Consider the following 144,179-nt stretch of genomic DNA (forward strand, 5'->3'; position numbering starts at 1 on the left):
ACTTGAAAGTTTTGAAAGGCGCTTAGAAAGAGGAATCTATGTGGCTTGTAGCGGTTTGCTTGTAGCTTTTGCTTTATTGAATAAAACAAACGATTGATTGGAAAACAAACTTTTTTTTTCTTGAAGAAGTTGTCGGCCACCCGAGCTGACACGTTTTGAAAGTTGTACGCCCGACGTAAAAGTCAAACACTGGTAATGAAGTAGAAAAACAAAATACAGTAAAGTCTCGTTATATCGATATTCAAGGGAGTCCGAAAAAATATCGATATAACCGGGACTATCGATATATCCGACCCCGTTTGCATGTAATTTTCTCCGTGCGTGCATAGAAATAGTATCGATATAACCGGGACTATCGATATATCCGATATCGATATAACGAGACTTTACTGTACATGGGCTGATGGAAAGACAGCCACTCACGCAGTGCCGTCTTGAAGTCAAAAGAACAAAAAAAAACAATAAAAAAAAAACAACAACCACAATAATAATGCATTACGTTTGAAGCGCCTTTCAAAGCTCTCAAGGACACTTTACAGTCACAAACAAGCATTGGTACTATAACAAATAAAATACAATTATAAATAGAAACAAGAGAGAGAGCTACACAGAAAATGCCATTTTAAATAGGTGGATTTTGAGATGGGACAAAATACGGCCGGTTGACAGGTATGTCAACTGCTGTTTTAGTTCATAACAACTCAAAAAACTGACGTCTGCATGGTTACTAGCAGTCTATTTAAAAGATGTGTTTACATATACGAAGGACGGTTACACTATTTGTGAAAAATACATTTGGACCACTCTGTATCAGCATTTATCACTTGTAATGCGCGATCAAGGTTCACATCTGAGCATGTTTTGCTTTCAATAGATAGATGCCGCACTCCCTAGGCATCTCGCTCTATATTTCTGCAGTCTGACTGTTTATGTTCTTATCCACTGCAGACGACAGTGTGCTGTGATTGTGCTTGCTTAAAGGGGAGCGAGATAGAGAGAAGAGTGGGGGCGATGGGTGAAAAGGAGGAGGAGGAGAGTACATGCCAGTGAGTGTCCCAAGCCATTAGAACAAGGGATATTTCTGCTTGACTGAGCAATTCATTCTCTACATGTCACATTGAATTTCTTCCATTATAAAACACTGCTGCCTTTTCCACTCCAAAGCCAGATTGGCTGCACCTCTTTGGCCTGCTGAAATATTGCCTCGCTCGCCCTGAAACCATCTTTTCTTGTTGCAAAAGAAAAAAGAAAAACAACTTGCGAGAGGTGTTTGCAAACAGTTATTAGTCTGTGCTCACTCTCAAGGTTGCGCTTTATGAGCTGAGCGGCACATGCAAATACGCACAGATGGAAAAAGCATTCAGATGTGCGTTTGCTTATGGAAATGTGCTAACCGCCGAGTGTAAAAATACTCTCAAGGGCGAGTACAAAAACAAAGGTAGCAGCAAAGAATGACTGGAAAATAGAAAAGATGAACTTAGTTTGTTTCCTTACATAACGATCGGCCTTCTCATAGATGCCATGGCTCAATTAATTGCCAGTCATCTATCTATCTATCTATCTATCTATCTATCTATCTATCTATCTATCTATCTATCTATCTATCTATCTATCTATCTATCTATCTATCTATCTATCTATCTATCTATCTATCTATCTATCTATCTATCTATCTATCTATCTATCTATCTATCTATCTATCTATCTATCTATCTATCTATCCGTGCGAGCTATATCTCTTCATCCGACTTGCTTGATTCAAGAAGTGTACTACAGACTCGGATTTAGTGTAATCTTGTGGCATTTTGATGTGTAATCAGATACTCTTAAAATTAATACATGGGTATGTTTATCGTGCACTTTCTTATTGTATGGCAGCGTATGGTGACATCACAATGTTAAGAGGACCAGCAAGTGTTAACGCTGAACTGCTTGCATGGCTCCATTTCTTCTGTCTTCCACTTGCCCCAAAGCCCAACATAGAAGATCTGACTTCACTCCTCAAGCATCCCGACAGCTTTGACAAGAGCTTCAACAGAGATTGATGTTGCCCTGATAGAAAATATAACAAGAGCAGGGCAATTATGTGCCGTGTAGCAGCAACCCAAACGGCACCGGCTGCATTGTTATGATTCTCAATATCTCCAAGGTGTGTTGCGGCGGGGCGTGAGGGATGGGGGGGGGGATAATGGGTTGTCTGTGAGAACATTTCATACCATGCTCTTCAGCTCTGTTCAATCTTACTCCCATTTTTCCTCTTGCCGATCTTTCATAGAATTTCACATTGCTTGTTAGTTAGGCTCGAGACAACATTTTGTTCAATGGGCTCAGCATGGAATGCTAAGATAAGTGAAGGGAGCGATGCAAGGTCATTGCTAACGTAAAAATGCCAAACTAATCCTATTTGTTAAATTGAAGTCATCATAAATCCATTCTGAGACGTCTGGATTTGGAATTATTAACTCATTCACTGCCAGACATGCAAAAATGTGTCCACTCCATTGCCAGGGTTTTTGTTATTGTCACTTGAATTCCAGGACACAAAGAATATTGAATTTTTGGAATACATAAACATTGAATACAGTGTTAGAAACCTTACATTCTCTTCTTTCATTAGAGAATGAAAAGTCAATTCCTAAATTATATGGGTCTGGAATTATATGAGCTTGAAATGAGGGCGGTTGTCCAAAATACAATGCTATTGATACATATTGGTTTATATAGCGCTTTAACAACAGCTGAAGCTGGATAAAAAGCGCTAACATTTCCACTTGAGGAAAAAAAACATTGCTGGGGCCATGGCCTCAGCGCTTTATTGGCACCCAAGCATGAAAAAAACAAAACCAGAACAAATTCGGAAATGGCGCTCTACGTCATATTTTCAATTCCCCAATAAATTCGGCAATGGCAGTGAATGAGTTAATATTACTGCTTCATTCTTATTGAGGCTGCATTACTTTTTGCTGTCAGACCGCACATCGCAGAAAATTGAAAAAAAAAAAGGTTTTGAAAGTTGAAATAAAATATTCGGCATCCATCCATGCATCCACCATCCATTTGCCCCTCCATTAAATTCTTAGTTTAACTCCGCTAATGACACACTTTATCTCATTTTAACTCCTAATCATGAAGCCATATTCCAAATGCCAATGATAGAGAAGCCAGCCCACTCTACAGTACACACAGTGTACCAATTCCTTCCACCAGCGCTGCGAAGCCAACCGTGACTCAAAAAGTGCTGTCATTTATGAAGACTTAAAGGACACAGTCCAATGCATGTCCAATCGAAGCGAGTTGAGAGAGTTTGTCAGGGCACTGGCAGCTCTACACTAATGGAAATGACAGCTTTCCAAGAGAGATGGTAAAAGGGGTCGAGGCTTCTATTCGTCGACACTGAGCCGTGTCAGGCGATTAAATTCACAATGTGAAGTAACCTGACCTTAAAATAACTTAGTAAAAAAAAATGATTTTGCAGGAGTTCCAAGTTATGACTGATAGAGAATAAGAAGTTATGATGCTGTTATATGCTTAGTCAACATGTGTGACTCGAATACACAATTGAAGCACAGACAAGCTGGGGGCAATCAGGTCAACACACACAGCAAGTTAAACTGTCATCTTCATCTAGGAGATCCGGCCTTGGACAGAATTTAGGACTTGGGGTACTCCTTTATCATCGAAGCAATTTACGACTTAAAACTCCTTCAGAGGAAGAGCTCATTAGCCAGGATACAAATTTATCAGTTCATGGAAGAGACAATGTTTTATTGCTTACAGCTGTTCGCGCTCAAAGTTCCAGGGGTGTGGTATTCTAATCAAGAAAACTATGTTTTACTAATGTATCACTTAAATTTGCATATACTCTCAATAAATAGCTTGGCAGAGGGCTGTAGAATTCAGGCGTTTGTCATGATGGCTGCGTCTCCTGCCGGCAGTAAAGGCAATCTTTCAGGGTCCGAGCCTTCGCCCACAGTGTCCGATCGAACATCTTTGACAATGACCAAAAATTTAGTCTGACTTAATGTATTACACGTCACATGCCTGTTTGTTATCTCCAAGGAGGAAGTCAAGTTATATAAAATTGCTCATTTACATATGATATTGGAGTGATAACAAAACGTATTTTCACTGACGAATGAAAAACAACGAAACCAAATGTATACAGACGCTCCCCTACTTCCAAACATTCGAGTTACGAACAACGGTACATACGAACATTTCTTTAGTAACATATGTAATATTATCTCCAGTTGTACATATACATATGTTTATAAAGAATATATTTTATTCAATGTTTCTTTTTCAGTACAAACCAATACAGGTTACTTATACAGTGATACGAACGCTTTAGCTCACAAACTTTTCGTTTTACGAACATAAAGTTTGCGAGAATATAATCTTGGCATAGGAACTAGTTTTAGGCAGACGAACTAAACCACACAACGCCATGGTGGCTGGCGGACTAGTTTTCAGCGGATGAACACCAAACTACACGGTCAAACAGCGCCACCGTGGCTGGCGGACTAGTTTTCCACACCTCCTTTGAGTGCAGACGTGGAGCACTTTTGCTATTATGGGGCCAAGCATTGCTACGTGTGGCTATGGGTGTTTCTGTGTTGTCTAAGCAACGGTCTCAGGCAATAGAAGAGGTTGAAAAACTTCTTGTGATTTGGATTAACAAAAAGCAGGTAGCAAGGGACCGTGTGAGTGAGGGTATTATCTCTGAGAAAGCACGGCAACTTCACTCGGATATCATCATGAGGCAACTACATCAACAACCATCACAAAGGTAAATAAAACGACTTTATTATACTGTACAGTTTATTTCTTTAGTTACAATACAATAGCATGTTTATTGTACAAAAAAAGTATATTTTGTGTAGTTTTGTCAGAGATATGACATAAGTTTTAAGGCTTATTTAGGATAAATTTATGTTTTATGGGGACCTGGAAATGGATTATTCTCATTTTTAATGGTTTCTTATGGGAAATAAATGTTTGGCAGATGAACCTTTCGTGTTACACACACTTTCTGGGTACCAATTAAGTTCGCAAACTGAGGTATCACTGTCCAATCTTTAAACATACTTATATAAACCCTAAACATACAATACATACAAAATATAGCACTGAAGCAATTTACGAACAAATTCACCTTATGAACAACCGTTTGGGTTGTTCGTAATTTGAGCGTATGTACTGTATCTGCTTATGCTGTTTTTTTTATCTAAATACGTATATATAAATATCAATGTATATACAAATGTGGGAAACAAATAATCCATACTGTTACCCTGAATAGATTTGCATGCATTCCGGCATAATTAAGCAGCAAAAATCACTGACATTATTGAAATATTATCATTGGCCCCATCAGCAATTTGTTTTGACTGGTTAAATGAGGTTGATTTAAATGACGCTACGTCGCCCGTGATTCCGCTTCGCCTTGCATTAGCAAATAAGTTTCGCTTATTAGATGTTAGCATATTACTTCCCTCCCCAAATGACTTTGAGGGGAAGCGAGATGCCGTGAAGAGTTATAACACGGATTGAAATGAACTGTTTGCTGCAAATCAAAGATGTGTCACTCAAGTGCAGACAGCCTTTCTTATTAATTTATGAGCACGCAGATGAGGTCCACTCTCTCTCTATGCCGGACATCTCATCTCGATCTGAACAGTGGCACATTTATATTCCGCCGGAGATGAGGTTACATTTAGTTTTACACCTTTGTTGACATTTAATTCAAAAGACAACGTTCAAGAGGGCACGGCTATTCTCCGAGATGTTTTAATGTGTTTCAACGTTCAGACGTTGTGAAATAGAAAAAAAAAAAAGAAAAAGGGAGAGAAAAAAGAGCTCCAATTTTATTGTGATAATGGAAAAGTAGACTGGAAAAGTGGATTTGGAATTGGTTTGCACATATTATCAGGCTGCTATAAAAATGAGATTTGCAGCCATGGGGGAAAACAAATCAAGCTTTTTTTTCTTCAGTTATTGGAGCATGGAAGAAAAAAATACAGTTATTTTAATGTAGCTGGGAAAAATGCACTGTGGTCATGGTGTCTGTCTCGATGCTTAGAGGCTGATGTGATTGCCAGCCAAGAAACACGATTGTCTGTAAATGTGCATTGGCAAAATGTCACCACCCCCCACCACCCTATTCTAAAATGTGTCTTTTATTGCCACACAAAGCGAGAAACACAACAGATATCACAACAAGCAAGTCCTTAATATCTGATATCGGACTGGTTTCAAGTAGCCTGCACGTTTCCATCAGTATTCATTTGTATACAACGGGCCATATGCAGATTTCGATTTGTCTAAGCGGGGCACTATTTCATTTCATGCTGAGTGTTCAGTTGCGCTGGAGGGCATTACATATGCATGAGGAGTCCTCCTCACCATGATATAAACGAAAGAATATGGCCGGTGACAAGCATTAGTGAGCCGGGGCCACAGTGGATCAAATGGAATAACCCGTCTTTGATACTACGGAGGCGTCTGCGTCATTACTGTGATTACAGAAAACGTATGAGGCATAAACAAGACGTGTTCAAACTGCCTTGCCGCCTTTTCTTGTGCGCTGATGCATTGTGATGATGACATCACGTTGACACCCGTACAAAAATAGTGGTAGATGCCAAATGCTTTATTTTTGAATTTGATAATAATAATAATAGTGGTAGATGCCAATTGCTTTATTTTTGAATTTATTTGTTGATAATAATAATAATAATCATCATCATAATGACAGTCATCATAATAATAATAATACATTTCATTTATAAGAGCCTTTCAAAACTCTCAAGGTCACTTTACAGTCACAGTGGAGCCATTTAGATTTAATAGCAGCAATGTTATGGAGGGAAGAGGAAAGGAAGGGAAGAAGTAGAAAAAATAAACTACAGGAGCTGCTGGAAAGGCAGCCACTCTTGTGCCGCCATCTTGAAGTCAAAATAATATGACAACACAAAGACACAGTCATTCAATCTTAGGGACTTTCTGCACCCTCTTTGTTGTATGAAGCAGTTCTAGAAGAAAGAGAGAGTTAAAGTGTCCTTTTCACCAGTGGATAAGAGACGTCATGGTGGAATGCACACGTTTACTACAACCTAAATAGTATTGAAAGCAAACACAAAGTTGCAGCCTCCATTGACGAAAATATATTGTGTAACATCTCCTGTCTTACATAAATCCGCTTCAATTCCAAGCCACGACAGTTCCACATATGTATGGACGCTCCTTTCTTCTCAGTGTGAGATCCTCATGCCATGAAAAAAAGCACAATCGTCCCACAGCTGTCCAGCGATGAGAATCAAAAAGCACGGACATTCCTCTCAATCAAAAACGGTGCTGGCATATTCGTCTCCTCCTTGATGAATATCGTAGCCAAAAATGCTGAAAAACAATCCATATCTGTTCTACATGACGCACAATAACACAAAGTGACAAAAGAAAACACAAACATAACAAAATAAAGCAAAGCTTGTGAGAGCACTTGCTGACAGCTGCCTACTCTGGCGCCATCTTGGACTTCATATTTAAACTCGTGACAGCGTGTCCGATGTGTGATGTTCCAGAAAAAAAAAAAAACCAATAGCGCCGAATGTATTCGCTCAGTTTTGACTCTGAAGATTACATTCAGACTGAAAGTGACACCGACGTGACCGTCAAAATGAGTGAAAAAGGCTTTATTGTGGAAAAAGCTAATAGCACGCAAAGCACACTGCCCAAAATAAAGGAATGTATTCATCAGGGGTAAAAAGTGGACTGTTTTCGACAGAGGAAGTTAATCTCCAGACTTTAATGGAGCGTGACTTTAACTTGCTGAAAAGCGGAGACTGGAGGAAGAAATCGGCCCAATGCTGTACTGCTTTCACACGAGCACACTTTCGTCCGCCGCTGGACAACGTCCCAGCTAATGTAAAGAGACGTCCATTTTGTGACACGCGCTTGAAATATCATCACGCCAGGATTGAAAATTTACCACTTTGCTGATCTTAACTCATTCACTGCGAGACGATGTGCAAAAATGTCTCCACTCCAGTGCCAGGGTTTTTGTCATTGTCACTTTTCACAATTCAAGGACTCACACAATACTGAGTTTTAAGACTACATACGTATTCAATACAGCGTTAGAAACCTTAGATTCTCTTCTTTTATCAGAAAAAAAATCCTAAATTATATGGGTCTGGCGTTATATAAGCTTAAAATGAGAGTGACGATGCAAAATACAGTGGCAACTATGCTCACAAACTTAATTGGTTCCCAGAAAGTGCGTGTAAGGTGAAAAGTTCGTCTGCTGAACATTTATTTCCCATAAGAAACCATTAAAAATGAGATTAATCCATTCCCAGGTCCCCATAAAACATAATTTTCTACTTAATAAGTCTTAAAACTACACAAAATATACCTTATTTTATGAATAATAAATGGATTGTAATTAAAGAAATAAACGGTCCTATATAATAAGTCGTTTTATTTACGTTTTATTTACGTTTGTGATGGTGGTTGATGTAGTTGCCTCTTGATATCCGAGTGAAGTTGCATTGCTTTCTCAGCGATAATACCCTCATTCACTGTCCCCTGCTAGCTGCTTTTCATTAATCCGAATCAACAGAAGTTTTTCAACCTCTTCTATTGCCTGAGAACGTTGCTTAGACAACACAGAAACACCCTTAGCCACACGTAGCAATGGTCGACTTAGCGTACTGGTACTGGGACGCTAAGTTACACAAATCGTTCGTGTTTTTCGATAATCACCTTCTTCTGCTTGACCGTAATTTTCTTTTGTGTCCTCTTCGGCTTAACACTAGCCTGTGGTGGGGTCTTTTTCGGTCCCATAATAGCAAAAGTACCCCACTCGATAACAAACCACGTCTGCACTCAAAGAAGGGGGTGTGGAAAACTAGTCCGCCAGCCACTGTCGCGCTGTGTGGTTTGGTTCGTCCGCCAAAAACTAGTTCGTTAGCCAAGACTATATGCTTGCGAATTTAATATTCGTGAGGCAAAAAGTTCGTAAGGTAAAGTGTTTGTAAGCCGAGGTATCAGTGTATATACATTGGTTCATGTGACGCTTTAACAACAGCTGGAGCTGGAAAAAAGCGCTGACATGGAAAAAAGTGGAAGGGAAAAACCATTGCCAGAGGTCCTGCCAGCGTTTTATCGGCACCCAAGCATGAAAAAACTAAACCTGAACAATTTCGGTAATGGCGCTCTGTCATATTTTCAATTCCCGAAAAACAATCGTGAATGAGTTAATATACTTTCTCAAGATTGTCGTCGTGTAAAAAAAAAAAAAAACCTTTACTGCTCCCCGTTTTTTCCTCCCCCTATGTAGCGCATACAGAAAATGTTTACTTGCAGAATAATTGACTTTGTTCTAGCTGAGAGCTTATTCATCATCCTACATTGAAATTTCATTACTAAAAACTCATTACACGCCACCATTTAGAGTGCGTACACAACCGCAGGAGACGCGTATGTATTCTCTCGAGCCAACGTTTCTGCGAATAACAGATGTCCTGTCAAAATGGAAGGTAATTAATGCTTGGTGGCAATGGAATAAATATTGAAGACTTTCATAGACTCTTTGTGAGCGTGCATGCGCATATGCTTTTCATTTACATTGTGAGAGCGAACGACAGCTCATAGGAGCCACTTTACACCGCTTTAAATCATTAAAATTTCACACAATCCTTTCCCCGTCGCCAAAACTGCCACGCGGAATGAAGACGTGCATCCAAGTCACTCGCCGCTCTTTGATTTTTCACCGAACGACTCGCAACAGCTGCACTTTGGCGACAAAGAAGCCGGTTTCAATCAGATGTAAGCACACAATTGATTATTCCGTGTGTAATAACACGACTTGAACTCGAAAATGTGACGTGGCAAACGTAATTCATTCCTCCGCCGCCTTTAAAAGAGAATGCCAATCAAGAGCTCTATCTTGAAATGGCTTAATGGGATATTGAAATGTCCTCTTTCCAGCGCGCGGCGTGCGAGACGTGCACTAATTAGTATGGATGACGAACACGAAGAAGACTAACGTGGCTGAGGACAGATATTTAATTGGGAGTAATGTAATGAAGTGTCCTTCGCATTTGTCATTGTGAAGTCCTTGCTTCTTATTGGCCACCAAAGGGCAATATGGAAATAATGTTTTGGCAGTGCAACAAAATCCCTGGAAGACTCTCTTTGGGGTTTGTATTCATACTTGTCATGTAACCAAAAAAAAAAAAACAGCAGGCAAGCTGAGATCATGGTCGAAGCTTCATGAAGCATTGAGCGGGTTGAATCAAGGGATTTTTTTCCTCATGGGAAATGTCGCATAATCGCAAAGCTTCAGAAAGGGAAAACACGAAAAAGGTACTTTTTAACTCATTCACAAATTTATTCGGGAATTGAAAATATGAGGTAGAGCGCTATTTCCGAATTTGTTCAGGTTGGGGGGAGCAGAGGACCACTCCCTGTGGTCCTCTGCTCCCCCCAACCTGAGAGTAGGGACCTATCAGAGCAGTGTCCGGCGCCGCTATGTCTGGACATTAGGGATATATATATATATATATATATATATATATATATATATATATATATATATATATATATATATATATATATATATATATATATATATAGGGCCGATACTACCAGTAAGACTTTAGTTCGCTGAAGAAGCATCTTGGATAAGAAGCGAAACGTCCGACACCTTCAAAAAAAGTACAGATGACAGCTGAAGAAACCTTTTCATCGATGGACCACTCCTGTACGACTGAGAGCTTACACAGACGTGTTTTGCATTTGAATAAAAATATCATACTGCGTGTTTTGGGTATTTTAGATGCTCTAAAACGTTTTTCTGGTGTCAGTTAGGAAACAAAAAAGTGACGTCGGTTGTCCTTTAAGAAGAGATCACTTAGCTAATGAATCACTTTTTTTTGCGTTTTATTCCATTTATTTTATCAGTGGGCCTAGCCACACTGCAATGCTTTAATTGCAACTGAGCAGGAGCCAGTGGATGATGAAAATTTGTTTTCATGTCGCTTCAGTGTCACCAGGCCGAGGAGGAAATGACATATGGTAGAGAAGCATAACTCATGTTTGCTTCCACCCCCCCCCTAAAAAAAAGCAGAAGAGAGAAAAGGAAATGAATTCCACCGCCTGGTTGCACTGCTGAACAACAATAAAAAACACATGGAATACTGCGTGGAAAAAATAAAAATAAAAAGACGCACAATGAATGTGTCATGTGGCCAACACAACATCCAATGAGCAGGCACAGTTGAATCTTGCTTATCTGATGTGTGCAGTGCGGCAGACGTTGTGGGATGTTTTATGTGTCACTTGAATGGGATTTGATTGGGTGGGTGTACCTGCAAGTGTAACATTGCTAGTTTATGTATCCGGATTGAGGGTAGAGGGAGGGGGTGGAGGACGATATCATACAAGAACACGTTTTGCATGAAGCCCAACATGAATGATTTCCGTAATTACAAAGCGCATTTGTTGCCGATACTTTGGTATTGTTGACCATCTCCTGAGCAAGGATGCTGGAGGGTGTTCAAATGGGGGGATTATCTTCCTCAAGCGCGACAGCGCGCTGTCTTGCAATGATTACAAACATGCCAAACGTACTTTGTTTGGTCTGAAAACTTCGTGTTGATGGCGAAATTAGAAGGAAAAGACATAAATAACACGATGGTGAATCGTTGTGTGTTGCACCAAGACTACTATTTGATACTAGCTGACACAAATTCCCAGTAGACAAATCAGCCCATTTCCAACGGAGCTTGGGCGCCATCTTGTGAATTTTCTGGGACGTTACATTGGAGTCCTGATGGCTCGAATTGATACGAAAGGACTTCTTTAATCGATTGCAAACATTTATGCTTTCCTCTTCAGAACTATTTTAATCATATTCATAACTGGATGAGTAACAAGAAAATATCTTATCCGAATCTGAAGCCATTGTTTTGATTCTCGAGCAAGGCAAGACGTCCTGGCGTGACGCCACGAACAAAGGGGCGGGATCTCCTGAAAATGAAACTTTCTGAGGTCATTTTGAAGTAGTTTTGGGACACTTTAAGTCATTTTTATTGGTGTTTTTCATTTGACTGGAAATATCAGCCTTCGTACTTTGGGTATTTTAGATACTATAAAACGTTTTTCTGATGTCAGATCAGAAACAAAAAAATTGGGGCCGGTTGTCCTTTAAATGATTTTAATATTATTACCAGCAGAAGTCTTCTGTCAAACGAGACACAAAGCAAGAGACAATTTATATGCTGAGTTCGCCTCACTATGAAAACAGCCCACAAAAATATGCTTTAAATATGTAAATTTACAAGTGTCATAATAAGTTCACCAGTGATGACTGTGAAATGCAAAACTAACTATAAGTTGTAATTTTAATAACAAATGAGCCTTTTCCTCTTCCTTTCATAACTTGCTGTGTTACTTCCGGGTAGAGTGAACGCTGGTGCGAATGGCTGCCGCTGCTCACCCGCACAAAAAATAAAATAAAATAATCTTGTGACTGTAAAGTGCCCTTGAGAGTTTTATAAGGTGCTTAGAAATTAAATGTTATTATTATGATTATGATGATGATGATGATGATATTATTATTATTAATGCCAATTTGAATCAAGTCATGGTACACGGTTCCCTTTTTTTTTAAATATATTCTTACATGTGCTATAAACAATAAAGCATAAAGAGTTTTTATTGAAGAAGGCATACCGCAAAGGCGTTTCAAGACACCACAGTGTGTGGCTTAAAATTGAACAAAAAACTTGAATAAAACATTTTGGGAGATTTTTATCTTCTGTTTGTGAGGCAGAGGGGACATGTGCCAACTGCAACGTGGAATTGAAAGATATTCATGCTAAAATTTTGAATCTACAACTGAGATAAATATACCAGTAATATGTACTCTCTCTCTCTCTATCACTGTCTCTCTCTCTTTCTCTATCTCTTATGAAGCAGTCATAAAAGCTGCTATAAATACAGCATGGGTGGATTTTTAACGAATTTGTTGTTTTTGTCTGTACAGACACACTTTGTGATACAGTATTTTGTAGACAAACAGAAAACAAACACAAATGATTTCATGATTATTCACACCTCTTTTGCCCCTCGCCATCGCCAAATGTGAAAAATCATGTTTGAATAACAGGACACGGTAATAAGTAGCAGGGTGTAAATCCAGGAGCCGAGTCCAATTATTTGACAAGGAGGAGCACAGAGCGAAGACATATTCTGCTATGTTAGCTTCTCTAGCGAGCTGCAGAGTCGTTCGTTGAGTTCAAAATGAAGCCACCTTACATTTTCTGTTTTATCACTTTCATCTGACATCAAATGTTTATAATACACCGCTGACGAAAAGCGGTGACCTATTTATTAAAAAACCCAGGAAAGAAAAAAAATGTTATTCCTCTGAGGAGTAACCTAATTCTTGACACAATGTATTACAAATGTTTGCGGAACTTTTTTTGTTGGATGAAATGTGTGTGTGCGTGCGTGTGTGCGTGCGTGTGTGCGTGCGCGTGTGTGTGCGTGTGTGTGTGAATGGAAAATTATCATAGGCAGAGAGATTAATTGTTACCGTCAGATCGGATTGTGGTTATGTCAATGAAGTGGAACCTGATTGTCGCTGATAATTAAAAGAGAACAAAGCAATAGTAGTTGTTATATGACACTGCTCAATAGACTACAAGAACAAAAATATAGCAAGATGAATAATTTTGGAATATTTTCAGTGGTTGAATTGGATCAAAGTGCAGATTTCCGTATACATACTGAGGTGGGAGTATTGTAGGGGAGGTTAATCCCATAATTTTCATGATACAGTGATACCTCAGTTTATGAATTTAATTGGTTCCCAGAAAGTGTGTTTAAGGCGAAACGTTCGTCTGCCAAACATTTATTTCCCATGAGAATGATCCGTTTCCATGTCCCCATAAAACATAATTTTCTACTAAATAAGCCTTAAAACTACACAAAATATACCTTCTTTTATGTTTAATAAATGTGCTATTATATTGTAATTAAAGAAATAAACTGTACTATATAATAAAGTGATTTTATTTACCTTTGTGATGGTTGTTGATGTAGTTGCCTCTTGATGATATTCGAGTGAAGTTGCCGTGCTTTCTCTGCGATAATACCCTCACACACTCTGTCCACTGCTAGCTACTTTTCGTTAATCCAAATCAACAGACGTTTTTCAACCTCTTCTATTGCCTGAGACTGTTGCTTGGACAACACAGAAATATCCTCAGCCACACGTAGCAATGCTCGACTTAGCATACTGGTACTGGGACGCTAAGTCACACAAACGCACACCTCGTCCGTGTTGTTTGATGATTTTTTTCTGCTCTACCGTAATTTTCTTTTGTGTCCTCTTCGGCTTAACACTAGCCTGTGGTGGGGTCTTTTTCGGTCCCAAAAAAGCAAAACTATCCACTCGATAACAAACCACGTCTGCGCTGAAGAAAGTGGGTGTGGAAAACTCGTCTGCCAGCCACCGCGGTGCTGTTCGACCGTGTGGTTTGGTGTTCTTCCGCCGAAAACTAGTCCGCCAGCTATTGTGGCGCTTGGTGTTTTTTTCTGAAAAGTAGTTTATAAGCCAAGATTATATTCTCGCGAATTTAATGTTCGTAAGGTGAAAAGTTTGTAAACCAAAGCGTTCATAAACTGAGGTATCACTGTATTACCAACACATTTCCAATGGACAAATAATCCCTCGTGAGACTCTCACGAAGCGATGGGGCCAGTAGAATCATATCACACATGTGTGATATGATTCTGAAGGGGGAAAAAATAACAAGAATCCCAGTAGTGACTGATGTACACCATGTAAGAAAACCACCCATGAGGTACGTGGTGAGTCAGTCACTTGGTGGTCGTAATTCTGCAAATAAATTATGTTTTTGCCATCAATAGCTTTTCTTCAGATTTTGGTTTTATACTTTATAGTTTGAGTTGTCACAAAAGCTATATATATTTTCATCAAAGTCATTGTTGTGCTTGACATGTTTGTTTTCACAAAAAGTGTGTGTATGTGAATGAATCTCCGCGTGTGCATGTGAACGCAATTGACTTACTCCTGATGTTTAATAAAGAACAGAAACATCTAGAAAACAACTTTTTTTCCTCATCCAGTAAAAAAAAGGCTGCTCTATTTTTGTATACTGTATACTGTATTGTAACAGAACACCAGTGGCGAACCGCCAACGCCTGCAAAGCCCTCTCTGCTGGCCTAAAAATATCTGAATCACGGACTGATGTTAATTACATTTTGTCCATGAATTCTTATTAAAAATACCAAATTGTCTTTCAGCTTCCTTTCATTACTTTCCCCTGTTGTGTTGCTTCCAGACGTGTGTTTTCATATTTAAGCGTGTAACCAATCACATGTCAACCATTATTTGTTACCAGGGTCAGAAATATATCTGGACGCCTTCACAATCAGTTCTGCGGACCCTGTCGCATCAAATGTCTCAATAAAACTGTTGCTCAAACCAATCAGAATTCGAGTTGGCAACCCAAAAGGGGTACAACACCTTCTTGAAGGCGCTGGTCAACGTCAGAATTTTCGCAAACTATGATTAGTGAGTCACTAGCCAATCAAAACGGCTGTGATCACAAGCCGCTAGTCACAAGAGCATACTGGCCAAAGCTAGCACACTGTATCGGTAGCGAGCTGCATATGTAAATATATTGTGTTGATTTAATAGCAGTTTTGTCAACCAACAATAGCTGAAAGAGGAGAAGGAATGGCTTTAGTTGGAGATTTCCTGTTAAAGCCATTTTCAAGATGGACTTTTCAAGAAGAAATGACAGCATTTAGAAAGGTCGGTCAGTTATTTCCTAGCTAATGGTACCCTCTCGTGGACTTGTAGTAAATCACGCCACACTTTTAAAAAAATCTGGATTGATTAAGAAGTAGCACCACTGAAGGCCTACCAATCAAATCCACGGCCGCCACTACACAATATTATGTTGGTGCAAGTCTTGAAATCGTTGAAAACACGGGAACACTTCTTTGAAAGGTCTCACTGTAAAAACATCACTAACACCTGACACACCCAACCTAAATGTTGTGTTTTTGTTGTAACAAAAAGTATTTTGAAAATGTATTTGCATCCTGTTGTTACGTGTGGGCGTGTCTTGCTGAGTATGTTCTCCTTGGCACACTTTACCTTGTTTTCGTGTGTCGTCGTTCCTCAATTCTTTACAAACAATCTCACATCACTTCCACGCAACGGCGTGTCCGTGGTGCCCCTGCACAATTTAGCTAGCTCGGATACTTCCTCCGCTCAGTCGTTTCGACTCGCGTGGAAATGTTTTCTTGAGGAACTCACTTTTAACTTTTAAATCGGTGCGTGTGAGAAGGAGCTGGAGAATAAGTTAGGAGGGGGAGGTGAACCCAGGCTCACTCGAGCCTTTCTCGCTTCCTCACCCACTCGCTCGCTCGCTCCCTGCCGGTCTTTTGTATCCAGCAGCTGCGTGTACATGCTTGGCCACTGGCGCTCCATGAGGGGCACCTTCTTACAGCTTTCCTGCAAAGACTCTCTTGCGCGTAGAAGGGGGATAACCCGAACTTATACTACTTCCAACTCCTATTTTGACTATTAACCTATACAGTCACCATAATATCACTACCAGGCGCCGAGGTCATTTTTGGATTGTCAAGCCGAGAAAAGCACGCTGTACCCCGGCGCGCCACAGCAGCGCGACCACCCCCCCTCCTGCATTTTACCATGGATGTACGTTTTTACCCAACTGCCGGTGGAAATGCTATTCCGGGAGAACCAGTGAACATGGATTTCTCCCATTGTTTGGGATACTACAACTTCAACAAGGTGAGAGTGCTTGTTTGTTTGATGAGAATGACCCGAACGCGAGAGTGCATCACTTGTAAACGGATTTCAACATGTGCAGGTTTTCCTTCTCTGATTGTCATCAAACGACATCACTCACCTGCCACTCAGGAAGCAAACTTTTTAACAGACTTTAGTGCTGCATGTTAATATCTGCAAAGAGCTTCGACAAGAACTTAATGCATTGCCATATGACACGAATTATGGCACTAGTTTGTATGCAGATCTTGCTGCAAACATGATGAACACAAAGTCAGAAACAACACATTTGATCATCTGCAATCCAGTTTCAAAAAATAAATGAATATCTTCACTTGCAACCCGTAATGTGACCCAATGCCATAGTTTTGTCAAGCTTGGATTTTGAAGTCATGCTGTTACTTCCATCAACTATAATGAAAGAAGAAGGCAAATCACTACCCAAGCAGTCATTGCACGAGTACTAGAATTGCTGTTTTTCCCCATTGACAAAGATTGAACAACAAATTGTCCAAAGAGAACCTTGTCCGAATGTTTGAAATATTAAATCATTATTAATTTTTTGGGCAATTTTTCCCGGAGTACATTTTTCAAAATACAATAGTTAACTGAACCAAAGCCACGGTTGATTCAACTACTTTGCACAGGAGGAAGATACCCTGAAAAAAACTGAAATCAACCCCTGAAAATGTTTTGAACAAGGTTCTTTCGTTTTTATTCTCTGAAAATTCAATTTGTCGAAACAAATAATGAATATGACAGGGGGCGGAGGGGTTTTTGATTTACAACATCGTATGCTGAGAGATTTCAAAGTGCAGCGGTGTCATATGTCGTCCTGTGGCACGAGACGTTAACACTTATACTTACTGTTTGTCATGTGTTTGTTTTCTATTTATGACTTTCCAATTTTTATTTTTAATGTAACTTAGTGATAGTCTGTTCTATTCCAATTTGGGTACACATTTATGTTACATCACTGGTAAATTTGCACGTTTGTTAAAAAAAAAAATCGGCTTTTTATGAGCATAACCTCTCAGTTGCTTACTTCAAATGCTTTGCCAGAGTTTAAGCAGCCGTGGAGAGTAAAAGTACAAACTTTTTTTGTAAAATATCTCTTTGAATTAAAAAAAACTGGAAAAATGCACACGTAAACATGTATGACTACATCTCACTTGTCATTTTGAGGATTTGTAGTTATAAAGTGCCCCCGCGTGAAAAATCAGTCACTATAGGAGTTCATTTTGAATCTGATTGTTTTAGATTTATAGTTCAGAAGTGTTTTCGTACCATTGTTTACTGTAATGGCGACTTTAGCGCTGCGGTAGAGTATGTTTGTGAGTGATTGTTCACATTTTAAGTACAACATTGTGTTATGTCGCTATTGAGGGAACGATAGACTTTTGTAGACAAAGGACGAATGTAGAGCGTACACTTTGAACATCCATTCTGCGGTGTTGTAAATTGTGACAAAAAAATAGACCCATTTTTTTTTCCTTCAAAACATGCTTGTAGAGAAACGGACAAGAATTTTATGAATATTGGCCAGTTCAAAGCATGGTTAGTATTTCAAGGTGAATGTTTGGAGCTCCTGTTTCCATGTAAGTAGAATCAAGTAGAATCATGCTCGAGCCTAAGCGGGACTATAACGTGGACCTTAACGGATGTCATGTTTCTTCTTCTGAAGCCCATAAAACCTGCGAGTGAATCAACAGCGCCTCCCTTGGTAACAGCCAAGTAGTGCATTTCAATTAAAAAATGACAAATTCTTAACTCACTGCCATTCCTGAATTATTCGGGAATTGAAAAGCATTTTGTGGAGCGCCATTCGGAAATTTGTTCAGGTTTTGTTTTTAAGTGGGTGTGAATCAAGCTCCGGTCAGACCTCGGCAATGTTTCCCCTTCCCATGAGGGGGCAGCATTTACCTTTTGTACAGCCGCCCCCACTTTCAATGCAGATAACTCTACAACCAAGTAAGCTTGAAATCTGAACAAATGTGTATGTATTGCATTGTATTTTGGACAGCCGCCCTCAATTCAAGCTCATATAAGTCCAGACCCTTATGATTTAGGAATTAACTCATTTTTTTCTGATGAAAGAAGAGAGTCTAAGGTTCCTGACACTCCGAATTCGCGAATTGAAAATATGACGTAGAGCGGCATTCCCGAATTTGTTCGGGTTTTGTTTTTTTTCCTGCTTTGGTGCCGATAACGCGCTGGCCATAGCCTTTGGGAATGTTTTTTTTTTTTCCACAAGGGGGCAGCATTTCCGTTTTTCCATGTTAGCGCTTTGTTCCATCTTCAGTTGTTGTTAAATTGCTATATAAACCAATATTGCATTGTATTTTGGACAGCAGCCCTTATTTCAAGCTCATATAACTCCAGACCCTTATAATTTAGGAATTAACTCGTTTTTTTTTTTTGAAAGAAGAGAGGCTAAGGGTTCTTACGCTGCATTTAATATTTATGTTGTCTTAAAGCTCAATATTCTGTGGGTCCCGCAATTTGAGAGAAAATGACAAAACACACTGGCACTGGAGTGGAGACATATTTGCACATCGCCTGCCAGTGAATGAGTTAACAATGACATGATAGATTATAATATGCCCCATCCAACCCTCCTTCCCCATCCAAAATACAGATTTAAATCAAAACTCTTGATTGACTGCATTTTATACTTTCATGTGCAGACTGTCAGAGACCATGTAATGTTCTTTCTCTACTTCCATGACAAGGTTTCCAAGCATAACCTCACTGCATGCTTGTGAAACATCACCAGGGAGTTGTGGTATGTTTACTAGATGCAGAATGTTATGCAAGCCAAATATTTTTTTAGGGGGGTCAGGGAGTCTCATGATGCCAGGGTTTTACTCATGGTGATGTATCACTCTGACAGAAGAATAATCCCACAACTGTTTTTGCCATTGTGGTAAAGTCAAAGAAACGTTTCCCTGCTCCTGCTGGGTTATCAGGTCTATTTGGTCTCTGCCGCTGCCCAAAAAAAGTTGCCGGCTTTGTTGTACTGTTTCATCAGCTTCATTGTGGCCAACTTGTCATATGTGCCCAATTTCATCATGTCTTCATCAGCTCCCGAGAGAACGCTTCTTTGATTCCACTAGATTTCTTGGTCTTCGTTTGCTCCAAATTCCTCAGGGCGAGTGTAATCATCTGTAACGTTTAATTGGCCACTAGGCCAAAGGAAGTCTATCCTATATCTCCACCAGTTGCAGTAGGATGGAAATGGATATGGAGTGCTGAAGAGTGGGCGGGGTGGGGTGGGTTTTTCGAACATGCACAAAGCAAGCGTTTCATGCTAATGAGTATTGTTTGCATGGTGGACGCATTCTTTTCTTCGTATGCGTCATGCCAACTGTCCTTAGGTTTATTTCTCAGTTTGCCAAGCGCTTGGTGTTATGTATCGCTCTTTTAAAAGTATTAATACACCTTGGCAGGATCTGAAGTAACATAAAAAATAAAAACACAACCCAGGCAGTTAGTGAGACATTAGATTTTTTTTTATTTTATAATGTTTTTAATATCAGAAAAATCTGAACGAGTGACATTAATTAGATGGCGCAGTCATGACTAATGGAGACGATATGAAAGAGGAACAAGCCGCGACTTGATACAGAAGAATGTTGAACAAGGGAATGTCATCGTTCATTTGAAATCTATGAATCTGAATGTAGGATTATGTAGTACGATTTTGAATTTGCAGACAAAAATGTTGCAGGAAACCTTGTGCGTTCAAACTTTTGGAGTTGGATCAGTTCAACACCAGTTTAAAAATCAGAATCAGAAAGCTTTTAATCATCCCACAATGGGGACATTGTTTTTTTTCTCCCAATAATTAACTGATATTTTTTTTAACTGAATTTGATCATTTTTGTCTTTGTTTTTGCGCATGTTTACATCACCTTTTAAAACCTGAATATAATAATAATAATAATAATAATAATAATAATAATAATAATAATAATAATAATAATAATAATAATACATTTAATTTACAAGCACCTTACAAATCACCCGAAGATATTTTACATTTAAAGGACAACCGACACCATTTTTTTGTTTCCTGACATCAGAAACACGTTTTATAGCATCTAAAATACCCAAAACACTCAGGCTGATATTTTTAGTCAAATGCAAAACAGCAATAAAAATGACTTAAAGTGTCCTTAAAGTGCCACAAATCAGCTCGAAACTGGGGATTTTCCGAAAGTCCCGGCCCCAGTTCGTGACGTCACACCAGGTCGTCTTGCCTTGCTCAAGAAACAAAACAATGGGCTCACGGAGTTCAGATTCGGAGAAGATGCTTCCTTGTTACTCATCTAGTTATGAATATAATAGTTCTGAAGAGGAAAGCATAAATGTTTGCAATCGATTAAAGAAGTCCTTCCTTATCAATTTGAGCCGTCTGGACTCCAATGTAGTGCCCAGAAAAAGCACAAGATGGCGCCCAAGCTCCGTTGGAAATGGGCTGATTTGTTTGCTGGGAATTTGTGTCAGCGAGTATCAAATAGTAGTGTTGGTGCAACACACAACGATTCACCATCACGTTATTTATGTGTTTTCCTTCTAATTTCGCCATCAACACAAAGTATTCAGACCAAACAAAGTCCCTCAAAATGCATTGTGTGTCGCTTTCTCGGTCAGGGGCGTTCCTTCCGTGACGTCACTTCAGGCATCGTCATCAACTCGAAAACAAGACTTCCTGAATATTCAGCGCGAGTCATAAAGCGTAAAATATAGCTATATGCCGTGGAATCTTTGCAAAATGCGCTCAGTAGAAGTCATTTGAAGTGATTTTACAAATTATGGACACAACTTGTCCGCAGGTGTGGGTTGTCCTTTAAGAAAGTTTTTTTTCTGTCCTAAGAATTAACTGATGTCTTTCTTAAACCTGAATTTGATCATATTTTTGTTTTTTTTTGCACATGTTTACATCAATTTTCAAAACCTGAATATAATAATAATAATACATTTAATTTACAAGCGCCTTTCAAATTACCTGAGGATATTTTACATTTAAAAGAGCACCAAAACAATAAAACCACGAATAAAATGTTAAATACTAAAATAGCTGATTAAACTAAACTGTGAATGCAATTTTAAACAGATGGGTTTTGAGGTGGGATTTGAAAGTGGGAAGAGAGTCAATATTACGGATGTTGTGTGGAAGTGAATATTGCCAATGTGCAAGTTTTGATAGGATTATTGATTGACTGCATGTCAGGATAACTACTCAGTGCTGAATGTCCTTGTTTGAGTCATTTTAGCCAAACTTCCATCCTCCTTTTGGAATATTTACGGGAACATAAAAACAAATTGACATCAGATGTTCCGCTTTACGCAGATTTATTCTGCTATATTCACTGTCGGGCGTTCACATTATTGCTCTTCAAGGGTTTCTCGTTGCATTGATGACTCCGCATTTTCATATTGCCACTTTCGATCACTTGAAGCAACACAAGGTTTCAGTCAGTAACATATCTGCTTCCATTGTTTGGAAAACCTTTACACAAGCACAGTGGAGTTTATTTCCAGTCATACAGCATTTATTTGTCCGATTTCATATAATGCACATGATGTGAGACAGCGAAAGTTATGTGGTTACGTGTGCAAGTCTCAGCGCTGGTCCCAAGACGAGGAGCTATTTGGGTTTGTCTGGCTTTTTGGTATTTGTAAAAGCAGAATGTGATCAACCTCAATGCTTTCATGAAAGAGAACCAGTGTATCCTTCATATTTACGACCATCTGGTCTGCCTCCCTCCCTTTTTTTTCTTAATAATGTTTCAAATACAGTATCCATTTAGTGTGGGATTTCATAGCCTCCAGGCGTAGAGAGATTGAAATTACCAACAGATGTTCTTGCAAACTCTTCACCTGCTCTGGTGCTAATACTCAAACGAACAGGAATTCCATCGGTGCTAAAACATTTGGGTAGATATGTAACAAGATTTGTATGTAAGGGTGGGGGGGGATGAAAGGAAAAACATTGGCAAAATAGAATAGTTGTTGCACCAGTGTAACATTTGTGCAGGTAGAAATGATTAATAAGAAGACACAGGCTAATGTTAGCCAACACTGTTGTTGTAAATTAGCCATATGTGCTGCTGTTTGCTGCGGCGGTCTCTTGTCTTTCTGTTCTTAGTATCGTAATGAAATTGGCATATCACTTGTTTCAACATTTCAGCTTGAAATGAAAAACACACATACTGTCCAAATGTTAGCTAACCTTGCTACCATGTCTTCATTCTGGACTCCCAAGTGTTGTATTACGTTCCAATCTCCACTTTTTCCACAGCAGACTGCTTTATTGCCACCCTTTAACTTATCCTTCAAATAAAATTGTGATTTTGTAACATTTGACTTGCTAGAAATAATAAAATACCATATGCTAACTCCACTACAGTTCTGTCCATTAAAAAAATACTGCCCATGTCCAACTTGTATCCTTCAGTCTTCTTTCAAATAAAACTGCAGCTCTATGGTTATATACATGTAGACATCATTCAATGAGAGAGAAAGAGAGAGAAAGAAAAACCCACAAGATAATATGTTACTCTGTTGCTGACTTTTTTTCTCGATGCTGAAGTATTACACGCCAGTCCCTACTTAGGTGCAGCTCTCCATTTTTTTTGCACTGCCTGTCGAATAAAATGTGTCATTGTAGAATTTGAGGATAATTGAGCATACCGTAGCTTCCCCTGTGGCTGGGCAGTATTATACTCTAGCAGTCTCCACCACAGCACTCAATTTCTTGTTTATCTCACTCCTCTATTGAATAGAATCTGTCTTTCTATTCCAAGAGGTTGGTACAGCAGACCTTTCTTCTCTTTGACTGTTTTGTTGTTTTCCCCCCTATAACTCAGTTTAGTTAATGTCTTCCATGTGGTATGCTTCTTGTAGTTGTATTGGGCACCATTTTGGAAAAGCGATAGCTATTATTTGGTGGTTGCTCATCTCCAGCGGTATTCTGGCTGGTAATTGAATCCGTTTGTATGTTCTTGGTGGCCTACAACATTACAAGAGCAAAGTACACTTTTACAATTATGCCTTTATAGTTTGTGTTTCTTTTTTAAGCCACCTATGATCCTCTTGAGTAACTCATTGCGCGATGAAAAAAAACAAGTCTATTGAAGGGAGCTGCAGCTGTAATTACCTGAGGCATTTACTAGGCCTGTTAAAAGAAACTGATCCTGACACCGAAGAGTTGCAAAAGCTCTCTCCCACCCTCCCTGGTCCCATTGTGTCTTTTGTCCCGCCTTCTCCACCGTAAGCAAGGAAAGGGTTAAAGCTTCGCCTCTACCCGTGGGCCTTGTGCATCGCTCTAGTGTACACAGCTGGTGCCATTTCATCACACACATTCTAAACATATCCAAACACAACTTAAACTGTGTGCCCGGGAAGAGTGTGTTTATGTGTGTATGTGTGTGTGTGACCTCACAAGCTGTTTTTTCAAGCCCAACAGTTGACAGATAGGACTCCAGGGTGTGTGTAAAATGTGTAATTGTACAAGACGTGAATAGCTGATGCTGTTTTTTTCCCCTTACAGCCTTTTAATTGTAGCCTGTCAGGAGCTGTAGTTTGCCAGATTTATTAAACACCCAATTTCCCCACTGAGATGAGAGAGAGGGTTTATTTTTAGTGCATCGTCATTGCCACAATACTCTCTAATTGAGCTCCCATATTTGAGAATGATGTTGCCGACTGACTTCTCAATGATGTAAAAACTGTCAACTGTACAGTGACATAGTATACTTTCATTTTCTTTCGCGGCACAGGACGTTCACAGGGTCAATGTTGCGAAATGGGCATGCTAACATCCTTAACTGTCACACAAGTAAAAACAATGTTTTTGGATCGTGAAAAGGCAGCCTGACTAATTATTTATTAATTAGTTATTAATTATAATTAGTTACTTGTTAGTCTGCACAATGAAAACATTTCAAGGAATAGTCACACAGAAAGAAAAGACCCATAACATTTTGGTGCTGGTCTGGATTAAGATTCTGTTCACTTCTGGACATTACAACTCAATATGCAATGGGTTTCCTACCACGTTTCCCAGTTTTTTTTTTTGTTCGTTTGACTTCAAAATGGCACTGCAAGAGTGGCTGCCTTTCCAGCAGCTCCTGTATTTTGTTTTTCTACTTCTTTCTTTCTTTTCCTCTTCCTTTCATAACTTTGCTGCTGTGAAATGTAAATTTCTCTGCTACGAGACTAATACAGATAAATCCAATACAATTTCAATTGAACTAGTTTCTTTAATATGACCTCATCTATTCGGAGTTCAAGCTTCTTAGTAACATTTAACATTATCAGAAAAATTCACACTCTTTGTACATTTTCTAAAATCATGTGAATTTATCTCATATGGCATATTTGAAAATTGATCTTTTCTAAAAACAAACAAAAAAATTAACAGACCAACAACCAAACTATTCAGTTCTGACTTTGCGTGTTGTCAAAGAAAAGCAACCAGAAAAAAAAAACAACAACAAAAAATAATTACCACTACTTTTCATGTTTACTCAGCGTGAAATGAGAGAGCGCACCACCAGATAAAAATGATCAAGCAATAAAGTTGCTCGTTTTCCTCTTGTTTCAAACACTTCCTTAAATCCAATTTTAAAGCTCCGAAATTATGTTTGCACATGTTGACTCAGTGCTATTAGCGCCTGAGCGTCCGTGTGAACCCGCAGCTGTGCATTCAGTCCTCAGCTCATAATATGCCGCTTATCTCTCTGTTGTGTGCTTGTAAAATGTAGATATGCGGTTGTTAGGTTGCCAGCCATGGACTCAGTTTCCGCTCACCACAGTGCATTCGATAACATCCAGGCTAAATCTATAAAAAAAGGTTTTTAGGATTTAAAAAAAAAAAAAAAAAAAAAGGAAAGTAGTAGTATTTTGACTACAATATGGTTCACCGTATTAAAAGGCGTAGTGGCAGTTATTGGGACTATTTCTGCATTTTACAGATACACGAGAAGCATTTTTAAAAAATGAATTAATGTTAAAATGTATGCTAGCTAGCTTAAAAAAATATGTGCATGCTAGCTTATGTTTATAAAAAGAGCAGAAGGAGCGCGAGCGAGTTTGGTTGTACTTTATTAAAGTATGTAACAACAGAGTGCGCGTAATTGTCAGATTCAGTCTTGTTTACGCGCGTCTCATCAATAGGTCGATCAACATTGCAAGCTGACATGTTAGCCCAAACATCCAGAATCCATTTGCAAATTGTGTCTTAGTTAAATTGTGTCAGCCATCGATCCCACACTGATTGCAACTTTAGTCTGGCCATTTTTGTGTTATACCACGGGCACTAAGCACAAAAGAAATAGTTGACTTCATACCATTGAAAGTCTCGCTACAGTGCTAGTTCCTTTTTTTTCTACCATGTGGGTCAATGGGATCTCGAAAGTGAGTGATAGTTGGTCCATTTCCGTGATATGGTTGGGCTAGACGTGTTTGTTGGCAATATTTTTGTAATATTTCAACATTTCTGAGAATGGTCAGTAACAGAAGCCAAAAGTTATGCGATTTGCTGCAGCGCTAATTCTCACTGAGATTTGACCTGTGGACAACATTTAAAATTGTTTCAATGAGAGTCTTGACCCAAGTGCCACAGAGCAACAAGAAAGATCACTGATTTGGGTCACTTCATCTCATAGGGTTGAAGGGAAACAAACATTCTGTCAAAGAATGTTTCTGTATAGTTACATACCTACATAAATGCAGCATATTCACTTTCCAGCTGCTTTTTATCCAGAGTAAATAAGCACTTCTCAATAGAGCCAGTCAATCACTTGTTGGTTGATTAAATCAGTGTTGTGTCCCGACAGTGGTTAGAAAACATCAATTTTTAGAGCTTTCCAGTTGGGGTAGCAGAACTATTTTTCATCGCTCTTCTATCCAATCCGCTTAATGGGCTCATGGGCCGTATTAAAACAGTTGTCTTTTAACTTGACATGCTTGATTTAATATCTCTTCCCCCCTCAATGATAAATGCCATCCCCTCTCAATTCTCTCAGTTGGATTTCTTGCGTTCCTTGAAATGTTTCTGCTGGTAATATTTGGTTTAGCTTCTAATCAAGATCAATGCGTAATCTCATGATAGTGGTATATTAACGTTCTCTGTCAAATCCAGTTTAAAATAAAACATTTACTGTATATGGTTCCCTTCCAGCAATAGGGTTAGAATTTCTTCCTTCTGGGCTGCAGGTGTGTTTTGCCTATGATTTATCTGCAAAACCCCCCAACCCCCAGACTCTCTCCCTTTCCCTCACATGACACATTCCCATAATGCAATGTGTTACCGGGCTGCACTCAAAAGGAGTGACAAAAGCAGCAGGTGTGCAAATATCTCTCAGAGTCATCGGACAAAGAGCTTCAATATTAGCTTTAAATAAAAATGCTCTCATTTTAATGGACAAATAGGTGCACTGTAGAACATAGTTTTTTTCCATCATGGATCAAAAGATAGTGTGGCTTTTATTATGTTCAAGCAAGTTGTTCATTGTGTTTTCACCTCCAATTAAATATCTGTGAGGACAGTTGACAAATTGACAGTTCTCAGGCACTAGAACAATCAAGGAAGAATTTGATTTTTGTTGTTTTGTTTTGTCTATCTTTTGGCTCTGTCACTACACGACCGTAAGCATTGTAGCATTTCATTCTCCAGCTATGACGAATCAATTTATACTCAGTTCCAACTATTACATCACTCTGAATATTTGGTTATTGTTGGTTTGATTGGTCACTGAGATAACAACCGGACTTTTCAAGGAATGATCAAAATAAATAACTCTCACACAATGATCTCTCATTGAGTAGACCATCGCTGACCACAGCATGAGTAGTGTGCTTGTCAATCACGGTAATTGAAAGTCAAAATTGTGGTCACACTGTTCCAGGGTTACTGGTGACAATGCATGCTGCCACACGTGAAATCAGTCATGAAAATGATAGGGGTTGCAAGTCAAGTTAATTCCATCAGTGTGCACATTGTAAGCCATTCCAATAACAGCGCAGGACCCTTTTTGACCACTTAAACAAGCTTTGTATTTTCTGAAAATTGAATCCCACCCAGGCCGCTACACTTTCAGTCTGTCTTTTTCCTTCCAAGCATGGTACTGGTGTAATGAGAACCACACATAATAACATTGTTTGCGCTATCGCTTCTTCAGTTTGAAAGACATTTTTCGGTCTTTACTGCAATGGGCAATTTAGTGTGAGTCATTAAAAACAAATAAATGTTACTGGGGTTAAAACAGCACGTATGGAAGAACCAATTACCTTTTGCTGATCTATCCGAAATTTGTCATTTTGACTTGTCTGGGAGGAAACATAACCTATAGGTACTGTTGATCCCATTGCAAGTGGACTGGGGCAGTGAAAACTCAAAATACATGATTATATTTAAAACTAAATTTTATACACTTTCTCAAAGTTGTCTCAAAGCCAAAATTGACCTTTTCCTTCCACCTAACAATCTCTTATTACACAGTCCTCCCTTTCAGTAACATGTCAATGGAATTTCATATCTTACGGAGGTGTTTCATCTCCATGACATTACTTGCCAAAGGAAAGTGCAGCTTGGGGGTACAGTCCCTGAAACATCAACTAAAATTATGCTCCAAATGGGTTTCATGAAATTCTTGATTCCACATCTGATATTTTTGAGAGTTCGCAGCATGTCCTGGTTGTTTGTATTGGCAGCTGAAACTTTTCATGAAGCGGGATAACAGATGAAGGTTTCAACATTGGCACCGTATGCCCTAAATGGTATGTTTTTCCACTCTTAAAAAAGATAACTTTTTAAAAAACCTGCACTGGCATTTAAATTCTACATTTGATGTATTTTCTTGGCTGACAAACAGTGTGCAGGCCTGATTGCCCTGTTTGGAAGGCATTACTGGCAGCTGATTACAGCGTTAGGTCAAAGTTAGCCAAGGTTAACCGTCCATAATGAAACACTTTGAAAATAATGATACGCCGCATGGTTTTATGAAGACTGCTGGCTGCTCCGCTCCACAGTGGTGACCTTCAGCACCTCCTCCAGCTAATCGGAGTTAAGCGCTCTCTGTAACTGGGTGAGTCCGTTTGCTTTTGGGAAACAGATTGTCAGATGTGTTCTGTTCAGGTGTTGACGATCTTGTTTGTGCTTCACCTTGAGGCAGGTCTCGTTTCTTCCCAAAAGTTGTCCGAGCAAAAGAATTGAAGTCCTCTAAATTGACCATCCTGAGAAAAGACCTAAAAAACGAATCTATAGGCACATCTGTTTTGGGATTAACAACAGTACCAAATTGGACAGCAGTAATCAGAAGCACATTGTGTTGCTAGAGTTATTCCAGGGAATGCGGCCTGTTAAAACAGCTAAGTATTGAACACCTGGATTATATTAAATATGTTCCATATCCATGACTGGCCTCCATCCATAATATGTTATAATGAGAGACAGATACAACACTGTTAGCTTTGGCTGCAGTAGTAAAACATAACGGGGTTGTTGCAGTACAGTATATTGCGTTGTTAACTCTCAGGGTTCAATATCACTACGAAGGGTTGTGGGAAAATACCACTTCCAAAGATAGTGTTGTCATGACAGTGATGTATGATAACAGATTTATTGGAAAAAGTCTGTTTGACACTTTTGGTGATAATGTCTCATAGAAGATCATTTGATACGTCACAATATCAGCATTTAGGTTCACCCCTGACATCGCAACATCTGGTATCTATATTGTTGCCCAAGTATGCTAGCTAAAGGACAAATGTATATGTTTTATCACTTAACTGGTGTCTAACCGCTGTATCTTGATATATTCTCCCTGCTAAACATTGTACTATAGGAACCCACTTTATGAAATGAACGATGACTAGAGCTAGCTAGTTAGCTTTAGTTGGGTTGCTAGATTGGAAAATACAAAGATAGCGTATTGATTAAATGTGTCTAGAAACTGTGACACATTTGACGTACCACCAATTAGAATAATGTAGTTTTGTGCTGCAAATAATGAATGCGAAATACTCTCTAGTGTTCCGCACACTTGACATCAGATTTTTGTCGCAAATACATAATACAGTAGCCGACTACAGTCAGCCTGACAGTTGCTTGTTCAATAATTATTCACGTTTTGATTTTATTTTCAGAAGAACTGACGGGAACTAATTAACAAATTAGAGCGAAAATGGCTGAGGCTCTTTCATTTATCAGCGCGGCACTCTCATAAGAGGCAATCTTCAAGTAGAAACAACAAAGTAGTAAATCAAAATGGTTTCCTTTGCCAAGTCGGAGCCCCTTGGGAGCAACCTTGGTGCTTAATTAAAATTCAAAAGGATCATGTTTTAAGTGTAGGTGAACGAGCACTGAATCATAATGACAAATCACACCCCAGAGCATAAGTGCCTTATTTTATTCATTTCTTTCTTTCAAGATAGCAGACTGTTATTTCTTTTGTGTTCTGGGAATTCAATTTGAAATGACAGGGTAGCATTTTTTGCAGCATTGTCTTTGGCTTCTTTGTCTGAAGAACATGCCAAAAAACAGGATTGACATATATTAATCTCCTTATTACCTAAACAGGATTATAATGAATTATTAGACATTATTGTCACAGTTTACTGTTTTCATTGCTTTGTATGAATGTAGTCATAATGCCACACGGTTTTCTGCTTATGTATGTCCTTTGATTTGTATAAAAATAATGCTCAGTAAGCCTTGAAAATTTTTAAGTAGTATTGACATCGATCACCTATGTTTGACTTTGAACATGTCATAATAACAGGATCTTTTCAAATTTTACTGTCTAGAAATGTTTCCAAACTTGAACAAAATATTTTTGTTTCATTTTCTCCAACGAGGAAAAATATTTTCAGATTGAAGAAAAATAATGCACGGGTGACAGGCATTCCAAGAATGAATGGTGTTCCATCTAATTTTTGCAGAGACAATTTTCCTTATCATGCTTACAAAGTGCATTGGATGTCATAGGCCATTGTGGACATCCTCTGGGCTATTCTTGTCCTCGATCTTTCAGTTTGTATGACATTTCTGAGGTGACACTGGCTTGTCTGGGGTCACAACATAGATACAGGAAAAAAATGCAATACGATATAAGAATTTCAACTTTTCATTGAACAGCATTGGGAGTGACATATACATACTACTGCTTCTTAGCCAAATATAATGTAACATGAACTAGCTCATTATCAGCAGAAAGTCAAATATTCTTTGCCTGACTTATCACATTATTGGAAGCAAGGCTGCACAAATAAATACGTGAACTTGATGTGGAAACTGATCGATGATCAGTGCGCAATCAGAATTGTCTCGGCCAAATATGCTCAATTGTCACGCGATATGTTTGCACATTGCGGGAGAAATTTATGCAAAGTGATGAATGTGGTTCATGAATTTCATTGGCTGAGATAGTGCCTTTAAATACCGCGTCCAAAAAGCATCTGGAAACACAGCGCCGGCGTAGTGCAGGCAAAGTAAGACACAGCGGTGAGAACTTTTTCGCTTGTATAACCAGGAGTTTGACTTACCGATTCAGCAATTAGGGTTGGACAATGATGGAGAAAATAATAATCACAATTCATGTGATTGATATTGAAATGATGCTGAAAACGGTTATTGGGTGATTGTCACGCTTTGCATTTATTGAACTTCAATAAATTTGCCCGAATTGGAAAATATGGCTAAGTTGTGGATGATGGACATATGCTACGCTGTCAACTGCAGCTCATGACCTAGTGGGCCATCTGATTTGTCCAAAGTTTTAAATGCCAGCTTGTGCAGTATGGACGCATCCCTTCACACACACTGGGAACAAGGTAAAAACATAACCACGTCCGATCTCATCACATCTAAGCGCAATATAAAGTTAGTTTTGTGTGTTCTCTTCAAAATATCCCACGAAAAGCGGCGCCAAACCTGGTTTCAAACACTTTTATATCATATATATCATACACAAACAGTTACCATATGTGAATATGCAGTTTCGCAACCAACTATTTATGATGTTGCTAGCATCACTTCTGTCAGTCAGCATGGTCGCTGGTTCGATCAGATTTCACAAAGAAGATTGACTTTTCCAATGATTCCTTTGAGTCTGCCCTTTTGGCTGCTGGTAATTGAGTTGATGACAAACTGAGAGTGGGAAAGCTGTCTCAAAGCTTCTCTGGCTAGACGCAACCACCCTCCAAACCCCCCTCCCGCCCCATGTTGAATTAAGAGATTTTCCCATTGTTTTTACGTCGATTAATTGGCTTAGTACCGTTTAGCTTCCGGAGCTTCTTGACCATGCACCTGGCTGAAAACGTTCGGCAGCGTCTTAGGAAGGATTGACACAATTTACTTCTAGGTGTCAATAAAAAGTGAAGTCCATAAAGTGGGAGCCGGCTGACCTCATCTATTTGAGCAGTGAAACTCGCCTCCTAGTCCAACAATATGGGTCAAGGCTCAAGTAAAAGAAAATGTCAATGAGCCCCTTTCTTTTAAAGCTACTTGCAGTGGAGAAACAAGGGGGATGGGCAGAAGAGGGGGCGGGATGGAGGGGTGCACTAACAGGGAGGCGTAGATGGAGGAGGAAATCAATACTGCTGAGAGGAGGGGGACGGACAGACAACAGAACATACAAGGTTGTTTCAATGTGCTGTAATAGCAGAAGAAGCAGGGCAATTTATATAATGATGGTCCTTTTTGCGGCCGTACAGCAAATGGTCTTTGTTCATAATCACTAATTTAATTGTGCTCACACTGTCAGTTGTGGCGTGACAAGCTCAAGTCCCTGGGATTAATTACATGCTTGATCCAATCAATGAAGAAATCAATGGAGGAATAGTGGTTGACCACAAGCTTGTTAGCATTGTAGTGTGTTCTCGCGTTCCATTGTGTCATTTCATTTTCAGTTCAGTTTTGTCTCTTAGGATACCGTCTGACCGCATTCCCCGTAGGCCTAATTATCAGATTCCAAATTATTACTTCAATCGAGGCTGAAAAGATAGAAGTTGCAAGTTATTAGATTTATGGAATGATTTCAAATATTTTTACTTAATTGTGGCCCTGCAGTATTGAAGCCAAAGACTTCTGATGGCACAAAACGTGCTGATGAGATTTCATAAACCCTGCTTTCTCTGTTCAGTAGACAGGCACACAAAGCCACATTGCCATGTTTCATCGCTAACCCATGAAGCTCCAACGTAGCAAAATTTCAAAAAAGAACATACTACGTTTGCAGTATGCCTTTATCTCGAAAGACTTTTGAAGCTGCAACCTTTGAAAATCACTCAATGGACATGTATTGAATAAAATGGCACTTAAAGGGTTACGATACAGTAACGGGTCAAAGTGCAGTGGGGGATGTAATATGAAACCCTGTTGAATCTGGAATTTGTTCTGGCTGTGGCTTTGACAGCAATTTGACGTAATATGGAGACCCGATCTAACATTGTTAGCTACTCCTATTACGGTCAATAGTTATCAAATTGTGAGACACTTTCAACCCTAAAGATGAGTCCTTCTGGAACATGCTCCCACTTTAACCAACTGTAGTCACAGAGCCGCATTCTGGCTTCAAACTTTTATTTTGGCAAAAGGCCCTTGAAACCGAATCTGAAGCCAGAGCACGTATCTTAAAATATTGCAACACAACCTCAAAGCGCAAGGTTTTCCAGTGGTTGAAATGGTTCGATTGTAGCCTTGTGCACTGCTTCACAGTAGTTCTAAGCACAAGGTTGAAAGCTGAGGAGGGTCTCTTACACAGAATGCAGCATGCGACCTGAAGAGCTGCATCTCATCTCTTCCAACCTCAAGTTTTGACACAAGGGAGCTACTTGAGCTTCAAAAGGAACTTCTGGGTGTGAAAAGTTCTTAACCCTACATCATCATGTTTTCTTCTGTTGATCCTAAGAGATGAATTCAAGTTTTATAGGAAGTGATTTAATCCTGAACATTCAACCAATCCCACTGGCATCTCTTTACAAACAGAGCTCCTGCAGCATCAATAGTTTTTGTAGAGAGAGAGAGAGCCTATTTCTAATTCTATAATGTTATCTATATACACCATAAATGCTGCACTATGAGGTACACTGTTATAATACGATGCACCTTATACATGGATCAAACATCTAATTTTGTGGACATAGTATTGTAAATGTCCCGTAAAGCGATTTGTTACAGCTGCAGCGGGTATGAAAGTTCTACATACAGTAAATTAAAAAAAAATGTTTTGTATTGCGTTCTTTTTAGCGTAGCTCCATCTGGTGGCCATATTATGAAACAGCCGTAACAATTGTACGTATTTTTCCTCATCAAACACAATCATTTTCACTAAATACATAACAAATATGAGTCTTCTCTTATGTCGAAATAAACTTACGGACGGTGATGTCGAAAGCGTGACAAAGAAGAGCCAATGGCTTTAGATGAAAATGGTGACACATTGTATGTTTACAAATAACCGAACAAAATGGCGATGTGTTAACTGCCTGTCAAAATATCCTGTCTAAAGCAGCCTTCAAAATAAGGGTGTATCTGAGGTGGCCTTCAAAATAAGAGTACCCAATCTAACACGAAATACAATAACTTAGCTCAGTTATGGGGCAGAACAAGTACCCACATTGTAAATCCAATGAAAAGGTCTAAAATCATCTGTATCATCGAACATGATCCATTTATTTGAAACTTCGCTCCGAATAAAGACACTGTTTTTCCATCATGTTGCAGGACACTCTCTCTGTCTGTCTTTACAACCTCCCCCTCTGCCCCCTCCTCCACCACCACCACCACCAAAATCACATTACCTCGCAAGCTGCACGTGTCAGCTCACATGGCCATGTGAGAAACCTGAGATTGTGTGTGCAATAATGTGAGAATAAGGCTCCCAACTGGTGGGACTCTTTTTTGCGAGTGATTTCCATGGAACAGCATATGTCATAGCAGACATGTAGGATTGTATTCCTTTAACGTAGAAGCAACAACTAAAGGTATATTTTCACACAAGACCCAAATAAATCTTCTTCAAATGTCTTAAGATAACAGTAATGTTTTTAATGTTGCGTCACTCTTACAACAATCCCCAATTTACAAACGAGTTACGTTCCAAGCGGTCGTTCGTAAGGTGAATTTGTCCGTAAGTTGATTCAGCATAATATTTTGGATGGAATGTATGTTTAAGGCTTATATAAGTATTTTTAAAGGACAACCGACACCATAATTTTGTTTCCTAACTGGCATCAGAAAAAAACATTTTATTGCATCTAAAATACCCTAAACACGCAGGCTGATGTTTTTAGTCAAATGCGAAAAAAACAATAAAAATGAGTTAAAGTGTCCCAAAACTACTTCAAAATAATCTCGGAGATGTCGAGTTTCAGAAGTCCCGCCCCCTTGTTCGTGACGTCACGCCAGGACGTATTGCATTCCTCTAGAATCAAAACAATGGCTTCTGATTCGGAGAAGAGGCTTTCTTGTTATTCATCCAGTTATGAATATGATTCAAATAGTTCTGAAGAGGAAAGCATAAATGTTTGCAATCGATTAAAGAAGTCCTCTCGTATCAATTCGAGCTGTCAGGACTCCAATGTAGCGTCCCAGTAAATGCACAGGATGGCGCCCAAGTGCCGTCGAAAATGGGCTGATATGTCTGCTGGGAATTTGTGTCAACTAGTATCAAATAGTAGTCTTGGTGCAACACACAACGATTCACCATCGCTTTATGTGTTTTCCTTCTAATTTCGCCATCAACATCGATCAACATGATGTTTTCAGACCAAACAAAGTACCCAAAATGCATTGTGTGTCGCTTTCTCGGTCAGGGGCGTTCCAGACGTGACGTCACGTCAGGCATCCTCATCAACTCGAAAACAAGACTGACTGAATATTCAGCACGAGTCTTAAAACGTACAATATAGCTATATGCCGTGGAATGTTTGCTCAGTAAAAGTCATTTGAAGCGATTTTACAAATTATGGACACAACTTGTCCGGAGGCGTCGGTTGTCCTTTGAGGTTTATACAAGTATGTTTAAGGCTTGTATAAGTAACCCGGATTGGTTTCCACTGAAAAATAAACATTGCATAAAATATATGCTCTATAAAAATACAGTAAAGTCTCGTTATATCGATATTCAAGGGAGTCCGAAAAAATATCGATATAACCGGGACTATCGATATATCCGACCCTGTTTGCATGTAATTTTCTCCGTGCGTGCATAGAAATAGTATCGATATATCCGGGACTATCGATATATCCGATATCGATATAACAAGACTTTACTGTATGTACATGTACAACTAGAGAGAATACTACATGTTACTACAAAAATGTTCGTATCTACCGTTGTTCGCAACTCGAATGTTCGTAAGTAGGGGAGCGTCTGTATTACTTCCATTATGACAATTACTACTTTTCTACTAACCAGGATTGTGGTGCTCTAGAAAGAATACAAAATGTTCATATCGCTGAGGACCGGTTCCACAAAAACAGCAAACATTTGTGACAACGCCAGGATGAGTCCACCGTCAGGCTGACTGGAACGATGCATCGATTATGTTTTCCAGCCACTTGCAGGAAAAGTCATGTCACACAATCTGCATTTTGTACATTGTCGTGATTTCACTTTAATTTTCCCCCGCTGCTTGTCGTTCCTTCTCTGCCAACTTGTTGATTGTCAGTTTTTGGAAGACACATTTTTGGAGAGCGGCCCGTGAGTATTTGCAGTGCCGGACCTCTGTCGGGGAATGCCAAGCAACACAGCCACAAATTGGAATGTGGCGCAGCTCTGGGAACGCTGCCAGGATTTAAATTAGACAATAACCTCTGCTCTCTCCATATTGCTTCTCCTTTCCAACTGCAGGCCCGAGCAATTTGTTTAATACAGTCGAACCCATCGCTATATAAGAGACTGATATAGGAATCGTCACTCAGCAGTTTGTGTGTTTCAGATTTATTGAGATTGAACAACTGGTCGTGTTTATGTTTGCTGCAGGTTTATGCTACGAATACCAGTGAGGACACGGGCGGCACCAGGCCTTTAGTCTCACTAAAAGAAAAAGAAACAGATGAGAAGGGAAGGCTTTTATTGATATTGTGTTTTTTTTTGTTCTTTCTTTCTACCTTGTACCCCGTCATGGTGCTTCAAAGCAAACACAACAGCCCACTACATACGAAACAAGTTGAACTGGATTGAACATGACTTTGCATCCCAAATGAGCATGTACTAAAAATAGGCGGACAAAAATCTTGCTTTTTTTCTACTTCCTGGCTCGCAGGCTTTGAGAAGAGTGTAATGTGTCTATTTCACATTCTATAAGCCTTTTGTAAAAGGTGTATTAGCCAGTAATAGCAGAGTGGTGGTAGACCAAACAGACAAGCGCACATGTGTGTGTATGCACGTGTGTTACTACATCAATTGGAGGTTTATCCTAATCCATAACATGATGTGAAAGTCCAACTGGGGGTCAGTCGCCATTAGTCCTGTTTCTAATATCGCATTTGACTGAATCATTAATAATGTTTTTTTTTCCTTTTGACTCATTCACTGCCATTCACGAATTTACTCGGGAATCGAACATATGACGTAGTGCGCCAATCCATAATTTGTTCGGTTATGTTTTTTCTTGTTTGGGTGCCGATAAAGCACTGTTCAGACCTCTGGCAATCTTTTTCATTTCCACAAGTAGGTACCATTTCCCTTTTTTCCATGTTAGCGCTTTCTTCCAGCTTCAGCTGTTGTTAAACCGCTATATAAACCGATATAGTGATACCTTGCCTTACGAACTTAATTGGTTCCCAGACAATGTGTAAGGTGAAAAGTTTGTATCCCAAAAATTTATTTCCCATAGGAAACCATTAAAATGACAATAATCCATTCCCAGGTCCCCATAAAACAATTTTCTACTTTCTAATTTTCGAAGCCTTAAAACTCCACAAAATATACCTTATTTTATGTATAATAAATGTGCTATTGTGTTATAATTAAAGACATAAACTGTACTGTAGAATAAAGTCATTTTATTTACCTTTGTGATAGTCTTTGATGGCTTGATGGAATGGAGTGGCCGGTTGCCTCAGCATTAAACACTTGATGAGGAACGTAACCTTCTTCTTTCACCATCTTGAGGAATGAACCCTTGTAGGTGCTTTCTCTCTGATAATTTTATCTAGTTCCTCATCAATTGTGTTCTCTTTAGCTGGGTTTATAGGTTTTTGCATCAAGTGTACAGATGGCTTGTGTTTGTGGAGCCTGATTGATGGGATATTTTAACCTTGCAGTCTACACTCTGCCTTTGAGTTATCAAAGTTGAAAGTCTATCACTCTCGTCTGCCTGTCTCTTTAATGTTTAAACCACCTCCCCTCACTGCTGCGTTCTTGACCAATCACGTGGCTTTAACCGAAGACTGTGGGCGGGGAGGAGAGGACAAAAACAGTCGGCTGCCATTTTGTTGTTAGAAGAACGGGCTTGTTCGTGAACGACACATCACTCATTGAGGCAGCTCCATGTGTATCCCGAAAAAGTTCGTATGCCAAGGTAAAATTTTCATAAATTTAACGTTCGTAAACCGAAAAGTTCGTAAGCCAAGGTTCATAAACCGAGGTATCACTGTATATATGTATTGCATTGTATTTTGGACCGCCATTTCAAGCTCATATAACTCCAGACCCAATTTAGGCATTAACTCTTTTTTTTCTGATGAAAGAAAAGTGTCTCATGTTTCTTACGCTGCTTTGAATGTTCATGTAGTCCTCAATATTCTGTGGGTCCTGGAATTCGAGTGACAATGACAAAAACCCTGGCACTGGAGTGGACACAAACTCCTCAAAATATTCTAATCGACTCTTTCATTGAACCTATTCATTATTTGTTTCCCCAGAACATTTCAACATTTTAACTGCTCATTTTATTCCGATATAAGACCAAAATAGTATCAAGGCACTTTTATTATATATGATATTTTGACACCTCTAGTAATTAGTTGCCCCACAGCTGACATTGAGCTATGCTCAAACTCACAGCCAAGTTATCTTAGTCCACATACAATTAGACTATCTTGGAATTTCTTCAAAGACTTTCAAAACAAATGGCCTCAAGTCGACGCATAGGCTCGAACTGCGACGAGAGCCCACCGTCAGGCTTTTCGCGACACCGCCACTTGAGCTTCAGTGTTTTTGCACTCGCAGCAGCCATTGTGACAGGGGCTACACCATATTTCTGAGACCCTCTTCATCTCCTAAGCTTCTATAGTGGCCGCCGGCCAATGGGTGAGGAACCCGCAAGATCAAAGATGGCGCCCCATTTTGCTGGTAGCTTTCTTGTAAGGATGGGAGGCAACACGGAATAAAAGGGATGGTGGATGTTGACCTACACCGCTGCGGTGTTGACAGACTGAGCTCAAGCGACGGGGCCAGCACAAACAACGCTGAGATTTAACGAGTCAGCCGTGCCAACGACAGTCAGTAGAATCTTGTTCGTCAAACAATTGGGAATTCAACCATAAGTTGCCTTTAAAGTTTCTAAAAACCTTGGTGATTGAACAGCTGTTATGACACATACAAACAGTGCAATACGTTAGCCTGGGAATTCAATTAACTTGGGTTGTCCGGTTTTTTTTTTCTAACTTCTGACAATACGTGCATAATATCAGTCAGACATTTTGATATACTACACATGATAATACCCTCTCTTGGCTTACCAGTATTCTTTATTATGAGTTTTTCGCAGAGGATAAAGAATATACGCATGTGAGTATTGTTTGAGTGTCTTTCTACATATGTCCTGGTATTCTGTTTGGTTATCCAATGCTCCACATTCAGCGCCTGTTCTGCATCTGGAATTTTCCATTGTATGTTAATTTATATTATGGTATTTGAATATCCTATTGGGAATTCTACCCAGGGTGTCATCGTTACACCATCGGGAAGGACAACCAGCAATTTATCAGAATTTATTTTGTATGGGTTAAATGAAACTGAAAAGGTGTAACAAATACCCAAACAACAATGTCATAAAGAATAATTCCTTTTACTCATTCACTGCCATTGACAAATTTATTCGGGAATTGAAAATATGACGTAGAGCGCCAGTGTGACAGGTTGTAAATTATCGTATTTCCTATTTTGGTTACATTCACGTAGTTCTATTGGTTTACAAATGATATATATCGAAAATGTTTATTTAAACATGGAACGCTTGCTTCGGTTCGTGTTTCGTGTCGGACCGATTTAGATCGTTGGACCAGAAATTGTTGTGCGTGTACGTTTGCATTAGATCGGGGCATTCGAAGTAAACCACTGTTGAGTCAAGACGTATCACATTGCTTGTCTTGTGGTTTTTTTCTGGATCCCACAACACCGTATCTCCCTTACTATAGTGGAGAGCGCAACATTTTGGAGGCACCGCTGGGATATTTGCGTTCGAGTGTTGTCTACTCGCCGTGGGTAGAAGCTCGCGCCGAATATCCCCAATCAACCCAGTCGGAGTGGCGTCGCCGTTTACTGGTTTGTTTCTACATGTGCTCTAGTTGCATCTCTGTGCGTACAGCCACCACTAGAGGGCACTGGAAGACTTTGAAGTGAATCCGGCCACCTGAACTGCGTCTACCCTCTCGAAAATGGCGTTAGAGGAATTACAGTTGGACATCAAAGGCAAGTTATTTGGACTGAATTTTCAACAGTTGTCAGAGTTATGTGCTGAAATCCAAATATCTGGACTGGAAAGAGAGCAACTTACAGGAAAGACTCGAGGCCAACTAATTAATATTGTGTCAACCTACATTGAAAGAGCTGAATTAGAGCTAGAAGATGGAGGAATGTCAGATTTGCTACGTATAAAGGACTTGATTGAAAGTATAAAAGATTTTGAACCAGGAATAGCCAAATCAAGTGAAAAAGGTCGGGATGCAGTGCGAAAGAGAAGCATAGTGCCCCCAGACACTGCCCCCTGGCGCAAAGATTTCAAAATATCTGGACAAATAGGTGAACCCGGACAAAAAGATAAACTCACATTTCCTAATTTGGTCAGACAGATAGAAAGTGGGCTCAGTAAAGGCTACCAGGGGGATGAGATCATCGATGCAGTGGTTCGTGCCATAACACCAGGTCTGCAGTTGAGAAGCTACCTCGAAGGGAAAGAAAATCTTACCCTAACTTCTTTACGAAGGATTCTCCGATCTCACTATCAAGAGAGAGGAGCCACTGAATTGTACAAGCAGCTCTCATCGGAAGTGCAGACTAATAAAGAGTCCCCACAGAAATTTCTACTGCGTGCGATGGATCTTCGTCAAAGGATTCTTTCTGCATCTCAAGAGGCTGAATCAGGGGTGAAGTATGATCCCACGTTGGTCCAGAGTTTATTCCTGCACACAGTTCTGACGGGGTTACAGAGTGACAATGTAAAGAGTGATATGCAACCTTTCCTCCTGCTAACCACCACATCAGATGAAGTACTGTTAGAAAAATTAAACATGGCATGTGCAAATGAAAAAGAGCGACAGGGAAAAAAGAAAAATGCTGCTGCACGGGTGACAACGCTGAACACTGTCCAGTTAGATGACACACCAGTCCCGATTGGGAAGAAGACAGTCTTAAAGCAGAATACTTTTACTGTGCCGAATGAACTCCTTTCAGAGATCAAAGAGATGAGGTCAGAGATGATGCTGTTAAAAGAGCTGCGTGCAGAAGTGTCCCAGATCAAAGAGACTATTCAGAAACCAACAGCCACTTCTCAGCCCACCAGCGGAGGACCTGAACGCCTGCCTGACCACTACCCTGAACAGGTCGCCTTCACTCCACCTTCACAATATCAGGTAGATCCACCAGCCAGGCACTACTACAACCAGCACTCCCCATCAGCTCTTCAGCAGTACCACCCAGCACCAGGCCCCAGGTCGATGAGGGGGGCAGCACAGTTCCAGCAGCGGTTCGCCCCTCAGCAGTACTACATGCCCCTTCGCCCTCAGCCCAGGTGTTATTCTTGTATTCAGACAGGTGAAGAATATTGTCAGCACTGTTTTAAATGTGGAAGTAGTGAACATTTCAGAGCAGGCTGCAAAGCACAGAACTCAGCTAGGAACCATGCTTTAAACTAGAAAGGGTTACCCCAGTGGGACATGGTGTGACCACAGAGACAGATAGGTCCCAGCGTTACAGTGGTGCTATGAAAATGGAATGTAAGCCCCACACATGTGGCCCCGTTCAGAAGAGATATAAGCAGTCATTTGTCGAGCGCACAGATAAGAAACAGTGTGGCAAATTACCTTCGGTCAGGGAGTTAGTGGGGAAGAAATGTCTTATTCGGTGCTTTTTGGGTAACAAAAGGGTTGAAGCACTCTGGGACTCGGGGTCCCAGGTGTGTGCTGTAGATGAGTTATGGAAACAAACGAACTTACCTGACGTGTCATTGAAAAATGTGAATGAGCTTATTGACCCTGATAACACTCTCAATATTGTGGCAGCTAATGGAACGGATATGCCTTATGTAGGATGGCTTGAGATACCATTTAAACTTGGTGCTAATGATCCAGGGCTACTTGTACCAGTATTAGTACTAAAAGGTGACCAGCAACAGTGTCCTATCATAGGGTTTAATGTCATTGAGCGTCTTGTGTTAGATAGCCTCTCTAATGAGTCACAAACAGGGGATGCAGAAAAGCTCTTGAAATCGGTTAGACTAGCTTTTCCCCACCTTAAGCGCAATAAAGCTGCCACTTTCATAAAAGCAGTTAGTCTGGGACAAGCACATGAGTACCGTGTAAAAACAACAAATGAGAGATTCACTATAGCCAGGCATAGCTCACTTATTATTCCATGCAAAGTACAGGCTAAGCCCTTTAAGGAAGATGTTACATTAGTTTTTGAGCCAAGTGAAAACCCACAGTGGCCAGATGGCCTCGAGCTTTGTGACTCGTTGGTCTCAGTAAAGGCAGGTTCCATCCCTAGGATAGTTGTTAGTGTCCAGAACCCTACTAATCATGATATTAGGTTTCCAGTAAAGACTATTATTGGTACAGTGCAGTCAGTAGGGTCTGTCTACCCAGCTAACATATTTAAAAGGGACCTTCCTTCAGCGGTTGTCAATGAGGTCCATGTCCAGAATACCACCATCGCTCTCAGTGAGCAGTGGGACCCCCCAATTGACCTTTCTCATTTGGACGAAGATAAAAGAAAGACCGTTCAGCAGATGTTGAGAGAGGAATCGGCATCATTTTCAAAATCGGACGACGACATAGGGTGTGTGGAAAACCTACAAATGGACATTTTGTTGAAAGACACTGAGCCCGTTTCAAAGACATATATGTCTGTACCAAAGCCAATGTACAGAGAGGTGAAAGATTATTTACAGGACTTGATAGCGCAGGGGTGGGTGGAAAAGTCCACTTCCTCTTACTCATCCCCTGTCGTCTGTGTCAGGAAAAAAGATGGTACACTGCGCTTATGTATTGATTACAGAGAGCTGAACCGGAAAACACACCCTGACCGGCACCCCATCCCACGGGTACAGGACGTGGTGGATAGCCTTGGGGGTAACACCATCTTCTCGCTGCTGGACCAAGGCAAAGCATACCACCAGGGGTTCATGTCCAAAGGGAGCCGACACCTGACTGCCTTCGTGACCCCTTGGGGCCTTTATGAATGGATTCGAATTCCGTTTGGACTCATGAATGCACCAGCAGCGTTCCAGCGGTGTATGGAACAATGTCTGGAGGGGTTACGGGACGAAATATGTGTCCCCTATCTTGATGACATTCTTGTTTTCAGCGGGACATTTGACAACCACGTTGAGGACGTCAGACGAGTGTTGCGACGTCTCAGGGAAAATGGAATAAAACTCAAAGCCCGAAAGTGTGACCTCTTCAAGCCGGAAGTGAGGTACCTCGGCAGGATTGTCTCTGCTGAGGGGAGCCGAATGGACCCGGCAGATACAGCAGCAGTGCGTGCCCTGAAAAACAAGCAGCCAGGCACTGTCGGTGAGCTTCGAGCCATTTTGGGACTATTAAGCTATTATAGGCAATACATCAAAGATTTCTCTTGTATCGCTAGTCCCTTGTATGCTTTGCTTAAAGCCCCTCTGAATGTTGAGACTCAGCAGCATCAAAGACAAAAATGGAAAGTGAGACATAACAGTGTGTCTTCCAACACACGTATTGAGTGGAGTGATCAGCATCAGTCAGTGTTAGAGCAGCTAATAGACTGTTTAGTTCAACCACCAGTTTTAGGTTTTCCTGACTTCGCGCATCCTTTCATTTTGCATACAGATGCCTCTAACCGGGGTTTAGGTGCTGTGTTGTACCAAAGACAAAATGGCAAACTTCGCGTGATAGCCTATGGCTCTCGGACATTAACTGCAGCTGAGAAGAATTATAACTTACACTCGGGCAAGTTGGAATTTTTGGCGCTTAAGTGGGCGATCACAGACAAGTTTCGTGATTATTTGTACTATGCACCATTCTTCACTGTGTATAGTGACAATAATCCACTCACTTATGTACTGTCGACTGCTAAGTTAAATGCAACTGGGTGCAGGTGGGTCGCAGAACTTTCTGATTTTAATTTTACTGTTAAATATCGTCCCGGTAAGGAAAATGTTGATGCAGACAGTTTATCTAGGATGCCCCTTGATATGGTAACATATATGGAAGGATGTACAAAAGAAATGTCATATGATGCTGTGAGTGCTGCCGTACAAGCGGTTGACCAACAGAACGAGTCTAGTGCAGCTTGGTCTATGGGAATCTCAGCTACGTGTGCCGAGGTGTCACTAAACACACCGATAGCCCCATTGACTGTTGGACAGATCAAGCTAGATCAAGAGACTGACCCCATTATAGGACATATTATTAGATACAAACTGGCGGAGACGAAACCGCTAGGTACTGAACTAAGAAAGCATTGTCCTCAAGTTGTTTGTCTTGTGAGGGAATGGGACAAGCTACACTTTAATGACAGAGGTGTTTTGTACAGAAAAACGGCAAACAGAACCCAACTACTGCTTCCTGAAAAACACAAGGTGACAGTGTTAAAAGACCTGCATGATGAAATGGGCCACCATGGTGTAGAAAGGACTCTTTCCCTTGTAAGGGATCGTTTTTACTGGCCCTTTATGCAAAAAGAAATAGAGGACTATGTACTGAGAGAGTGTGTGTGCCTAAAACACAAAAAGCCCAACCGTGAGACCAGAGCCCCTCTCACTAATATTGTGACTACTCAGCCTTTTGAACTTGTCTCCGTTGACTTTTTGCATCTTGACAAATGTAAGGGTGGTTATGAATACGTGCTTGTGCTAGTAGACCATTTTACACGTTTCGCTCAAGTTTATGCTACAACGTCCAAATCTGGCAAAACAGCGGCAAACAAAATATTTAATGACTATGCTTTAAAGTTTGGGTTCCCCCTTCGAATTCACCATGATCAGGGTGGTGAATTTGAAAATCAACTTTTTGCTCAACTGAAGGAATATTGTGGGGTTGCGGGTTCAAGGACAACCCCCTACCATCCACAGGGAAATGGACAAGTTGAACGATTTAATCGAACACTGATCCAGATGTTAAAGACACTGACAGAGAAACAAAAGAGTAACTGGAAAGACTCACTAAACAAACTCGTTTATGCTTACAACTGTACCAAAAGTGAGGTGACAGGGTTCTCACCTTTTTACTTACTTTATGGACGTTCACCACGTTTGCCAGTTGATATGTTGTTTAGTTTGAATCCAGACTCGAACCAGGGTGAAACCAACCAGAAGGACTATGTGAAGAAGTGGAAACAGGGCATGGAGGAAGCGTATGCGATCACGCAAGAAAATAACAACAAAGCTGCTGCCAGGAGTAAGAGACTATATGACAGTAAACTAAAGTATTCTACCCTGTTGCCCGGTGATCGTGTTCTGGTTCGAAACTTAACCCCACGTGGAGGTTCAGGCAAACTGAGAAACCACTGGGAGGATGTTGTTCATACAGTGGTTCGTCAAGTCAGCCAAGACATTCCAGTTTATGAGCTGAAACCTGAGAGGGGGAAGGGCAGATCTAGGATACTCCACCGCAATCTCTTGCTGCCATGTGATCATTTGCCATTAGAGACTTCACTACAGTCCCAGTCCAAGGAAAAGTCCACTCGGCAACGACCGAACAAGATGCCGGAAATGGATCCGGAAGAGGATGATGAGGAGGATGAGTATTATCCAGTGTTGCATCGCCAGAGCACCCGACCAGACTCACCAGAACCGCGGGACGTGAGCTTCGTGGAGACAACCCACCATGATGACAATCAACTGGGGAATGAACTGCCGGGGACAGAGCCGGGAGCTGCGGAAGTTGACCAACCTCAGGAGGGCAACATTGGTCCGGAAAATGATGCACCTGTGACGGTGTGTCCCCCTTTTCCCCAGCCAACCCCCAGTAATCCTGATATTGGGGGAAATCAACGGCCACGACGAGAACACAGGAGACCCAAGGTATTCACGTATGATCGCCTTGGTTCGCCATCTTGCTACAATGTAGGGACAGTACCATATCATGGTGAACAGACAATGCCTTGGATGTATGGCGCACACCCCTATCATGCCACGAAATACTACAGAAATGGTTAATCGACACTTCGGTTTAATAGAACAGTGAGATGGAAACAAGAAGACCCCGATGAGCCCTGTATAAGTAAAACGGAATGTATGAAAAGAGTTCCAGTCTGTGAATTGTTGATTGTTATAATGTAAACAGAATGTATGAAAAGAGTTCCAGTCTGTAAACTGTTCATTATTATAGTTCATATTTGGATGCAGTTCATAATACCGTGCGTCATTGTTTTGGGCACGTCGTCCAGCGTATTTATGTATTTACTAGTACATATGTTGGGGACAACATCTATTTTGAGGGGGAGTATGTGACAGGTTGTAAATTATCGTATTTCCTATTTTGGTTACATTCACGTAGTTCTATTGGTTTACAAATGATATATATCGAAAATGTTTATTTAAACATGGAACGCTTGCTTCGGTTCGTGTTTCGTGTCGGACCGATTTAGATCGTTGGACCAGAAATTGTTGTGCGTGTACGTTTGCATTAGATCGGGGCATTCGAAGTAAACCACTGTTGAGTCAAGACGTATCACATTGCTTGTCTTGTGGTTTTTTTCTGGATCCCACAACACCGTATCTCCCTTACTATAGTGGAGAGCGCAACACCAGTCCCAAATTTGTTCCGGTTTTGTTTTTTCTTGTTTGTGTGCGGATAAAGCGCTGGTCATGGCCTCTGGCAATGTTTTTTTCCCCTCCACAAGGGGTCAGCATTTCCTTTGTTTCCATGTTTGCGCTTTGTTCAGCTTCAGCTGTGGTTAAAGTGCTATTTAAACCAATATGTATGTATCTTGGACAGCCACCCTCATTTCAAGCCCATATAACTCCAGACCCATATCATTTAGGGATTGCTGCTGCTGTGGATTGCAAATTTCCCCATTTTGGGACGAATAAAGGTTTTCTGATTCTGATTCCTGGCACTGGAGTGGACACATTTTTGCACATGTGGCAGTGAATGAATTAAGCATGCATTTGAATTGTTTCCTTCGTTGAGCTTGCTTCGAGGTATCAAAGGAGTAGATGGCAGTTGAACCTGCCCACTTATGGGCTGCTATGATGTTTGCTCAATACGATAAAACCAAAACTGAACTCAACTGGTTGTCGTTTCAAGTCCAAGCCCCACAACTGAAATGACATTCAGCGATACTCAGAACCAACTTCCCTTTCAGCGTTGTGCCTTCTCTAATAGTGGAAGACCGTGCTGGGCCAGGAGGGGGTAATGATTTTAGCTTTAAACTGAATTAACTATTGATTCGGCAGTAGCTCACTGTGCGGACGTGCTGTTCTGTCGACTTACTTTACCAAATGTAGCCCCTTTCACACATACGCACATATATGAGGACATCTATACATGTCAGCTCAGCACTGCATCCGCGATAGCCTGCTGGGCGTGAATGGGCCCTGTGAGGGCTACACAGAAGCAGCTGCGCAGTGTTTACGCGGAATGAGCTTGGAATTAAATGCAGATTTCGGAGATGAAATCTGGTAGTGTATCACCGCCAGGATTTTTATCCCCCCCGCACACCCACCCCTGTACAAGGTTGGCTATTTTATTTGAAACATGTTCTTAAATCCACCCTGGCGCCAAGTGATTTGTGTCAGTTCAGTTCTGCAGTATGTCGGTGGGGAAACTATAGTGCATTTGCTATTTAAATCACGTGACATCATAGTAAAGTACAACTCCCAAATAACAGTGTTTCCTTCCTATCTAGGACACTGTTTTTGTTTCCTTCTTTTATGAGTTAGCAACCACACATTCGTGGCTGGCTAGTCATGAAAGCATCTGTTCAAAAGAACATTATTTTGCGTTGTCAGCAGTTACTTGGCAGGACTAGTATGAGGTTCTGTTTACAATGTAAAAGTGAAGTTTTGTAACATATGACTCAACTAAATTTGGTGAAATGATTTTTAACTTTTTGTATGTGAGGAAAGGAGAAATATCTCTAATGTATGTGGCTTAAAACGTTTGGAATAGGCTTGTATTGTCTTCTTTTCCTTTCGGCTTTTCCCTTCAGGGGTCGCCACAGTGAATCAGTGTCCTCCATCTAACCCGGTTTTGTGCATCCTCTTCTCTCACACCAGCTACCTTCATGTCCTCTTTGACAACATCCCTAAACCCCCTCTTTGGTCTTCCTCTCGGTTTCCTCCCTGGCAGTTCAAGGCTCAGCATCCTTCTCCCGATATAGTCACTCTCACTCCTCTGGACATGTCCAAACCATCTCAGTCTGGCCTCTCTTACTTTCTCTCCAAAGCCTCTAATATGAGTTGTCCCTCTAATGGACTCATTCCAGATCCTATCCAACCTGGTCACTCCCAAAGAAAACCTCAACATCTTCATCTCTGCTACCTCCAGCTCTGCTTCCTGTCTTTTCTTCAGTGTCTCCAGTCCAAACATCATGGCTGGTCTCACCACCGTTTTATACACCTTCCCTTTCATCCTAGCTGAAACCCTTCTATCACACATCACACCTAACATTTTTCTCCAGCCGTTCCAGCCTTCCTGGATACACTTCTTCACCTCTTTTCCACACCTCTTCTCCGTTGCTCTGGACAGTTGAACCCAAGTACTTAAAATCTTCCACCTTCTTTATCTCTTCTCCCTGTAGCATCACTCTTGTACTTGGATCTCTCTCATTCACACACACACACACACACACACACACACACACACACACACACACACACACACACACACACACACACACACACACACACACATATATATATATATATATATATACTCCATCTTGCTGCCACTGATCTTCTTTATTCTCCTTTCCAAAAGGCTTGTATAAATAACATTAATAGTAATACAGTAAAGTCTCGTTATATCGATATCGGATATATTGATAGTCCCGGTTATATCGATACTATTTCTATGCACGCACGGAGAAAATTACATGCAAACAGGGTCGGATATATCGATAGTCCCGGTTATATCGATATTTTTTCGGACTCCCTTGAATATCGATATAACGAGACTTTACTGTATTTGTAATACATTTGAGCTAATTACCAAGGTAAATGTATCAGAAGTTTATGATTTGATATTTCCAAAAGAAAATTAAAAAGAATCCCAGAATGTGCTCTTCCTGTACAGCAGACATGTTAGCATAATATGCTATCTAATCGCTTGTTAGCAGGTGAGACAAGCCAGTGTGTTACTGTGCCGGTTCCAAGCCCGTATAAATCCAGAGGGTTGTGTCAGGAAGGGCATCCAACGTAAAAGTTTGGCCAAAATAAACATGCGAATCAAATCTCTGAAGATGGAGGACACTAATTCGCTGTGACGACCCCTTGAAGGGAAAAGCCGAAAAGAAAGGAAGAAGAAGCAGGTGAGGCAATGGTGAAAATCACGGCGCTGAATTAGTTTTGTGGTTTCCAATTAGATAAACCGTTATCATTTTTTGTTTTTTGAAAAACTGCTAAAGCTAATATAAAATTTATTAGCAGTCGCTCCATGTGTTTTTCTATGCCGTCTTATCTCGCGTACACAATTGACAACCCCGCATTTGATGTTCAGCTGATGTGAACGCACGCGGACATTGATGCTCCTCAGCGTCAGAGCTTAACGTTCCACGCTTATGTTTGATGATGTGCGGTTACTCCATCAGATTTTAAGGTGAGGTGAGGTTATGTCGGTGTAATATTGTTTTCGCCCCCAAAGGTTGAAATAATTTTGTGCAGGATAATAGCTGCAAACTGTGTTATTTCCCACTGGACTTTCTTTCTTTCACACAAATATTCCTGCAATGGGATTTAAAGATGAGGTGAGAAAAGGGAAGAAAACATCCGAAAATTGACACAGACAAAAGAAAATAGACGTGTAAGAGACACTCGGCATTTGTGGAGAGCTCTTAATACTCTTTTATTGCAGGACTTGCTCAAAGAGTAATATAAACACCGTTTGGATTTCTCTTCATACTGCTGAATTTCATCAACCGTATCTGACATAAGCGACCATTTTCTATTAAAAGAGTCATGCATTTTTATTGAATGCACGTAAGGTTGCCTCTTGACATTTAAGCCGAATGAGTTTAAGAAGAGGCAATGTAAAATAAATCGACTTTCCTCAGTGCTTCTCTCGGGGGAACAACAAAGCAGAAGAAAGTGTTGGAGGAGAATAAGAAATTGAAGAAGTTAGGCTAACTGTTATCTGGCAACTATGTTGTGGTTGCAATTTTTCCCCTTGTAATTTTTATTTTGGCGAATGACATCTCTGAAAAGTTAGACAAGCACTCGATACAACCGGTTACTCCTTTGCGCCAACTGTTTCCTGCCATCATTTTGTTTCAATTCACGATGACAGAGTCACTAACACATGAGCAGGTGTTAAGTATTGAACAGCTTCATCATTAACATTTGACGATTGGCAGGGAGAACAATTACTCTCAACACACGCTGCACCAGGGGCTAATGATCACTTTTACTTGGTATCTCACTGAGCAGTCAATGCTTGTTAGCGTTGTCAGGGTTCCTGAGAGTTATTTTACTTTTCATAAAAATAATTATATATATATATATATATATTTTTAAGTAGTACTCAACTTCCGTATAGGATAGTTTTACGTACATATACTTCCTGATAGAGATTAGACAGAATAAGAAGTTATCACATTTAAAAGTTTCATGCTGTGATATGCTTAGTCAACACTTGTGACTGAATACACAATTGAAGCACAGACAACCTGGGGTCAATCAGGTCAACAGACACCGCAAGTTAAACTGTCAGCTTCATCGAGGAGATCTGGCCTTGCACAGAATTTAGTACTTGGGATACTCCTTTATCACCGAAGTTGTTTACCAATTAAACATCCTGCACGGGAAGAGCGCATTAGCCAGGTTACAAATTTATCAGCTTATGGAAAAGACTATGTTTTATTGCTTACAGCTGTTGGGGCTCAGAACGTTTCAGGGGCGTGGTATTCTAATCAAGAAAACGATGTTTTACTAATGTATAACTTAAATTTGCATATACTCCCAATAAATAGCTTGGCAGAGGCCTGCAGAATTCAGACGTCTGTCATGAATGGCTGCATCTCCTGCTGGCAGTAGGGACAATCTTTCTGGGTTCGAGTCTTCGTCCAGTGTCTGACTGTCATATCTCTGACACTTCCATATTGCATATTTTTACATCGACCATTTATACAATACACAAGTATGTGGCTTGGCTCAGTATAGGTTTGAAAAGATTGACATGGATTCCAGTAATGAACGTTGAAAAAGTCTAAGCAATAAAAATCAATTTCTATCAAACAGAATGCTTTCCATTTTACATACATGGAAACGCCCATTCAGTCGTCCCATCATTTTTAATTACAGAGCCTTCATTGTCTTCACTGACCCAATTTACCATCAGCTGCACAACCCCTTCCAATCACACTTAATTTCATCTGGCATTGGACTCCAAGAACACCAAGCGCCTCCTCCTCCGCGTTGACAAAAAATGGATTGGGGCAAACAATCCACTGTGATCTTTTGGCCCCTTTGTGTTTTGTGGCTACGATTGATGCGGGTGGCAGAGGATGTTTTCTCTGAGAAAAACCTCTTGAAACCCAATAAAGATACAGAACCCCTCGGGGACGTCACACCGCTAATTATCACTTTTGCCAACCTGATAAATGTCCTTCTTTCGGCGTGCAACTTAACGGTACTCATCTGTTGATTTTTGTGTTGTTATCTTCATTAACCGGTCATGCTCCTATCTCAGGTTTTTTTTTTACGTATCCAGTCAGATTGTTAATCTCCACTTCAATTTTTAAATATTGCGACTTCATACCTATCACATCATCATTGACAATCGCGCTGTGTTTTTGTCGTTCAATAAACGTTTGGCCTTCCAATATGATATGGAGAAGCTCAAAACCAATGTTTCCTGTTGCATCATTTAGTTATGTAGCGATCAATTACTCAGTGTGAAATCGCAAAATAACACATTTTGTTGTCTTGGTCCATTCCAGGCAGGTGTGCGGAGGGCGTTATATAAATTAGCATTACAGGGAAACTTAAAAAAATACCTTAAAGGACAACCGACACCATTTTTTTGTTTCCTAACTGACATCCGAAAAACGTTTTAGAGCATCTAAAATACCCAAAAAACCAATAAAAATTAGTTAGTGTCCTAAAACTACTTCAAAATAACCTGGGAGATGCAGAGTTTCAGAAGGTCCCGCCCCCTTGTTCGTGATGTCACGCCAAGATGTCTTTCCTTGCTCTCGAGTCAAAACAATAGCTACAGATTCGGAGAAGATGCTATCTTATGACTCACCCAGTTATGAATATGATTCAAATAGTTCTGAAGAGGAAAGCATAAATACCCAAAATGCATTGTGTGTCGCTTTCTCGGTCCGGGGCGTTCCAGACGTGGCGTTCCATGTCACGTCAGGCATCGTCATCAACTCTAAAACAAGACTTCCTGAATATTCAGCGCGAGTTTTAAAACATAAAATATAGCTATATGCCGTGGAATCTTTGTAAAATACGCTCAGTAGAAGTCATTTGAAGTGATTTTACAAATTATGGACACAACTTGTCCGGAGGTGACGGTTGTCCTTTAAACGTGTACAGACGGCGTGATAAAGACTTCTAAATCGACCTTAAAAATATATAACATTTTAACTTTCGCAGCAGCATCTGGTAAAAGGCTTTTCCTGACTTGTCTCGGAATTTGGGCAATTGTCAAATTGTCCTTCAGAGACTATTTGCTTCTTGTCATCCATTTACCAATGCCTCATTCATATCAAAGTGCCTCCCGTCTGATGGTAAACTGGAGTCTCAGAGATGTCCTTGACTATTCAAAGTGGCAGAGTAACACTTTCCAAGATAAATTCCACTTTTGGATTCATTTCCAGTTTGATAAGCAAGGCGGTGTCATGTGCTCAACACTCCTGGTTCAATGAGGTCTGAGCAGGACATCTTTAGGGCTGATGGCACCAGAGGCTGTGAACCACCTGCTCCGACAACCACTTCTCGTTGATGCAGAACCCTGTTAACATCGCTCCCCCTACCCCATCCTCCACTCACCCCCTCTCTCCCTCGGGGCGCAGACTATTTAATGGATACCATTCCTTGTTGATTAGCCCAAGTCCTTTCGGTAATTACATTCATATACTAACTGCCCGATATAAAAGGAGATGAGAAAAAAAACGGGCACAAAAGGCTGGAAAATATATGGATGCACTTCATGCGTAGGCTCTGATCTTCATTTGTTCACACCATTGTTAGACCCCGATAAGACATTGTTTTATTTCGTCTTCTTCTTCTCATCAACTCCAGTTCCTGGTCATTATTTGAAGACACACACAAAAGCCTGATGAAACCCAAGTTGAACCAAGTCCCCGCGTTTTTTTACACCACCCCTATCCCAAATGGAGTCTTGCGTGGGTCGAGTCCACTTCACACAGAGGTGCATTGTGCGGCTTGACCCAGCTGCTAGCCCATAATTCTTCATTCTATGTCCTATTGTTCCAACCTTTCACCACGCTTGTGTCCCCAAAGAAAGGAAGTGGCTGCCACTTTTCGAGGAGACCACGCATGGGTCAGGAAAGGGGGTTTCGGGGGTTGTGAAAACATTTCTTTGCCAAGTGCCTCATTTTAGTCACTGCAACGCACATGTGGCATTTACAGCTGCCATTATTTTAATGCCCCCCCAAAATTTTTTAATGTCCTTTAGGGGTTCATACAATTACATATGTGAAAATAACACATTGACCAACCAATAGTAGCTACAGTGATACCTTGACTTACGAACTTAATTGGTTCCCAGACAGAGTGTGTAAGGCGAAAAGTATGTATCCCAAAAATTAATTTCCCATAGGAAACCATTAAAATGAGAATAATCCGTTCCCAGGTCCCCATAAACTATAATTTTCTACTTTCTAATTTTCTATGCCTTAAAATAACACAAAATATACCTTATTTTATGTATAATAAATGTGCTATGGTATTATAATTACAGAAATAAACTGTACTGTATAATAAAGTCATTTTATTTACCTTTGTGATGGTCGTTGATGGCTTGATGGAATGTAGTGGCCGGTTTCATCAGCATTAAACACTTGATGAGGAATGTAGCCTTCTTCTTTCATAATCTTGAGGAATCATCCCTTGTAGGTGCTTCCTCTGTGATAATTTTATTTAGTTCCTCATCAATTGTGTTCTGTTTCGCTGGGTTGATAGCTTTTTGCATCAAGTGTACAAATGGCTTGTGCGGGTTGTTTGTGGAGATTGATGGGGTATTTTTACCTTGCAGTCTACACTCTGCCTTTGAACTATCAAAGTTGAAACTCTCTCACTGTCGTCTGCCTGTCTCTTTAATGTTTAAACCACCTCCCCTCACTGCTGTGTTCTTGACCAATCACGTGGCTTTAACCGACGACTGGGGGCGGGGAATAGAAGACAAAAACAGTCGGCTGCTATTTTGTTGTTAAGAAGAAGGGACTCGTTCGCGAAAGACACATCATTCATTGAGGCAGCTTCATGTGCGAAAAAAGTTAGTATGCCAAGGTAAATTTTTCATAAATTTAACGTTCGTTTACCGAAAAGTTCGAAAGCCAAGGCGTTTGTAAACCGAGGTATCACTGTATGTTGTGGTGGTGAACACGGTACACAGATTAAAAGTTTGCGATCAAAGCTTTTTGGACGTTTTTGGTCTGGGTGCAAGAGGGAGGAGCCAACTGTTGAAGGGGCGTGTGCCTTGTGGGAGTTTGAGAAGGGCTCCTCGAAGATCAACAGCTATGACTGCCAACACTCTCATTAATTTGCTCTGATTACCTTGTGTCATACGCGCCCCCAAATGAAAACACACTCAACCTCATGCGGTATCACAACTCGCCCACAGGTTATGTGAAGTTAATAAATAAGCCACTAGTGCATCTTGATACTTGTCTTTGTCATGCAAACGCTTTTAATTGTCAGCGGCGAAACCGCTGAATAGACAAGAGTGGTGTCTCATTACTTTCCACTTGCACTGAATCAACCCAGGCCTCTGACTGACACAATCATCAGGGGCCAACATGGTGGCGGGTCCTCATGCAAGCAATAAAAAAGTAAATTAATAAAAAATAAGTAAAAAAGGTTGTTCAAGGCTAACACATCAATGAGGACACTAGAGTGACTAATGTCCAATCGTAACAGAGCAATTTTTGATGGTGTTTTTGTTGTTGTTTCTTTTTCCCTTTCAGTTCCAGAACAACAACAACTACATGAACATGTCAGAAGTGAATGGCACCCTGCTGGCTGCTGGCGATGTGAGTACACGTGTCTTTGAGTCATATTTTTTTCAGAAAATTAATAAACTAAGCTCATTTCGTTTTCAGGATACTGCCTTAATGTGGTTGTTCATGTGTCCGGTTGATGATTGTTTTTTTTCTTTGGTGGACAAACAAATAACTATCTGTCTTCATTTGTATGGCTTTCTATTGTATACTTTGCTCCATTCATTTATTTAAGTGTTTTTTTTAACTCATTCACTGCCATTCACAAATTTATTCAGGAATTGAAAATATGACAGAGAGCGCCATTTCCGAATTTGTTCAGGTTTTGTTTTTTCTTATTTAAGTGATGATAAAGCGCTGGCCATTGCCTCTGGCAATGTGTTTCCCTTCTACAAGGGGGCAGCAGTTGCTTTTTTTCCTTGTTAGCGCTTTGTTCCAGCTTCAGCTGTTGTTAAAGCCCTTTAAAAACCAATATGGTATTGTATTGTATTTTGCACAGCCGCCTTCATTTCAAGCTCATATAACTCCAGACCCAAATAATTTAGGAATTCTTCCTTTTTTTCTGATGGAAGAAGATTGTCTAAGGGTTCTTACGCTGCATTGAATGCTTATGTAATTCTTCAACTCAATAATCTGTCGGTCCTGCAATTTGAGTGACAATGACAAAAACCCTGGCACTGAAGTGGACACATTTTTGCACATGTCTGGTAGTGAATGAGTTAAACAAGGATATTCATTTGTATTCTGGTGAGTGCAAAGTGTGTGTGTGTGTGTGGGTGTGTGTGTGTGTGTGTGTGTGTGGGTGTGTTTGTATGACTAGTCTTGTGAGGACCACTAACATTTTATACCATACGTAGTGAGGGCATTTTGGCTGGTCCTCACATGTTTTGCATTCTAAAGGCTTCTAGAGGGTGTATGCATCTGTTAAAGTTTGAGAAATGTCCTCACAAATTCACCCAAAATGATTTTTTGGCGTGTATTTTCAATTCACTTGGATACACACACTTTTTACTCAATGTGTGTGTTTATGTTTGTGTGTGCGTGGTTAATGAGAGGAAAAAGTTCATATCACGAAAAGTAAAACGATATTTTAACCAAATTCACTACAGGGGTGAGGACTTTGAATATACCCATTCAGAAACCTCACTCCTGCTGTCATTTCAGTTTCAAGTCCACTTTTTATTTCTTTGTTTTTAAAGAAGTTGAAGTGGGAAATGGGGTGACATTTAGTGTTCAAATGTAACACTACTTTAAACACTTCTCTAAACTTATCAGCAACAGTGGTCCTCACTCCTTTATCTGGAGTTATCCGGACCTCACAAAACCATTGAAACAGGAATGTATGTGTGTGTGTGTGCGTGCATGCATGCGTGCGTGTATGTGTGTGTGATACGCAGAAAGGAACTGTGGTACTGCACTGAAGTGGCAGAAGAATATGTTAGAACAGCGCAGGACATGTATAAGAGCAGCAGAACAATGACAAGGTGTGTTCTAAGTGTGACAGAGAAGTTTAAGTGTGAAGTGATACAGCAGGGATATGTTCTGAGCCCCTTTACATCGGTGACAGGCTCAACACTGAAGAGCATCAGTGAATGTGGTCAGAAGGTGAAGAAACAGTGACGGGAAAATCAAAGAGTCTCAGCTAGGATGAAAAGACTGTAGCGAGTCTGGCTATGATGGAGTGTGGTGGTGGAAATTTGTTTTTCAGTGTGCTTATCCATTGGCCCTACATTCATTGATAAATGGGGAAAAAAGATTGGCTTTTTTTGCGTGTGACTTTCAAAGTGTAGTTTTCACTCTTTTCATATTTCCACTTGATTTGGAAGTACATTTGTTTTGGTCGTGTGATGACATGTCTGTAAAATTGAAACCTTGTGCTATTTAAGCAATCAGAAGAAGAAACATAGCTTTCCTTCCTTGGTAATCCTTCACTATCATCCCCATTCAATCCATTCTTTTCATTGGCCCCATTCCATGAATAATAGAGCTCTTTTTCATTGCTTTGTGCCTCATAATTCACCACTTGGAAGCATCAATTCCAATATAATAAGGAGACTATCCACGAAGCCCTCTCTACTTTTCATATGGATGAATTCCTGTTACTCCATTCTGCTCTGTTATTTTTAGCGCCGGGAACATTTGTGCCTCTTCGTTTGTCCCTGAGATCCAGAGACAACGCAGGTGGCTTTGTGCTCATATCTTGCATTGTCTGGTCTCTCATAACGACAATGTACATGGTTGCCTTACCTCTTAAAGACGTTCAAGAAGCTGAAAAGAGGTTCTGCAGTTCTGCCCGCTGGCATTAAAAACGAAACTATGTTATGCTTTGGGGCTGCCTTGACAAATAGACTTTCTTCCATATTTTATCTCCATAGAAGACCAATAATTTTGTGTTATGGTTCCATAGTATCCAGAGAGCAAATCTTTTTTAAATGACAGCTCTTATTTTAATGCCAATTTTGTTCGATCTCTGTGTATGAGATGTAGTGGATAGGGCTCTTCATGGACAGTTTTCTCTTGGCTGTACAGCTATTTTTGTCGTAATGCTCCAGTCGCGGAATGGAGTGACAGAGTAAATCCAGCAATTTTCTGAGCTGGAATAGAGACCTGTGTGAAAGCTATCAATCAAAAACCCAGACCAGGGAGTGAAGTTTAATATGTGACAATCACTTGTCCCGGCCGGCGTATATTGTTGAGAACGTTTGGACCTGCCCCACAATTTCAAAATAAATAAATAAAAAATGGGTTAATGCATAGATTTTACCCCGCCTACCGTATGACAAGAAACCTTAACTGCGATCTCCCCAATCAGCCACTTCAACAAAATGGGGTGTGGGATTGACTGAAAGGGTGAGTTTGGTAAACTGGCGTCGCTCCTTCAGTGACAGAAAGGAAAGGAGGAAAAAAACAGCCAACCTCATTTACACTTTATCAAAAGGAACAACTGTTTCCAGGGTTTTGGCACACATGGTCTTGCTCCTTATTTAGAAGGACTGAGATACAGAGGGAGGTGAAGAGATTCGGGACACGAAGCATGAAGGCTTCACTGTCAGGCTTCTTCAAACTACTCTAAGATGCATTGTAAATGTAAAAGTAGGACTTCGGCCATTTGAGACGCTGTATTTCGCCAAATAATGAGCAAAGGTTGCCCTTGCCAACTTTACATCACCTGTAAGTAGAGGCCTGCTTGCAATTCCGTATAAACGTACTTTGCATACTGCTTGCGATCTTCTGCACGGATGAACTCCAGCGACTGTATTTCTGCTTCCCCAATGTTGAAGACGGTGTGTGCCTCCCCTCCACAGAATATAAAGAACTTGGATCTGATGTCCTTGGCCAACAAGTTGACGATAGTATCTACGATCACAAGCAGAGAGTGTGAAGTGCCCAAAGCAATTGCAACAGATGTTCAGTTTACCGCTCATAAAAGTGTCTTTTAATACTGCACTGACCAATCAATCTCATCTACTCGCATGCGCTATTTAAGTGTGATAGTTTGGGTTAGCAACACCGATCAAATGGCTTAATTCTCGTGGCAGTTAATCTTTCTTCCCAATGGAAAATGTGAGCCGTTCATTTGAAGGACTGGCAATAAAGCGTTCCATCCCGCCGAAGTCGGTTGCCAATGTGTCTCATGTAATTTAGAGTGATCTCGCATGGACTGTGGCGTTTTGACAGCCAGTGTATCATTTACCTGATGCACTTAGAGGATGAGATAAGATGACCTGGTTGGACCTACTACAGCACACATCCCTAGCTGGCAAATAGCTCTGACTGCCACTCTCAAAGTAAAAGATACGGTCCGGGTAAGATTGCCTTGTATCGTTTTGCTGAGCCAATCACATTAGAGACATCTAATGAACTATAAATATGTAGAAATGGACTACAAATTTGAAATAATGTTGATTAGGACTTTTGATGTCTGATGTTGTCATTTGAGTAGTTGCACTCTGGCTTTCTGCTGATTTGAAACTGGATCCTTAATCCTGCCTGCCATTGATTCGCAGAGCGGCTACATTCAGTAATTACATGCTGCTGCCTTCAACATGTCTTGGTTATTGCGTCTGTGAATCACATTAGTACATTTATTGAAGGGCTGGGAGTACTGCCTGAAAAGCTTTTTGTTCTCTCTCCCTGAAAGAGCAGCCCGATGGCACTCTGGTGAAAATAATAATACTAATAATTCTTATTATTCACTGATAAAAATTCAACCTTCTCATGTTTCTTCCGGGAGGCATTGTTGGAATTTTCCTATTGCTTTTTAAACAATGTGCATTATATGGGGACCAATGGCTTTTTGTTCAGTCGCATGAGTGGGCTTGGAGAAAACGGGGAAATTAATGGTAAAACTGAGATTGTACAATGGCATAACAAGGAATATTTTCTGGAACAAGAAATTACAGTATTTTTTGGAATATAAAGTGCTCCTTCAACCAATAACATATTTTAATACGTTTTCCATACATGAGGCGCATAGTCAGCTTTTGAAAAAATATTTTCTTTTAGGTGCGCCTTTTAGTGCAGAAAATACGTACTTGTTTTAAAATACAAGCTTGTTTTCTACTGAGGAGCTAGCATGTTTTTTGGGGGGGCAGAATCTAATATTAGCCTCAATGACATGGTTATGGGAGGGCTTCCTTCCTTGCCTATTTTAGTATAATCTAAAATGAGTTTGCAACAATTCAAAGGGGGGGGGGGGTCAAGTATTCGCTTGACACCGTGATACCATGATACGAGTGCACGTGTTCTACCGGAGACAAATTCCTTGTGTGTTCGACATACTTGGTCAATAAAGATTATTCTGATTCTGATTCATCCTTCACATTGCGTTGACTAAATTGCCATATTTGGCTGTTGTGCATTGTTCTTCGACACTTTAAGGAAGAATCCTTGATGCTTGGATTCCAGTGTCCTTTTTCATCCACAAGAGTGCCAATGCTAGGCGCATCTCATAGCTTGTCATGACTGCCAATGTCGCCCACTTAACCTAAACATGCATTTCCATCCCCGTGCCAGCAGTTGTTTTGGCACTTGGCTCAGCTGAGCTATCCGGCACCGTTTGAATGCATAAACAGAGCGACGATGAAAAGAAATGAGACTGTGCATTTCTTAATTTTCGATCGCGGGCCCCTTCTGAGCTGTTCCTGGTGTGGAATCAGCTTAGCTTTATTGGAAATGACTGCCGGCAACACCGTGACACACTGCTATGTCCAGTAGGATCAGAGCCATCACACTCCCTCTTACCAAGCATCATAAAAAAGGGTCTTTCCTCATGGGCAGGAGACATATTTAATCACTCCTTGTTTGAAATGAGATCAGACTGCACTGGAGGCCTTGGGTGCATATTTTATTTTGTTTCATCATTAAAGGACAACCGACGTCTCCAGACAAGTTGTGTCCATAATTTGTAAAATGGCTTCAAATGACTTCTACTGAGCGTATTTTACAAAAGATTCCACCGTATATAGCTACATTTTATGTTTTAAGACTCGCACTGAATATTCCGGAAGTCTTGTTTTTGAGTTGGTGACGAGTCCGTACGTGACGTCACTGAAGGAACGCCCCTGACCGAAAAAAAGGACACATTGTAGCAGTCCTTCCATCACGTCAATATATTTTGCTGTACTTGTTTGGTCTGAAAACGTCATCTTGCACCAAAAAGAGCCAGAAGAGGGCGGCCAAGCTCCATGTAAGCAATTTATCAGCCTGTGGAAATGGCTGATTAATTCCTCACACGGAGCTTGGTCGCCATTTTCTGCCTCTTTTTTGGTGATACATTTCCCCCCAATGTTGCCTCAAAATGGCACGGAATACATTATTTAATCGATTGCAAACATTGCTTTCCTCTTCAGAACTATTTGAATCATATTCATAACTGGATGTGTAACAAGAAAGCATATTCTCCTAATCTGAAGCCATTTATATTCTCCAGCAATGCAAGAAGTCTTGGCGTGACGTCACGAACTGGGCTCGGGACTTTCTGAAAATGTCCAATTCGCAGCTCAATTTTTTTTGCAGATTTTGGACACTTTAAGTCATTTTATTGGTGTTTTGCATTTGAATAAAAATATCATACTGCGTGTTTTGGGTATTTTAGATGCTATAAAACATTTCTCTGATGTCAGTTAAGAAACAAAAAAGTGACGTTTGTTGTCCTTTAAGGTATGGAAGAAATGAGGCAGCAGTGATACTGGTATCTGTTTCCATCACTACGTGTTATCAACTTCCTTGTTGTTCTTAAAACATTAAATAAAATATTAAACCACTGTCAATATATGAGTATGAATATGCTCTAATGTTCTTCTGTGTTACGTTCCAATATCATGTGCTGAAAATCATTTGGGGGGGGAAAACAGGAAGTCAAGCGCTTCTCGTACAAGCGTCCTCTGCACAAACCAATTAAATGGACGCCACAAACTTGAAACATTGCATGTCAAGCTCCTCATAAAATGAAGGAAAAACCATGCACAAGAGTTTTCCTGACTCACTCAGCAGCTGCGGTGACATGTCCACGAAACAGCGAACCTCCTCGTGATTACAAATATACTGTCAGTATGACTTCAGCAATGTGTTTAATGATAGATTTGATTTTGCTACTTTGCTGCCATGGGAACCCAAAACACCCCAGAACACACTTCACTAAATGTGCCAAATATCGTTAAAAATGGCCTATCGTGTGTACTGTTTCCGTTTTGTGAAGCACAGAAAATATCCTTAAACAGGTTTATTACTACGACTACCAGTTTGGGAATATGCCCAAAGCTTCGTCTCCTCCTCCCTGTGCCTCACTTTGCTGTCAAAGCAAATCTCGATGGCTGCATGATATAATACAGATGACAGTTTTCCATGCCAGCATACAGCTTGACCCAGCTCGGCATTGGGAAGTCGGAAAAGATGAAGAAACGCAGCAAGGATGGGCTGATCTACGGAGCAGTTTAGTTTATTAACTTTTGGACACATTTGTATGTACCAGTACTGTCTTTCCATTGGCATTTTGGCATCGCCGGGACTTTTTGAGTGGACTCAAGCTTACGGCAGCGGACAGGTCATAGCGGACAGGACATAGGGAAGCGGACAGGTCATAGCGAAGTTCAAACTTAACTCATTCACGGCTATCCCCGAATTTATTCGGTAATTGAAAATATGGTGTGGAGCGCCATTCCCAAATTTGTTCGGGTTTTGGTTTATCTTACGGGGGTGCCGATAAAGCGCTGGTCAGACATTTGGCAGTGTTTTCCCTACCACGAGGGGGCAGCATTTTCATTTTTCCCATGTTAATAATAATAATACATTTCATTTAGAAGCGCGTTAGCGTTTTATTCCAGCGTCCGCTGTTGTTAAAGCACTGTATAAACTAAAACGTATGTATTGCATTGTATTTTCGACAGCCGCTGCCCATTTCAAGATCATATAACTCCAGACTCATATTAGGAATTACTATTTCTGATGAAAGAAGAGAGCCTAAGATTTCTTAGGCTGCATAGTTGTCAGAGATGTTCGGTCAGACTCTGTGGACAAAGGCTAGAACACAGGAAGATTGTCTTTTACTGCCGGCAGGGGACATAGTCTTTCATGACAGGCACCCAAATTGCAGCCCTCTGCCACACTATTTATTGAGAGTATATGCAAATTAAAGTGAGTCCTAAAGTCCGTCCAAGGCCAGATCTCCTAGATGAAGATGACCGCTGGGTTGTGTCTGTTTCACTCAGATTGACTCTGGCCATCTGCGCCTTTACTGTGGGCCTATTGTTTGGTTGGCCCAGTACACGTGTCTTTGAGTCATATTTTTTTCAGAAAATTAATAAACTAAGCTCATTTCGTTTTCAGGATACTGCCTTAATGTGGTTGTTCATGTGTCCGGTTGATGATTGTTTTTTTTCTTTGGTGGACAAACAAATAACTATCTGTCTTCATTTGTATGGCTTTCTATTGTATACTTTGCTCCATTCATTTATTTAAGTGTTTTTTTTAACTCATTCACTGCCATTCACAAATTTATTCAGGAATTGAAAATATGACAGAGAGCGCCATTTCCGAATTTGTTCAGGTTTTGTTTTTTCTTATTTAAGTGATGATAAAGCGCTGGCCATTGCCTCTGGCAATGTGTTTCCCTTCTACAAGGGGGCAGCAGTTGCTTTTTTTCCTTGTTAGCGCTTTGTTCCAGCTTCAGCTGTTGTTAAAGCCCTTTAAAAACCAATATGGTATTGTATTGTATTTTGCACAGCCGCCTTCATTTCAAGCTCATATAACTCCAGACCCAAATAATTTAGGAATTCTTCCTTTTTTTCTGATGGAAGAAGATTGTCTAAGGGTTCTTACGCTGCATTGAATGCTTATGTAATTCTTCAACTCAATAATCTGTCGGTCCTGCAATTTGAGTGACAATGACAAAAACCCTGGCACTGAAGTGGACACATTTTTGCACATGTCTGGTAGTGAATGAGTTAAACAAGGATATTCATTTGTATTCTGGTGAGTGCAAAGTGTGTGTGTGTGTGTGGGTGTGTGTGTGTGTGTGTGTGTGTGGGTGTGTTTGTATGACTAGTCTTGTGAGGACCACTAACATTTTATACCATACGTAGTGAGGGCATTTTGGCTGGTCCTCACATGTTTTGCATTCTAAAGGCTTCTAGAGGGTGTATGCATCTGTTAAAGTTTGAGAAATGTCCTCACAAATTCACCCAAAATGATTTTTTGGCGTGTATTTTCAATTCACTTGGATACACACACTTTTTACTCAATGTGTGTGTTTATGTTTGTGTGTGCGTGGTTAATGAGAGGAAAAAGTTCATATCACGAAAAGTAAAACGATATTTTAACCAAATTCACTACAGGGGTGAGGACTTTGAATATACCCATTCAGAAACCTCACTCCTGCTGTCATTTCAGTTTCAAGTCCACTTTTTATTTCTTTGTTTTTAAAGAAGTTGAAGTGGGAAATGGGGTGACATTTAGTGTTCAAATGTAACACTAGTTTAAACACTTCTCTAAACTTATCAGCAACAGTGGTCCTCACTCCTTTATCTGGAGTTATCCGGACCTCACAAAACCATTGAAACAGGAATGTATGTGTGAGTGTGTGCGTGCATGCATGCGTGCGTGTATGTGTGTGTGATACGCAGAAAGGAACTGTGGTACTGCACTGAAGTGGCAGAAGAATATGTTAGAACAGCGCAGGACATGTATAAGAGCAGCAGAACAATGACAAGGTGTGTTCTAAGTGTGACAGAGAAGTTTAAGTGTGAAGTGATACAGCAGGGATATGTTCTGAGCCCCTTTACATCGGTGACAGGCTCAACACTGAAGAGCATCAATGAATGTGGTCAGAAGGTGAAGAAACAGTGACGGGAAAATCAAAGAGTCTCAGCTAGGATGAAAAGACTGTAGCGAGTCTGGCTATGATGGAGTGTGGTGGTGGAAATTTGTTTTTCAGTGTGCTTATCCATTGGCCCTACATTCATTGATAAATGGGGAAAAAAGATTGGCTTTTTTGTGTGTGACTTTCAAAGTGTAGTTTTCACTCTTTTCATATTTCCACTTGATTTGGAAGTACATTTGTTTTGGTCGTGTGATGACATGTCTGTAAAATTGAAACCTTGTGCTATTTAAGCAATCAGAAGAAGAAACATAGCTTTCCTTCCTTGGTAATCCTTCACTATCATCCCCATTCAATCCATTCTTTTCATTGGCCCCATTCCATGAATAATAGAGCTCTTTTTCATTGCTTTGTGCCTCATAATTCACCACTTGGAAGCATCAATTCCAATATAATAAGGAGACTATCCACGAAGCCCTCTCTACTTTTCATATGGATGAATTCCTGTTACTCCATTCTGCTCTGTTATTTTTAGCGCCGGGAACATTTGTGCCTCTTCGTTTGTCCCTGAGATCCAGAGACAACGCAGGTGGCTTTGTGCTCATATCTTGCATTGTCTGGTCTCTCACAACGACAATGTACATGGTTGCCTTACCTCTTAAAGACGTTCAAGAAGCTGAAAAGAGGTTCTGCAGTTCTGCCCGCTGGCATTAAAAACGAAACTATGTTATGCTTTGGGGCTGCCTTGACAAATAGACTTTCTTCCATATTTTATCTCCATAGAAGACCAATAATTTTTTGTTATGGTTCCATAGTATCCAGAGAGCAAATCTTTTTTAAATGACAGCTCTTATTTTAATGCCAATTTTGTTCGATCTCTGTGTATGAGATGTAGTGGATAGGGCTCTTCATGGACAGTTTTCTCTTGGCTGTACAGCTATTTTTGTCGTAATGCTCCAGTCGCGGAATGGAGTGACAGAGTAAATCCAGCAATTTTCTGAGCTGGAATAGAGACCTGTGTGAAAGCTATCAATCAAAAACCCAGACCAGGGAGTGAAGTTTAATATGTGACAATCACTTGTCCCGGCCGGCGTATATTGTTGAGAACGTTTGGACCTGCCCCACAATTTCAAAATAAATAAATAAAAAATGGGTTAATGCATAGATTTTACCCCGCCTACCGTATGACAAGAAACCTTAACTGCGAGCTCCCCAATCAGCCACTTCAACAAAATGGGGTGTGGGATTGACTGAAAGGGTGAGTTTGGTAAACTGGCGTCGCTCCTTCAGTGACAGAAAGGAAAGGAGGAAAAAAACAGCCAACCTCATTTACACTTTATCAAAAGGAACAACTGTTTCCAGGGTTTTGGCACACATGGTCTTACTCCTTATTTAGAAGGACTGAGATACAGAGGGAGGTGAAGAGATTCGGGACACGAAGCATGAAGGCTTCACTGTCAGGCTTCTTCAAACTACTCTAAGATGCATTGTAAATGTAAAAGTAGGACTTCGGCCATTTGAGACGCTGTATTTCGCCAAATAATGAACAAAGGTTGCCCTTGCCAACTTTACATCACCTGTAAGTAGAGGCCTGCTTGCAATTCCGTATAAACGTACTTTGCATACTGCTTGCGATCTTCTGCACGGATGAACTCCAGCGACTGTATTTCTGCTTCCCCAATGTTGAAGACGGTGTGTGCCTCCCCTCCACAGAATATAAAGAACGTGGATCTGATGTCCTTGGCCAACAAGTTGACGATAGTATCTACGATCACAAGCAGAGAGTGTGAAGTGCCCAAAGCAATTGCAACAGATGTTCAGTTTACCGCTCATAAAAGTGTCTTTTAATACTGCACTGACCAATCAATCTCATCTACTCGCATGCGCTATTTAAGTGTGATAGTTTGGGTTAGCAACACCGATCAAATGGCTTAATTCTCGTGGCAGTTAATCTTTCTTCCCAATGGAAAATGTGAGCCGTTCATTTGAAGGACTGGCAATAAAGCGTTCCATCCCGCCGAAGTCGGTTGCCAATGTGTCTCATGTAATTTAGAGTGATCTCGCATGGACTGTGGCGTTTTGACAGCCAGTGTATCATTTACCTGATGCACTTAGAGGATGAGATAAGATGACCTGGTTGGACCTACTACAGCACACATCCCTAGCTGGCAAATAGCTCTGACTGCCACTCTCAAAGTAAAAGATACGGTCCGGGTAAGATTGCCTTGTATCGTTTTACTGAGCCAATCACATTAGAGACATCTAATGAACTATAAATATGTAGAAATGGACTACAAATTTGAAATAATGTTGATTAGGACGTTTGATGTCTGATGTTGTCATTTGAGTAGTTGCACTCTGGCTTTCTGCTGATTTGAAACTGGATCCTTAATCCTGCCTGCCATTGATTCGCAGAGCGGCTACATTCAGTAATTACATGCTGCTGCCTTCAACATGTCTTGGTTATTGCGTCTGTGAATCACATTAGTACATTTATTGAAGGGCTGGGAGTACTGCCTGAAAAGCTTTTTGTTCTCTCTCCCTGAAAGAGCAGCCCGATGGCACTCTGGTGAAAATAATAATACTAATAATTCTTATTATTCACTGATAAAAATTCAACCTTCTCATGTTTCTTCCGGGAGGCATTGTTGGAATTTTCCTATTGCTTTTTAAACAATGTGCATTATATGGGGACCAATGGCTTTTTGTTCAGTCGCATGAGTGGACTTGGAGAAAACGGGGAAATTAATGGTAAAACTGAGATTGTACAATGGCATAACAAGGAATATTTTCTGGAACAAGAAATTACAGTATTTTTTTGGAATATAAAGTGCTCCTTCAACCAATAACATATTTTAATACGTTTTCCATACATGAGGCGCATAGTCAGCTTTTGAAAAATTATTTTCTTTTAGGTGCGCCTTTTAGTGCAGAAAATACGTACTTGTTTTAAAATACAAGCTTGTTTTCTACTGAGAAGCTAGCATGTTTTTTTGGGGGGGGGCAGAATCTAATATTAGCCTCAATGACATGGTTATGGGAGGGCTTCCTCCCTTGCCTATTTAAGTATAATCTAAAATGAGTTTGCAACAATTCAAAGGGGGGGTGTGTGTCAAGTAGTCGCTTGACACCGTGATACCATGATACGAGTGCACGTGTTCTACCGGAGACAAATTCCTTGTGTGTTCGACATACTTGGTCAATAAAGATTATTCTGATTCTGTTTCATCCTTCACATTGCGTTGACTAAATTGCCATATTTGGCTGTTGTGCATTGTTCTTCGACACTTTAAGGAAGAATCCTTGATGCTTGGATTCCAGTGTCCTTTTTCATCCACAAGAGTGCCAATGCTAGGCGCATCTCATAGCTTGTCATGACTGCCAATGTCGCCCACTTAACCTCAACATGCATTTCCATCCCCGTGCCAGCAGTTGTTTTGGCACTTGGCTCAGCTGAGCTATCCGGCACCGTTTGAATGCATAAACAGAGCGACGATGAAAAGAAATGAGACTGTGCATTTCTTAATTTTCGATCGCGGGCCCCTTCTGAGCTGTTCCTGGTGTGGAATCAGCTTAGCTTTATTGGAAATGACTGCCGGCAACACCGTGACACACTGCTATGTCCAGTAGGATCAGAGCCATCACACTCCCTCCTACCAAGCATCATAAAAAAGGGTCTTTCCTCATGGGCAGGAGACATATTTAATCACTCCTTGTTTGAAATGAGATCAGACTGCACTGGAGGCCTTGGGTGCATATTTTATTTTGTTTCATCATTAAAGGACAACCGACGTCTCCAGACAAGTTGTGTCCATAATTTGTAAAATGGCTTCAAATGACTTCTACTGAGCGTATTTTACAAAAGATTCCACCGTATATAGCTATATTTTATGTTTTAAGACTCGCACTGAATATTCCGGAAGTCTTGTTTTTGAGTTGGTGACGAGTCCGTACGTGACGTCACTGAAGGAACGCCCCTGACCGAAAAAAGGACACATTGTAGCAGTCCTTCCATCACGTCAATATATTTTGCTGTACTTGTTTGGTCTGAAAACGTCATCTTGCACCAAAAAGAACCAGAAGAGGGCGGCCAAGCTCCATGTAAGCAATTTATCAGCCTGTGGAAATGGCTGATTAATTCCTCACACGGAGCTTGGTCGCCATTTTATGCCTCTTTTTTGGTGATACATTTCCCCCCAATGTTGCCTCAAAATGGCACGGAATACATTATTTAATCGATTGCAAACATTGCTTTCCTCTTCAGAACTATTTGAATCATATTCATAACTGGATGTGTAACAAGAAAGCATGTTCTCCGAATATGAAGCCATTGTTTATATTCTCCAGCAATGCAAGAAGTCTTGGCGTGACGTCACGAACTGGGCTCGGGACTTTCTGAAAATGTCCAATTCGCAGCTCAATTTGTTTGCAGATTTTGGACACTTTAAGTCATTTTATTGGTGTTTTGCATTTGAATAAAAATATCATACTGCGTGTTTTGGGTATTTTAGATGCTATAAAACATTTCTCTGATGTCAGTTAAGAAACAAAAAAGTGACGTTTGTTGTCCTTTAAGGTATGGAAGAAATGAGGCAGCAGTGATACTGGTATCTGTTTCCATCACTACGTGTTATCAACTTCCTTGTTGTTCTTAAAACATTAAATAAAATATTAAACCACTGTCAATATATGAGTATGAATATGCTCTAATGTTCTTCTGTGTTACGTTCCAATATCATGTGCTGAAAATCATTTGGGGGGGAAAAACAGGAAGTCAAGCGCTTCTCGTACAAGCGTCCTCTGCACAAACCAATTAAATGGACACCACAAACTTGAAACATTGCATGTCAAGCTCCTCATAAAATGAAGGAAAAACCATGCACAAGAGTTTTCCTGACTCACTCAGCAGCTGCGGTGACATGTCCACGAAACAGCGAACCTCCTCGTGATTACAAATATACTGTCAGTATGACTTCAGCAATGTGTTTAATGATAGATTTGATTTTGCTACTTTGCTGCCATGGGAACCCAAAACACCACAGAACACACTTCACTAAATGTGCCAAATATCGTTAAAAATGGCCTATGTTGTGTACTGTTTCCGTTTTGTGAAGCACAGAAAATATCCTTAAACAGGTTTATTACTACGACTACCAGTTTGGGAATATGCCCAAAGCTTCGTCTCCTCCTCCCTGTGCCTCACTTTGCTGTCAAAGCAAATCTCGATGGCTGCATGATATAATACAGATGACAGTTTTCCATGCCAGCATACAGCTTGACCCAGCTCGGCATTGGGAAGTCGGAAAAGATGAAGAAACGCAGCAAGGATGGGCTGATCTACGGAGCAGTTTAGTTTATTAACTTTTGGACACATTTGTATGTACCAGTACTGTCTTTCCATTGGCATTTTGTCATCGCCGGGACTTTTTGAGTGGACTCAAGCTTACGGCAGCGGACAGGTCATAGCGGACAGGACATAGGGAAGCGGACAGGTCATAGCGAAGTTCAAACTTAACTCATTCACGGCTATCCCCGAATTTATTCGGTAATTGAAAATATGGTGTGGAGCGCCATTCCCAAATTTGTTCGGGTTTTGGTTTATCTTACGGGGGTGCCGATAAAGCGCTGGTCAGACATTTGGCAGTGTTTTCCCTACCACGAGGGGGCAGCATTTTCATTTTTCCCATGTTAATAATAATAATACATTTCATTTAGAAGCGCGTTAGCGTTTTATTCCAGCGTCGGCTGTTGTTAAAGCACAGTATAAACTAAAACGTATGTATTGCATTGTATTTTCGACAGCCGCTGCCCATTTCAAGATCATATAACTCCAGACTCATATTAGGAATTACTATTTCTGATGAAAGAAGAGAGCCTAAGATTTCTTAGGCTGCATAGTTGTCAGAGATGTTCGGTCAGACACTGTGGACAAAGGCTAGAACACAGGAAGATTGTCTTTTACTGCCGGCAGGGGACATAGTCTTTCATGACAGACACCCAAATTGCAGCCCTCTGCCACACTATTTATTGAGAGTATATGCAAATTAAAGTGAGTCCTAAAGTCCGTCCAAGGCCAGATCTCCTAGATGAAGATGACCGTTTAACTGGGTTGTGTCTGTTTCACTCAGATTGACTCTGGCCATCTGCGCCTTTACTGTGGGCCTATTGTTTGGTTGGCCCGCTAAGAATGGCAGTTTTAAATAGGATAACTTCTTATTCTTATTTCGTGTTCTACCGGAAACAAATTCCTTGTGTGTCCTACATACTTGGCAATAAAGATGATTCTGATTCTGATTCTGATTCTGATTATTCTCCATCAGTAGTCCTAAAACTTGATATTCTGTGGCACCCTGGCACTGGAGTGGACACCTTTTAAGTGTCCATTACAATTATGAATAATTTTGTGAAATGTTGAAATATTTTGTATGATACTGATGTACTGATACGGTCCGGTATGCCACAGCAGTATTTTGACCCATCTCTGAGACTATTTCTGTTTGTTTCATTATTCCAAAATGGATTTTCGGGACTTCTGCCCGGTGAATTGTTTGCAAGGTTGCCATGGTGCATTCCATCTGAGTGTTTTGAAAAATAAGCTGTGTTTCAAGCTCTTCATGATTATAATAATGCCTTATTTTATGTTTCAAGGCCAATTACGGTCCAGTGAAGGATTCTTTGAAAGGAAGCCGCCCTAGAAAAGTAGCCCCAATTGCTTTTTGGGCAGAGTTAGAAGGACTTCAATAATTATGTGGATATGATCCACGTCTTCACATTTATTTTGGCTTTTCAATACAGTTATTATTTTGCAATAAGACCGACAAGCACCTTTGACACCATGCACTTCCTTTGATGTTCACTCGGTCAATGTATGAATATACCGCCATTCCGCAGAGTGACTTAAGGCAACATTGCAACATAAAAACAAGACGAAAGTGTGTGAACATTCCCATCTCGGCATAGGCGCATAAGCAAATTAAGCGTGTCGGAAAGCTTTAATTCCAAAGGCAGAAGGATTAGGCTGTTTGATGAGCAGATTTAAGAGTACAGGCAAAGTGAACAAAAAAGAAATACTCCTGGCTGTGTGTAATCATCTTTCAAAATGCTTTTTCAAGCTTTCTAGTCTGTAACGATGCACTTCAACCTAACATCTTGCATCCCAAAGATTAAGTGCCTTTATCGTGCTTTCTCTCCCTCTCCTGTGATTGCAATGTGATTCCTACCATCCAACCCTCTTTGGATGCCTACAGCGCATTCATAGCTTCAGAAAAAAATGACACTTAAGTGCACGTAGAAGTGTGTCACCACACTCTGACAACTCTTGAACAACTTCCGTCAAATCAACGAATGTCTTGTCTTCTTCCCTCCCTTTGTAGACCTTTCACACACCCAGCCTAGGGGACGAGGAGTTTGAGATTCCTCCCATCACACCTCCACCAGAAATGGAGTCCGGCCTGGGCCTATCTGAAGGGGATTCACCTTTCCACATCATGCCGGATCCTCCAACCCAGCACAGGGGCTCCCTGATCCCTCAGTTCCCCCCTCAGAGCTTGGATCTGCCGTCCATCACAATCTCACGCAACATGATGGACCAGGATGGGATTCCGATGGGCAACGGCCAAGCGGTGGTGAGCATAACGGACCTTTCTATTTTGCCAGAACGGCACAGTGAAAATATTGGATGATCCAATCAAGTAGTCAGTGCTCTTCTTTTCATCCGATAAAACGGCTACCATGGCAACCCGCTAATCTCTGAAGGGAAGTCGCTTCTCACTTTTGAAAGCAATGTATAGTAAATTGTAGAGTTTCAGGCAAAACTCAGGTTGTAAGAGGTTAGCCAAACGCAAATGCTTTTTTTCCTCAATCTGAGACGGTCGATTGCGGAGTAGTTGCAGGCAGGCCCGTGAGATTGTTGTCTCTGGTTGGGAAAAAAAGGTGTTCTTAAATGCCACGGTGGATAGGGGCACTGAGAAAGAAAAATGGAAATGTCAAATGGAAGACTGCTTGTCTATTAGGAGTGGAGAAGGAAAAAATAAAACAGATTCATTTCATGCAGTAGAAACAAAAGGACATCAACATGATTGGTCCAGATCATGATGATATTGAGTCGCCGTGAACCATTTTAACTCATTCACTGCCATTCACGAATTTATTCGGCAATTGAAAATAGGACGTAGAGTGCCATTACCGATTTGTTTTTTTTCCTTGTTCGGGTGCCGATAAAGCGCTGGCCATGGCCTCTGGCAATGTTTTTCCCTTCTACAAGGGGGCAGCATTTGCCTTTTGTCCATGTTAGCGCTTTGTTACAGCTTCAGCTGTTGTTAAAGCGTTATATAAACCAATATGTATGTATTGTATTGTATTTTGGACAGCCACCCTCATTTCAAGCTCATATACCTCCAGACTCATATAATTTAGGAATTCATCCTTTTTTCTGATGAAAGAAGAGTGTCTAAGGTTTCTTACACTGCATTGAATGTTTATGTAGTCCTCAAACTCAATATTCTCCGGGTCCTGGAATTTGAGTGACAATGACAAAAACCCTGGTACTGGAGTGGACACATTTTTGAACATGTCTGGCCGTTATGAGTTAAAATCTTTGTAGGTGTATGCTAAGTTATATTGGCCCAACGCCAAAGTTATTATATATATGCTACTTTCCGATGTCACATTGAGGTCTGTTTTTCCTTTCATTTCAACACTTTTCCTTGTTTTCATCACTGATAAAACCTCTGAAGTGTCACCACATGTAAAAATAGAATACAGTGATACCTTGGTTTACGAACCCCTTGGCTTACGAACGTTTCGGTTTACGAACGTTCCATTTATGAAAATTTTACCTTGGCATATGAACTTTGCCTTGGCATATGAACCTTTTTCCGACACAGAGCTGCCTCAATTAGTGATGTGTCGTTTACAAACGAGCCCGTTCTTCTGACAACAAAATGGCAGCCGACTGTTTTTGTCTTCTATTCCCCGCACCCACTCGTCGGTTAAAGCCACGTGATTGGTCAAGAATGCAGCAGTGAGGGGGGTGGTTTAAACATTAAAGAGACAGGCAGACGACAGTGAGGGAGTTTCAACTTTGATAGTTCAAAGGCAGAGTGTAGACTGCAAGGTTAAAATGTCCCATCAATCTGGCTCCACAAACAACCCGCAAAAGCCATCTGTACACTTGATGCAAAAAGCTATCAACCCAGCTAAACAGAACACAATTGATGAGGAACAAGGTAAAATTATCACAGAGAAAGCACCGACAAGGGATCATTCCTCAAGATGGTGAAAGAAGAAGGTTACGTTCCTCATCAAGTGTTTAATGCTGATGAAACCGGCCACTCCATTCCGTCAAGCCATTAACGACCATCACAAAGGTAAATAAAATGACTTTATTATATAGTAAAGTTTATTTATTTAATTATAATTCCATGGCACATTAATTATACATAAAATAAGGTATAGTTTGTGTTGTCTTCAGGCTTAGAAAATTAGAAAGAAGAAAATTATGTTTTATGGAGACCTGGGAATGTATTATTCTCATTTTAATGGTTTTCTATGGGAAAATAATTTTTGGGATACACACTTTTCGCCTTACACACTCTGTCTGGGAACCAATTAAGCCAATGTATCACTGTAATAATAAACCTCCACAGTAGCAAGCTAATCCTTTTGATTTGTTTTATTGAATTAACAGGCCAGAACAGATCAGCAATATGTACCTGTGAACCATGTCACATACAGATATTGTTTTTTTTGTCTCACACTTCTATGTTTGCCATTGCTGATAACTTGATGACATCCCTAAAAAACTCAAAACTACTTAACTCCTTTAGATGCTAAAGTCTTTATTGTTTGACAGTTTGAAGTACAAATATTGTTTGACTTTGGACTCATATATCCTGGTTCCACTGCATTTATTTACATTCCATAAGGGGAGAAGGGCTATAAACTCTTAAGAGTCCCCGCCTCCCTGCTCCGGGGCCCACGAGATAATTGCCGCTTTTTTTTAAACAGCCCGTACAGTAAGTGAGGGCCCCACAAGGGCTGTGCCTAAAGAATTTTCATTTCACGGTCAGTTAAGCTCGGTACATCTGGAGGAACCTTGACACAATTACATTCTGGACCATTCTCACGACTTGCTGGAGGATTAGATTTTGATTCCTCGGCATTTATTCGTCCTTAAAGACCATTTGCATGGCTCATGTGTCTGATTGGACTCTTATTTCAAAGCTGAGAAAGTAGGTTGCCGTTCGTTATCGGCAATCGCACATTCTTCCGCTAGGAAAAAAAAATGGCTACGGTACTTCATTTTCTCCCGAAATGGGATTGATTCCCCCAAAGTCTTGCCACGATAGGTATCGTCACTCCTTTCACCTCATTTTTTTTCTTTCAAATCTCCAAGAGGGAACTTTTGAAACAAGATAAGTGGTGTTCTCAGTTTGCAGACAGTGATTTACGAGGGCCTGGAAGGGGTGTTTTGTCATTGTTGTCAGCACCCTGATAACGGAATGACAAGCTTATATACATGATTACAAGCTCACGTCTTCATTACGGCCGCAGGGGCCAACAAATATATGACACAATATTGCAATTACATTTTTCATTTTGTCTTGTTTGCTTCCTGCTCACTTTTATCCAGATTTTTAACACAGGAAAGTAGTCAAGGCACTGGATTCCTGCAGCTGTGAGCGTTTTCACTTGGCAAAATGGCTTCCAAATAGAATATCACAGTCCTTATTCAGAAAATTGATCTTGAAAATTGTTCACATTTTTCGGAGTAGTCGTAGGGGCGGGTGGTCAATACAAGGCGTGAATGCAAAGTCATTACTTATTTAATCCGTTCTCCTAACAAGCTCCGAACTCTCATTTTATGTTTTTGCCAGAGTGTTCCCTTTCCCTAGTTTGTGCTCACACCCAATCGTACCGGAGGCCACAGCTTTCTAGCTACAGTATATTCACAGTTTCTGCTCCCCCTCCGTGTCCTCTACAACACAGCAAGGGTCCCGGGCTTCTATTTTCAAAGAACACCTGGTGCTTTCGTTGCATCCTCGCATGTGCAAGGACATAGAGAAAATTGCCTCAGTCCGTCCTTTTATGATTGAATTACAAACATACAGTTGTTGTCTTGTAATGCAATCTCTGTTTACCAATGTCATGTCCGTCCACCCTGTGTGTTGTGTTCAGATTATCCTGTTCAGGGTCACCGGAAAACTGGAATATGGTGTCAGAAGCAGGCATAAATCTTGACCTGAACACCTGTCACGAGAGAGTACTTATCCAAGGCATTGAAATATTAGCATTTATGCCAACGTAGCATGATAGGTGTCCTGGCTGGTTTGCCAATATTACAGCCTATGAAAGGGGGTTATTTGGCATGACCGTGGCACTGACTGTTTATCTTTCTTACTCTACGCCTGTGTAGCATCTATATTGTCTTTTTTTGATATAAAGTGTAGAATGAGTTTCTGATAGCACCTCAAAGGGCATAAAATTCACACCTCATTCTTGTTCAGGATGATGACAAGAAAAAGGGGCAAGAAAACCGGTCATGTGAAAGGGGTTTCTGATATTTCCTCAGAACTTCATTGCCATATGAACTTGTTTTTGTGATGGTCGTACAGAAAAAAAAACAACGTAAAGGCCTTTTCACACCACCTTTAAACACAAGTATTTTGAAAGGGAACTGTGATACGATGTCAGGAGATGGGAAATGGCCTCTATTTCGTTCAAAGGTGTTGACACAGGAAAAGGGCTGTAGCACGGTGGATTTTTCAAAGGTGGTGTGAAAGGGGCTTCTGAAACTAACTCCAAGGCTGAAAAAAAACACACATAACTTATTTGAAAAAGAAGTTGAAAACAGCTTCTTTTTACGGGCTGTGTAAAAAAGGCTTATGACACGACTTGAAGGTGTAAAACTGCCGTTTCAACCTTGTTCCTTCACTTCCGTTTTGGTGCTGTTTGCACAATACAGCGGCGCAGATAAGAGGATACAAAAAATAGGTAAAATGGGCCTTTTACAGAGATTGCGAAAAAGATTCCTGAAACTCCCTGTCAGAGATGTTCGATCGGACACTGTGGATGAAGACTCGGACCCAGAAAGATTGTCTTTACTGCCGGCAGGAGACGCAGACATGCATGACAGATGGCCAAATTCTGCAGCCCTCTGCCAAGCTATTTATTGAGAGCATATGCAAATTTAAAGGACAACCGACACCATTTTTTTGTTTCCTAACTGACATCAGAAAAACGTTTTATAGCATCTAAAATACCCAAAACACGCAGGCTGATATTTTTAGTCAAACACCAATAAAAATGAGTTATTAAAGTGTCCCAAAACTACTTCAAAATGACCTTGGTGATGCCGAGTTTAAGAAGGTCCCGCCCCCTTGTTTGTGACGTCACGCCAGGACATCTTGCCTTGCTCTAGAATCAAAACAATGGCTTCAGATTCGGAGAAGATGCTTTCTTGTTACTCATCCAGTTATGAATATGATTCAAATAGTTCTGAAGAAGAAGGCATAATAAATGTTTGCAATCGATTAAAGAAGTCCTCCCGTATCAATTCGAGCCGTCAGGACTCCAATGTAGCGTCCCAGAAAATGCACAAGATGGCGCCCAAACTCTGTTGGAAATGGACTGATTTGTCTGCTGGGAATTTGTGTCAACTAGTATCAAATAGTAGTCTTGGTGCGACACACAACGATTCATCATCGCGTTATGTGTTTTCCATCTAATTTCGCCATCAACACGGATCAACACGAGGTTTTCAGTCCAAACAAAGTCCCCAAAATGCATTGTATGTCGCTTTCTCGGTTAGGAGCGTGACGTCACATCAGGCATCGTCATCACCTCGAAAACAAGAGTTCCTAAATATTCAGCGCGATTCTTAAAACGTAAAATAAAGCTATATGCTGTGGAATCTTTGTAAAATATGCTCAGTAGAAGTCATTTGAAGTGATTTTACAAATTATGGACACAACTTGTCCTTTAAGTGAGACATTAGTAAAACATAGTTTTCTTGATTATCTAATCTCTACCACTACCTCACTCAGAAGGTGAAATATTGTCGGGTCAATACAGATCAGTGAGCAAGTTAGGGGGGGGATGCCTCCTCCTTGGTTCGTATCAGATACCCCCAATCAGCTTTTAGACATGGTCTAAAACGGGCTTCTGATATGACTTCAGGTTGACTTTACTCCTGCCCTTCTATTTTTCCCCACGTATCCCAAAAAAGGGACACCAGAAATGATAGAAATTACCCACTGTTAAAGGCAGTGGATATGGGGGCTTTGAGCATATTCTGCAAAGGGGATCAAATAAGCAGGCTGACTTTGTCCCGGAATTTTCATTTCAGTGCCAGTGAGTGTGAAAGCGGCTTGTGAAACTTATTTTTACTTCATCCCCTTTTGCAGCGGATTGTTATCCTCCCAATAATAATTCATGATGTTTAATCGTTACATCATATTTTTCAATGAATGTATTTAGCTTTTAGAGGACTGAAATACCCCCCTGACCCTTTGCATTGTAGCCTTTACGAGTGCTCACAATTGCATTTTTCTCATTTGGCTTAAGCGCAGTTGCTGTAGATGAGAGGGGAAGGGGCCCTGTGTGTGATTGTGAATGTGTGTGTGTTTAAAAAAATAATAATAAAAATGATGTCGCCATTTAGAAGCCCAATAGAGGAATATGTGCAGAGCGCTGATAAACAATCTTTAATAGGACTGACCTTTCATGCTGGCGAAAGTTACTGGGGATTCATTCACCCGTAATTACCATATAGATGATTTTTAGCCCTCTGCTGCCACAGAACATTTCCAAGAGCTCTGCCAATTGATTGAATGGAAATTGAACTGGTTAACATTGTTTTCGTTGCTCTTACAGCTTAGCGCACGTGACCACTGTTGAAAAAAAATCTCTATCAATTCTGATTTTATTCTTCTTTATTTTGGGTGATATCTTTGCTTCGTCCTCTCTGTGTGGAGTTTGCATGTTCTCGTTATCCACTGTTATAAAAATGATTTGTTCCAGATGGATAAATGGATGGATGGATGGATAGTCCAAAGCCAAACTGATTCCATCATGGACCTTTTTATATTTGCCTCCAAAGTTAAAAAAATATTCAGATTTACCCAAATTTTCTAAAAAAAAAGTAGCTCAATCAAAGGGAGTGATTTGACAATCATCCTGGTAGTTATTTTCCGACCATGATACTTGAAACAACATGATAGCTGTGTCAAAAAGCAACCCAGTTTGGGTCAAAAAGGAACAAGCTTGCCACTTGGGTCAATTTGACCCAAAAATCTGGTTTGTTTTGTACAAAACATTTGTTTTGGGTGCAAATCAACCCAGAAACGCCTGTCACTTATTATTGCTTGGTCCCTGTTTGACCCAAATAGACCAGAAAACAAAATAATCCAAGTTGGGTATCACATAGTATGAATTTAGTCCCTAAATAAATAAATCCCGAACTGAAGGGTGATTGTCCACATGCCTGTCGACAATCATACATATATGTTGTCCCAATCTGGAAGACGACATCTTAGCTCAATGCCCAACTGGTGGGTGCTTTTGTATTTTACATTTTCAACTCAACTTTTATTTCTGCAGCACTTAAACAACCACAGCTATTTCAAATTGTAGGTAGAACATTCAGCAATAATTAGAACAGTCATGCATGACTAAATAAAGCTATCTATTTGCTATCTATTAGCTAGGCGCTTATAAATGAAATGTATTATTATTAGAGTAAAGTCTCGTTATATCGATATTCTCGGGAGTCGGAAAAAATATCGATATAACCGGACTATCGATATATCCGATCCTGCGGGCATGTAATTTTCTCCTTGAGTTCATAGAAATAGTATCGTAATAAGCAGTACTATCGATATAACCGATATCGATATAACAAGACTTTACTGTACTACTATATCTATTAGCCATCTGGCTGACGAGCTAGCTATCTAGCTAGCTATCAATTAGCTATATAACTATCTGGCTGGCTGGCTATCTAGCTATCTATCTATTAGCTATCTATTAGCTAACTAGCTAGCTTTTTATCTATTTGAGTTACTTCCGGGTTGAGTGAACGCTGGCGCGTGTCGCTGCCGCTGCTCACCCACGGAAAAACATATCCTGTGACTGTAAAGTGACTTTGAGAGTTTTGAAAGGCTTATCACTTAAATGTATTGTTATTCTTATAAATACACTTCTACAAATTAGCCCAGTGTGCCGCCATTTTCCTTTTGAAGACAGGAGTTTAAAAAATGTGGCCCTTGAGCACTAAAACTTTGCCAATGTCAGTTAAAAGTTGACTTTCCAGGTTTCACTGTACTGGTTAGTGTTTAATAAAAGAGAGAATGAAGAAAAAAATCGATGTTTAAGGAGCATTTTGAAGTAATCATCATATTCCAAACAAACGGCGCAACGGCCCATTGCTCGGCCTGCATCATTGCCATACAGATGGCCGCGACTAATGAGCTCAGCGTGCGTCTTTTTACGGCGCAAACGGCAACCCGTCATGTTTTCAGTAATGACAAAAGCACTTGGAAGCGAGTTGGCTATGCAAATATGCTCACAAGCTTATGTCTGCGCAGCGCGCGTGTGTGTGTGTGTGTGTTTTTCCTCATTTGTGACAAAACAAAACGATTTTTCACAGCATATTCCTGTCACATGTAGATAGAGTTCTTTCCCTGGCTCGGGCATATTGTATTCATGATGAGAGAAGTGACAACAATATGTTGTGTCCGTAAAAGGTGTGACAATCTTTCTGCAAGATGGGCGAGTTCAATAAAGCCTCATGCATTGCTTTATGATGTGTTGATTTAGGTGGAGATTGAGTTTGTGCCGCTGAATACCAGATGGACTCAGCGAGAAGGAACAAATCACCTTCTTGTATTGTGCTCACATCCCCTCCTCTGTTCCATGTCAGCTCTCTGATCTGGCATCCCCTTAGGGACAGCTGCTGGTTTCAAACTAGTGGCAATTCATGCCGATCTGTGAAAACGTGGACCTTGAACGATGCGCTTTCAAGAAAATGTTCCTTCTCCAACTCCGATCTGCGAGAATTTCAAGAATTGGTTGACGTCAACGATGGTCGTTCTATTTTAAAGCTCGGAAACGTGTTTCAAGTGACTGTTTATCCCTCTCAAAGACTTTCGAGTTCCTGGAGCTTTGTCTTAGATCCCAAGGTTTCGTTCTAGAAGTAGTCGATGCTTCTTAAAGGCTTCCAGTAGACAGTCCTCTCAAAGACAACCTCGGGATCTTATGTTAAAGAACAGACTGTTTCATCTTCTCAGCCTCTGCTTCTTTTGACCAGAGTCTACAGACCTTAACTCATTCACTGCCATTCACAAAGTTATTCTGGAATTGAAAATATGAAGTACAGCGTCATTCCTAATTTTTTTCGGGTTTTGTTTTTTCTTGTTTGGGTGCCGATAAAGCGCTGGCCATGGCCTCTGGCAATGTTTTTTCCCTTCCATAATGGGGCAGCCTTTCCCTTTTTCCCAATTTTTGGGGTTTGCTCCAGCTTCAGCTGTTTTTGAAGCGCTACATATGAAAACCAATATGTATGTATTGCATTGTATATTATTCAGAATCAGAAAACCTTTATTCGTCCCACAATGGGGAAATTTGCATTATTATTATTATTATTAGTAGTAGTCGTAATAGTAGTAGTAGTCATAGTAGTAGTAGTAGTAGTATATTATTACATATTATATATATGTATGCATATTTTAGAAAGCCGCCCTCATTTCAAGCTCATATAACTATCATTTCGGAATTAACTCTATTTTTCTGATGAAAGAAGATACTTTAAGGTTTCGTACGGTGCATTGAATGTTTATGTAGTCCTAATATTCAATATTCTGTCAGTCCTGGAATTTGAGTGAAAACCCTGGCCCTGCAGTGGATAGATATTTGCAATATCTGGCAGTGAATGGGTTGAAGATCATCAAGAATCAAAGACTTTCTTTGAAGAGTAAAGTGTTTCTGTTCCTAGATACTCTGAAAAACGAATTGTGCCTTCCAAAAGTCTTTTAAGAACTTGTTCTGCCTTACCTAATTCCATTGACATGTGTTCTTCCATCATGGTTTGGTTCGGGGCCGCCACAAAAATGGACAAAATCCGACTTCAACAGACAGTTACGACGGCGGAAAAAAATCATTGGTACCGCCCTACCCACTCTCGAGGACTTGCACACTGCAAGAATCCAAACAAGGGCGCGGAAAATCCTACTGGACCCTCCGCACCCTGCCCACTACCTTTTCCAGCTAATCCCCTCAAGCAGGCACTACCGATCCATGTGCACCAAGTCCAGCAGACATTTAAACAGCTTCTTCCCCAAGCCATTAACTCTTCAAACAGTAACCCAAATAGAACTGTATAGTGCCTTTTTGCAATTTTTTGATGATGATACTAGTGCACTGTGTTCTACCGGAAACAAATTCCTTGTGTGTTCCACATGCTTGGCAATAAAGATGATTCTGATTGTCCATCAATTGGAATTTTTTTCCAGGTTCACGTTTTTGGAAATGTTTGTTTTTCAAGATTGTGAACACAAATTTCCTTCATCCCAAAGGCCAAAAACAACAACAAAAACAATTTCAAAGCAGATGTCCTGTTTGTTACTGTCTTAAATTACTATTACAGTAAAGTCTCGTTATATCGATATCGAATATATTGATAGTCCCGGTTATATCGATACTATTTCTATGCACGCACGGAGAAAATTACATGCAAACAGGGTCGGATATATCGATAGTCCCGGTTATATCGATATTTTTTCGGACTCCCTTGAATATCGATATAACAAGACTTTACTGTACTTATTTTGAAAATCTGCATTGTGACACTACCACAAAAAAACCACCACAACCCCCATCAACAAAAGAGATGCAGACACAATATGAAAACTAAGAATCAGTACTACATGACCATATTAACACCCCCTTTTCCATTGATGTCCCTCCCACAGAACGCTGGACCCCCCCATATCCGTCAGTATTCAGCTAACCCAGCCATGCTGATGAAGTCCATCGGCAACATAAGCATCCCCAACGGGATGGTCTCGCGGAATCAGCTGACCACCATCAACCAGTCACATCTCAACACGCAGCTGAACCTCAACGCGGGGGGAGCCAAAATTGCCCACACTTCCCCATCACCACCGGCCAGTAAATCTGCCACGCCGTCGCCCTCCAGCTCCATCAACGAAGATGACCAAGATGATGGCAACAGGGTGAGGAAGTCATCAGATTGATTCTAAAGAGATTGGATCTGAAGACGTATCTGCGACTATGTATTTTTATCTGCGAAAAATCAACCATCGTCAATCATTGCAGGTGGTGGGCGAAAAGAGACCGGCACCCGTCGATCCCACGAAAAAGCCCAAGACACCCAAAAAGAAGAAGAAGAAGGATCCAAATGAGCCCCAGAAGCCAGTGTCGGCATATGCCCTGTTCTTCCGAGACACGCAGGCCGCCATCAAGGGTCAAAACCCGAACGCCACCTTTGGCGAAGTGTCCAAGATTGTGGCATCCATGTGGGACGGTCTCGGGGAAGAGCAGAAACAGGTACGGCCAACTGATTCTGAACTGTAATCATTGACGGTGAAGATCACTAGATCTTGCTTGGTAGTTCCAATCGACTGTTCACATCCTCAAGCATTCAATTTGTTTCTTTCGGGTTTTTCAGGGTTCTTCTTTCTTTGTTTGGCTGCTTCTAGATTGGTCCTACAATATCTCACAAACTAGCTCTCTCTCCACAGTACATTTGAGAACCTGCTGTTTCTTTCTCAGAGTCTTTATGGCTTCTTGCCACTGAGATGCTTCTGAACCAAATATTTCTTTTCAAAAAGGAAGAACCACGTCACTTTTCAAAGACTGAGAGACCCATTGCTTTCTTCTCAATGACAATTTCATATAAAAGACACTTCCAGGTAGCTTTCCAAAGATCTTTCGAGGAACACACTTTCCAGACCGCAGGTTTTAAAACCTGTGTAGCATTTATGTCCAATGTTTGGACATATTGGATTGTTGGACAGGTGTCCACGGTCTCCGGTACAAGTTCTATCAGTTGCCATGTCGTTGCAGGTGTATAAAAGCAAAACAGAGGCTGCCAAGAAAGAGTACTTGAAGGCCCTGGCAGCATACCGTGCAAGTCTGGTCTCCAAGGTGAGATATTACTCTTAAACCTGAAAAGGTTTTGCATGAGGGTCCCTCGATTGATTTTTGTTGTTGTTCTTCCTGCTTCCAGGCTGCAGCGGAATCCGCAGAGGCGCAGACGATTCGGTCGGTGCAGCAGACCTTGGCCTCCACCAGCCTCTCTCCCGGCCTGGTACTGCCCTCACCCCTCAATCAGCACCCCTCCATGCCGTCTGCCTCCCAGGCCCTTCAGCAAGTCCTCCCCCGAGCCATCGCCCCCAAACCCCTTCAAATGAGACTTGGGGGCAGTCAAATCGTCACTTCGGTCACTGTTTCTCACCAGAACATGTCGCCGTCGATGCCGCAAATGCTGGGCCAGATGGGCTCCGGCGGCACCATGGCGCATTCCACGGCCGTGTCTCAGATGAGCCCGCCCATGCAGCAGCAGCATGCCATGCAGCAGCAAATGCAGCAGCACCTCCAGCACCACCAGATGCAGCAGCAGCAGATGCACCACCAGCAGATCCAGCAGCAGATGCAGCATCAGCACTTCCAGCACCACCTCCAGCAGCAGCTCCAGCAGCACCACATCCACCACCACCACCAACAACAACAACAACAACCGCCGCCGCAGCAGCAGCAGCACTTGCAGATGCAGCACATGCAAATGCAGCAGCAAATGCATCAGCAGCAAATCCAGCATCTTCAACAACACCAGTCCCAGTGTTCCCCGCCGCATCACTCTCCCGGTACGCCCCATTCGGTGGGCTCCGCGTCGCTCGGCAGCCCCCAGCCAGCGCCCCAGCAGCAGAACCCTCCGCCGCCGCAGCACCCTTCCCAGAGCCAGGCTCACGCCCAGGTCCTTTCCCAAGTCAGCATTTTCTGAGCCAAAATCCAACAGGGACATTAGAATAAAAGCATCGGTCCAGGTTGCTTTTCAACGTTGCACTTAACAAGTGTGTCACAATTTAGAATGTGATAAGAAGAAGAACTGGTGTCGATTGTTCTAGACGGATATGCACTCGCGTCCAAATGGGAGTCCAAAGGGAGAGAGGTGTTGATGGGGTTTCGTCCAAGCTCGGATGGCGTTTACCGACACTCCGTCACTTACGAACAACTTGAGTTCCAGAAGACATTTTCTGTCTTCATTTGTTCTTTTTGTTGTTGTTGTTGTTGCTCTGGATTTCTTAGCTTACCTTGATCATTAAAGGACAACCGACACCATTTATTTGTTTCCTAACTGACATCAGAAAAACGTTTTATAGCATCTAAAATACCCAATACATGCAGGCTGATATTTTTTGTCAAATGCAAAACACCAATAAAAATGACTTAAAATGTCCCAAAACTACTTCAAAATGACCTCGGAGATGGCGAGTTTCAGAAGGTCCCGCCCCCTTGTTCGTGACGTCACGCCGGGATGTCTTGCCTTGCTCTAGAATCAAAACAATGGCTTCAGATTCGGAGAAGATGCTTTCTTGTTACTCATCCAGTTATGAATATGATTCAAATATTTCGGAAGAGGAAAGCATAAATGTTTGCAATCAATTAAAGACGTCCTTCCGTATCAATTCAAGAAGTCTGGACTCCAATGTCGCGTCCCAGAAAATGCACAAGATGGCGCCCAAGCTCCGTTGGAAATGGGCTGATTTGTCTGCTGGGAATTTGCGTCAACTAGTATCAAATAGTAGTCTTGGTGCAACACACAACGATTCACCATCGCATTATTTATGTGTTTTCCTTCTAATTTCGCCATCAACACGAAGTTTTCAGACCAAACAAAGTACCCAAAATGGATTGTGTGTCGCTTTCTCGGTAAGGGGCGTTACTGACGTGACGTCACGTCAGGAATCGTCACCAACTCAAAAACAAGACTTCCTGAATATTCAGCGCGAGTCTTAAAATATAGCTATTTGCAGTGGAATCTTTGTAAAATATGCTCAGTAGAAGTCATTTGAAGTGATTTTACAAATTATGGACACAACTTGTCCGGAGGCGTCGGTTGTCCTTTAAAGGAGTCAATACGAAATTTTAACAACAAATACCATGATTTTTTTTCTTGTAACTATGTCATTTTTTTCTGTATGCTTTTCTTTATCATATCAAAGGACTTTCGAGATAGACGATCCCAGTCTGAAGAATTTTTTCAAGCATGTTTTTTTTTTTGTCTTTTGGAGTCACGTTGTAACCTGTGAAAATAGCTCCATGTCTCGATTCTGATGCTCAAAAAATGGACACCCTTCTCCGAAAGACAAAATATAATTTTCCTCTGAAACATTTTGGACGAAACTGGTTTTTGGTTTTCATTTCACCGCAATTAGTTCCAGTAGTCCAAAGTGCCTCACTGCATGGTTTCTGGGCAATCGGTACACTAAAGCTACGCAACTCAAAATGTCATTTCTTTTTTTAAACAACCTCGTAAATATTCATGTCCAAAATAGATCCCAAGTTTAATGTTCGTAAGTAATGGGGTGCCGGTACTCGTTTGTTTGTGGTGTCTTTCAGATATCTGTGGGTACGCCATGTGTCTGTCACTGTTTTTATTTAATGCAAAAGCTTTATTTATGGCCAGAGACGATGACAAATGGGATGGACTCATGTAAAAGTCAGGACTTGGACTTCACTGGTCCCTGGTTGGAAGGACGTTTTCAGGATCAGACATATCTTTTTTTTCTGACGCCGGGTCGTCCAATTGTCGCTGTTATCTGCTGTATTTTTATTTTTATTTTTTTTATAGAGACGGACGGGGCTGCTATTGCCCCCATCTAATCCCTCAAAATCCAATCGTCTATTACTTTTCACGTCAGTTGTTCAAACAAGTAAATTGTCTTATTTTTGTCAAACAAAAAAAAAGTGGGAGGAATATTTTATAATCCATTTCACTAGGCGGACGATTTGGAAGGGATGGGGGTGTATTTTTACCATGACAATAAATGTAAAAAAAATAAAGTAAATAAATACTACAAAATAAAGCAGAAGTGATCTTCTGCTGCACTGCCAAAGCCAACTGAAAATTAATTCACTAAAAATACGAAAGGCATTGGAGATTTTTTTTTTTCTTTTTGCAAAAGTAAGTCCGAAACACAAACACACATAAAAAAGACATGGTTGTACATTTTTTTCATATCACTTGTAAAGTTTTAATATGTGAGGCTTTAATGAAAACATTGTTCAATTGACCTGTGGATTGCTATATCACATTATGCGTTTTCTGCTCTTTTTCTACTTTGTTTCTATGAGTTACAATAGCAACAATCAGTTTTTCTTGCTTCCTTCGCTTTGCCATACAAGTAGACAATTCGTCAAGGCATCCGAGAGACATTCCATCACACCTAATAAGCCAGTAGCCATATTTTTTTTGTATGAAGTATTATATATTTGTGTGTGTTCAGAATTAAAACTATCAATCGCAAATATTTATTTGATGGGATCCTTTTTTTTGTTTCAGGAGTTATTATGCCTTTTACTTATTGTTAGCTACTAAATAAATACACTGATGAAAGTGATTGGAGCTGGCGATTTTGTTTTTAGTATGATTTAATGTTTGCGACACATTTTCAATGAGTAAGCTAATACCAGTATAGTGATACCTCCGTTTATGAACCCCTTGGTTTACGAACATTTCGGTTTACGAATGTTAAATTTATGAAGATTTTACCTTGGCATACAAACTATTTTTCCTGATGCACACGGAGCTGTCTTGCTAGTCTTTGGTTAAAGCCACGTGATTGGTCAAGACCGCAGCAATGAGGGGGAGGTGGTTTAAACATTAAAGAGACAGGCAGACGACAGAGAGAGAGAGTGACAAAATGGATAGGAAACAGTGAAATTTGGACTTGTTTCAACTTTAAAAGTTCAAAGGCAGAGTGTAGACTGCAAGGTTAAAATATCCCATCAATCAGGCTCCACAAAAAACCTCCACAAGCCATCTGTACACTTGATGCAAAAAGCTATCAACGCAGCTAAACAGAACACAATTGTCGAGGAACTAGGTAAAATTATCGCAGAGAAAGCACCTCCAAGGGATCATTCCTCGAGATGGTGAAAGAAGAAGGTTACGTTCCTCATAAAGTGTTTAATGCTGATGAAACCGGCCACTCCATTCCATCAAGCCATCAACGACCATCACAAAGGTAAATCAAACTACATTATTATACTATACAGTTTATTTCTTAAATTACAATACCATAGCATATTTATTGTACATAAAATAATGTGTATTTTGTGTAGTTTTAAGGCTTAGAAAATTAGAAAGTTATATTTCATGGGAACGGATTATTCTCATTTTAATGGTTTCTTATGGGAAATTAATTTATTATTATTATTATTATTATTATTATTATTATTATTTTGATGCTCATTCGTCCAGTCAGAAGGACATTGCAGTCATCAAGTGTACTGATAAAGTCAGTATTAATGAAGCAGAAATCAAGTAAAAAGGTTCTTTAATTTGGGGACAGACGGACAAGATGTGTCGTTGTGTAAAGTATGGCAGGATGTGACGTCATGTAAAGGCGGGCAGGATGTGACATATAAGGAAGACCACGAAAAACAAAATGATGCAAAAGGAAATAGAAAAGATGTTTAAAATGTAAAAATGTTCGTATAGCGAATATCCTTAACCTTAACTACTTTGAGATAAAAGCACGGGTAAGTCTTATTTTTTTCTTTATCTACCTGCAACAGGGAATTGATATGTAGATTATCTCAGGTGCTAAAAGTCTGTTTGACGAGAGAGGAGAAAGACAACCTGAATTGCACGATTTTGGGGGACAGCTGCTGGTTTCAAACTAGTGGCAATTCATGCCGATCTGTGAAAACGTGGACCTTGAACGATGCGCTTTCAAGAAAATGTTCCTTCTCCAACTCCGATCTGCGAGAATTTCAAGAATTGGTTGACGTCAACGATGGTCGTTCTATTTTAAAGCTCGGAAACGTGTTTCAAGTGACTGTTTATCCCTCTCAAAGACTTTCGAGTTCCTGGAGCTTTGTCTTAGATCCCAAGGTTTCGTTCTAGAAGTAGTCGATGCTTCTTAAAGGCTTCCAGTAGACAGTCCTCTCAAAGACAACCTCGGGATCTTATGTTAAAGAACAGACTGTTTCATCTTCTCAGCCTCTGCTTCTTTTGACCAGAGTCTACAGACCTTAACTCATTCACTGCCATTCACAAAGTTATTCTGGAATTGAAAATATGAAGTACAGCGTCATTCCTAATTTTTTTCGGGTTTTGTTTTTTCTTGTTTGGGTGCCGATAAAGCGCTGGCCATGGCCTCTGGCAATGTTTTTTCCCTTCCATAATGGGGCAGCCTTTCCCTTTTTCCCAATTTTTGGGGTTTGCTCCAGCTTCAGCTGTTTTTGAAGCGCTACATATGAAAACCAATATGTATGTATTGCATTGTATATTATTCAGAATCAGAAAACCTTTATTCGTCCCACAATGGGGAAATTTGCATTATTATTATTATTATTAGTAGTAGTCGTAATAGTAGTAGTAGTCATAGTAGTAGTAGTAGTAGTATATTATTACATATTATATATATGTATGCATATTTTAGAAAGCCGCCCTCATTTCAAGCTCATATAACTATCATTTCGGAATTAACTCTATTTTTCTGATGAAAGAAGATACTTTAAGGTTTCGTACGGTGCATTGAATGTTTATGTAGTCCTAATATTCAATATTCTGTCAGTCCTGGAATTTGAGTGAAAACCCTGGCCCTGCAGTGGATAGATATTTGCAATATCTGGCAGTGAATGGGTTGAAGATCATCAAGAATCAAAGACTTTCTTTGAAGAGTAAAGTGTTTCTGTTCCTAGATACTCTGAAAAACGAATTGTGCCTTCCAAAAGTCTTTTAAGAACTTGTTCTGCCTTACCTAATTCCATTGACATGTGTTCTTCCATCATGGTTTGGTTCGGGGCCGCCACAAAAATGGACAAAATCCGACTTCAACAGACAGTTACGACGGCGGAAAAAAATCATTGGTACCGCCCTACCCACTCTCGAGGACTTGCACACTGCAAGAATCCAAACAAGGGCGCGGAAAATCCTACTGGACCCTCCGCACCCTGCCCACTACCTTTTCCAGCTAATCCCCTCAAGCAGGCACTACCGATCCATGTGCACCAAGTCCAGCAGACATTTAAACAGCTTCTTCCCCAAGCCATTAACTCTTCAAACAGTAACCCAAATAGAACTGTATAGTGCCTTTTTGCAATTTTTTGATGATGATACTAGTGCACTGTGTTCTACCGGAAACAAATTCCTTGTGTGTTCCACATGCTTGGCAATAAAGATGATTCTGATTGTCCATCAATTGGAATTTTTTTCCAGGTTCACGTTTTTGGAAATGTTTGTTTTTCAAGATTGTGAACACAAATTTCCTTCATCCCAAAGGCCAAAAACAACAACAAAAACAATTTCAAAGCAGATGTCCTGTTTGTTACTGTCTTAAATTACTATTACAGTAAAGTCTCGTTATATCGATATCGAATATATTGATAGTCCCGGTTATATCGATACTATTTCTATGCACGCACGGAGAAAATTACATGCAAACAGGGTCGGATATATCGATAGTCCCGGTTATATCGATATTTTTTCGGACTCCCTTGAATATCGATATAACAAGACTTTACTGTACTTATTTTGAAAATCTGCATTGTGACACTACCACAAAAAAACCACCACAACCCCCATCAACAAAAGAGATGCAGACACAATATGAAAACTAAGAATCAGTACTACATGACCATATTAACACCCCCTTTTCCATTGATGTCCCTCCCACAGAACGCTGGACCCCCCCATATCCGTCAGTATTCAGCTAACCCAGCCATGCTGATGAAGTCCATCGGCAACATAAGCATCCCCAACGGGATGGTCTCGCGGAATCAGCTGACCACCATCAACCAGTCACATCTCAACACGCAGCTGAACCTCAACGCGGGGGGAGCCAAAATTGCCCACACTTCCCCATCACCACCGGCCAGTAAATCTGCCACGCCGTCGCCCTCCAGCTCCATCAACGAAGATGACCAAGATGATGGCAACAGGGTGAGGAAGTCATCAGATTGATTCTAAAGAGATTGGATCTGAAGACGTATCTGCGACTATGTATTTTTATCTGCGCAAAATCAACCATCGTCAATCATTGCAGGTGGTGGGCGAAAAGAGACCGGCACCCGTCGATCCCACGAAAAAGCCCAAGACACCCAAAAAGAAGAAGAAGAAGGATCCAAATGAGCCCCAGAAGCCAGTGTCGGCATATGCCCTGTTCTTCCGAGACACGCAGGCCGCCATCAAGGGTCAAAACCCGAACGCCACCTTTGGCGAAGTGTCCAAGATTGTGGCATCCATGTGGGACGGTCTCGGGGAAGAGCAGAAACAGGTACGGCCAACTGATTCTGAACTGTAATCATTGACGGTGAAGATCACTAGATCTTGCTTGGTAGTTCCAATCGACTGTTCACATCCTCAAGCATTCAATTTGTTTCTTTAGGGTTTTTCAGGGTTCTTCTTTCTTTGTTTGGCTGCTTCTAGATTGGTCCTACAATAGCTCACAAACTAGCTCGGCGTCAGTACGGTTCCTCTCCACAGTACATTTGAGAACCTGCTGTTTCTTTCTCAGAGTCTTTATGGCTTCTTGCCACTGAGATGCTTCTGAACCAAATATTTCTTTTCAAAAAGGAAGAACCACGTCACTTTTCAAAGACTGAGAGACCCATTGCTTTCTTCTCAATGACAATTTCATATAAAAGACACTTCCAGGTAGCTTTTCAAAGATCTTTCGAGGAATACACTTTCCAGACCGCAGGTTTTAAAACCTGTGTCGCATTTATGTCCAATGTTTGGCCATATTGGATTGTTGGACAGGTGTCCACGGTCTCCGGTACAAGTTCTATCAGTTGCCATGTCGTTGCAGGTGTATAAAAGCAAAACAGAGGCTGCCAAGAAAGAGTACTTGAAGGCCCTGGCAGCATACCGTGCAAGTCTGGTCTCCAAGGTGAGATATTACTCTTAAACCTGAAAAGGTTTTGCATGAGGGTCCCTCGATTGATTTTTGTTGTTGTTCTTCCTGCTTCCAGGCTGCAGCGGAATCCGCAGAGGCGCAGACGATTCGGTCGGTGCAGCAGACCTTGGCCTCCACCAGCCTCTCTCCCGGCCTGGTACTGCCCTCACCCCTCAATCAGCACCCCTCCATGCCGTCTGCCTCCCAGGCTCTTCAGCAAGTCCTCCCCCGAGCCATCGCCCCCAAACCCCTTCAAATGAGACTTGGGGGCAGTCAAATCGTCACTTCGGTCACTGTTTCTCACCAGAACATGTCGCCGTCGATGCCGCAAATGCTGGGCCAGATGGGCTCCGGCGGCACCATGGCGCATTCCACGGCCGTGTCTCAGATGAGCCCGCCCATGCAGCAGCAGCATGCCATGCAGCAGCAAATGCAGCAGCACCTCCAGCACCACCAGATGCAGCAGCAGCAGATGCACCACCAGCAGATCCAGCAGCAGATGCAGCATCAGCACTTCCAGCACCACCTCCAGCAGCAGCTCCAGCAGCACCACATCCACCACCACCACCAACAACAACAACAACAACCGCCGCCGCAGCAGCAGCAGCACTTGCAGATGCAGCACATGCAAATGCAGCAGCAAATGCATCAGCAGCAAATCCAGCATCTTCAACAACACCAGTCCCAGTGTTCCCCGCCGCATCACTCTCCCGGTACGCCCCATTCGGTGGGCTCCGCGTCGCTCGGCAGCCCCCAGCCAGCGCCCCAGCAGCAGAACCCTCCGCCGCCGCAGCACCCTTCCCAGAGCCAGGCTCACGCCCAGGTCCTTTCCCAAGTCAGCATTTTCTGAGCCAAAATCCAACAGGGACATTAGAATAAAAGCATCGGTCCAGGTTGCTTTTCAACGTTGCACTTAACAAGTGTGTCACAATTTAGAATGTGATAAGAAGAAGAACTGGTGTCGATTGTTCTAGACGGATATGCACTCGCGTCCAAATGGGAGTCCAAAGGGAGAGAGGTGTTGATGGGGTTTCGTCCAAGCTCGGATGGCGTTTACCGACACTCCGTCACTTACGAACAACTTGAGTTCCAGAAGACATTTTCTGTCTTCATTTGTTCTTTTTGTTGTTGTTGTTGTTGCTCTGGATTTCTTAGCTTACCTTGATCATTAAAGGACAACCGACACCATTTATTTGTTTCCTAACTGACATCAGAAAAACGTTTTATAGCATCTAAAATACCCAATACATGCAGGCTGATATTTTTGGTCAAATGCAAAACACCAATAAAAATGACTTAAAGTGTCCCAAAACTACTTCAAAATGACCTCAGAGATGGCGAGTTTCAGAAGGTCCCGCCCCCTTGTTCGTGACGTCACGCCGGGATGTCTTGCCTTGCTCTAGAATCAAAACAATGGCTTCAGATTCGGAGAAGATGCTTTCTTGTTACTCATCCAGTTATGAATATGATTCAAATAATTCTGAAGAGGAAAGCATAAATGTTTGCAATCAATTAAAGAAGTCCTTCCGTATCAATTCGAGCCGTCTGGACTCCAATGTAGCGTCCCAGAAAATGCACAAGATGGCGCCCAAGCTCCGTTGGAAATGGGCTGATTTGTCTGCTGGGAATTTGTGTCAACTAGTATCAAATAGTAGTCTTGGTGCAACACACAACGATTCACCATCGCATTATTTATGTGTTTTCCTTCTAATTTCGCCATCAACACGAAGTTTTCAGACCAAACAAAGTACCCAAAATGCATTGTGTGTCGCTTTCTCGGTAAGGGGTGTTACTGACGTGACGTCACGTCAGGAATCGTCACCAACTCAAAAACAAGACTTCCTGAATATTCAGCGAGAGTCTTAAAATATAGCTATTTGCAGTGGAATCTTTGTAAAATATGCTCAGTAGAAGTCATTTGAAGTGATTTTACAAATTATGGACACAACTTGTCCGGAGGCGTCGGTTGTCCTTTAAAGGAGTCAATACGAAATTTTAACAACAAATACCATGATTTTTTTTCTTGTAACTATGTCATTTTTTTCTGTATGCTTTTCTTTATCATATCAAAGGACTTTCGAGATAGACGATCCCAGTCTGAAGAATTTTTTCAAGCATGTTTTTTTTTTTGTCTTTTGGAGTCACGTTGTAACCTGTGAAAATAGCTCCATGTCTCGATTCTGATGCTCAAAAAATGGACACCCTTCTCCGAAAGACAAAATATAATTTTCCTCTGAAACATTTTGGACGAAACTGGTTTTTGGTTTTCATTTCACCGCAATTAGTTCCAGTAGTCCAAAGTGCCTCACTGCATGGTTTCTGGGCAATCGGTACACTAAAGCTACGCAACTCAAAATGTCATTTCTTTTTTTAAACAACCTCGTAAATATTCATGTCCAAAATAGATCCCAAGTTTAATGTTCGTAAGTAATGGGGTGCCGGTACTCGTTTGTTTGTGGTGTCTTTCAGATATCTGTGGGTACGCCATGTGTCTGTCACTGTTTTTATTTAATGCAAAAGCTTTATTTATGGCCAGAGACGATGACAAATGGGATGGACTCATGTAAAAGTCAGGACTTGGACTTCACTGGTCCCTGGTTGGAAGGACGTTTTCAGGATCAGACATATCTTTTTTTTCTGACGCCGGGTCGTCCAATTGTCGCTGTTATCTGCTGTATTTTTATTTTTATTTTTTTTATAGAGACGGACGGGGCTGCTATTGCCCCCATCTAATCCCTCAAAATCCAATCGTCTATTACTTTTCACGTCAGTTGTTCAAACAAGTAAATTGTCTTATTTTTGTCAAACAAAAAAAAAGTGGGAGGAATATTTTATAATCCATTTCACTAGGCGGACGATTTGGAAGGGATGGGGGTGTATTTTTACCATGACAATAAATGTAAAAAAAATAAAGTAAATAAATACTACAAAATAAAGCAGAAGTGATCTTCTGCTGCACTGCCAAAGCCAACTGAAAATTAATTCACTAAAAATACGAAAGGCATTGGAGATTTTTTTTTTCTTTTTGCAAAAGTAAGTCCGAAACACAAACACACATAAAAAAGACATGGTTGTACATTTTTTTCATATCACTTGTAAAGTTTTAATATGTGAGGCTTTAATGAAAACATTGTTCAATTGACCTGTGGATTGCTATATCACATTATGCGTTTTCTGCTCTTTTTCTACTTTGTTTCTATGAGTTACAATAGCAACAATCAGTTTTTCTTGCTTCCTTCGCTTTGCCATACAAGTAGACAATTCGTCAAGGCATCCCAGAGACATTCCATCACACCTAATAAGCCAGTAGCCATATTTTTTTTTGTATGAAGTATTATATATTTGTGTGTGTTCAGAATTAAAACTATCAATCGCAAATATTTATTTGATGGGATCCCTTTTTTTGTTTCAGGAGTTATTATGCCTTTTACTTATTGTTAGCTACTAAATAAATACACTGATGAAAGTGATTGGAGCTGGCGATTTTGTTTTTAGTATGATTTAATGTTTGCGACACATTTTCAATGAGTAAGCTAATACCAGTATAGTGATACCTCCGTTTATGAACCCCTTGGTTTACGAACATTTCGGTTTACGAATGTTAAATTTATGAAGATTTTACCTTGGCATACAAACTATTTTTCCTGATGCACACGGAGCTGTCTTGCTAGTCTTTGGTTAAAGCCACGTGATTGGTCAAGACCGCAGCAATGAGGGGGAGGTGGTTTAAACATTAAAGAGACAGGCAGACGACAGAGAGAGAGAGAGTGACAAAATGGATAGGAAACAGTGAAATTTGGACTTGTTTCAACTTTAAAAGTTCAAAGGCAGAGTGTAAACTGCAAGGTTAAAATATCCCATCAATCAGGCTCCACAAAAAACCTCCACAAGCCATCTGTACACTTGATGCAAAAAGCTATCAACGCAGCTAAACAGAACACAATTGTCGAGGGACGAGGTAAAATTATCGCAGAGAAAGCACCTACAAGGGATCATTCCTCAAGATCGTGAAAGAAGGCTACGTTCCTCATAAAGTGTTTAATGCTGATGAAACCGGCCACTCCATTCCATCAAGCCATCAACGACCATCACAAAGGTAAATCAAACTACATTATTATACTATACAGTTTATTTCTTAAATTACAATACCATAGCATATTTATTGTACATAAAATAATGTGTATTTTGTGTAGTTTTAAGGCTTAGAAAATTAGAAAGTTATATTTCATGGGAACGGATTATTCTCATTTTAATGGTTTCTTATGGGAAATTAATTTATTATTATTATTATTATTATTATTATTATTATTATTATTATTATTATTATTATTATTATTATTATTATTATTATTATTTTGATGCTCATTCGTCCAGTCAGAAGGACATTGCAGTCATCAAGTGTACTGATAAAGTCAGTATTAATGAAGCAGAAATCAAGTAAAAAGGTTCTTTAATTTGGGGACAGACGGACAAGATGTGTCGTTGTGTAAAGCATGGCAGGATGTGACGTCATGTAAAGGCGGGCAGGATGTGACATATAAGGAAGACCACGAAAAACAAAATGATGCAAAAGGAAATAGAAAAGATGTTTAAAATGTAAAAATGTTCGTATAGCGAATATCCTTAACCTTAACTACTTTGAGATAAAAGCACGGGTAAGTCTTATTTTTTTCTTTATCTACCTGCAACAGGGAATTGATATGTAGATTATCTCAGGTGCTAAAAGTCTGTTTGACGAGAGAGGAGAAAGACAACCTGAATTGCACGATTTTGGGAATATCGAAGGAAACTGGGGAGTCTTTAAGAAGGATGTGCTCACCACAACTGTACTGCGCTGCCCTACTTTTTTTTTTTTTTTACAAAATTGATGATGCTCACATTTTTTTTGTAAGTTTTCATCACGTTTATGTCATCATTTGTATCTCCTCATGGACAAGGTCACCACCGAACTTGTCTTCATCACTATAATAACAATACACCCCCCCCCCCCCCACAAACCCCGTTTTCCTTTTTCACACTACCTTCAGGATAGCTTCATTTCCAACATGTCCCAAAGGCTTGGAAGACAGGGGGGGGGGGGGTGTGGGGTGTCTTCGAAGGGGGGACTTGGCAAACAATAATAATTCTATCTTCACAATAGGTTTCCATGAAAAGCTCTTTTTTTCGTTTTCTTTTTATTTCATCCAAAGGCTACTGAGAGGATTTCAACTTACAAATCAGCGGTGTGAATTGACACTGACGACAATACGGTTCTAATTTGTTTTCTTGTTCGTGTGTGTGTGTGTGTGTGTATGTGCGGGGGTGTAGGGATCAAATAAAAAGGCCAATTTCTTTCACCATGATTAGTGAAGAGGCAAACACACACACACGAAGTCTTATGATGTGATGAAAATTAAAAGGGCCAGCGTACGTGACTTGAATGTCAATGCGAGATCGAGAGAGAGAGAGAGAGAGAGAGAGAGAGAGAGAGAGAGAGAGAGAGAGAGAGAGAGAGAGAGAGAGAGAGAGAGAGAGAGAGAGAGAGAGAGAGAGAGAGAGAGAGAGAGAGAGAGAGAGAGAGAGAGAGAGAGAGAGAGAGAGAGAGAGAGAGAGAGAGAGAGAGAGAGAGAGAGAGAGAGAGAGAGAGAGAGAGAGAGAGAGGTGCTGCGGTGTCCATGGAGACCAAACGCACGCTTTAAAAAAAACACACAATAATGAGCCTCTGGGAAATGGTTGTTATTATTATTCCGAGCGGATTCACAGCCGAGGAGTCCATAAATAATGCATGGCAGAGGTTCCTCGCTGTTCCTAGAAGCCCTTAGAGCCGAGCCGGTCAGTATGTGGACAAATATCTCATAGCCAACCCCCAAATCAAAAGGTTACAGCTCCATTTCAAAACAGAGCATTTAGCAAATGAATAAATGCACTTGCTTTGGCAATGCCTGACTGCGCACAATTTGAGTCAATGACACAGATATGAAAAAGTAAATACATTACTTTTAATGACATTCTCCTTGGGAAAAAAGTGTTGATAGAGGAATTTTCATTGACACATTCCTCAATTAACTCATTCACTGCCAGACGATGTGCAAAAATGTGTCCACTCCAGTGCAATTAACTTTTAACGTTTTGTAATCCAGACTGCTATAAAAGACGACTGAGACGTGACCCAGGTTGTTTCAAAGTAAAAGCTAAACACATTCCATGAGGTTGCCTTGGCTTGTAAACTGTTATTGTCGTGTTCGCTTGGCGAAAAATAAGAATACATGAAAACAGCTAGGACTCCATAAACATACAACAATAAGAAATCTTAGACTCTCTTCTTTCGTCAGAAAAATGGTTAATTCCTAAATTATATGTGTCTGGAGTTATCGAAGTATGCAATGAGGGCAGCTGTCCAAAATACAATGCAAGACTGCAATATTGGTTTACATAGCGCTTTAACAACAGCTGAAGCTGGAACAAAGTGCTAAAATCGAAAAAAAGGGAAATGCTGGCCCCTTGCCAGAGGCCATGGCCAGTGCTTTATTGGCACCCCCCAGCAAAAAAAAAAAAAAAAAAAAAAATCAGGAATGGCGCTCCACGTCATATTTTCAATTAACGAATACATTTGTGAATGGCAGTGAATGAGTTAATGACCTGTTTCCTCACTGCAAAAAAAAATAATCCACAAACGAAAACTATAAATCATTCTCAACCTTGGGACAATTTAGAGTGGGCTCTGAGCATATTTAATAATAATAATAATAATAATAATAATACCAAAAACTAATAATAATAATACCAAAAACTAATGATAACAATAATAATAATAATACTAATACATTTTATTTTCTCATTCCTTCCTATAAGTTCTGCTGTTCTAGTCGGCTTTTTTTTTTCGTATACCTTCTTTGCTTTTGATGAGAAAAAAAAAACATACGAAAACTATAAATCTTTCTCAACCTTGGGACAACTTAGATTGGTCACTGAGCATATTTATTATTATTATTATTATTATTATTATTAATGACAATAATAATAATGATAAAACTAATGACAATAATGATGATAATAATACCAATAATAATAATAATGATAATAACATTTATTTACTCATTCCTCCCTACAGGTTCTGATGTTCTAGTCGGCTTTTTTTTCTTATACCTTCTTTGCTTTTGAAGAGAAAAAATTAGTACATCCACAAACGAAAACTATAAATCATTCTCAACATTGGGACAATTTAGGGTGGGCGCTGAGCATATTTAATACTACTACTACTACTACTAATACTACTACTACTACTAATAATAATCAGAAAACCTTTATTCGTCCCACAATGGGGAAATTTGCAATACACTTTATTTACTCATTCCTCCCTATAAGTTCTGATGTTCTAGTAGCCTTTTTTTCTTCCACCTTCTTTGCTTTTGAAGAGAAAAAAAGAGCACATCAGTCAGTGTTTTGGGCCAATTGTCTTATGCACACCCTCCCCCGCAAGGAAAAACAAAACAAAACGCCGCGTAAGCAATGTTGTGATGACGTTTCTCAGTGAGCAAACAGGGCAAACGGGCGGGCGTGGGACTGGTGGTCAGATGGTCAGTGTCAGCAGGGCTTTTGTGGCAAATCGCTTTTGTTTGCGTGCGCCGGACGGGAACGCGACAAAAGAGTGAAATAAATCATTAAAATAGAAAATCCCTTTGCCTCCACATCTGACTCTGCACTCACTCTCCAGCCTAAGAAGCTGGGGGCGCACGGGGGGGCATAATTAGGTCATCCCGTGATTGTATTACTTACAATGACAGACAGACCCTATTCTGTCAACTGCAGTAATTACCAGGCATTTATTGGAGGGGATGAGTGGAGGAGTGTAGTTACACAAATCATCCTGATGTGAAATTACATGTTCTTAATCGCTTTTGGACATGTAATCAAAATCATCTATTATAAAATAGAACGGGTGCATTAGATTGAGACATAATATCTATTCGAGCGGTAGCCGCTATGAGGAATGTTCAATTGTAGGACACATTCATTATGCCCAAATATCGAAACAGATTGCCACCAATTTTTGTAAATTGGTGACATATGGCGGATGACGCATTTGTTATTTGTTATTTTATTTGTTTATTTTTTTGTCCGGATGCAGGTTTGAGCACACGGATAGCAATGATATGGGATTTGGAGAGGCAGAGTCTCGCCTGAGATTGCGCAACCTCACATGAAAAGCACAATTAGCAATTCTACTGTCTATTGGTTTAAATTACAATAGTGCTCCAGAAGTGAAGATTGACCGATAAATTCACATATCTGATAGAATATTTGCAGGCACTTTTAATATGCATTATAATATGTGTTTTCTCTGGTCCGATTAACTCATTCACATATTTGTGTTTTTGTTTTTCATGCTTGAGTGCCGATAAAGCTCTGGCCATGGCTATTGGACATTTTATTGTTTTCCACAAGGTGGCAGCATTTCCCTTTTTCCACGTTAGAGCTTTGTTAATAATAATAATAATAATAATAATAATAATAATAATACATTTAATTTTAAACATATTTTTTTCCTTACAGACAGTGTATTGTAGGTGTTTCAAATACCTGACATGTTTCCAAACACCTACAATACACTGTCTGTAAGAAAATAATCTGTTTAAAATGAGATATCAAGTAGACAGGATGAACTTAATACAAATAATACATTTAATTTCCAAGCACCTTTCAGAACACTCAAGGACACTTTACAATAAAAAAAAACAATACACAAAACAATAGAACCATAAATAAAATGATTAATAATAAAATAGCTGTTTGAACTCGACCATGAATGGAATTTTAAACAGATGGGTTTTGAGGTGGGATTTGAAAATAGGAAGGGAGTCAATATTGCTGATGTTGGGTGGAAGTGAATTCCAGAGTTTGGGAGCGGCTGAAAGCTCTGCACCCCATCGTGGTGAGACGGGCAGATGGGACATAGAGGTGAAGGGAGGATGATGATCTGAGGGACGGAGAGGGAACGGAGATTAGAATCAGGTCAGACATATGGGGGGGGGGGGGTGCAAGGTTATGGATGGCTTTGAATGTAAACAGAAGTACAGTGAGACCTCAACTTACGAACTTAATTGGTTCCCCGACAGAGTGTGTAAGGCGAAAAGTGTGTATCTTAAAAAACAAATTCCCATAGGAAACCATTAAAATAGGAATAATCCGTTCCCGGGTTTCCATAAAATATACTTTTCAACTAAATAAGCCTTAAAACTACACACAACATACCTTATTCTATGTATAATAAATGTGCTATTGTATTGTAATGAAAGAAATACACTGCATTGTATCATAAAGTCACTTTATTTACATTTGTGATGGTCATTGGTGGCTTGATGGAATGGCGTTGAAGGTCGAAGGTCAAAGGGAATTGCTGTTTGGAAAGAGAGGCACATTACATGAGGACTGTAATTAAAGAAATAAACTGTGCTGTAAAATAAAGTTTTATTTACATTTTTGATGGTCGTTGATGGCTTATGGAAGGAGAGTCACATTCCATAAGGACTGTTGGTAACTTAACCTCTGGTGCTGTTTGGTCGTGTGCTTCCGCCGAAGATCACGCCACCAGCCGTGGTGGGTGTGTATTATGAAAATAGTGCTTATTATAAGGTTTAATTTTCAGAAATTTGAAGTTTGTAAGACGAAAAGTTTGTAAGATAAGGTGTTTGTAAGTTGAGGTCTCACTGTATTTTGAATTGGCACCGCCACCTCTGGACAGTAGTGATGTATACAGTATACAGGGCCAGAGCTATCAGCAAAAGTTTAGTTCGCTGACGAAGCCTCTTGGATGATAAGTGAAACCCAAACGTCCGACACCTACAAAGTAGTACAGTTGACAGCTGAAGAAACCTTTTCATCAATGTACGCTTTCCTTCTCGCACTGCTACAGCATTGTTGTCTGTAGAAAGCTTAATTCATTCCAATTATTCTTTGGACAACCCTGTTGATGTATGTCGCAAGCAAATCATAATGCCACCACCCACTTGTTTGATTCCACGAACTGGACCAGGACAAATATCTGAGTTTTGATGACGTTGTCGATGATGACGACGGGCATGCCAATTAATGGAACCGATCTAATGTTGTGTTCAGCTTTCTTCTTCATGTAAGAGCAACGCTGCCATATGGGAACGTCGCGACGCGGTGATTGATAGCGCTCTAATATGCTTCATCCTGCTGTTAATGAGAGCAAATAGCCCCACTCTCCACAGAGTACTTCACCATTAACACACTCAATGGAGGCCAAGAAATACGGCTGCGCCACTCATGTTTCTCTTCAGCTTTTAAACAGATCGCAGTGGGAAACCGACAAACCAAGAATCTTCATCTGTTTGTGATGTCCTCGGCTTTAACTGCCAAGAATTAATATCTAACTAAAAACGGCAATCGCACAAAGCTCTTTTGATTTCACTATTTTATAATACATCTAAACTTTGGATGAATTGGCGTTATTAGAGCCATAAATTTTGGTTAAATTGTATATTTTTGTTATTGTTCACAATTGTACACCGTAATTTCCGGACTATAGAGCGCACCTGATGATAAGCCTAACCCATTACATTTTTAGAGAAAAAACAATTTTGGACATACACAAGCCGCACCCGTATATAAGCCGCATGTGCCCACATTAAAACATGTTAACATATTTACAAAGAAAGACGGCACAAAGAGAGAGTTTTCAAAGTTTTAATAATATAACTATAACTAATAATAATATAATATGTTTAATCTGTTTAATAATATAACTATAACTATATATTATTAAACAAAGGTTTAATAATATAACTAATAATAATCATATAACTTTCTTCCCAAACGGTGCCTGTCACGCGGCAGTAAAACGGTAGCAACGTGGTAACAACACCCTAGCAACACAGTATAACAGGTCTGGTAAAAGAACATACGGTGATACCTTGGCTTAAGAACTTAATTGGTTCCCAGACAGTGTGTCAGGCGAAAAGTGTATATCCCAAAAAATAATTTCCCATAGGAAACCATTAAAATGAGAATAATCCATTCCCAGGTCATCATAAAACATCATATATATATATATATATATATATATATATATATATATATATATATATATATATATATATATATATATATATATATATATAGTGTAGTTTTAAGGCTTAGAATCTGAGCCTTAAAAAAAAAAAAAAAAAATATATATATATATATATATATATATATATATATATATATATATATATATATATATATATATATATATATATAGTGTAGTTTTAAGGCTTAGAATCTGAGCCTTAAAACTACACAAAACATGCCTTATTTATTTAGTTTCGTTTTTTTTTTAAATTTTTTTATTATGCTTGTTAAAAAAATTACAAGTGCCTTGCACGCTGAGTCCGAGAGGACAGTAATTTCATCTGCTGTATGTCATGCATATTAGCATATTTGACAATAAAGCTGACATTAATGGTAAAGGAAAGAAATGCGTCAAAAATCTTCATGCCTTGCTGAATTAGCGACTAGAAGAACGTAAGTTGGCGTTACAAGTATCCATATCAGTGAAACCAAAATTTCGCAGATATCTGACTTTGAAACACATTTTCTAGAATTTTGGTGGAAATTCACTGCATTCTTTCACCCTCTATTTTGGAAAACTGGGCGATGTGCTCTCAAAACCAGCACATCTTGATTTTCATGCCCGGTCTAATCTAGCACAATCGGTTTCACACTGGAAATCTGTGATGGACTTTCACATCATCTGCAAGTGGGGATCTTGCAGTTCCTACGAAACTTACTTTGCCTATGTTGATCTCCTGCTACGTCAAATACCGCTTGCACATCACCTGAGCTAAATTGTAAGGGAATTTGGCCGGGAAGCGAGTCGGCTGTGTTTACTCCCACAACGGCGCACACGCCCCTGTCTAACATGCAAAAAGAGAGAAAAACCACACCCATGCACACAGTAGGACTGCGATGTACAGTAAAGTCTCGTTATATCGATATCGGTTATAGTGATAGTACTGCTTATTACGATACTATTTCTATGAACGCAAGGAGAAAATTACATGCGCGCAGGGTCGGATACATCGATAGTCCCGGTTATATCGATATTTTTTCGGACTCTCGTGAATATTGATATAACGAGACTTTACTGTATTTTGTTCCAACTGAATAATAGATTTTGTTGTGTTAAAGATCACAAATTCCTTTTATTTCTTCAACGTGAAGATGCATCCACATGAATTATTCAAGAAACATCACCATCGCCCATCTTGGCCATATATCTGCAAATCTCGCAGTCATGCACATCGCAAGCGCACAACCTCCGTTTCCATCTGTACTTTATCATCCTTTCCCTTTTAATGCCGCCTCACTCGGACTGGTAATCATAAAAGCTATTAACTTGGCCCACGTGTTTCCATGGCAACTCAACTGATTAAGGGCGGTGGCGGCGGCGATAGATTACAGAAAAAGCGCTCTCTGTCACCACCAATTACGTCAAAGACTGGCATACTTGCCATTACGCCACCACTCGCCGTGATAATCGATGCGTACGTACGGACGGTGCCCGGCGAGCGTTTTTATTTTTCCTCCGTGTCGTGCCACAAGAGGCAGGTGGCGCGGAGACACCATTGAAAAGTTGCCCCTATTCAAGACAAACTCCTCCAACGCTCCATTCATGCATAGCAAAACACCATCTGCTCCTGTTTTGCCCCCCAGCAATCGCAGCTGACCGAGGAAAAAAAAAAAGAACGAAGAATAAGAAGAAGAAAAGAGGGGGGGGGGGGGGATTCATGATAACAGCTGTTGCCAAACAAAAGGTAGTGGGGGGAGGAAAAGGTTAGAGATGAGCAATAATGACTCATTTACTCTGTATGCTCTATAAACATTTACTGTTGCGCTGGAGGAGGGATGCTTAAAGGATTTCAAAAGTGCGCAAGGTGATGATTCAATTGTGTTCAAAGTGCACGCTGATTTTTTTAATGGATCCAATAAAGAGAGGAGAGGAAAAAATAAAGAGAACAATCCATCCTGTACGGAAAGAAACACTTAATTTAAAACTTGCATTTAAAAAAAAAAAGAGTATGTATGCTAGGTATGCATCCAAAAGGTGGGCGTTACAGAAATTGAATTATTTTTTTTTTTATAAGAAAATACATTTTCTGTTCAATGTAGGTGGCATTAAATAATTTATTAATTAATTGTTAACTACAGTGATGCATTGGTTTAGGAACTTAATTGGTTCCCAGACAGTGTGGAAGGCAAAAAGTGTTTATCCCAAAAATGAATTTCCCATAGGAAACCATTAAAATGAACATAATCCGTTCCCAGGTCCCCGTAAACTATAATTTTCTACTTTCTAATTTTCTAAGCCTTAGAACTAATAATTAAATAATTAAATAAATAAACTGTACTTGATAATAAAGTCATTTTAGTTAACTTTGTGATGGCCGTTGATGGCTTGATGGAATGGAGTGGCCGGTTTCATCAGCATGCAACACTTGATGAGGAACGTAACCTTCTCTCACCATCTTGAGTAATGATCCATTGTAGTTGCTTTCTCTGTGATAATTTTATCTAGTTCCTTATCAATTATGTTCTGTTTAGCTGGGTTGATAGCTTTTTGCATCAAGTGTACAGATGGCCTGTGCGGGTTGTTTGTGGAGCCTGGTTGATGGGAATTTTAACCTTGCAGTCTACACTGTGCCTTGGAACTATCAAAGTTGAAACGAGTCCAAATGTCACTGTTTTCTATCCATCTCGTTACTCTCTGTCGTCTGCCTGTTTCTTTAATGTTTAAACCACCTCCCCTCACTGCTGCGTTCTTGACCAATCACGTGGCTTTAACCAAAGACTGGGGGCGGGCAATAGAGGACCAAAACAAGCCGGCTGCCATTTTCTTGTTAGGAGAACGGGCTCGTTCGCGAACGACACATCGCACATTGTGGCAGCTCTGTGTGTATCCCGACAAATAGTTGGTATGCCAAGGTGAAATTGTCATAAATTTAACGTTTGTAAGCCAAGGGGTTCATAAACCGAGGTATCACTGTAATTAGAAATAGTCTGAAACAATATTGATAATGCGTTTACTAAACAAGAGAATTTATTTGAAAAATGGGATATTATTCAGTGACTCCGAACTTTTGAACAGTACTGTAGATCCTTTAGGTGATTATACAAAGTGTCTGTCTGTCTTGTCTGGGGGAGTTATCCCAGCTGTCAGTGGGCAAGGTGTATTGTAATTATTTAAAATGACTACTGTACTACTAAAACTATAAATATATTAAATATATAATATATATATATATTATAAAATTAAACCTCCCTATGTAACTTAAAATAACGGTTATTGTCATTTGCAATGCAATTAAAGAAAATTGAAATCCCATAAATGTTTAATGAATGGATTTGAATTCAAAAAAGAACATATTAAATTTAATTTATGGTAACGCAGTGGCAATCAGGCTTCGGGCTTTGTGTGCTCTGATTCAAATACATTATTATGCCGTTAGATGTGCACACATTTGAATGCACCATATTAAAATAATCATCATGCCACCAATGTATTGCATTGAAATATATGAATTCGAATATAACATAAGAGTGCTTAAGAATGAATGATTCTCTGTGTCTTAGTGTTGTCATTTGTTATTTAGTTTTTTTGTTCTTTTGACTTCAAGATGGCGCCGCGAGAGCGGCTGCCTTTCCAGCAGCTCCTGTATTTTGTTTTTCTACTTCTTTCATTCCTTTCATCTTCCTTTCATAAATTTGCTGCTTTGAAATGTAAATTTCGACACTATAAGACGAATAAAGGTAAATCCAATTCAATCCAATCCGATCATAAGATTCCTTTTGTAAATTGGATCACGGGGGGAAAAATCTCTATCTATCTATCTATCTATCTATCTATCTATCTATCTATCTATCTATCTATCTATCTATCTATCTATCTATCTATCTATCTATCTATCTATCTATCTATCTATCTATCTATCTATCTATCTATCTATCTATCTATCCCTACCTACCTATCTATCTATCTATCTATCTATCTATCTATCTATCTATCTATCTATCTATCTATCTATCTATCTATCTATCTATCTATCTATCTATCTATCTGTCTATCTGTCTATCTATCTGTCTGTCTGTCTGCCCGGCCGCCCGCCCGTCATATATATATATATATATATATATATATATATATATATATATATATATATATATATATATATATATATATATATATATATATATATATATACGCAAATTTTTTTTACTATAAAAATACATATTTTATTTTATTTCTTTGACAGTCACTTTTTAAAAAATAAAAGTGGCTACATAACTACATAAGGTGTCACAGTTGCTAAATTAGCCACGCTAAGTTTTTACCCTTAGTCATCTACTCAGAGGTGGACGTTTGTCAATCCGGTGAGTGCTCACAAATACAATGCAGGCATTGGTTGATGAGCAGGCTTGCGGAACAAATCACGAGCTCCAGATGCACGTGAACGATTGTTTTGAGCCTCGGAGTGAACAGCTGCACTGGGAAACCTGGACAATGTACAGTTGACGACACATGACAGACTCTTGCCATGCTACATTCGTGTGCATTTGTCTGCCAAACCTCTTCCAAATGTCGTGTGTGTGTGTGTTTGTGTGTGTGTATATGACTAGTCTTTTGAGGACCACTAACATTTTATACCGTACGTAGTGAGGACATTTTTGACAAGTGAGGACCTTTTGGCCGGTCCTCACAAGTTTTTCATTCTAAAGGCATCTAGATGGTCTATATATATGCATCTGTTTAAGTTTCAGAGAGGTCCTCACATTTCACCCAAAATGATTTTTTTGGTGTGTATTTTCATTTCACTTGGATACACACACGTTTTACTCACTGTGTGTGTTTATGTGTGTGTGGTTAAATGACAGGAAAAAGTTCATACTACAAAAAGTCAAACGATATTTTAACCAAATTAACTTCCGGGGCGGGGACTTAGAATGTACCCATTCAGAAACCTCACTCCTGCTGTTATTTCAGTTTAAAGTCCACTTTTTATTGCTTTGTTTTTAAAGAAGTTGAAGTGGGAAATGGGGTGACATTTAGTGTTCAAATCTAACACTGGTTCGTCTCTAAACTTATTAGCAACGGTGGTCGTCACTTCTTATCTGGAGTTATCCGGACCTCACAAAACCCTTGAAACAGGAATGTGTGTGTGTGTGTGTGTGTGTGTGTGTGTGTGTGTGTGTGTGTGTGTGTGTGTGTGTGTGTGTGTGTTTGTATGACGAGTCTTGTGAGGACCACTAATATTTTATACCATACGTAGTGAGGACATTTTTGACAAGTGGGGACCTTTTGGCCGGTCCTCACAAGTTTTTCATTCTAAAGGCTTCTAGAGGGTCTAAATATATGCATCTGTTAACGTTTCAGAAAGGTCCTCACAAATTCACCCAAAATGATTAGTTGGTGTGTATTTTCATTTCACTTGGATACACACACTTTTTACTCACTGTGTGTGTTTATGTGTGTGTGGTTAATGAGAGGAAAGCGTTCATACCACAAAAAGTAAAACGACATTTTAACCAAATTCACTACAGGGGTGAGGACTTTGAATGTACCCTTTCAGAGTCCTCTCTCCTGCTGTTATTTCAGTTTCAAGTCCACTTTTTATTTCTTTGTTTTTAAAGAAGTTGAAGTGGGAAATGTGGTGGCATTTAGTGTTCAAATGTAACACTAGTTCTTCTCTAAATTTAGCAGCAACAGTGGTCCTCACTCCATATCTAGAGTTAACCGGACCTCACAAAACCATTGAAACAGGAATCTATGTGTGTGTGTGTGTGTGTGTGTGTGTGTGTGTGTGTGTGTGTGTGTGTGTGTGTGTGTGTGTGTGTTTGGTAATGATTTTACTGCCCAGGCCATATTCATTAGTTCCTCATTGGTAATAAGTATTTTTTTCTTTCATAAGCATGAAGAGATCTGAAGAGGGGGGTTGGGTTATAGTGCTTGCCCCTTATATCCATTCAGCTCTCAGAGTGATTCATTGTTTGAATCCTCTCTTTGTTCAGGGCCAGGGGGCCAGCCAAAGGGGATCGAAGGGGGTCCAATGCACCTAGTGACCTTCCTGTCCTGGAAGTCCACATATCCTTTTGTATGTTTTTGCAATGTGGCTTTTTGACAGCACTTTCAAGTCCTAAAGCCGAAACGAATTGGCTGAGTCACTTTTGAGTAAGGATGTAAAGTGGTCACTTCAATCAGAGGAATCGTCGCCGTGTCGTAAATTTGATCCATCATATGAATTCTTTCTCACAGTTAGCCACTTGAAGATAAGGCTGGAATAGTACACCAAGGATGACAATTCGGTATGCACCTTTTGTTATAAGGTCAGGTTTCACTTTGGAAAACAGTCGTAAAACTGGTTATCTATTTTTGCAAAGCAGTCACAAATTATCAAGGGGGTCTCAAGTTGTGCTAATTCACCCCTCCCCCACATACTGTATGACATTTCAAGGTGATAAACGACTTCTGCACAGTGGCATTGGAATATGTGAACGCAATCACCCTACTTATTGTTTTTCATGAGACGGTTTTATGTTTACGGCACAGAGGTTTTTTTCATATTATTTTTTTTTATTATAAATATGACTTTACCGCCGCGTTAACTTTCTGAACTAAGGACTGTGTTTATTGACATTAAAAGGTAATTGTTTTTTTTTTTTAAACAATGGAACATAAAAAAATTGCAAGCGTGTAGCAATAATTATATTTGGGCAAGACATTTTGGTATGTAGGAAAACAAAGAGTGAAAGACATTCTCAATGTCTTATTTCATACTATACATTGATAACATAATAATAATAATAATACGTACCAATAATAATAATAATAATAATAATAATAATAATAATAATACATTTTATTTCAAGCGCCTTTCAAAGCTCTCAAGGACATTTTACAATTACAAATAGAAACAAGAGATAGAGCTACACAGCAAATGCAATTTTAAATAGGTGGGTTTTAGGAGTTTGAGAGAAAAAATACATTATATATTGCATTGTATTTTCGAATGTCGTCTTTATTTCAAGCTCATATAACTCCAGATGCATATAATTTAGCAATTATTATTATTTTATTTAATTGAAGGGAGTCTAAGGTTTCTTACACTGCATTGATTGTTTAGGTAGTCCTAAAACTCAATATTCTGTGGGTCCTGGAATTCGAGTGACAGTGCCAAAAACCCTGGCACCGGAGTGGACATATTTGTGCACATCATCTGGCAGTGAATGAGTTAATAAGTCGTCCGCCATTTTTTAGGGGTGGGCGGCTCACCCTATTCATCGTTGGGCTTTCCAATGTGCTAATGTGGTGTTCCTAGTCAGAAGGAATGTCATCCATCACCATTTTTTTGACAAGCCACGAATAATAACACCCCCAACCTACCATCATAATAGCTGCTCACGGGCATCAGTGGGTGTGCGACAGGGTAGGGAGGGGTCACTACACAATGTCCCAAATCTCAGATTCCCGCTGTGCAAACGAGCTTAGCTGTCTTTGTCGATGAATTGAAATTCACATCTACTCCTTCTCCTCTTTGGGGTTTATTAATGATGGATGGAGTACAGTGATACCTCGGTTTACGAACCCCTTGGCTTACGAACTTTTCGGTTTACGAACGTTAAATTTATGAACATTTTACCTTGGCATACGAACTATTTTTCGGGATACACACGGAGCTGCCACAATGAGTGATGTGTCGTTCGCAAACTAGCCCGTTCTCCTAAAAGAAAATGGCAGCCGGCTTGTTTTGGTCCTCTATTCCCCGCCCCCAGTCGTTGGTTAAATCCACATGATTGGTCAAGAACGCAGCAGTGAGATGAGGTGGTTTAAACATTAAAGAGACAGGCAGACAACAGTGAGAGGGTTTTAACTTTGATCGTTCAAAGGCAGAGTGTAGATTGCAAGGTTAAAATATCCCATCAATTCGGCTCCACAAACAACCCGCACAGGCCATCTGTACACTTGATGCAAAAAGCTATCAACCTAGCTAAACAGAACACAATTGATGAGGAACTAGGTAAAATTATCGCAGAGAAAGACCTACAAGGGATCGTTCCTCATCAAGTGTTTAATGCTGCTGAAACCGGCCACTCCATTCCATCAAGCCGTTAATGACATCACAAAGGTAAATAGAGCGACTTTATCATATAGTACAATTTATTTATTTAATTATAATACCATAGCACATTTATTATACATAAAATAAGGTATATTAGAAAGTAGAAAATAATGGTTTATGGGGACCTGGGAACGTATTATTCTCATTTTAATGGTTTCCTATGGGAAATTAATTTTTGGGATACACACTTTTCACCTTAGACACTGTCTGGGAACCAATTAAGTTCGTAAGCCAAGGTATCACTGTATGTCCAAAACAAATAAAATAACGTTAAGTTAGTTGACATGTTTTTCCTGCATATGGTGGGTGGCATGGGAGAGTACCGGGAGGTCTAACCACGAGCATAAGAAGATCATAAGATCAGGACTGCACACTGGAGGGCAAAAGGGTGGAAATGCAGAAGTTCTGAACAGTCGAGCAGATACGCAAAGCGAGTTCAGTGCATCTTCTCCTTGACCTGCATTTTTTTTCCGCCTTCCCCTTTTCAATCTCCTTTATTTTCACAATGGGTTTCTCAGCCGTGAAGTTTTATTGTAAATTTCGGGTGGGGGGGGGGCAACATCGTCAAACAGATTTTCATTTCAGACCCTTCATACGGGAAAGCCATTTTGTCCCTGTAGATTACTTTCGGATTTGATTTTCCCTCGAATGGAGCCATAATATCAATGAACTGCATAATGTTTTTCTGGAAGAAAATAGAGCCATTTTCCTTGTAGATAATGGTGTGTTGCACCATACAGTGATACCTTGGCTTACGAACTTAATTTGTTCCCAGACAGAGTGTGTAAGGTGAAAAGTGTGTATCCCAAAAAATAATTTCCCATAGTAAACCATTAAAATGAGAATAATCCGTTCCCAGGTTGACACAAAATATACCTTATTTTATGTATAATAATGTGCTATGGTATTATAATTAAACAAATAAACGGTACTGTATAATGAAGTCGTCTTATTTACCTTTGTGATGGTCGTTGATGGCTTGACGGAATGGAGTGGCCGGTTTCATCAGCATTAAACGATGAGGAACGTAACCTCCTTCTTTCACCATCTTGATGAATGATCCCTTGGAGGTGATTTCTATGCGATAATTTTACCTTGTTCCTCATCAATTGTGTTCTGTTTAGCTGGGTTGATAGCATTTTGCATCAAGTGTACAGATGGCTCTTTTTTTCCAATTGTTTGTGGAGCCTGATTGATGGGATATTTTAACCTTGCAGTCTACACTCTGTTAAAGTGTCTATTAAAGTTGAAACTCTCTCACTGTCGCCTGCCTGTCTCTTTAATGTTTAAACTCACTGCTGCGTTCTTGACCAATCACGTGGCTTTAACTGAAGACTGGGGGCGGGGAATAGTGGACAAAAACAGTCGGCTGCCATTTTGAACGGGCTTGTTCGCGAACGACACATCACTCATTGAGGCAGCCCCATGTATGAAAAAAGTTTGTATGCCAAGGTAACGTTCCTATGCCAAGGTAACATTTTCATAAATGTAATGTTCGTAAACTGAAAGGTTCGTAAGCCAAGGGGTTCGTAAACTGAGGTATCACTGTAGTACATATACTGTAATGTAGCAGGAAGTCCAAGATGGCGCCGAATGAAAGGGGCTTCAGCGCATGCGGCTTTGGAGCTGTCGCTGCTTGGAATTGAAGCGGATTGACATGGAACAAGAGATGTGAGATAATCTGTTTTCGTCAATTGATGCTACAGCTTCGTGTTTGCTTTCAAATTTAGCTTGTAGCAGACATGCATATGTCACCATGACGTCTATGATCCACTGGTGAAAAAGACACTTTGATCCTCTACTCTTTCATCTAGTACTGATTCATTCTACAAAGAGGGTGCAGAAAGTGCTTAAGATTGAATGACTGTCTGTGTCTTTTGTGTTGTGTCACGTTATTTGTTATTTTGTTGTTGTTTTTTCACTTCAAGCACATCCTGTATTTTGTTTTTCTACTTCTTCATTTCCTGTCCTCTTCCTTTCCGTTTTGTACTTTCTGTAACTTCAATTTGATACAAAATTACATAAGCACGTTATTTGAATGATTTGCGCATTTGCGGTTTGGAGAAACAGGCTTTATCAAGATGATACTGTATATTATCAAGGAGCAAAATCACAAATAAAGCCTCTGATCTTACTTTATACTGATTTCATGACATTAGCAGTACTTGGAGAGTCATTCGGATTGACAATTCTCTTTGACCTTTCCTACAATGACGAAAGCAGAAGCTCTCTCAAAGGGAAGCGTGTTGGAAAATAAATGGAAACGGGGTCTCGGAGGAAAGGTCAGTCCGCATGTTTTAGTGACATGGCTTTGAAAAATACTTCATATGACTTCAAATGGGCAGTTAAACCTGACGTAAATCAGAGATGTCTTTTTACATTTCTTCCAGCGTGATTAAACTTAAGTAGATTTCTGTCAGTCAAAGCTGGCACCGGGGTCGTGATCCCTTACGCTTGTTTTGGGGTTTTGCGAGCTTACGCTTCACTCACAGCTGCTTGTTTACATGGACGTATTATCGTCATCTGGTAGAATCAAGGTGAGATTTTTATTTATCAGATTTCCTCTTGAAAATTATATTACAAATTTGAATACAGTCTTCTACAGGGTAGTATTCGAGTTATGAACAACGGTACAGACAAAGATTTTTGTTGTAACATATGTAGTATTCTCTCCAGTTCAACAATTCCAGGATGGCATTACTTTATAGAGTACAAACCAATACATGTTACTTATACAAGCCTAAAACATACTTATGTAAGCCTTAAACATACATTCTGTAAAAAAATACAGCACTGAAGCAACTTACAAACGAATTCACCTTACGAACGACCGTTCGGAATGTATCTCGCTTCGCGCAGCGTCTGCAATTGCTTAAAGGATAACCGACGGCACCGGACAAGTTGTGTCCATAATTTGTAAAATCACTTCAAATGACTTCTACTGAGCGTATTTTACAAAGATTCCACCGCATATAGCCATATTTTACGTTTTAAGACTCACGCTGAATATTCAGGAAGTCTTGTTTTCGAGTTGATGACGTCACGTCAGGAACGCCCCCTGACCGAGAAAGCGACACACAATGCATTTTGGGTATTTGTTTGGTCTGAAAACATCGTGTTGATCCGTGTTGATGGCGAAAGTAGATGGAAAAAACATAATGCAATGGTGAATCGTTGTGTGTTGCACCAAGACTACTATTTGATACTAGCTGACACAAATTCCCAGCAGACAAATCAGCCCATTTCCAACGGAGCTTGGGCGCCATTTTGTGCATTTTCTGGTCATTGGAGTCGAGACGCCTCAAAATGATACGGAAGGACTTCTTTAATCGATTGCAAACATTTATTCTTTCCTCTTCAGAACTATTTGAATCATATTCATAACTGGATGAGAAACAAGAAAGCATCTTCTCCGAATCTGAAGCCATTGTTTTGATTCTATAGCAAGGAAAGACGTCCTGGCGTGACGTCACGAACAAGGGGGCGGGACCTTCTGAAACTCTCCATCTCCGAGGTCATTTTGAAGTAATTTTGAGACACTTTAACTCATTTTTATTGGTGTTTTGCATTTGACTAAAAATATCAGCCTGTGTGTTTTGGGTATTTTAGATGCTATAAAAGTTTTTGTGATGTCAGTTAGGAAACATAAAAATGATGTCGTTGTCCTTTAAGTCACAATGGCAAAAAAAATAAAAGTAAGTTTCAACAATTCTGGAATGACCTCCCAAGCCCCCCTCGCTGCCAATCTTTAAAAGTCGCCTCAAAAACTACTAGTACTCTTTGGCATTTGACTCAGCATGATTAAAACTTGATCTTAGTTTTACTGCCTGGTGCTTTCTACTATCTTTGTGACTGCTTTAGTTTTTATGGACTGTATATGATAGTTGTCCATGTTAAACGCTTTGTTACAGCTTCAGCTTTTGTTAAAGCACAAATGTGTTTGTAGCCAAAAAACTCCTTGCTACTTGCAATCACTTTGCTGCTGTGAAATGTAAATTTCTCCACTGTGAGACTAATAAAGGCAAATCCAATCCAATCCAATTCAGTAAATAAAACCTTGATGCGATCCAGCTGAAGTTTCTTTTACTGTCTGATTCTTAATGCAGAAAAATACATAATTATATGTTTGTTTTCATCCCTCGGGAAGCCAATATATAGAACAAAATGCTAAACATTAATGGTGTCGGTCACCTGGCGCAAACAATCTACCAAGTGACTCCACAGTGAATTATAAAGATGATGGATGAGTGCAGAGTAGCAAATCTCCAGAGAGGGAAAGGTCACAGCAGCTATAAACCCACTGCCTCTTTTAAAAAAAGACAAAAAATAGAGAGGGTGTAAGAGAGAGAGATGAATTCTTTCAATGACTGCCCAATTCCTCCCCATTTTTTTCCTCCTCCATTGCAAATAGTCTCTCTCAGCTCCGAGTGCGGCAGATGATTTTAATGTTCTCTTTTTGCAAGTAATAAACATTGACATGAGAAGGAGCCCCCGGGCAAGAACTCTAATGAGAAAATGAAATTAGTTTTTCAGCTGACTGATCAGAAACATTTCATACACTATAATCAAGCATTTATTTGATGTGATTTGGTTTGTGTGTGTGTTTTTTTTTGGGCTGTTAATGTCTGCCCGTGGCTGTATACGTGTGCGCGTGCAAATACATTATTCATGCATCTCTTTGCCATGCTACCATTCTTGTTATTGCTAGAACACGCTGCAGCTCATGACATTTTACAACCTTTTCGCCAACAACTAACTCGCTTGCCATACGTGACTTTTATATGGCTCCTATTTTCTTGTTTTCTCATCCAATTACAACCAACAATGTAAAGCGGTGATGGCAATGCTGACGACATGACCGAAGGAAAAAAAAATAAACATTTGATGTCCATAAAAAATTATGTCCACAAATGTTTAAATCGCCCGGCAAGATGAAAATGTCTCTGGCTTCCGCTGCAAATCAGGTTGGGAACAGTAAACAGTCAGTGCTGCTGTAATAACTCCACCCTTTAAGCCAATCACTGCGCAAATAGCAACGAGAAAGAGAGCCAGTCAGTCACAGGACATTCATACAGAAATGCGAGCGGAGCAGAAATAAATAACTAAATGAATGAAGAATAATTAAACAAATAAATAAAAAACAACAAATAAATAAATAGACACATTAATACACAAATAAATTTAATAAATAGATAGGTAGGTAGCTAGCTAGATATCTAGCTAGATAGAGAGATCAATAGCTAGCTGGCCAGCTAGATAGCTAGCTAGATAGGTAGCTAGCTAGATATCTAGCTAGATAGAGAGATCAATAGCTAGCTGGCCAGCTAGATAGCTAGCTAGCTAGCTAGATATCTAGCTAGATAGAGAGATCAATAGAGCCAGCTAGATAGCTAGCTAGATAGTAGCTAGTAGGTAGTATAGATAGATGGGTAGATGGTTGGATCGCGAGCTAGCCAGCTAGATAGCTACATCGATTGGCAGCTAGCTAGCTAGATAGATCGATAGTCACAATTGTATATTTCCACCGTATGAAACTATATTTTATCCCATTTTATTTTCTCATGACTAATCACCACACTCAAAAATGTATTTTATTGTTGCCTGGCTTTTTCATAGTTCTTTTTTTTATGCTGCCTGAGGCTGAAGCATCATGTTCATTAGTGTGTGCTTGTTGTTGGTAACTGTGTTTGGATAAGAGTTAGGATCACTGCAATCTGCTTCCCATGTCCCTCCGCGAGCAATGGGCGAAAAAGAAAAAAAAAAACTTGCTTTGATGTAACATCACTCAGTCGTTCTGTAAGAGAGAATATTCCGTTTTATCATTTGGCTGAAAGCTGAAAATTATTTCGCTGCTGTTGGATTGATAAAAAAAAATGAAGATGACAACACTTGAAATCATATTTGGCGCAAATGTTCACAAGCATTGCAGTTCTGAAGTTAAAAGTTAAGCGCTAGCGGAAAAGTAAAGCTTTGAGGGATCCAAGAAGATATACAGTTTAATACTAGTTTCATTTTTTTTATTGACAGGTGGACATCAGAGGTGGAGCTACTTGGCGGCCACACCTGTTCACTGACAAAAATACAATTGACCTGTATGCTACCTCTTTTTCAATATACAGTGATACCTTCACTTACGAACTTAATTGTTTCCCAGACAGAGTGTGTAAGTTGAAAAGTTTATATCCCAAAATTAATTTCCCATTGGAAACCATTAACATGAGAATAATCCGTTCCCAGGTCCCCATAAAACATAATTTTCGACTTATTTTTCAAATTTTCTAAGCCTTAAAACTGCACAAAATATACCTTATTTTATGTATAAGAAATATGCTATGGTATTATAAATAAAGAAATAAACTATACTATATAATAAAGTTGTTTTATTTACCTTTGTGATGGTCGTTGATGGCTTGATGGAATGGAGTGGCCGGTTTCATCAACATTAAACACTTGATGAGGAACGTAACCTTCTTCTTTCACCATCTTGAGGAATGATCCCTTATTGGTGCTTTCTCTGTGATAGTTTTATCTAGTTCCTCATCAATTGTGTTCTGTTTAGCTGGGTTGATAGCTTTTTGCATCAAGTGTACAGATGGCTTGTGCGGGTTGTTTGTGGAGCCTGATTGATGGGATATTTTAACCTTGTAGTCTACACTCTGCCTTTTAACTATCAATTTCAATTATCAATTTCTGAAAATGCTCAATTTTTTGCAGATTTTGGACACTTTAAGTCATTGTTATTGGTGTTTTGCATTTGAATAAAAATATCATACTGCGTGTTTTGGGTATTTTAGATGCTACAAAACGTTTTTTTTTTTTTTATGTCAGTTAAGAAACAAAAAAGTGATGTCCGTTGTCCTTTAAATCAAATATCAAGAAGGTGTTTTCACTTTACTTCTGCATAGACTCCAAACGAACTAAAATATTTTAAATTACAGTCAATAATAACTTGAAACAATGACCATGAATGTAACACGTTGAATCTCCTTCTTCTTTTCCTTTCGGCTTTTCCCGTGAAGGGGTCGCCGCAGCAAATCAGTGTCCTCCATCTTGGGGTGTAACACGTTGAATATTCTCCACATGTATTATATTTTCCACATTTGGATGATGTACTTTTAAAAAGACACACATGGAGCTGATTCTGTCATCCCACACAGGCACATCTTGTGCCCACAAAATGAGATTTTTTTTTTGTGTGTATGTGAGTGTGTGTATATCCCAGAATAGAAATGAATATATTTGTGCCTTGTGGTTGAAGAAAGGAAAGGTACGGTGAGTGCTCCGTGGCGAAATCTAATAAAGTTCCTTTTATATTTATATGACGAGAGATATTCAATGTAATTGTGTTCAAAATACCGACTTTATATAGTCGGAAGAACTAGCTTTACCATAGGCCGGGGAGTCTTTTTGTTTTCGATATGAAATAACTTCACTGAGGAGAATGAAGAGCAGTTTGCAAAATTTCTCCACTGCGCATTTAATTAGCCACCTTGTGTGTTGATATTTTCACCTTTTTTGACATTCCAAAAGTTTTAGGGCCAACTAGTGTCGCCTTGCTCGGCATTTGGGCCTTTGTGGCTAATCTTAGCGGCATCCCTTATTTGCATTAAAATCAGGGCGGTCGAAGGTGCAATGCTTGACAATGCAGAAGTGAAACCAGACTGACTGCGGTGTGTATATAACATTGACAAGTGCAAGATTCCCCCCTTGCGGATGATGTCATCTACTGTGCAATATTATGATTATCGGGATCGGTTCAGATCCCGTAAACGGAGACAAGAATAGGATTATGGTCCAAAATAAATATTGATGAACATGTTTCTTCATCTGTACTTCCTTGAAGGTGTCGGATGTTTCGCTTCTTATCCAAGATGGTTCGTCAGCGAACTAAAGTTTTTGCTTGTAGTTTCGGCCCTATATATAACCCTACTGTCCAGTCATGGCGGTGCCGGACTCTGCTATGATTGGTCCCTGCGTTCAGGTTGGGGGGGGCAGAGGACTACTCCCTGCGGCTAACATTGATTACTTCTATTGTCCTGACTGATTACTTCTATTGTCCTGCCTGAGTATGAGGTCTACGACTGGCCTGATTGCCCCATTTGCTCTGGTATCACCTCATCAGCATAACTAAGCCCATGTTGCCTAAGAAGTCTGTTGTACGAACGATCCAAATTGAACCTCACCTCAACATGGCGAATTAGTGAAGGATTTTGCTGTTTTATGAAAATAGCTTCTTTTACTCCACTTTCAAACCATCTACTTTCTTTCGACAACATTTTAACCTCATTGTGGTCAAATCAGTGGTTGCTAGCTTTTAGGTGCATATGTACCATCTTGGATAAGAAGCGAAATGTCCAACACCTTCAAAGAAGTACAGATGACGGCTGAAGAAACCTTTTCATCGATGGACCACTCCTGTACGACTGAAAGCTTATGCAGAAATAACTAAATAAATAAATGTGCAAAGACCATTTTTGACCCGGTGGTCCAACGTGTCGATGAAAGAGTCCTTACGTACCGGGTTCGATTCCAGCTCCTGTCACGATCTGGTTGGCGACCAATGGTTGGTGCTGTCTGCCCCGCCTGCACCTGCACAGGTGCTGGTCGTTCCGATTAGTGGCAGACTGTCACGTTCTGGTTGGCGACCAACGGATAGCGCTGTCTGCCCTGCCTGCCGCCGCACAGGTGTTGGTCGTTCCAATCAGTGGCAGTTAAAAAGACTCCTGGCACGACCATTCCGTGTCGGGTCATTGCATTGTATTTGTTTGCTGCACCCTGTCAGGTTTGTTTCATCTTGGCAGATTTTTACTCATGGTTTTCTTTGATACTTTGTACTTTTCTGTTCGGATTGACTTTGATGTTTTAGATTTTGTTCCTGTTGACTTTATTTTAATATAATTTGTCAAATACAACCTCCTGCTCCCTCCTGACTGCTTTTTTTGCGATCCACAACCACCATCACCACCATGCGAACCCTGACAGCTCCATGTTTGGAGTTGTTCTCCTGTGTGGGTTTTCTTCAGGTACTCTAGTTTCTTCCCAAATTCTGCAAACAATCATGATTAATGAAACTCTCAAAATTGTCCCGAGATTTGAAATGTGTTGCTATTTCTTACCATCGGTTTAGCTCAGCTACGGTTTCAGCTTCAATTTCCTTTTTGAGGCCTCTTCCGTCAAACAATAAGCCCCATCCTTTTCGTGTGATTGACTACGGATGGGGAGAAATCTGACGTCTTCTTGTAATTGGCGTACTGTTTCACACAAAAAAATAAAATAAAAATCATAATTGGTTCATTTGAGCTAGTTGAAGGATGACAGGAAAAAAAAGCATCCCTTTAAAGAAGATCCATTATGTTCTTCAGGGACTAATCCACTACTCGGCTGTCCTATTTATTGTGTGCACGTTAACAGACACGAACATGGATTTGCTTGTCTCACTTGTCACGGCTATGAAGGAAGAAGGGGAAGATTAATGATGCAAGTTTCTCTTTAAAGTAGCGTTATGGGGCATCATTCAACGTTGCTACCACTGCCAGTAACACAACAGTCGTCTGTACTCCGCTCTGTACCCAAGATTACATTTTGCCTTTTCTTCTCATGTGAAGAACATTTGCAAAGTGTTTTGTTTCCCTTTCATGAGCTATGAAAGAGCAGTTGTTTGACAGGCAGTCAAAAAGCTCTTCTTTGAAGAGCGATTTTCTATTTAAGTCCACCGCTGCCTTAAACGGCGCCTGTTTTATGTGTCTGTAGTGGTTAATTCTCAGTGCTGAATGGTTTATAAAAATAATTTATTTGCAACTCAGTATTGTCAGTTTATTTTTCGATTGACGTATTTATTTTTATATCAACCGGTATTTAAAATTATTCATGTTTGTTTATTTATTCATTTATTTGTTTATTTGATTTTTTTTTGCAATAAGTGAATCAACATCACAATAAATGATATCAGATTTATTACACAAAAGGAAAGCTGTCGGAGCTGTCAGGGTTCGTCTTAACATTTAAAGGACAACCGACGCCACTGGACAAGTTGCGTTCATAATTTGTCAAATCACTTCAAATGACTTCTACTGAGCGTATTTTGCAAAGATTCCACGGCTTAGCTATATTTTGCGTTTTATGACTCTGAATATTCAGGAAGTCTTGTTTTCGAGGTGATGACGATGCCTGAAGGGACGTCACGGAGGGAACGCCCCTGACCGAGAAAGCGACACACAATGCATTTTGAGGGACGTTGTTTGGTCTGAATACTTTGTGTTGATCCGTGTTGATGGCGAAATTAGAAGTAAAACACATAAATAACGCGATGGTGAATCGTTGTGTGCTGCACCAAGACTACTATTTGATACTAGTTGACACAAATTCCCAGCAGACAAATCAGCCCATTTCCAACGGAGCTTAGGCGCCATCTTGTGCATTTTCTGGGCGCTACATTGGAGTCCAGACGCCTCAAAATGATACGGAAGGACTTCTTTAATCGATTGCAAACATTTATGCTTTCCTCTTGAGAACAATTTGAATCATATTCATAACTGGATGAGTAACAAGAAAGCATCTTCTCCGAATCTGAAGCCATTGTTTTGATTCTAGAGCAAGGCAAAGACGTCCTGGCGTGACGTCACGAACAAGGGGGCGGGACCTTCTGAAACTGAAACTTTCTGTGGTCATTTTGAAGTAGTTTTGGGACACTAAGTCATTTTTATTGGTGTTTTTCATTTGACTAAAAATATCAGCCTGCATGTTTTGGGTATTTTAGATGCTATGAAACGTTTTTCTGATGTCAGGAAACAAAAATAATGGTGTCGGTTGTCCTTTAAAAGCAAACGATGTGTGTAAACTTGGATTTTCGAAAAAAAAAAAAAAAAATCAGATTGGTTGTCTACAAGAAGATGAAAGTCTAAAGTGGGCCATGACAAAAATTATTTTGACAGCTCTGGCCGAGGCGGTGGTCTACGAAGTATTCTGTTTTATAAACGCATCACTTGAATAGTTTATTTTCTTTCTCATTTCTGAGTCTGAGTTACTGCTTGAAGCAGCAGGGGAAGAAATAACTCTCCTTCCGTTGCCTCGTCTTTGTTTGTTGTTGTGTTTTTGGCTTGCGAAGAGGTTCATTTCTGCCCTCCACGGCATTCCATCGTGAGTAAAAGCGCCCTCTCCCGGGAGCCGGTGTTTATCCTCGGATCTCAAATTCCAACCTTTCCCAAACAGGGCATAGCTGACTTGGAAGAGTACAGATGCCTTCTTTATTCCCGCAGATTCAATCTCACAGGAATTGTATACCGTAACTCAGAAGCTGCTTTGAGGAGATTGAAAAGAATATGGCTGTCGAGACATTGTTTGCATCTTAATAACGTGCCTACTTTACTGTTGACTCACTTCTATTGATTTGTTCTTTTCTGCTTTGAATCAGTTGATAGTTCTATAGACTAAATATGCTTGGCCGCAGGGGCGCAAGTCTTTTCTTCGTGTTAGCAGGTGTGCTTTAAAACCGGAATGCAATTTTCTGTTAACTATTGACATACAAGTACTAAATGTTGCCAGCAAAGTGCCTCTGCTCTAAGGCGGTCGTTCGTGTCAGTAAAGTGCTCAACACCTTCCTGTGTCTAATTCACTTGAATTTACTTCTCGTTCACTCTTTTAAGTGAGCTTTGTACAATACGGCTGCTTCTCCTTTTGTACGCGTACATGTGCAAACGTGTTGAAGGTGTGCTTTTGAAAAGAAAGGCAAGCTGATGAGATGATGCCGTTTTGACTTAATCCAAGCACATTATACATTTGCGGGAGTGGAACTGTCACGGTTGTGGTGGTGGTCGAGGGAGGGAGGGAAGTGCAGTAAATGTTTTCGGGCTTTTGTGTGCTTTTTATTGGCTGAAATGTGTCACTGTAGTAAGAGAAAGCTTTTTTTTTTGGGAGGGGGGGTAAACAAAGCCAACAAAGGGGCAGGTGCAACTTCCTCGTCATTCACCTACATTTGACACTGCAAATATACGAGTGTAAAAATTGAGATGGTAAAAAGTCGCCAATTGGAAGATATCGTAATAAATATAAATGATCAATATTTATGGGAACAATATTGCTTCATGGAAAAAAAGCAAGCAAAAAACATTGCTGAGTTGTTTATTTTTCCTTGTAGTTTTCAATACAAGGAAGAACCAACAGTTCCGTTGTGATTTCTTTCTTTGTTTCAGCTTCAGCTGTTGTTAAAGTGCTATATAAACCAATATGTATGGATTGCATTGCATTTTGGACAGGAGCCCCCATATCAAGCTCGTGTAACTACAGATCCATATACAGTGATACCTTGGCTTACGAACTTAATTGGTTCCCAGACAGTGAGAGTGTGTAAGGCAAAAAGTGTTTGTCCCAAAAATTGATTTCCCATAGAAAACCATGAAAATGAGAATATTCCGTTCCCAGGTGCCCATAAAACATAATTTTCTACTTTCTAATTTTCTAAGCCTTAAAACTACACAAAATATAGCTTATTTTATGTATAATAAATGGGCTATGGCAGGCGTGTCAAAGTCATTTTTTGCCGCGGGCCACATTGTAGTTATGGTTTCCTCTCGAGAGCCGTTATGAATTTGGGGAACCCATTAGAATGTTTAAATCCCTTCAAATATTACATATAGAGCACGCAGCAAATTAATGAATAAATCGTTTTCAAATCTGAAGTCAAGAATAATGACCTTTATTGTGGTTGACATCCAAAAATATGAAATTTTGGCTCAGATTTTAGCAATCATCATGGAATTTAACAAGTTTGATTTGCTTTCACGGGCCAAAAAAAATTATGTGGGGGGGGCGGATTTGGCCCGCGGGCCTTGACTTTGACACCTGTGGGCTATGGTATTATCTCATCTCATCTCATTTTCCATACCGCTTATTCCTCATTAGGGTCGCGGGGGGTGCTGGAGCCTATCTCAGCTGTCTTCGGGCTCGAGGCGGGGGACACCCTGAATTGGTTGCCAGCCAATCGCAGGGCACACAAAGACATACAACAGTCACTCTCACACTCACACACTCGGGACAATTTGGAGTTGTCAATCTGCCTGCCATGCATGTTTTTGGAGTGTGGGAGGAAATCGGAGGACCCGGAGAAAACACACGCGGGTCCGGGGAGAACATGCAAACTCCACACAGGGAGGCCGGACCGGGACGCGAACCGGCGACCTCTGCACTGTGAAGCCGGTGTGCTAACCACTCGACTACCGGGCCGCCGCTATGGTATTATAATTAAAGAAATGAACTACGGTATAATAAAGTTGTTTTATTAACCTTTGTGATGGTTGTTGATGGCTTGATGGAATGGAGTGGCCGGTTTCCTCAGCATTAAACTCTCGATGAGGAACATAGGCTTCTTTCACCATCTTGAGGAATGATCCCTTGTAGGTGCTTTCTCTGTGATAATTGCATCTAGTTCCTCATCAATTGCGTTCTGTTTAGCTGGGTTGATAGCTTTTTGCATCAAGTGTACAGATGGCTTGTGTGGGGTGTTTGTGGAGCCTGATTGATGGGATATTTTAACCTTGCAGTCTACACTGCCTTTGAACTATCAAAGTTGAAACGAGTCCAAATGTTACTGTTTTCTATCCATTTTGTCACTCTCTCTCTCTCTGTCGTCTGCCTGTCTAATGTTTAAACCACCTCCCCTCAGTGCTGCGTTCTTGATCAATCATGTGGCTTTAACTGACGACTGGGGGCGGGGAAAAGAGGACAAAAACAGTCGGCTGCCATTTTGTTGGTAGAAGAACGGGCTCGTTTGCGAACGACACATCACTCATTGAGGCAGCTCCGCAGTACGAAAAAGTTTGTATGCCAAGGTAACATTTTCATAAATTTAACGTTCAGGACCCAAAAAGTTCGTAAGCCAAGGGGTTCGTAAACCGAGGCATCACTGTACCTTTATTCGTCTCTGAGTGGAGACATTTCACAGCAGCATGAAAGGAAGAGCAAAGAAAAGAAGTACAAGTACAGTAGAAAAACAAAATACACGAGCTGCTGGATAGGCAGCTACTCTTGCGGCACCATCTTGAAGTTAAAATAACAAAAAAAAACTAAATAACAAATAATATAACAACACAAAGACAGTTTCTTCAGCACTTGCTGTACCCTCTTTGTGACATGAAGCAGTTCTAGATGAAAGAAGAGAGCTTGATAGCTTTCCTGTTATTGGCTTACTATGACTTGCAGATAAACTAAATGGCAAAACAAAGTTGTTAATTCATAGACCAACTAATTGACAACCTGAGTCAGTGCAGGACTGATTCATGGACCGAATAAATCACAAACTCACTACGCGACTAAATTTTGATCAATACCGAAAATCATCTTGAGCTTGGTGAAGCTGCAGATAAATGAGTCCATCAAGCAACTTTGACTTTCACCTAAAACACAGCAGGTTGGCCCTGAAAAGAACAAGACAGCAATGAGTCAATAAGCACGGTTAAGACTCTTCATCTATTATTGACGCCGCCCCTCTGCTTTTGTGAGGACCAACGCTTGTCCAGAATCTTCTCCACTAGATTTGTTTTCTTTATCCACAGACAGCAGGTGGCTTGCGTTGCGTTCTATTCTTTTTATTCTTTTTTTTTTTGATAGACACTTGTGAACTTGAGCCCCCTTTTTGGCACAAGAGTATCTTCCCAGAAGACTCAGATGATGAGCTTCAGGTTTCTCGGTCCTGATCTGGTTGCACGATTGTTGTCGGAAGGGGTGGGGAGCTATTCTCAAAATGTTTTATCCACACATTCGCTCAAATGACAAAAAGGATGTATTAACTCATTCACTGCCAGACTTGTGCAAAAATGTGTCCACTCCAGTGCCAGGGTTTTTGTCATTGTCATTCGAATTCCAGGACGCACAGAATATTGAGTTATTGGACTACATAAACATTCAATGCAGCGTAAGAAACCTTAGACTCTATTTTTTTCATCAGAACAAGGAGTTCATTCCTAAATTATTTGGGTCTGGAGTTATCTGATTTTGAAATAAGGGCACCTGTCCAAAACACAATGCAATACATACATATTGGTTTATATAGAGCTTTAAATACAGCTGAAGCTGGAACAAAGTGCAAACATGGAAAAAAACAGAAAATACTGCCCCCTTGTGGAAGGGAAAAAAAACATTGCCAGAGGTCTGGCCAGCGCTTTATCGACACCCAAGCAAGAAACAAAACGAAACCCAAACTAATTCGGCAATGCCGCTCTATGTCATATTTTCAATTCCCGAATAAATTCGTGAATGGCAGTGAATGAGTTAAAAAACTTTTTTATACCAGTGTTTTATTGTTAGATTTCGTGATCGTGAGGATATGTGGATTGAAAAATGAATGAATGAATGAATGAATGCATGCATTTTCATGTCTAGCTCGCCTTTTTACGCACAAACCATTAAAAAAAAGTTTAAACAGCTTACGTTGCAGACTTTTTTTTCTTTTAAGCTACTCAAGGTCTTCAACATCCCGACAGAGTTGGAAAACATTTTCTTGCAGACACACTCAAAAAGTAAGAACCGCTATAATCGCAAATTTGGGGAGGTCATGGGGGGGGGGGGGCGACTGATTTGCATATCTGCAGATTAGAATTTTCGACTGCACCCCCTTTAGAATTTACTGTTACAGTGATACCTCGGTTTACGAACCCCTTGGTTTACGAACTTTTCGGTTTACGAACGTTAAATTTATAAACAGAACACAATTGATGAGGAACTAGATCAAATTATCGCAGAGAAAGCACCTACAAGGGATCATTCCTCAAGATGGTGAAAGAACAAGGCTATTTTTATTTATTTAATTATAATACCATAGCACATTGACTATACTTAAAATAAGGTATGTTTTGTGTAGTTTTAAGGCTTCGAAAATTAGAAAGTAGAAAATTATGTTTTATGGGGACCTGGGAACGGATTATTCACATTTTAATGGTTTCCTATGGGAAATTTATTTTTGGGATACACACTTTTCACCTTACACACTCTGTCTGGGAACCAATTGAGTTTGGAAGGCAAGGTATCACTATATATATATATATATATATATATATATATATATGTGTATATGTAGTATCGATATAACCGGGATCTATCAAATTGTGAATGGGTAATATTGTAAATTTAGTCGAAACATTTCCATTAAAGATGATTGGATTGGATTTGCCTTTATTAGTCTCACGGTGGAGAAATTTACATTTCACAGCAGCAAAGTGATGAAAGGAATGAAAGTAGAAAAACACTCCTTTAAACAACATCTGAACATAAATTCATACTTTTTATAACCCTGTCGAGCTTCTTGAGTGATTATCATTTTTTTTTATTTTTCTCTCCACCGATAATTTAGTCCAAGTAAGCTTGTTACGGTCTGGCCAGGCTCTGCCTTCACAGCTGCAGTAAAAAGGCAAACAGCTGCTCGTTCAGAATTTATTTGGGAAGCCTTAAAAATCTTTGGCAGGTAGCTAAATTACATGTTTGCTGGAGAAACTTGTAAAGTTAAATATACAGAGAAGTGGCAGTACACGTCGAATTACTTTTATTTTCATGTACAATACGGAATTCTATGGCAGTATTAAGCCTCTCGGCCCCAAAATGCGTCAATGAATGTTCGTTGTAAAGCTGGCATGATTTATCTCTGAGAGTGTTTGCGCATACGGTCCGGTGCGACTTGAACAAGAACATTTAAGACGATGAGACGACACAGACTTCTGCCAAGGTGTCATTATATCGATAGTTGCAGTTATTCATCAAAAACAAAAATGGTCAAATGACTTCTACTGAGCGTATTTTACAAAGATTCCACCGCATATAGCTATATTTTACGTTTTAAGACTCGCGCTGAATATTCAGGAAGTCTTTTTGAGTTTGTGACGAGTCCGTACGTGACGTCACGAAAGGAACACCCCTGACTGAAAAAAAGACACATTGTAGCAGTCCTTCCATCACGTCAATGTATTTTGCTCTACTTGTTTGGTCTGAAAACCTTGTGTTGCACCAAAAAGACGCCAGAAGAGGGCGACCAAGCTCCATTGAAGGAATTTATCAGCCTGTGGAAATGGGCTGATTAATTCTTCAGAGGTGCTTGGACGCCATTTTCTGCCTCTTTTCTGGTGATCGAATGTTGCCTCAAAATGGCACGGAATAAATTCTGTAATCGATTGCAAACATGGATGCTTTCCTCTTTGGAACTATTTGATTATATTCATAACTGGATGTGTAACAAGAAAGCATATTCTCCGAATCTGAAACCATTGTTTTGATTGTAGAGCAAGGCAAGACGTCTTGGCGTGACGTCACGAACTGGGGGCGGGACTTTCTGAAAATGCCCAATTCGCAGCTCAATTTTTTGCAGATTTTGGGACACTTTATGTCATTTTTATTGGTGTTTTGCATTTGACTAAAAATATCAAACTGCGTGTTTTGGGTATTTTAGATGCTATAAAACGTTTTTCTGATGTCAGTTGGGAAACAAAAAAATGGTGTCGGTTGTCCTTTAAAGCCAAACTCTCACTCGAAACTCGAATTTAATACTCTCACCCTGGCTTCGAACGCTAACCTTTAACCCCAATTCAAGATCCTACCCCTGCTGGCGGTCTGCAAATACAGTAAAGTTTCGTTATATCGATATTCAAGGGAGTCCGAAAAAATATCGATATAACAGGGACTATCGTTATATCCGACCCTGTTTGCATGTAATTTTCTCCGTGCGTGCATAGAAATAGTATCGATATAACCAGGACTATCGATATATCTGATATCGATATAACCAGACTTTACTGTAACTCATGCTATGCTGCATAAACAATCATTTCCCATCTCACATCGCTCCAGTTGATTCGAAACAGGATAATGCACAGCGCTGAAAACAGCTGTCACAAAAAATAAATGTGCTGTCAAGTAAGTACTCCATGTCTCTGGCAGCATCAATCAAAAGTGAGCCTGGTGATTTTATATTTATTGTCCAGGCTGAATTTTTGCATCCAGCTCTTACGTCGGATGCGATTTGGCTGTGCTTCAATGCAGTTGAATGCGGTCTCGCAGTGACGTCAAAGTGTGGCCATTTACGCCGAGGCTACTTTTCTGCAGCCTGCGGTGTTCATTCCTCCGTTTTTATGGTCCACACATCCACCGAAATTCATAACCTCATCATAATGCAGGAACTGATTTGACATACAGCCATTCTCCCCAACTACTTCCCAAACCCATTTGGAATTTTTTTTCTTCTTCTTTTTTTTATTTTCATGCCAGAGAAAATGATGTGCACCTGCCCCATTCCATTTGATGTTTAGAAATCACATTTGATGGCGCACACTAAATATAAGCTGCTGGTTCCGCATGAAACAATAATGTTCTGCTATGACTGCACAACTATTTGTCTTTTGAAGTGTCACTTTACATTCAGACCATAAAAAATATGTTAAAAAAATTACAGAGAAAATACAGTGAGACCTCAACTTACGAACTTAATTGGTTCCCAGATAGCGTGTGTAAGGCGAAAAGTGTGTATCTAAAAAAAAAAAAATTCCCATAGGAAACCATTAAAATGGGAATAATCCGTTCCCGGGGTTCCATAAAATATACTTTAAACTAAATAAGCCTTAAAACTACACACAACATACCTTATTCTATGTATAATAAATGTGCTATTGTATTGCAATGAAAGAAAAACACTGCATTGTATCATAAAGTCACTTTATTTACATTTGTGATGGTCATTTATGGCTTGATGGAATGTCGTTGGAGGTCGAAGGTCAAAGGGAATTGCATGAGGACTGTAATTAAAGAAATAAACTGCTGGAAAATAAAGTTTTATTTACCCTTTTGATGGTCGTTGATGGCTTATGGAAGGAGAGTCACCTTCCATAAGGACTGTTGGTGCTGTTCGGTCGTGTGCTTCCGCCGAAGATCACTTCGCCAGCCGTGGTGGGTGTGTATTATGAAAATAGTGCTTATTATAAGGTTTAATTTTCATAAATTTGACGTTTGTAAGACCAAAAAGTTTGTAAGTTAAGGTGTTTGTATGTTGAGGTCTCACTGTACACTGAAATGACTCCGGCGTTAATTGAGTGCGTGACGTTGTCAGGAAATGACAGGTTGGGGGGTTATTTGATAGGTGGTTTTTCCAAATCGGACCAAAATACATCATTAATCCGCTCATCTGTATGCGCATGCGCTATCAGGACGAAGGTAGCGGGGGGAAATTGCTTGTCATCCTCGCGGGCTGTTAATTGTTTTCCTGATGGCGTGGGAATGTGTCCATTTACCTAAATGTTAACAAGGATGGCGGTGACCCACTTCATGCTGCCCGCCCTTCTCGTATTCATCCTCCTCCCCGTCCTTCATTCTCAATGAAAAATCCCATTGCGTCCCATGCATACCCACGGTTGGTTTGGGGGGGGGGGGTGGTATCTTTCATGTGTGTTTTTAGGTGCACACAAACAAATGCATACCAGAGTAACAGGAGAAGTTCTAAAAGTGACACTGTCACCTTGAAGCTCTTACCGCCGACATGGCGCTAACCTGAAATTACCCGCTAATACAACAGCAGATGCAGAAAAGACACAGTTCTTTTATTACCAAGCATGCAATCACATTGCCTTTACAACGGGTGTGTTGCTTTGTTTAAAAAAAAACTGCAGGGTTTTGTGCCGCAATCATCGAGCTTGATGTGGCCTCCTGCAAGTGTCTCAATAACAGCCTTTTGTCTGCTGTGTTTTTGTCATTTTTCGGAATAAATATAAAACGCTCCCTAAGAAATGTTTTTGAAGCATTGTGGTGCCATGTCTGGAGCGTAACCGTTTGTCATCTTTGCTGTCATCCAGAAATGACAATATGAGTCAGTTCCATTCAGCCATTTTCACAACGCTGGGGGAGGTGCAATCTGTCCTAACTCACTTTTGGCACGAGATAGTTACACCATGGAGTCTGTGGCAGCCTGTGGATTTCATCGCTAGGCCTTCAGTTGTGCTACGTCTGAATCAATCCAGAGTGAAAAAAGTGTGGTGTGATTTAAAGAAAATGCACTAGAGGCTACCATTAGCAAGGGAATAAATGACCGACCTTTCATAAAAATGTCCATTTTTTCTTGAAAAGTCCGTCTTGAAGATTGTTTTAACAGTAAATTTCCAACTAAATCAATTTCTTCTCATCCTTCAGCCATTGTGGGTTGACAAAACTGCTATTAAATCAATACAATATATTTGCTTATGCAGCTCACTACCGATACAGTGTGCTAGCCCTGACCAGTATGCTCTTGTCACGAGCGGCTTGTGATCAGAGCAGTTTTAGCAAACTATTATTTGGCTATTGACTAGCCAATCATAGTTTGCGAAAACTCTGATGTTGACCAGTGCATTCAAGAAGGTGTTGGTACCCCTTTTGGGTTGACAACTCGAAATCTGATTGTCCAAAATATAATTACAGTAAAGTCTCGTTATATCGATATCGGATATATCGATAGTCCCGGTTATATCGATACTATTTATATGCTCGCACGGAGAAAATTACATGCAAACAGGGTCGGATATATCGATAGTCCCGGTTATATCGATTTTTTTCGGACTCCCTTGAATATCGATATAACGAGACTTTACTGTATATAATGATTCTTTTTTGGCCGGCAGAGAAGGCTTGACAGGCCTTGACGGTCCGCCACTGCATAGAGTACAGGGCAAAATTTCATACTCCCATCGTGACATATTGATGGCAAATTACATTTGAAATCCAAAATCAAGGAAAATAATGATGAGCCAAGAAACTCCATTTTACAATGCAGATAAACAGCAAAGTGGTTGTGTTGGTTCTAAAATTGCATCAAAGGCTATATGCTTCATTTGAATATGGCGTATTAGCATGTAAATGTGAGAATCATCAAATAAGAATGTATCAGGACTGTGCGTCCATTTGAAACGTGTTTGCTGAAAAGTAACCCAAGAGACAATTTCCTTGTGAAGAAGAAATAGGTCACAGATTCAATTACAGCCACTGAAGCATGGACTCAATCTATCATGCCAAATTAAGTGTTTTAGCAACCTACGTTTCTCTCTGCATTTTATAGACACATTCGCTCGAGTGGAGAGATTGAGTTGAAACGGAAAGTTATTATGATCACCCCTATCCCACCCCATCTCATTATTCTTTATTTAAAGATGGTCCAAACATTGTGTCACGATCAAATTAAATGCAGTAAAATATTAGCTTCAGTGAGTTTTTGTTAAATTTGTATTGAAAAAGGCTCCCGTCCGCATGTTTGACCATGTTTATTTTTCATTTCGAAAACACACATTTATCACTCACAGAATTTCTATAAATAGTTATTTTATCATTTTAGTCAACTATCTTTTATTTCTGTGCTTTGTGTTTAATTCATTCACTGCCAAACGATGTGCAAAAATGTGTCCACTCCAGTGCCAGGGTTTTTGTCATTTTCACTCAAATTGCAGGACCCGCAAAATATTGAGTTTTAGGACTACATAAACATTCAATACAGCGTTAGAAACTTTAGACTGTCTTCTTTCATCAGAAAAACAGTTATTTCCTAAGTTTTAGGGGTCTGGAGTTATCTGAGCTTATATCCATCCATAGTGATTTATATAGAGCTTTAGCTACAGCTGAAGCTGGAACAAAGCGCTAACCTGGAAAAACCGTGAAATTCTACCCCCTTGTGGAAGGCAAAAAAAGAAGAGCTGAAGCTGTAAACAAGCGCTAATATGGACAAAAGGCAAACATTGCCAGAGGTCTGACCAGCGCTATATCAGCATCCCCCGCAAGAAAACCCAAACAAATTTGGGAATTGGCGCTCCACGTCACACTTTTCAATGGCCGAATAAATTCGGGAAAGGCAGCGAATGAGTTAAGGAGTTATTTAAGTTTAATGTAAATAAAGGCACAATTGTAGCTTCTAGTTTACGCTCCATATAATGCGGTATATGTCAAAACTGTTTTAAAATTAAATTGGCATTGCACTAAAGCTGCACCTTATAGTGCAGACAAAATGGTACAGTGATACATTGGCTTACGAACTTAATTGGTTCCCAGACAGAGTGTGTAAGACGAAAAGTGTGTATCCCAAAAATTAATTTCCCATAGGAAACCAATAAAATGAGAATAATCCGTTCCCAGATCCCCATAAAACCTAATTTTCTACATTCTAATTTTCTAAGCCTTAAAACTACACAAAATATACTTTATTGTATGTATAATAAATGTTCTATGGTATAATAATTAAAGAAATAAACAGTACTGTATAATAAAGTCATTTTATTTACCTTTGTGATGGTCGTTGATGGCTTGATGGAATGGAGTGGCCGGTTTCATCAGCATTAAACATTTGATGAGGAATGTAACCTTCTTCTTTCACCATCTTGAGGAATGATGCCTTGTAGGTGCTTTCTCTGCGATAATTTTACCTTGTTCCTCATCAATTGTGTTCTGTTTAGCTGGTTTGATAGCTTTTTGCATCAAGTGTACGGATGGCTTGTGCGGGTTGTTTGTGAAGCCTGATTGATGGGATATTTTAACCTTGCAGTCTACACTCTGCCTTTTAACTATGAAAGTTGAAAATCTCTCACTGTCATCTGCCTGTCTCTTTAATGTTTATACCACACCCCCTCAGTGCTGCGTTCTTGACCAATCACGTGGCTTTAACTGAAGACTGGGTGCGTAGAATAGAGGACAAAAACAGTCAGCTGCCATTTTGTTGTTAGAAGAACGGGCTCGTTCGCAAACGACTCATTGAGGCAGCTCTGTGTACGAAAAAAAGTTTGTTTGCCAAGGTAAAGTTCGTATGTCAAGGTAAAATATTCTGAAATTTAACGTTCGTAAACCGAAAAGTTCGTAAGCCAAGGGGTTCGTAAACCGAGGTATCACTGTACTTGGTTATATCATCTTACCGTACACTTGGGAAACAAAGTGTCAAACACGCTTAATCACTGGAATCCCCGGGCTGCACTTTAACAAATCAAAACAAATTAGCCTCACCGCATTGTATGAACAAACATTTTAATGAAGCATCACTGAACTCATTTTAGTTGTCATCAAACGGATGGAAGTCACATAAAACACTTACATTTGGTTCCGCCTGCAGACCCCACTGGCTGAAATGCCGCTAAGATTTGCCTGAAAGTGATAAACTGTCTTTTCTAAATGCTGCTCAGGCACACAAAAGCAATTTTGCAAACGGCGATTCATCGTCTTGTGACACTTATTATCGTGTGCTGATATTGGCGCGAGGTCCATCTGTGCTTGTCATCTAATGAGCTATGCCAGCTTCTCTCATTTCCCCTGCTCTCCTTCAAATGCTGGTTGCCATGACGAAGACAGACACTGACCATCAGAAGAACCTCTCTGCCGCTTGTTATGGATTCGTCTGCTGTGTAGCTCTAAAGCCGTCATTATGTTTGCAGTGCATAGAATATGGCCGGGCTCTTCAGATCATTGCATATCTCTGTTGGAGAAAAAAAAAAGAACTCTATGAAGTGATTTTTAATAATTCATAATGCCCAGCACAGATTCAGTTACAAACTGCTGAGAACTACAAAATTCTTTGCTACGGTGCAGCATGTCAGCGTATCATGTTGAATAATTCTAATGATATGGTAGTCCGAGAAAATGAAACCCATAAAATGACGGGATTTATAGAGCACCTTTCATCAAATTGTGTTAATTTCCGAGAAAAGAAAAATGCAATTCTTGCAACAAATGAGTACAAAGGAGCCTGTGAAGCTGAATGCAAGGTTGGTTGGCTTTAGTAAACAACTCTACCCAGAGGAAATAACATAAAGTGAATTAACGTTGCAATTAACTTTTCAAACTGTGTTCAGGTGGTTTTGTAATCCAAACTGTTATAAAAGACTACTGAGACGTTAACCAGGTTATTTCAAAGTAAAAGCAAAACACATTGCATGAGGTTGCCTTGGATTGTAAACTGTTATCATCATGATAGCTTGGTTAAAAAAAAAGTTCATGAAAACAACCAATCAAGACGTTCCGATTTCATGTTTTTATTTTCTTCTTTAAAGGACAACCGACACCATTTTTTTTGTTTCCTCACTTACATAAAAAAAAAAAAAAAACGTTTTATAGCATCTAAAATACCCAAAACACGCAGGCTGATATTTTTAGTCAAATGAGTTCAAGTGTCCCAAAATTACTTCAAAATGACCCCGGAAATTGCGAGTTTTAGAAGGTCCCGCCCCCTTGTTTGTGACATCACGCCAGGACATCTTGCCTTGCTCTAGAATCAAAACAATGGCTTCAGATTCGGAGAATATTCTTTCTTGTTACTCATCCAGTTATGAATATGATTCAAATAGTTCTGAAGAGGAAAGCATGAGTGTTTGCAATCAATTAAATAATTTATTCCGTGTCATTTTGAGGCGTCTGGACTCCAACGTAGTGTCCCAGAAAATGCACAAGATGGCACCCAACCTCCGTTGGAAATGGGCTGATTAGTCTGCTGGGAATTTGTATCAACTAATATCAAATAGTAGTCTTGGTGCAACACACCATTCACCATCACATTATTTATGTATTTTCCTTCAAATTTCGCCATCAACACAAAGTTTTCAGACCAAACAAAGTACCCAAAATGCATTGTGTGTTGCTTTCTCGGTCATGGGCGTTCCAGACGTGACGTCACGTCAGGCATCGTCATCAACTCGAAAAGAAGACTTCCTGAATATTCAGTGTGAGTCTTAAAACGTAAAATATAGCTATATGCGGTGGAATCTTTGTAAAATTCGCTCTGTAGAAGTCATTTCAAGTGATTTTACAAATTATGGACACAACTTGTCCGGAGTTGTCGGTTGTCCTTTAACTACAGCTGAAGCTTTAACAAAGCGCTAAGATGGAAAAAAACGGAAATGATGCCTCCTTGTGGAAAAGAAAAAAAAAACATTGCCAAAGGCCACGGCCAGCGCTTTATCGGCACCCAAGCATGAAAAAAAAAAACACAAAATTTGAACACATTCGGGAATGGCGCTCTACTTCATATTTTTTTTCATATTCCTAAAAAAAAACAAATGGCAGTGAATGAGTTAATTACGGAATCTATGTTGTTCATCACATGTCTCTTTACCCCCACGTGTCGATTTTGTTTTTTTGCATTATAAAGCCCAAATGTGCGTTTTTTTTATTTTTTTTTTACTTTAGTGTTTTTAATAATTTTTTTTTTCCAAACATCTTTGTCAAACTCCAAATCATCTCACTCCAACAGCATTTTATGACCTACTTTTCCCCGCAGTGGACGGCTAAGCACCCTGTCGTTTTTCCTTACTCCATGTCATGTCTGATTGTTTTAAAACATTTAGTGCACTCACTCTGCTTTAAACAAGTCATTTTAAACTGGCTTTCTGTGTCGCTGGCACATATGAGATGTATGACTGTTTTAGAGCGCTGGTCGCAGTTTAAATGAAGTAAAAAATAGTGTGCGGGGAGTAATGTGTATTTACGCATGCGTCATGCATTCAGGACGTGTGCGCTTTCCTGTGCATGAAAAGTATCAGGCAGGTAATTGATTTTACAAGCTTCATTAGCTGCAATTTGTAGATCAGATGGGCTGGAAAAGAGAGTTGTTGATTACTTAGATCTTGCTTTTGGAAATGAATCACCCCCCCCTTCGCCATAACAACCCCCTCAACCACTTTTTATCGCTTCAAAGCTAACAATGTTGATTTATAATGTTGACTCAGCAACTTTTTGTTTATTCAATCTTAGTTCTGCTGGTGTGTTTGCGTGCACTGTCATAAATATTAGAATTAATGCGCTGTGTTACCGAACGAGGAATGTGCCGAGGCTTCCTATATACGCGGTTAGAATGCATAATGAGCACGCGGGCACTTTGTAGCTTTGTATTTGCCTTCAATAGATAACAGTGAGACCTCTATTTACAAACACCTTATCTTACAAACGTTTCGTCTTACAAACGTCAAATTTATGAAAATTAAACCTTATAATAAGCACTATTTTCATAATACACACCCACCACGGCTGGCGGAGTGATCTTCGGCGGAAGCACACCACCGAACAGCACCAGAGGTTAAGTTACCAACAGTCCTTATGGAAGGTGACTCTCCTTCCATAAGCCATCAACGACAATCAAAAAGGTAAATAAAACTTTATTTTACAGCAGTTTATTTCTTTAATTACAGTCCTCATGTAATGCGACTCTCTTTCCAAACAGCAATTCCCTTTGACCTTCGACCTCCAACGCCATTGCATCAAGCCATTAATGACCATCACAAATGTAAATAAAGTGACTTTATGATACAATGCAGTGTATTTCTTTCATTACAATACAATAGCACATTTATTATACATAGAATAAGGTATGTTGTGTGTAGTTTTAAGGCTTATTTAGTTGAAAAGTATATTTTATGCGCTGTATGACAACACAAAAACACAGTCATTCAATCTTAAGCACTTTCTGCAGCCTCTTTGTTGTATAAAGCAGTTCTAGATGAAAGAGGAGAGGATCAAAGCGTCCTTTTCACCAGTGGATCAGGGACGTCATGGTGGAATGTGCATGTCTGCTACAAGCTAAATGTTGAAAGCAAGCACAAAGCTGTAGCAGGACTAAATACATTTGTGGATGGCAATGAATAAGTTAATTTTATGAATACATTCAAGTCTTGTTTTACTGGTTGAGAATCTCATCGGTTTGGTGTGTACCGATTTTCCGACGACAACTTTACCGAATGAAGAATCAATCCTGGGTTTACGGCATTTCTCGGTTCTTTCGCCTGTCTGAATGTGCTTACATCTATCACCATGAATATTTTTTTTGGAAAGTGTCCTCGAGGCTTTTTTCTACGACTGAACTTCAAATAATATTATACAAAACGACATTGAAACCCTAGAAGCATAATTCAAATGCTTTTAAATAAGCCCACAAGAAAACAGACTGATAATATAAACCAGAACATATTTCCAGATGTAACAGATACTCTCCCATTGGGTCCGCTACTTATTTTCCATTAAATAAAATGAGCCCTCATCATCTGAACATGTTTCAGGGAAAGTTTTGATTTCATTGTTCTGTCCAGATGCCATGTTGAATGTTATTCAATAAGAAACCACCCTCCCACCCACTCTTCCATCACATCCTCTACTAACTAATTTATCTGTAGACCTCCACCCCGAAGGGCCTCTTGGATCCTTGGCTTTTTGCAAAAAGCATTAGGCAGAGCGCACCTGCTGGTTTTGTACTTTTGTTGGAAATGATTTTTTTTTAATTATTTGTTTTTGTTTGCAGACACGTTCATTCCCTTTTGAGGCTACCCACAACTCTCAAAAAAATAATTCCCATAGGAAACCATTAAAATGGGAATAATCTGTTCCCGGGTTTCCATAAAATATACTTCAACTAAATAAGCCTTAAAACTACACACAACATACCTTATTCTATGTATAATAAATGTGCTATTGTATTGTAATGAAAGAAATACACTGCATTGTATCATAAAGTCACTTTATTTACATTTGTGATGGTCATTTATGGCTTGATGGAATGGCGTTGGAGGTCGAAGGTCAAAGGGAATTGCTGTTTGGAAAGAGAGGCGTATTACATGACGAATGTAATTAAAGAAATAAACTGTGCTGTAAAATAAAGTTTTATTTACCTTTTTGATGGTCGTTGATGGCTTATGGAAGGAGAGTCACCTTCCATAAGGACTGTTGGTAACTTAACCTCTGGTGATGTTCGGTCGTGTGCTTCCGCCGAAGATCACTCCGCCAGCCGTGGTGGGTGTGTATTATGAAAATAGTGCTTATTATAAGGTTTAATTTTCATAAATTTGACGTTTGTAAGACAAAACGTTTGTAAGTTGAGGTCTCACTGTACAACAAAATAAGATGTTTGTTTTTTTACTCATTTTGCTAGCTAACGGTGGGCTAATTTTAGCGGTATGTATCATGTGACCTAGACAAGCGTTTGGACATGCGTCAAGAGTGAGTCATAGACGGATGTAATCTGATAATTTTTCATTTTATGTAAATGTATTATTTATTCTTTCTGCGCGGCCCGGTACCAAATGACCCACGGAGCGGTACTGGTCCACGGCCCGGGGGTTGGGGACCTGTGTCCTAACTGACATCAGAAAAACGTTTTAAAGCATCTAAAATACCCAAACACGCAGGCTGATATTTTTAGTCAAATGCAAAACACCAATAAAAATGAGTGTCCCAAAACTACTTCAAAATGACCCCGGAAATTGCGAGTTTTAGAAGGCCCCGCCCCCTTGTTTGTGACATCACGCCAGGACGTCTTGCCTTGCTCGAGAATCAAAACAATGGCTTCAGATTCAGAGAAGATGCTTTCTTGTTACTCATCCAGTTATGAATATGATTCAAATAGTTCTGAAGAGGAAAGCATAAATGTTTGCAATCGATTAAAGAAGTACTTGCATATCAATTCGAACCATCAGGACTCCAATGTAGTGTTCCTGAAAATGCACAAGATGGCGCCCGAGCTCCGTTGGAAATGGGCGTATTTGTCTGCTGGGAATTTGTGTCAACTGGTATCAAATAGTAGTCTTGGGGCGACACACAACAATTCACCATCGCATTATTTATGTTTTCCTTCTAATTTCGCCATCAACACGATGTTTTCAGATCAAACAAAGTACCCAAAATGCATTGTGTGTCGCTTTCTCGGTCAGGGGCGTTCCAGACATGACGTCACGTAAGGCATCGTCATCAACTCGAAAACAAGACTTCCTGAATATTCAGGGTGAGTCTTAAAACATAAAATATAGCTATATGCGGTGGAATCTTTGTAAAATACGCACAGTAGAAGTCATTTGAAGTGATTTTACAAATTATGGACCCAACTTTTCCGAAGGCGTCGGTTGTCTTTTAATGACATTGTTGTTTTTGATGTAGTCTGTATATTGCATTTCTTGTGTTTTCCCGTCCATCTTAATGACCTATTTCTGTGAGACTTTAGCACTCACAAGCTCAATTTGCTTCCATAATGTTCTTTCTCCTCCTCTTATAAATAATACAGCCGCCCCGCTGTCCCTCTGGCTTCACTTTGTACAAAGTGACAAGCTTGGCATACAGTAGAAAAGCATTGCTGCTTTTCAAATGAGGAAGAAGTAGAAAAGCAATGCAAGAATTTGGAAGTCTTTTGGACATTTTCCATATTCAGGATTGGTGCAGTTTCTGCAAAAATGGCTGATGGCGTGTTTGTTTATTCAAAGCAGAGCAACGCTTCAGGGATCTATTATCAACATAAACATGAGGGGTAGGGAAAGGGCAAAAAACATGAAGTGGTTTTGGTAAATGAAATTCAAACATCCCAAATCTTACTCAGAGGATGAACATTTTGATGCAAGGCCTTGTGGGCTTTAGATATTAGTTTAACACTTGTCAAGCGTTAAAATTTTAGTTTAAAATCAATGATTAAAAAAATGGAAAAACAGCCAATTCCTAACAGTATAATCACGAAACTTAACTCATTCACTGCCATTCAGGAATTTATTCGGGAATTGAAAATATGACATAGAGCGCCATTCCCGAATTTGTTCGGTTTTGTTTTTTCTTCTTTGGGTGCCGATAAAGCGCTAACCATGGCCTCTGGCCATGTTTTTTTTCCTTTCCACAAGGGAGCATTATTTCCATATTAGCGCTTTGTTCCTGCTTCAGCTGTTGTTAAAACACTATATAAATCAATATGTATGTATTGCATTGTATTTTGTTCAGCCGTCCCCATTTCAAGCTCGGATAACTCCAGACCCATATGACTTAGGAATTGACTTTTTTTTCTGATAAAAGAAGAGAGTCGAAGAGGTTTCTAACGCTGCATTTAATGTATATGTAGTCCTAAAACTCAATATTCTGTGGGTTCTGGAATTCGAGTGACAATTACCAAAACCCTGGAACTCGAGTGGACACATTTTTGCACATGTCTGGCAGTGAATGAGTTAAATAAACAATAAATAACATTCGGGGAACAGAGTTGCATTTATAGAGGATTAAATTGTAATCTTGTGTTGCTTTTAGGGAATGAGTTAAGTCACTAAACAAAAAATAAATAAATATATATATGTATATGTATATGTATATGTATATGTATATATATATATGTATATGTATATGTATATATATGTATATATATATGTATATGTATATATGTATGTATATGTATATATATATATATATATATATATATATATATATATATATATATATATACAGTAAAGTCTCGTTATATCGATATCGGATATATCGATAGTCCCGGTTATATCGATACTATTTCTATGCACGCACGGAGAAAATTACATGCAAACAGGGTCGGATATATCGATATTTTTTCGGACTCCCTTGAATATCGATATAACGAGACTTTACTGTATATATATAAATTGGACATTACAGAAAACATAAGAAAGGGAACTTCTGGTATTTACTTTTTTCAAATTATGAGGTGGTGGTGGTGTGTGTGTTCTGGAAATATTTACATTCACACGACGGTCTGAGGGAGTGACATCATTGTTTTCAGCGCACATACTAATCATAAATTGCAATGGAAGGAAGGAGTCAGCGAGATAAGCATTTTGAAAGTGGGCCTAAAGTCGTTGTTTTGAGTTTGCGTCAGCTAAAAACAATGATCTGAAGTTATATTGCGCGCTTTGGGTTGTCTACAGAGGTTCTGTCATTTCGATATTATGACAATAAATACAAATTTACATAAAATCACAGCTCAGAATGTTTTCATGTTGAATGTGAAAAAGTCCCAGTAGATTGTGTAAGTAAAGAGAACTAAATTATCATATTCATAAAAACCTCATTTTATAAATATTCAGGTGCCCATTACAATGTTATTAGTTCAAGGACAACCGACACCATCTTTTGTTTCCGAACTGACATCAGAAAAACGTTTTAATGCAAAGTACCCAAAATGCATTGTGTGTAGCTTTCTCGGTCAGGGGCGTTCCAGACGTGACGTCAGGTCAGGCTATGTCATCAACTCGAAAATAGAACTTCCTGAATATTCAGCGCGAGTCTTAAAACGTATAATATAGCTACATGCGGTGGAATCTTCTTAAAATACGCCCAGTAGAAGTCATTTGAAGTGATTTTACAAATTATGAACACAACTTGTCCGGAGGCGTCGGTTGTCCTTTAAATATGTCAGGTAATAAAGACTGCCTTTTGTTAATATTTCATTTCAAAAAGTATTTTTGTGAAATGATGTCTGAAAGGTTGGCCTTTTCTTTCATTTGTAACAAAAAATAAGTCCCGGTAGCACATTTAAATGAAATCTATAAAAGTCTTAAAAATAATTATGCTAACCAACGATGACTGAGAGCTTATTCAGATGATAACCAAAAGGTTTTGTTGATTTTATTTTTAATAAAAAACAAACATTCTTAAATTTCATTGTTCAAACTCCATTTCAAGTTGAATAGTACATGTTTATGTTTAGGAGCGTTACATGCTGGGGGAAACTGTGAAACTGTACTGATGAATATAGTTTTGTTTTTAAAGCAAATAATCAGTCAAGTCAATACATTTTTATACTAACAATGGCAACAATTGTCAAGAAGGAAAACCACTGCTCGCACGGCGTTCTTCTGTGCGTCACGCTGTAAACCTCAACATGTTCCTGAGCTGTAGCGATAAAGCTCTCACAGCCCTACCGGTCGAAAACCCCATAAACGTCGCAACTTCACATCGTGTTCATTATCCCCTTTCCCATAATTTCACCAGCTGATGGAACTTAAAAGGGGACATGATTAAAAATTCCATCGCTAATTTGCTCAGAGGCTCCCGAGGTGAAAATGCAGACGGTGCTTGCTTGTGACTATTTATGAGCAAGGTTATTAGAATAGCGAAACAAATTAAGCAGGCGTCACTCTGGATTATGTTAACACGATAAAACCGCCACAATGCGGGGACGTGTTTGAACGCCACGACAGTACAGTACGCGCGGGTTAAAGCAATAGCATAAAACAGTTGACCTCGCTGTGCTGTATGCTAATACGCTAGCGGTCGGGACATATCACCGTTGATTTGTGTGCTAGGGGAATAATGGTTCTCACAATGTGGCGTCACTGTCTGGTGGCTAATGTCAGCTAATGATGGTCACTACAGTGCCACTGGCTGTACTGTAATCACTTGGCGTGTTAGCGCGTGCTACAGTGCTGAGCGCTAACTTAAAATGCGATGGAGAAAGATTCATTCTGTCATTTTGAAATGGCGAATTGGGATTATTTTCATGGATGCTCTGGCTATTTTGTTTACCATTAATCTTCCGTGTCTCACACACACACACACACACACACACACACACACACACACACACACACACACACACACACACACACACACACACAAGCTTTAGATGCTAACCAACACATCTCAAATGACAGAAATAAGAATTTCAATTCTTGCAGTGGTCACATCAATGAAATGTGTTCATACTTGTTTTGTTAAATGTTTCAAAGCTCCCCAAAGTTTTATTTCACAGCATAAACAGCAATACATTTTTGTTTTTTTTTATCCTCTGACCTTTCTGAGACTTCACTGTACACAAAAGGGCTACAGATTTGCTCATTGGCAGTTATTTATATTTATGAGCTTGAGCACTTGCTCTGTTTTCTCAGTGTATATTTTCACCGACTTCCCGCTTCCCCTTGCACCCCACCCCCACCCCCTAAACACCCCGTCCTCACTTAATGTTCTTGTGAATATGAGCCAGGGTCACTGTGAGGTCACAACAAATTTATCGTAGTAATGCACTTCAGAGCAGGTCGCATATGAAAAACATTTTTACATTGATTAGTTTGACGATATGTAAGGAAAAGAGAATTCCAGGTGCAACTTTATTTATATGGCTCCATTTATTTAATACATTGTGGTACAAAGACAAAGAAATATGAATAAATAAATACATAATAAGATTC

The 144,179-nt window shown here is 40.0% G+C and overlaps 2 protein-coding genes across 4 annotated transcripts; both read left to right on the forward strand.

Annotated features, from left to right (window-relative positions):
• The first annotated feature begins 16,317 nt into the window (after positions 1 to 16,317).
• Positions 16,318 to 87,595, forward strand: LOC148900924 (TOX high mobility group box family member 3-like). Of its 2 annotated transcripts, XM_088992996.1 has the most exons (8): positions 16,318 to 16,868; positions 55,625 to 55,690; positions 72,347 to 72,598; positions 82,943 to 83,206; positions 83,310 to 83,540; positions 84,060 to 84,140; positions 84,223 to 84,303; positions 84,454 to 87,595. In XM_088992996.1, exons 1-8 carry the CDS (start codon positions 16,767 to 16,769, stop codon positions 84,994 to 84,996), a joined length of 1,620 nt encoding a protein of 539 aa, XP_088849122.1. In that variant the 5' UTR covers positions 16,318 to 16,766; the 3' UTR covers positions 84,997 to 87,595. The 2 variants fall into 2 exon arrangements, with proteins under 2 accessions (XP_088849122.1, XP_088849121.1); XM_088992995.1 differs by having other exon boundaries at positions 84,223 to 87,595.
• Positions 87,596 to 90,908: 3,313 nt separating this feature from the next.
• LOC148900925 (TOX high mobility group box family member 3-like) lies at positions 90,909 to 95,565 on the forward strand. Of its 2 annotated transcripts, XM_088991343.1 has the most exons (5): positions 90,909 to 91,167; positions 91,271 to 91,501; positions 92,036 to 92,116; positions 92,199 to 92,279; positions 92,430 to 95,565. In XM_088991343.1, exons 1-5 carry the CDS (start codon positions 90,949 to 90,951, stop codon positions 92,970 to 92,972), a joined length of 1,155 nt encoding a protein of 384 aa, XP_088847469.1. In that variant the 5' UTR covers positions 90,909 to 90,948; the 3' UTR covers positions 92,973 to 95,565. The 2 variants fall into 2 exon arrangements, with proteins under 2 accessions (XP_088847469.1, XP_088847468.1); XM_088991342.1 differs by having other exon boundaries at positions 92,199 to 95,565.
• Positions 95,566 to 144,179: the final 48,614 nt, after the last annotated feature.

The sequence above is a fragment of the Hippocampus bargibanti genome, linkage group LG03 (assembly GCF_051943395.1).
Source record: "Hippocampus bargibanti isolate YZ-2025 linkage group LG03, ASM5194339v1, whole genome shotgun sequence".
NCBI lineage: Eukaryota > Metazoa > Chordata > Actinopteri > Syngnathiformes > Syngnathidae > Hippocampus > Hippocampus bargibanti.

Excerpts from the sequence above, each read along its gene's own strand:
- LOC148900924 (XM_088992995.1), top strand. The coding sequence starts at position 16,767 with ATGGATGTACGTTTTTACCCAACTGCCGGTGGAAATGCTATTCCGGGA. Across the intron at positions 83,207-83,309 it reads ACCAAGATGATGGCAACAGG|GTGGTGGGCGAAAAGAGACC; the intron begins GTGAGGAAGTCA and ends CAATCATTGCAG. Across the intron at positions 83,541-84,059 it reads TCGGGGAAGAGCAGAAACAG|GTGTATAAAAGCAAAACAGA; the intron begins GTACGGCCAACT and ends ATGTCGTTGCAG.
- LOC148900925 (XM_088991342.1), top strand. The coding sequence starts at position 90,949 with ATGCTGATGAAGTCCATCGGCAACATAAGCATCCCCAACGGGATGGTC. Across the intron at positions 91,502-92,035 it reads TCGGGGAAGAGCAGAAACAG|GTGTATAAAAGCAAAACAGA; the intron begins GTACGGCCAACT and ends ATGTCGTTGCAG. Across the intron at positions 92,117-92,198 it reads GTGCAAGTCTGGTCTCCAAG|GCTGCAGCGGAATCCGCAGA; the intron begins GTGAGATATTAC and ends TCCTGCTTCCAG.